General features: G+C 45.7%; 1 protein-coding gene, 1 long non-coding RNA gene, 1 other non-coding gene and 1 pseudogene across 5 annotated transcripts; 1 reads left to right on the forward strand and 3 right to left on the reverse strand.

The window, feature by feature from the left end:
• Window positions 1-4,737: 4,737 nt before the first annotated feature.
• LOC142456697 (uncharacterized) lies at window positions 4,738-58,538 on the reverse strand. Of its 2 annotated transcripts, none has more exons than XR_012786087.1 (4): window positions 58,377-58,538; window positions 5,574-5,655; window positions 5,155-5,311; window positions 4,738-5,038 (listed from the first exon to the last, which is right to left on the reverse strand). It is a non-coding gene; the product is annotated as an uncharacterized LOC142456697 (long non-coding RNA). The 2 variants fall into 2 exon arrangements; XR_012786086.1 differs by having other exon boundaries at window positions 58,129-58,538.
• On the forward strand, window positions 57,198-68,874 carry NR2F2 (nuclear receptor subfamily 2 group F member 2). 2 transcript variants are annotated; one of them, XM_075557887.1, is made up of 3 exons: window positions 57,198-57,510; window positions 65,280-65,807; window positions 68,584-68,874. In XM_075557887.1, the coding sequence occupies exons 1-3, from the start codon at window positions 57,468-57,470 to the stop codon at window positions 68,856-68,858; spliced, it is 846 nt and encodes a 281-aa protein (XP_075414002.1). In that variant the 5' UTR covers window positions 57,198-57,467; the 3' UTR covers window positions 68,859-68,874. The 2 variants fall into 2 exon arrangements, with proteins under 2 accessions (XP_075414002.1, XP_075414001.1); XM_075557886.1 differs by lacking the exon at window positions 57,198-57,510 and adding an exon at window positions 61,832-63,777.
• A 50,321-nt stretch (window positions 68,875-119,195) lies between these two features.
• LOC142457629 (small Cajal body-specific RNA 24) lies at window positions 119,196-119,325 on the reverse strand. Its single transcript, XR_012786330.1, has one exon.
• An 8,661-nt stretch (window positions 119,326-127,986) lies between these two features.
• Window positions 127,987-128,561, reverse strand: LOC142457084 (N-alpha-acetyltransferase 20 pseudogene; annotated as a pseudogene).
• Between the last annotated feature and the right edge of the window lie 15,618 nt (window positions 128,562-144,179).

A 144,179-nucleotide genomic window follows, 5' to 3' on the forward strand; every position in this document is an offset into this window, starting at 1 on the left:
TTCACTCATCGACATGCACGCAAGTTCAAATCACGGCCAAGGGAGAAACGGACGGGGTCTGTTTTGGAGCCATAACAGAATGACCGAGTTGAAAGGAAGGGTGGTGGTTGGGGCTGTTGGGGGAGGGGAAAAGAAGCGAGCAACAAGAAATGAAATTATTGAGTACAGACATGCAGGCTTGACTAAAAGTTAACAAGAATACTGACTCCTGGACAGACTGCAAGCCGCTACTGTCCTGCCTGCCTTCCAGGAGCTCCTGAAGAGCGTGACACCCAACCCCCTCTGTGACAGGACCTTCCACCTCCACGTAGGCAGGTGTTCACCTTGGTGTCCTATCCTGCCACCTCTCTCCCCTAGTGAAAAGGTACATCATTGGTCTTCACTGACTATTTAGTTGACTTTAACAGCTCCAAGTAGCCTGGAAAAGTCTGGAGAATGAGAGCGAGCGTACGGATATCATGATTGGACATTTTAGCAGTTTGAAGATAGGATCACAAGGATTTTTTTTAAAGGTTCCATCAATTCTATCCAAGTCAATTAGCAGTTCGAAACCAACAGTGGGCCCGTTACCGGAGGAAGGCGCTACAGGCTCGGGGCAGTCCACCTGGACTCAGAGGCCGTGAGTTTGATTTGCTTGAGTGATTGGTTAACAATGGAGCGTGTAACCTGGCTATCTAAGGATTACTCTGCTTCTACTTTGTTCTCTCTCAGGCCACTCATCCTCTGAGTCCTGGGTTGCTAACATGAGAAGCTCAAGGCTGCCGGGCTGGGCGGAAGCTCAAACGACATGGAGTGGCCACATCTTGCAGGTGTCCAGCCTCCAGCAGTGCTTGCCACATGTCCGTGTGAGGACGTTAATGACGGTTCTCCTCCGCACAGCCCGGCCTCCTCTGCAAAAAGACGGCTGTACCCAAAAAACCCACAAAATCTCAAAATAATGTATATAGCAAGAAAATGATTGTAGTGCTCTGGCTATAAGGTTTTATGATTGCCTCTCATGCAGAAATAGATAGCTGGGGCAGACAGAATTGTTTCTCAACAATTAAAGTTATTAAGTTGAATTCAATAGAAGGCGAGAGAAGACAGTATGGTCTCCTGAAACCTTCCCCCTTTTTCCATCCCACTCAATTAGTCTCTCCTTGTGTCCCAGCTTCTGCATCTATGAATCCAGACACCCTTCCTTTTATGTGAACAAGGAAACGCCTGAGCAGCCCGGCTCCACTCTGGCACAGACCGACGACCATGAGTCAGAGCCAATTCAATGACAACTGGTTTGATTTTTTGTTTTTGTTGTTTGCTCATTTTTTTAAGACCAGGGGAGTTTGGGGGAGGAGGGTGTGTGAAGATAGCATCCAGGGAGCCGGAGCTCTCTCTGTACCTCTAAAAGATCTCTTGTTTTCCTCCTTGGGCATGTTGTTGTCGACAGCCACACTCCCCACTAGTGGAACCCAACTCATAGTGACTGGAGGCGCAGAGATAGAAAACGCTGCCCCGTCCGGCACCATCACGAGTGGCTGTGGTCACACCTTTATGGTCTATGTGATTTTCAATGGCTGCTTTGCAGAAATAGCTCCCCGGGAATTTAAGCCAAGCCCATCTGGGACTAGAAGCTCTGCTGAAACTGTTTCCCTATCCAAGCAGTATGCAAGCCTTGACTGATGGGCTGTACTGTACTGATGGGTGGCTGTGCATGAGGTACGTTGGCCAGGAATCGAACTCAGATCTCCTAGAGAAAAGATGAGAATCCTATCGCTGAGCTACCAATGTCCCGTTCCTTCCTTTTGCTAGTATCAAAAACAAGCTCAATTCCTTTTTGTTACTCTTACTCTGTTCCTTTCCTAACTTAATTCCTCCTTCGTGGTTGATCCTTGAGGCTTCTGTGTACTTTTAAGGTCGTAAAACTAAGATGAGAGACCCTAGCCCCATGATGATCTTGGCTCGAATATGACCCTCATCTGGAAAGTGCTGTTAATCTTGGCCACCCTCAGATCCTCTGGGAGCTGTTCAGGCCTTCTGCTGCAGGAGTTCCGACTCACTTCCTCCACCCCACCCCACCCCACCCCCCACCCCACCCCCGCAGAGCAGGGGTCTGCTGATAAAGCAGCTGCATCTGGAGCTGAACTGGGAAGGCAGAGAGCAGGGTGGCCAGAAGGAGCATGCCCTGAGGTGCAGCTTCAAATGAGGCAGTGTGGGTGGGGCCTAGGGCCTGCAGACCCGCCTGACCAGTCTGACTCAGAGAGGGTGGGACTCACAGAAAGGTCACTGAGCAGCTGATAACGTGTGGAGGAGGAGGGAGACAGGAAAACTGGATCCAAAACACCCCCTTACCCCTGAGGGGGAGGGGTTCCTTTCCTTCTGTGACAAGACACCCCAGGTGGGTACACCTGGACACGTCTCTACCGGTGAACCGAAACACATAATTCTGTACAGAAGAGCTCAGAGAATGACTCAGCAGAGAAATGAAGAAGCAGGCCCCAGGCAACGCCCCAGAAATGGCCTACCTATGCTCAAACGACCACAGGCAAGGTTCGCCTAGCACATGAGCAGCAGGCAAGCAGTACCACCTCAGGTCAAGGAGAAACCCCACAGCCAAAAATAGCTGCCTCTCCCAGTTGCCACAGGGTCTAAAATTACACCATGGAGGATGTAATCCTTTGCACACCTCACCTTTGTTGGGGCTGGCTTGAGGGACAACCCAGGCGAAGTCTTCACATGAGAGTGTAAAAGGTCTAGCAGCAACCAGAGTTCTTTGGGGGCAGGCACTGGGAGAGAGGTGTTGAAAGGGAGGGGACAGGCGAAGGAAGTGTTGGAGAGCGATACCAAAGGATTCCTTCTCCCGTTTCAGAGCTTTACCCAGAGGGAGCCAGACTGGCAGCTCCGTCAGAAAACCGAGGCCTGAGCGATTTGCCAGAAAATGTGATCCATGCATGTAAACAATCCTAATAATTTATTCCTTGAAATGCTTTTAAAATACATTATTATGCAGAGCTTCACATGCCTCAACTTGAAATTGCCTACATAGAAGGGGAAAAAAACAAACCATTCAGGAGCAATTAAAAAGAATAACCAGAGAGGAAACAGCATCTGTCTGTTGTGCCAGGACCTGGAAAGAAAACTAAAGAAAAACTAAAGACATCAGACCGCTGCAACCAAAGTCTTAGCTTCTGGTGGAAGCTCTCCTCAGTAATTCAGGTGAGGACCCTGACTGACTGTCTATCTAGGAGTTTAGTTAATCTGAACCCAGAAGAGTAAGCAATAAAGACAATGAAAGCAAGCAATCACTAGTCGGAATGCACACCCAGCCCTCTGTATCAACAAGCATCACAGCTCCATTTGATTCCATTTTTAAAGTCCTTGGGAAACAGACCCTCATGTCACAAAGGTACACTCGCCCTGCTTCAGCTGCCCGGGAAACCTGCCGGTCACAACGTAAGTGACTTGGATACCACAGGTGAGCTTGAGACAGAAGTAAGGGACACATAACAAGGGGCGAGGAGGGAGACAGGCAAGACTGGAAGATGGGAGAGGAAGCATGCAGTGTGCTGACAACTAGTGATTCTCCAAGGAGTAATCACCATTTCTGCACCACTTGGCAGCTTAGACCTTTACCTCTTAACTCCACGGAGACTTTGAATCAAGACATAAGGCTAGTTGCTCATGGTCGCGTTGCTGGTTAGTTGGGGGCAAAGTGGGGCTTAAAACTCCAGCCTAACTAGGGAAATCTCTCGTTGTACTACAGCAAAGAAGAGCACAATCCAGGCATTCACGGACTCGGTGCACCCGCACCTCCTTTTCCCCCTTCTGAACATCGGTCATTGATTCACCACAGAAGGATTGTGCCTCGACGGTTATTGCCATCAGGTCTGGGCTAATTCGTGGCAACCCTGTGTGTTCAGCGCTAAGCCGCTCCACAGGGCTTTCGAAACTGGGAGCACTGGGAAGGCGATCACCCGACCTGGGTGGTTTCCCATCACCGACCTTTCAGTTAGTCTTGGAGGGCTTCAATACATTCCCCACTTAAGGGAATGCATTGTTCAAAGAGTTGGGATTTACTTCCATAAAGAGTCCACGTTGTCCCTTTTCAGCAAACCACTCCCTGAACCGCAGTGACCCCCAGCACCTTCATCCCCCTCATGCTTCTCCAGTTGGCCCACAACCTAAACCACATAGTCGATATCTCTGTTCATGCGCTCACTGTGTGTCTGCCCCTCAAGAAAGGTATACCATTCGGAGGACAATAACCATCTCATTAAAGGCTGTCTTTCCAATCCTTAGAATGGTCTCTGCCCGTAGTAGGTGCACAATGAAAATGTGTTCAATGAATGATATTCACTCTCGAGGAGAACTTTTTGTCAGGGTATCATATGTGGTATCATAGCCAAACGAGTATGAGAGTGTTTCCACAAGCCATCTAATTTGATCATGATTATGGGGGCCAAATAGAAAATATAGGAAGGAGATGGGGTTTCAATAATGGCATAGAAAGTGCCTGGAAGCTCAATTTGAAAGAAAGCACAATTTGCAATGCTTGTATTCTGTGGCACTTAATGCAGGAACAAGGGCCAGCTTGTGACGTTAAAAGGCAACAAATTCAAAACGAATAAAAGGAAATACATTTTAAAGCAGCGTGTAATCTACCTGTGGAATTCATTGCCGTAGGACATTATCGAGGCAAGTAGTCTAGCAAGATCCAAGAAAGGATTAGACATTTATTTGAATAGGAATAATATTGGCAGTTACACTAACTAGGTTAAAAAGTTACAAGGCATGTCGGTCCCAGGGCTCCGGGGCACACATAACTGCTCACCAGCTGGGTTGAGGAAGGAACATCCCCCTGTGATAGACCATTGCATAATGGGCCAGATGCACACTGGTACGGGTTTTTGCCCTGGGCCTTCAGTAACATGGGCCAGGCCCATTGCCGTGGGGGCGTTCCTTGGGTAGATGGACCAGTGACCGCGTCACGTGGCTTCTCCATCTCCTTGTTGCACAACCCGGAATAGAAGGCAGACAGTACACAGTCTTTGGGGAGGCATACCTGGCAAGAAAAAAACAAACAAAAACTTTTCCCCTTTAGCAAATAGAAATGGTAAAAATAACTTTCTTCTTCCTGATGATGAAAATGTTTCACAGAATGAAATCATGCTTTCGTACCACGGTGCCAGGAGGCTGCCTGAGCACCGCCGACCCTCGGTATTGCGGACTGCTAGGCAAACCTTCCTCCAGGGCAGCGTCCATCCCTCGTCCGCGTCCCCGTACCTCGCCTTCTGCACGTTCGCGTTGCTCACACGTGTTTAATGGAAGTCCACACCTGCAGGTGTGGTAAGAAAAAGCCTTATAACGTGGTGCGCTCACATTGTGAAGCTTTTCCTCCTTGTTACAGTCAATTACAGTGGCAGGCACAACCTTTTCTTCCCCGTGATGGATAGCAGGCACTTTTCCCACCCTAACGTGGGAAATCCACGAGGCAGCTGTTAGCCACACATTTGAATACAAGTGCCGATTATAAGATGCTACCGTATTAAAGAAAATATGGAAATTAAATTGCTCGTTATATTTCTGACTTTACAAACCTGACTTATCCAGGTGTCGGCAGCATTCTGAAGAACAGTACTAGTGCTTAAACAATCGTCAAATCGCAGTGCCAGGAACCTTCTGCAAACCAAAACAGAAAGGGGGATTTACAGGTAAATGCTCAAACCGGAAAAGAACCTGGAGCCTTTAATATATCTCTGAATAAAAGTAAATCGGCATGATAGGTTCTTAATCTAGGGTGCTCCAAGGGTTTATGACAACACTGCAGGGTTTGTTTTGGCGTTTGGACTTTTGCAAAACTCGTTTTTTCAGAGGAAAAGACAGACAGTGGATCCCATTAGTATTTTCAAATGTATCCTCCCATACATAAGAACCAATGACTTAGGGTTCAGTTGAGATGTTTCTCCAGTGGGGTTAGGAAATGTCCTTTCCACTTAACTCTTGGACCTGCTCCCATGGACCTTCCTTAAATTTGCAGAATCATATCATTAGATCCTTTTAATAAATGCTCCCGTATATAGTATCTTATTCCCCCAGAGAAAAGGCCTTAATACATTTAGGCATTGTGTAGGATAGCTGCAAGTTGCAGAAAAGCTTTTTTTCTTGGTCTAAGTTGCTCTTTGTATTTTTTTTCATATGATTTTTATCAGAGTAGAGTTCCTTGGATTTATGTGCGTCAATGTTTGTTCTTTACTTCAAATTAGCCATATATTATGAGTGAGGAATCAACCAAGATGTGCTTCAGATCTTAAGCCTTTTCTAAGACAAGTCACCTACACCTTGTTCGCCTCTCTTTACTCATTTTTGAACTAGATATGATCATCCCTAACTGATGGATTAAGTGAGATGAAACGATCATGCAATTGAAGTATTTGCCTTTCCCTACCCACCGCCCCCTCTGACCCCCCCAAAAGAAAACAGAACCCATTGAGTCCAACTCATAAATAACTATTCTACTTTATACGCGGTTTCCAAGACTGTAAATCTTTATGGGAGCAAATCAACCCAAAACAAACTAAGTACCATGGAGTCCTGCCAACTCATAGTGACCCTCGAGGACAGGATAGAACTGCCCCTGTGAGTTTCCAAGACTCTGGCTGCTTAGGGGCGACACAGCCTAATTTTTCCCTGGCAGAATGGCTGGTGGCTTTGAACGACCAACCTTGCAATTAGCAGGCCAACATCGAACCCACGGGACAGACAGGCTCCTGCTTGTCGTAGAGGAGGCAGGTAATAAATCATACTTGCTATTATGACTAAGGAGCTCTTGGGGGGTGGGCTGCTCACTGAAGGGTTGGAGGTTCCAACCTCCCAGCGGCTTTGTGAGAGAAAGATGAGGCTCTCTGCTCCCATACAGGTTTCCAGTCTCAAACACCGTATTGGAGGGCAATGAGACTGAATCGACTTCATGGGTATTTGGGGTATTAGTAAGATGATGGCTATTTTATCTGGATATGTGCAGTCATTAGGAGCATGCACCATATTCCCCCACTGCTAGATAGTTCTCCTAGTTATCAATGACACCGAATGATTACTTCAGTTTCCTTTCTCCTAGTGATGAACATTTAGCTCCTAATTATAGTAAATAAATAGTTTGATGAACATCTTTAAGCATTATCTTTGCAGTTCTGAGAACTAAGGGTCAGAAGCAAAAGTCAGAGCTACAAACGTTTGTCTGATTCTTTTTTTTTCTTTTTCGTTTGTCTGATTCTTGATGCACACTGCCAAACAGCGTTCTGCCCGGGTTTTGCCAACATGCTCGATCACGGCAACATATGAGTGTTAGTTTCCCCACTCCGTGGCTAACGATGGGAATTGCCACTGAACAGGAATAAAAGAAAAAGGGAAAAAAGAAAGGAAAGGGATTTTGTAAAGGCCTGAGTACAAATAAGCTTTTCTGTTTCCAGATCTGGCAGGTGGGGGCGGGGGGGTGGTGGTAGGGATCCTTTGAATGGTGCCAAATTCTATCCCCCAACATCAGCTGGTCTCCTTCCAATCGCTTCCTCAAAATGCTCTACTCACCCTCTGAGGACTTCTCATCCTCCACTTCTACCCCTCGTAGTTTTCCAGCTGAGCGAAGCCACAAAGCGGAACAAGCAGTTTCCTCATTTTTCTGCCAGATGTCCAGTGATCCCATGAAGACTAGCGATTCAACTGCCTGAGACAGGCGTGAAGGGAATGCACACAGGCCCGTTCCCAGAGGAAATGGGAGCTGGTAAGACCCATATATAAATATTTTCGTGCAAGGTAGACTAATGTAAAATGGCACAGCCCACATCTGACCACAAAGCATGGACGCTGTAACCCAATGAGGCATATCACCTGAGCCCTGAAAGGGATAATCTGTGGAGGAACAGTTGGTTTGTGCAGCTTTCAAGGCACCTAAATAATACTTGGTCTGGTTTTGTGGGAAGAGAAGAAAGAAAGAAAGAAAGGTAGGAAGAAAGCCAGCCTTTGTAGGGAGTTTAATACAGACAGTCCCCGGGATACAAACATCTAATTGATGGCCTTTAGTGCCTTGTCAACTCGACCTCACTCTGAAATGATTGAACAAACGCAACTCACAACAAACTCTTCATCGCAATCACCTTCATCTGCTGCACACGCAGCCTTTAAATCGCTGAAAGCGCGTCAAACCCTTTCTTTTGTATTAAATTCGAACCATAGGCCCCTTTCTGACTGGGCTGCACAGTCTCCAGGACACAGTTAGGAACAGATCTCTTTCCCAACCTGGGGGCTGCTTATCCACGTGAAAGGTGAGAGAGTGACAGTGTTGAAATGGGAATGTTTAAACTCAAGACTACAGAAACTGCCTCTCACCCTTCCCCCATCAGTGTCCTGCTGTTCCTCCCTGTGTCTTGAAATAACTGCTGGGAGCTTCCAAAATTCATCGGCTGTCTATATGAACATGGTCCTGATAACATGTCTCAACTCCCTGTTCCACCACAGACAACTCTGATGAGAAATCTCTTCTCGCTTGGTAACACTTTAAGTCTGGGTCAGCTGCTTCTTGGGGCTTGGAGGCAACAGAGTACCACCATAGTTGGACTCTTTCCACACTGGTGGATGGTGTGGCATTGTCTTCCAAATGCCAGAATCTTGTGCTTGCTAAAGGAACTGAGAGGAGAAAATGGAGATGATGGAAACCATTGATGGGCATGGCACTTGGTCCTGGTTCCAACTATATCTCCATAGGTGGGTAGGAAGCTTACCCTAGATGTAAGCAACAGAGTACCAGACCTAAAGACCACCTTCCCTCCCTTCGAGCCCTGGTGGTACCGTGGTTACAATATTCAGTTGCTAACCTGAAGATTGGCATCTTGGAGCCACCAGGGGATGCTTGGGGGAATGAGGAAGCAGTTGGCTTCCATAAAGGCTGGCAGCTCTGGAAACCCTATGGGGAAGTTCTACTCTATCCTATCTGGTGACTCGGAATCAAAATATATTTGACCGTGCCGGGTTTGGTTTTGTAGGTCTGACTTCTTACTCCCTGGGGGACCTTCTGCAAGTGCTTCGCGTCTCTGGGCCTCAGATACCCCATGTGTTCAGTGAACAGAGTAACTAACACCTACTTGGCAGAGTGAATGATGCATCAGCATCTGCCACACAACAGATCTGTGCACACACGTGTGTGTGTGTACACTTGAATTTTGAAAATCAATTACTCTTCTCCATCTTTATAGCTCACGAGGTGGTTTTTGAAAAGTCAATCAGGAAAGGAAGGGGAGAAGCCGATTTTCCTCTTCAACCAGAAAAAGCAATTAAACGTCAAATATTAACTGTTCCTGGGAGTAAATTTTTTTAATGGGTTAAAGGCTTGGCCATTACAGACCTCCAATATGTAATTTCTAAGAAGGGAACAGGTAATATTTTTTTTTAATTGAGTGGAAGATAAAATGCTAGAGCCAGTGTGTCCTTTCAGAAAGCACTTTTTTATCCATTTTCAGGCGCTTTCAGATTGCATCATGCCTTTTAAGAGGCCCAATTTGTTTAACAGCACTTTATTTTAAACCCTCACTTGTGAGAAGCGTTGATTTATGATCGGGCTGATTAAAGCAATGGTGTCTTAAGCAATAATGATTTCAATTATAACTATCACCAGTGTGCAATATTCTGATGTGCTCTCCATTCTTCCCACATTTCTGTGCTCTGAGGAAGGGGATGTGATTAGGTGATGTCATTTTGAAAAGTCCCTGGATGTATTTAATATTGGAAGGGAATGTATAGGCAGATGGACTCATGTACATTTTTTTGATTATGTGACTGTATTATATTTTAATATGCTCTGACAAACTCTTCACCAACTCCCCAGTGAGCTCCTACCTGCTATCATTAGGGTTATGTAGTGCTCCAATCCTGCTCTGATTCCAATGAAGCCACACTGAAGAGGGGGGAGTGTGCACACCACGTGCCCCCCCCCCCCCCGGCTAAACCTAGGAATCAGAGTCTCCCCTTGTCATTTTGTGGAACTAGGGACAACAATTAAGGTCACTCTTACATTTTTAACTATTTCAAATGCAATCTTGATGGAAACACATGCCGAATACTCTCTTAGAATCGCAAGGCGCTCTGGTGGCGTAGCAGGGTACAGCTTGAGCTGGAAACCACAAGTCCAGGGGTTCACGTCCACCAGGACTTGCCCCAAGGGAAAAAGATGAGACTAGTTGGCTCCTGAAAAGACCGTTAAAGTCCTGGAAACCTGAAAAGGCAGTTCTACTTTACCCTATACGGTGACCAAAAACTGTAATCCACTCGATGACAGTGACTTGAACCCTAAGAGTGTTCAACTGCCAACTGAAAGGTTGGAGGTTTGAGTCCACCCAGAGACGTTTTGGAAGAAAAGCTTGGTGACCTTCACCCACAGAACAACTGAAAACTATGGAGGGCAGTAGTGTTCATTGGGATACACATGGCGTCCCCCTCAGTCAGAATCAGCTCTCCTGGTTTGGTGTGGTTTCTATGCAGTAGAGTAAGCGGGTCTATGGAAAAGAGAACTCTGCCCGTTGTCACCTGCTATGGAATGGTGTCAACTATGAAGAAGCCCAGTCTCAGGAGGGTAGCTATTCCTGGGTCTCAGCTACTTCTCACCATTTGGAACTATATGTCAAGCAAGTGTGAATTTGATTTTTCAAAAAGAATCCCATGATCCATATGTTTTATAGTCAGAGTTTCCCAACCTTTTTTTATGTGTAGTCAAATACATATAAAATTTGACATTTTAACAAGTTTGAAACATATAGTTCTGTGGGACTTTGTTGTATTCAAAAGGCCAGACAAACACCACTTACTAAAATATCTCATCATCCCAAACAGAAAGGTTGTACCCTTATAACAATAGCTCCCCATTCTTTGGAGACGACAAAACCAGGAGGAAGAACACTAAATGACAGTACATTGATGGGATGGCGGTGGACTGATTGAATCATAATGTGTATAAAGTACGGAATGTAAAAACCATGATCTGCTCTGTAACCCTGCTCTTTTTTTTTCCGTCAGCAATGTCCCCAATCGGTTATATGCGAGCAAGATAGCAAAGACAAAAACCTCCTGGGAAATTGTCTATGGTCATGTCCACAGCAAAACCCTGCTCTTAATTCGCAATGAAAAGTTTAACAAGTAAAATAAAGTTTCATTCCTCCCCACCCCAACTCAACCCTAGTAACTATTCATCTATTTTGTCTCTATAAAATTTCCTTTTGTAGATATCTCCCATAAGGCGAATCATAGAATAGTTGTCCTTTTGTGCCTGCCTTCTTTCTCTCAACGTGACACCTCGCAGGTCCACCCATGCAGTAGAATGCAGTACAACTTCATTTCTCTGATGGCTACAGCTTAACAGTATGTACCTGCAACGTTTCATGAGCCAACCCTCTGGTCATAGACTCTTGAGTTGGTTCCACCTTTTGACTTTGGAGAATATTGTTGCAGTGCATGTGGGCGTATATGCATTGCTTTCTGTTTCCGCTCTCAATTCTTTTGAGTATCTTGACTTTAAAAGTTAGAATAAAATCTTTTTTTAAAAGTAAAATAGCATGTGGATTGAGCAAAACACATCTCCTAGGCAAATTCTGTCTGTCCGCTGCCCCTGTAGTAAGTTCTAGTGGGTGCACAAGCTAGTTATTGGTGAGGAGGTATACCACAACACGGTGCCATGCTAAGCAATAAATTTTGTAAATTAACAAAGCCATTTTATTTTGTGATTTTATACATAATTAATTCTATATTTGCGCCAAGATCTGTATGTTAGGCGCTGTCATGCAAACGTATGCTCATATATCAACTATACCATATCATCAGTTTAAAAATTGCAGGGAAACACCACATTCCCCTGTGAATGAGAGGGTTTGTGCTTATGCTCTGATTTCAAACCCCATTTCTATTTAAAACTGGCCTCTGAATGCCAAAGTCCATACGTTGGTGCTTGGGGTGATTCTGAGTCATAGAGACCCCATGAACAACCCAGTCCTGGTCCATCTTCATAACTGTTCTTCTATTTGAGTCCATTGCTGCACTCACTGTGCCAATCTTGTGGAGGGCTTTGCTCTTTTTCCCTGACCCGCTACCTTACCAAGCATGATGTCTTTCTGCAGTGACTGGTCTCTCCTAACAAAATGTCCAATGTACACGAGACAAAGTCCGCCCAGCCTTACCTGTAAGGAGCATTCTGGCTTTCCTCTTTCCAAGGCACGTTTGTTTGTTGTCTTGGAATCTATTCAACTTTCCTCATTCTTCACCGGCACCATAATTTAAATGCTTCTCTTCTTCTTCAGTCTTCCTTAGTCATTGTCCAATCTGCACATGCACAGGAGGCCACTGGAAATGTCATGGCTTGGTCAGGCACACCGGAATCCTCACTTCCGGCAAGTAAGGTTGTGTCATCTGCATAACGCACGCAAGTTATCAATAAGTCTTCCTCCAACCCTGATGCCACCTTATTCTTCATATAATCCAGCTTCTCTGGTTATTTGTTCTGCATATAGATTGAATAAGTATTGTGAGGGGATGCAACCCTAACGCACACCTTTCTTGATTTTAACCCACGAAGTACCCCCTTGTTCTATTCACACAACCACCTCTTGATCCATGTACAAATTCCACATGAGCACCATCAGGTGTTCTGAAATCCCCATGCTTCTCAAATCTATCCATGTTTGTTATGATGCACACAGTCAAATGACTTTGCATAGTCAGTAAAAGCGAAGGTAACATTTGTTCTGGCACACTCTGCTTCCAGCCATCTAATACCAACGATATCTCTTGTTCCACTTCCTCTCCTGAATCTGGCCTGAACCTCTGGCAGTTCCCCTGTCAATACACTGCTGCAACCATTGTTGGATGATCTTCAGGAAATTTTTCTCACATGCGATATCAGTGATACTGCTCTCTAATTTGCACGTTCTGTTGGGTTGCCTTTCTTTGGGATAGGTACAAGTATGAGTCCTTTCTGGTCAGCTGGCAAAGCAGCTGTCTTCCAAATTTCTTGGAAGAGTGCGTGCTTCCAGTGCTTCATCAGCTAGTTAAATTGGTATTCCACCAATTCCTGAAGCCTTGTTTTCTTCTAATCCTTTTACTGCAGCTTAAACTTCTTTCTTCGGTATCATTGGTTCATCAGTATCATAGGTTACCACTTGAAATGGTGGAATATCAACTAGTTATTTTGGGTACAGTGACTCCATGTATTCTTTCTATTTTCTTCTGAGACATTCTGCATCGGTCAATATTTTGCCCATAGAATCTCTCAATACTGCAACTCGAGGCTTGAGTTTTTTCTTGAATTCTTTCTGTTTAAGAGTGTGTTCTTCCTTTTTGGTTTTTCTAGCACTAGGTCTTTGCACATTCCATTATAATATTTCACTTTGGCTTCTCACACTGCCCTTTGGAAATTTCTGTTCAGCACATTTTCTTCTTCATATCTGTCGTGTGCTTTAGTGACCCGACGCTTAAGGACAAGTTGCAGCGTCTCCTGTGACGTCCACTTTAATTTTTTCTTTCATTTGCGTCTTTCTAATGACCTTTTGCTTTCTTCGTGAAGGATGTTCTTGATGTCATCCCACAGCTCATCAGGTCTTTGTCATTAGTGTTTAGTGAAACAAATCGGTTCTTTCGTTGTTCTGAAAATTCAGGTAGGACAGTCTCACGGTCACATTTTGGCTCTCGTGGACTTGTTTTAATTTTCTTCATCCTCCACCTGAACTTCTATATGAGCACTTGGTAGTCTGTTCCTCAGTCTACCCTGGACCCACTTTAACTGCTGATATTGAGGTTTCCCATGGTCTCCTCCACAGACATTTACAATGTGACTTCTGGGTATTCCATCTGCAGACGTCCACACATAGAGTCTCCATTCGTGTTGGGAAAAAAAATGTATTTGCTATGAAGAAGGTGCTGCTCTCACAAAATTCACGTCGTCTCCAGCTTAGTTTCTATCACCACGACTATATTTCCCAGCTACTGTTCCTTCCCATGTCCTTCCCATTATTGCCTTCCAATCTCCAATAATTATCAGTGCATCTTGATTTCATGTTTTGATCCGTTTCAGACTGAAGATGTTGGTAGAATTCTTCAATTCCCTCATCACCATCTTTAGTGTTGGTATAAAAATTTGAATAATAGTTCTATTGTTTGCATTTCCCGGGATAGGAATACATATTATCCTATCACAGAGAGCATATTTTTACTTCAAGATAGATCCTAGAATGTCCTTTTCAATGATGAATGCAGCCCCATTCCTCATGACTCTGTCATTCATGACGCAGTAAATCATATTTTCTGATTCAGAAATAACCAAATGGTCTGTTTGAGCTCACTAATGCCTACAATATAGATTTTTATGCATTCCATTTCATTTTTGAAAACTTCCAATTTTCCTAGATTCATGCATCATACATTCCAAGTTCCTGTTATTAACGGATGTTTGCAGTTATTTCTTCTCATTTTGAGTTATGCCCCATCAGCAATGAAGCCTGCAAGGCTTTACTTCTGCAGAATGTCCTTCATTCGTGGCTGTACAGTGGATTCTACATTGAAGAGGCAGCACTTCCTCAGTCCGTAGAGGCTGCTAACCCACTGCCATGTACTTGACTCTAACTCATGGTGCCGCCCTATGTGTCTGGGCAGAACTGTCCTCCATAGGGTTTTCAATGGCTAATTTTTCAGAAGTAGATAGCAAGCCTTTCTTCCAAGGTACTTCTGGGAGGATTCTGAGCCTCCAATCTTTTCATCAGTAGCCCAACATATTCACTGTGTTAATTGATGGCACCACCAGGAACTGCTCCTGGGTGACACATTCTTATGTAAATTCCCCAGGATGATTGGAAGGGGAAATTCCCATCTCACCCTGGTAACGCTGGTTTTCATTAAATCCGCATTACAGTTTTCTCTATTGAGCTGTGATACTGACTGGGCCCTTGCATGATTTAACTCTAACTCTTTGTCTCGGTCATTCTGTGCTCCTGTAGTTTTTATGGAAGTTGACAAGAGAAGAGGTTGTGCATTAATAATAGCTCTGGAAAAACACATAACGTTTTTCCTTTTTTTAGGGAAAAAAAAAGTGAATGTCATTTACCAAGACATTAATGAGAGCGGTAGAGTCCAGGCATTAGAATTTTATGGATGTGCTTTAGACAATTGATGTATGTATATGTATGGATTGTGATAAGAGTTGTATGAGCCCCTAATAAAATGTTTAAAAAAAAAAAGAATTTTCTGTTTGGAATTTAGAAAATTATCTACCTAGTGACATTAGAGAAAATAAAATTAATAAATAAAAGGTAAGATTACTTTGTTTTAAACTTTGCAATTACTTCCAAGGCTTGTCCTTGAAATGTCTTAAAAGTGCAATATGAACTGAAACGCTTATATTGAAGTGTTTCTCTCTTCCTTTCAAATATGCTTTGAATTCGCTGTGTCTCCAACCATCACCCTTTTGGACGGCATTGTCACACACACACAAAAAAAGAAAGCTCTCAAACTTTACCACTGAGGGAGGAGTAGAGAGCCAGCAAAAGCAGGTGCACTGTGGTAAGGACTAGATACTGAAGTGATTTAAAGTCAGCATTGGACAGTTTCTACGGCTCACTGACAATTACAGGGGACTTCGTTCCCCTCCCCCAACTTCATTGCACAAAATTCCTAGCCAACCTTAGCAAACCAATACAACTTTTTAAGTTTCCCTCTGAGTTGAGTCTCACCAGAGGGGAGGCTCCGCACATGGGTCAAAGTAGAACTGTGCCCCATAGGCTTCTCAAGGGCGAATTTTTCAGAAGCCGAAGGCTCAGTTTGTCTGCCAAGCTATCTCTGGATGGAGTGGACCACCGCCAAACTTTCGGTGAGAGCTGAGCACCATCCAGGGCCAAGCTTGGCCACCAAGCGCTTCCGACTCACGGTGATCCCACCCGGGTCAGAGTTGAACCAGGCTGCAATGGTTGTCAATGCCTCCTTTTCCTGAAGTTGATTGGCAGGCCTGTCTTTCACTCTTTCGCTTGCAGGTCTTTGCTTGTTCTCCTTCAGAGCTCATCTCCTAGCAGGCTTATGTACTTTTTCCCAGTGAATATCAAATCACGGATGGCATGCCCAAACTCTTCGCTGTGGGATAGAAAATCCTCTAATTTGTTTGGCAGGATATTCAATTCTTACAAGGTCACTGGCTTCTTCTCTTTTCTTTTTTGGCTTATGGCTATCTGTGTGTGTGGCTAACAGAGTGTATCTGTGTGTTTCTCTTTTTCATCTATTTATTTATTTTCTCTCCCTGCACCCTTTCTTCCCCTCCTCTCTCCAGTCTCCCTGTAACCATCACATATGACTTCTTTGGGTACAAACCCATTTTCTTGATGTTTTTTCCCCCCTTTTCAACAGTGGTCTCAGACAGTATTTCTCTCTAAGAGATTGACTAGCTTTGCTGTGAATAAATGTCTTCCAACGTCATCCATCTGCTGGAGGTGTCTGACAGTGTCATCATTGTTTGTTAGGGATACAGAGTGTTCCACTCTCATTGACTTTCTTAATTACAGGAGGCTTTGGTGAGTCTTCCTTTATTTGATGACTGAGGACCATAACTGAGATGGGGAAAGTGCCTTACCGTGGGTCACAGCCAGGCCCCTGTGCCTTGCAGTCTAGAATGCGAGCTATTATCCAGAGAGCAGGCCTCACCCTTGAATTGAATGCGGGTGTCACAACAAAAACTTACTTATTATAAAAGCATTGATGAGATCCTAGTTTATGACAAACGCCGTGCCTATTCTCCATGGAGTCAGCAATGAGTGAGAAATAGTCTTATTTAATTCAGTAGCCTGCTAATGAATCTTCCTCGATGAATTACTTCTACTGAAAAGCTATCTACTAAATATTATATGGAGTGCTGGGAGCAGCAGAATTCTCCTTCCAAAACCTCCTTTTACCAAAAGAGAAACTGAGGTCCAGAGATTAGGTTATAGCTGGGTCCGGAGCACAAGAGGCTGAGCTCAGAGTTACTTTTACTTCTGTTGTTATTGGTTGTTCTGCCCCACATTTACAGTGGCTCCACACACAAGTGAAGGAAAGATTACACCATCCTGATGATTCATTACTCATCAGACTGCTGTGACTGGGGGCGGGGGCGGGGGGTTCCAGTGGCTGCATTTTTCAAGGAGATCACCAGGCTTCTCTTCCTAATCCATTTTAGCCTAGAAGATGGGCACCAATGTGCAAGCGTCCACTCCCAGAAGGGTGATGACTGTGTATGAGGTCATTTGACCTGGTAGAGACTCAGCGTCTCCTGCACAAAGGGCGATAATTCAACCACTAAGCCACCACTGCCCTCTTTGTTTCTGTATATCCATCCAGTTCAGAACACACCTCCACACTAGGATCCAACGTATCATACTCAGTTTTAGGCAAGCATCTCTTTTACTTCCTATCCAATTGGTGCATTTCCACCTATGCGTTGTGCTGAAGCTCCATTTTCATGTGAAAGCAGACCTCTGAATCCCAAAGCCCATTCAGCCCAATAAAATCCCCAGAAGTAAATGGACGATGACTCCTAAGGACCCAGAATTCAGCCACTTGTACAAACAGAATTACAGAATTTCAGTGGTTGGCAACGTTTGCACTAGCATCCCATCATCACTCAAAAAACAAAACAAAAACTTCACGGCTGTTGAGTCTATTCCAACTCCTGGGCGACAGAGTAGTCTGAGACAGTACAACTGTCTCTGCAGGTTTCCCAGACTATAAATCTTTATGGGAGTAGAAAGCCTTACCTTTCTTCCATGGGGTGGCTGGCGATCTTGAACTGCTGAACTTGCAGTTAACAGCCTAAAGCATAACCTCCTGCATCCCACTATCCCTCTGACATATTCCACATATACTACAAAAAAAACCCAACTAGTTGATAAGCTGATGTCAATAAGAGGCACCACACTAATGAAATTTTTAAGTTTTCCACAGTTATGTTTAAAATAGTAGCTGTGTTTTATTTTTTTTTTCAACAGCTTTGTAAACTAACGTTTTTCAGTGGTCTTAGCTAAAATTCTAAACGGGAGCTGAACCCATTAAAGAAATAAGTTAGCTCTTCTTTTGTTTAAATGTGGTCTACTAGGAAGCTGCCCTGGACACAGCGATGGAAAATTAGCACAATAATTAGAGCATTATAGAACAGCTATGAACTGATGATGCTCATAAAAACCAAACGGGGGCCTTAATTCTGTCCCTCTGGGAAAGAAATGATAAAATGAACACCAGGAAAAAAAAATGGAGTCAAGGATAATCGATTTTAACCGATAATGATACAGATAAATGACTATCATGCTTTAAAAAAAATCTAGATCTCTATCTCTATCGTTTAGGGATCATAGAAAATTGTTCAGCTGCCTGCCTCTTTAAGACTTGTTTGGCATTACATATTAATAGGGGTGCCATCCAGGCTAACGGATTGGAAAAATTAAGGAAGTGCAGACACATCCCCCAAGTGACAAAGTTCACCTTATTACCAAAACAATTAGCCTGTCTAGTCTCCTTCAGGGGAAGAAAGGGGAGGGGGGAGCAGTTCCATTAACTCTAGCTCATGGCAAGTCACCTCTACCCATGGCAATCCCAACCCATGACAACGCTGTATGTCAGAGCAGAACTGGCGTCCATGGGGCTTTCATGGCTTTCAGAGGCAGACCTCAGGACGGTCTTCTGGGGGCCTCTCAGTAGACTCAACCTAACAACTTCTTAAGTGACAATGTTTAAGGTCTGGTGATCTACTTCTAAAAGCTTGACCCTTGAAATTCATGTGGCACAGTTCTCCACTGACATACAAGGGATTGTCATGACTGGAAATCAGCTCAACAGCAGGCGATGCCTGGCTAAGAGCCGAGCACCGTGCTAGACTCTTTGCATAAATTATCTCTAAGTCTGACCTCACTCTTACAAGGCTGGTGATGATCTTCTCAACCTTCCTCATGCAGCGACCCTTTCATACAGGTCCTCGTGTCAACACGACCCCCCCCCCAACCATAACACTATTTTCCTTGCTACTTCATAACTGTCATTTTGCTACTGTTATGAATCGTCATGTAAATATCTGATATGCAGGTTGTATTTTCATGGTTATAATTTGAACATAATTAAAGCAGAGTGCTTCATCACCAAACAATATGTAATTCTATATTGTGAAAAATTTATTTCTGATTAAAAATCACTGAAATTTTGTCTTGAAGCATGGTGTAGCATGGGTAACCATCTTCACGCCGGGTACTAGTAAGTGGGCGTATCTGCATGTGGGCAGACCCGCCTGGAGACAGATAGAGGAGCAGTGTCTCAGTTCCTAAGACCATCGGAAATATGTGTTTTGTAATGGAATAGGCGACCCCTGTGAAAGGACCCCACAGGTTGAGAGCCGCTGATTTAGGGATAAAAATATTGGGGCTAGGATGACACAGGGGCTTATTCAAGGTCTCCCCTCTACTAGGTTAGGCATAACCCAATGGCTCTCACTCTTTTGCCTCCCCCCGTGTCACGTGTAACCCTCACCACTAGCTAATGCTGTTAATTGGCATTTTCCCGATCCATTTTTGTAACTTGTTCTAACCCTCTAACCCATGGAAACAACCTTCCCCGACATACACACACACACACACACACACACACACACACACATGCCAGCTTTCAAGTTACTTTTACATCTCATTGGTAAAAAGTCAGCAAATTCAAATGAAATGTTAATTTCTGCATTTTCTTAACATGCAAAAAATTTCAAATCTTACACAGGATATAAACTTTTAAGTTGGTAGAAAGTATGGCAGTTTCAGAAGACCTATTAAATAATTAAAACCATCATGGTTCAGATGTTTGGTGAATTGGTCAGAAATGAAATGCACTCTCTTACACTGATGTGGGGCGTGTAGAGGAGAAAAGGCTCTGAGAGCTGAGACATTTTTATGTGTAAAAAGGTTCAGATTTGCTCATTGCTGGGTCGAGAGGGTCCAAAGACCTACAGGACACAGAAGATTCAGAGAAGGACATTAAAATTTGAAATTGAAAATATGTTTTCAAAGCCACAGCTCTTCAAAAACATAATACGTTCAGGCCACCATACTTAGGGGACATGTTGGAGGTTTCCTAATACAGAAAGTTTAAAAAATAATTAAAAGGTGAGACTGGACCACCATTGCAGCAGGCCTGACTTTGATGCCCAGCCAATGATGTGTAGTTCACACAGGTCTCTCAGTGACTGTCTGTGACAGGAAGCAGGTTGCAGCAACATTTCCAGAATAAGATGGACTGGACAAAAAGTGTGCTCTCTACTTCAGAATAATTGCCCGATGAAAACCCAATGGATCCCAATGATCTGAGTCAAAGTGGATCCTAGGAGGGCACAGGACCAGGCGGCGTGTCCTGCCATTGTACACGGGATTGCGAAGAGAGGAGGACCAACTTCAGTCAGCTAACAACAGTGGCAACAGAAATCATTGTAAGTCCTAATAATTCACGATAAGAAAAAAATGTACAATTTTGAAAAGAGGACAAACTTATGTGTGGTTGATGCTAGACAGGACTCGAAATAATCAATTGGCCTCCAAAAAGGAATTTTTAAAATTCTATTTATAATACTGTGGTAGTTACATAATCTCCTGTCAGCTTGAGCAAAGGGGTGGAGTCTAGCCTGTCAATCAGGCTGCAGGTTGATGACCTCATTTGGAGGCTCACAAGAGATAAATAGCTCACTGGAGGCCAGACCCAGTCTCTCTCTGCCTTCCCTTTCCTGCTGTTGAGACACTCAGAGTGCTGGAGGAGACATGTGGCGACCTGTGCCAGTGTTGAGATGTTTCCACTGCCACTGGATCCACAAGACCTTCTACCCACTGGCCTATAATCTTCCTGAATTTGGCATCGTTGCATGTGCAGCATGAGTCTAAAGAGGACTTTATGGACTCGTATCAGACCTGTGGACTAGTATCAGACTTATGGATTTGATCTGGACTGGACTGGGATGTTTTCTCAACATAAAATTGCTCTTGTATATAAAGCTCTTTCTTGTACATATATGAGTGTCTATGAATTTGTTTCTCTAGTCTACCTGGACTAACACAAATAGCTATGAAAAGGATAAAATACCTAGGGACAAACCTAACCAGCGATGTAAAAGAGTTATACAAGGAAGCCTGTGAACAATTACTTCCAGACACCAAAAGAGACCTACATACAAGGAAAAGCTTACCATGCTCATGAACTGGAAGACCTGGCAGTGAAAAATGCCACTACTTTCCCAAGAAATTTATAAATATAATTAAATCCAACTTCAGAAAAGGTAGGTAAAAATGGAATTAAATGATAATGGAATGTTTCCACAACATTCCGGAGCCTCCTATATTCTTTAAGAAGCCCAAATAGTGTAGTGGGTTATATGTTGGACTTCTAACTTCAGGGTCAGTAATTCAAAACCATCGGCCACTCCACAGGACAAGGACGAGGTGCTCTACTCCCATAAAGAATTACAGTGTGAGCAACTCACAGAAGCACTTTTACCCCAGCCTGTAGGGCCCCTTTGGGTTGGAATCGAGTCAGTGGCAGTGAGTTTTTTAGGCTCATTCTTTAAGAGCTCAGGTAGCATAATGAGCAATGTAGTGTGTTGTGCATTGGCCATTCAACTGCTAACAGCAAGGTGAGTCAGAATCAATGTGATGGCAGTGAGCAGAGTGTATTGTGTAATGACATGGAAAAACTAATCTCCAACTTTAGATAAAAATGGAAGAGCACACATACCCCCCCCAAAAAAACTAAAAATATATTGAGGAACAGCAATAGGGTAGAAGACCTCATACTTCCTGATCTGAAAACTAACTATCCATCTACAGCAACCGAAGCAGTTCCATGACAGACACATAGACCAATGACAAAGAATGGAGAACCCAGAAGTAACTCGATGGGCAGGTATTCTTCAGGCAAGGATCAAAGTCCATTCACTGGTGAAGGGACCATCTCCAACAAGTGATGCTGGGAAAACTGAAGAGCCATATGCAGAAAAATGAAACAGAATTGGGGCCTTACATCATGCACAAAAACTAGCTCAAATAGTTACAGGATCTGAGTGATAAAGCTAACGTGCTGAAGTCCAAAGATAACATAGAGGCAGAGAGCCCAATATCGGCATAAGTAGTCTATAAACAACAACTAAAGAAGATAAATTAGATAACTGGGTTCTCTTCAAAGTTAAGTCCTATGCTCATCAAAAGACATGGGGAAAAAAAAGAGAGAACCGGCTGACGAGGAAACATCTCTCAGTGATCTATCTAACAAGGGGTCTAATCTCTCAAACTCAAAGAAAGCTTGAGCAGCTCAACATCAAACAGACAAGCACTCCAGTAAAAGATGTGGACAAAGGACATGAACAAACAATTCACAAGAGAAGATAGGAAACCAACAAGCATTTGAAAGATGCCCACCATGATTAGGCATCAGGATGATGCAAACTAAAACCATAGTTGAGCTATCATCTCCGTCTCGCAAAATGGAAGTGATTGAAAATACAGAAAACAACAAATGCTGGTGAGTATATGTGAAAACTGGAAATTTTATATCTTGGTGGTGGGATTGTAAAATGGTATAACCATTATGCAAAATAGTTTGGCACATCCTCATAAAGCTAGAAACACAAATCTTATGATCCAGCAATTCCACACGTAGGTATTTATCCAAGAAAAACAAGAGTAATAGCACAAATAGACATACGCACAACTAGGTTTATTGCAGCACTTTTCAAGATATCAAAACGATGGAGATATGTCCATCCGTGAATGGATAAACAAAGTGTGGTGCATAAATATAATGAATACTATGTAACTCTTAAGAATAAGGAGAAATCTGTGAAATATATGTAACATGGATGGATCTGGTGGGTGAAAACATGGAGTGAATAAATTACCGTTACAAAAAATGTCAAGAATATGCATATAGGGGAAGGTGGAGGGAAAGGAGGAACAGATTACAAGGATCTACATATAACCTCCTCCTTGGGGGACGGACAGTGGAGAAATGGGTGAAGGGAGACATCGGTGTGAGATATGACAAAATAATAATAATTCATAAATTACCAAGGGTTCATGGGAGAGGGGAGAGCGAGGAGGAGGGGGAGGGGAATGAGGAGCTGATTCCAAGGGCTCTAGTAGAAAACAAATGTCTTGAGAATAATAAGGGAAACAAATGTACTAAAATGCTTGACACAATGGATGGATGGATGGATGGATGGATGGATGGATGGATGGATGGATGGATTGTGATAAGAGTTGTATCAGCCCCCAATAAAATGATTTAAAGAAAGAACAAAAAGAGAGGGGTGTGAGTAAAAGAGTAATGGATAAGAGAGACTGCAGCCTCTACCCATGTAAAATGTCCCTTAAGATGTAAATGCTGACACAGTGTATGTATATAATATGATTAGAGCTGTATGAGCCCTCAATAAAATGATTTTTAAAAGAATATGATATATACCTACAGAAAGCAACTTCCTTTGAAATGGAAGAAGAATAACTTGCCAGGAAAAATAGACACTTGTTTTTTGGGTGTTATGGAAAAGATAACAGGAAACAAGGGTGACCCCTGAAAAATCTGAACAAGATAAATGAAGATTCTAAGAAGTATGGAGCAAAATGAAACGATTTCGGTGCATGCTACCGCATATCCAATATAGCAACAACTGTAGTAATGACACGAAGCACGTGTGTGGCTACATTTGTGGAGGAAGTCACTTTTAATAAATGCCTGTATAGATGTAACTCTAGCATATGTATACAGATGTTTGTGTCGGTTCCACACCCATATATTATAAAACATATAGGTAACACAGTTACAGAGACTTCCTACCCATATCCAAAGTGGTTTACTAGGTTAAAAGGCTTAGGACAATAGCCTCAAGGGACAACTTAATCAACCATGTTATCGTAGTTCATAAAGATAATATCCTATATCCTTCTTTGGTGAGTAATGGCTGAAGTATGGGAAGCTAGGGATTGGCCATCTAAGATACCACTGTTTGTCTCTATTCCTCTGCAGCAAAAGGAAACTAAAGACTCAAAGAAGCAACTAGTCCATAAGAAGAATAGCTCAGGAATCACAGCACTTTTTTAAACCTGAGGCCAGAAGAACTAGATGGTGCCCAACTACCCAACTATTCTGACCAAAGAACCAATAGGAGGTCCTCGATAGAATGAGGGAAATGTGGAATAAATGTCAAAAATTCAAATTCCTAATAAAGGCCAGATCTACTGGGTCCATAGAGACTAGGGGATTCCTTGAGATTACCACCATAGGCTAGCCTTTAAACCTGCAACTGAAACTATTTCAGCTCACCCTCTAACCACATGATAAATTGGCTTATAGCTGATGGTGCCTGGCTATCAAAAGATACAGCATCTGGGATCTTCAAGGCTTGAAGATAAGCAAGCGGCCATCTAGCTGAGAAACAACAAACCCCACAGGGAAGAAGCACACCAGCCTTTGAGATCACGAGGTGTCAATGGGATCAGGTATCAGGCATCAAAGACCCAGAACACAAAATCATACCAATGTGAATGGGGGAAGGGGCGTGGAGTGGAGACCCAAAGCCCATTAGTAGACAATTGGACATTCGCTTACAGAAGGGTCACAAGGAAGAGACAAATCAAAGTGCAGTACAGCACTGATGAAACATGCAACATTCCTGTAGTTCTTTAATGCTTCCTCCCCGTCCACTATCATAACCTCAATTCTGCCTTCAAATCTGACTAGACCAATAGAGCGTGTACACTGCTACAGATAAGAGCTTGCAACACAGGAAATCTAGGACAGATAAACCCCTCAGGACCAATAATGAGAATAAAGATACCAGAATAGGAAGGGGAATGTGAGGGTTGAAATGGGGAACAGATCAGAATGATCTACATATAACACCTTCCTAGGGGGATGGACAACAGAAAAGTGGGTGTAGGGAGATGGTGGTCGGTGTAAGACATGGGGGGATTATAAATTATCAAGGGTTCATGAAGGAGCGAGGGTAGGGAGAGGAGAAATGAGCTGATATCAAGGGCTCAAGTAGAAAGAAAATGTTTTGAAAATGATGATGACAACATATGAACAAATGTGCTTGACACAATGGATCGATTGATGGATGGATGGATGGATGGATGGATGGATGGATGGATGGATGGATAGATGGGTGGATGGATGGTGATAAGAGCTGTAAGAACCCCCAATAAAATGATTTATAAATAAATAAATTGACTTATAAAAATATACAATATCATCCATGAGATATGTGCTCTCTAAACCAATCAACTATATGGAACAAATCAACACTTACCCAAAAGCAAAGATGAGAACTGGGAATAGATCAGCAGAAATAGAGAAAAGAGAACGAAAATCAAAAGGATGTTGAAACACTGTGAAAATTGTAACCAATGTCGTGGAACAATTTGTATAAAATTGGTTCAGTTGGATCCTAATCAACTGTCAAAATTCACCTATAACACAATAAAACATGTTTTACAAAAAGAATCATTTGGCAAACAATTTGAATAAAACAAACCAGGCCTACATATTTTGAAGGGTAACTCTACAAATGAGAGCCAGAAAAAAAATTTTAAGCTGAGGAATATCACTAATAATAATTTATCCAGTGGAAATAAAAATACAAAAAAGATTCTATAAAGCCAAAACATTACAAATGCAGAAGCATCGAAAAGGGCACCAAATGGTCACAGAGAACATCAAGGTCAACTGCAAAGCACAGTCCACAAAGATAATGCTCTGCACCCTACTTTGTTGTAATGTGCCACCCAGTGGGCTCCATCCCAAGAGACCCTATGCAAAACAGAAGAAAACACTGTCTCCCTCGTCATCATCCTCACGGCCGTTGTGATGTTTGAACTCATTGCCGCAGCCACTGTGTCAGTCCATCGCCTTGAGAGTCTTCCTCTTTTCTGTTTGTTCGTTACTTTACCATACATTGTATCTTTTACCATTCACTGATAACATGTCAAAAGTATGTGAGACACAATCTCATCATCTCTGACTCTAAAGAATATTCTGGCAATACTTTTTCCAAGGTAGATTTGTTTGTTCTTCTGGCAGTTCGTGGTACTTCCAATACTCTGCCAGCACCGTAATTCAAATGCACTAATCCTTCTCAAGATATTCCGTATCCATTGTCTAGCTTTCACATGTAAATGAGACAAATGAAAACATCATGGCTTCTATCATACTTTTTTGAGCATCAACTGGAAATAGCCACCTAGGCTACAACTATTGGTTTCTCCTTCTCTGGAGCAAAGAAGCGTGCAGAAAGTGGAAAGCAAATGGAAATAATGAATCCAAAGGACAATTTGACCTCACGAGCCTCAGTTTCTACAACCCTGAAACCAAAAAAACTAGATGGTGCCCTGCTACCACTACTGAAAGATCTGAAAGGAATCACATCATATGACAGTAGTCAGGGGGAAAGAAAACATACAGAACAAAATTCACAATCATTTGTACACAAAATCAGGCTTGCTGGTCTGATGGAGACTGGAGACAGGTGGAATCCCCAAGACTGTCACCCTTAGTCACTCTTCGCGTCTGCAACTCAACTCATCCATGTGACTCAGCTGTCAACCAAACACCTGAATACAATCACCCATGTGAGGTCACAAGATATCCTAGTCCAGGAATCAAGCCCAGAAAGCAAAAGGGGTAGGAAAAAAGACAAATGGAAACAGGAACTGTAGGGAAGAGGTGGGGAAATGCTTTTTGTTACCCTGGGAAGATTGCAATCAATGCCAATACATAAATGTATACAAATTGTTTGGTGGGAAAACAAGTTGTAAATGCTCACTCGGATTTAAGTAAAAAGTTAAAAATAAGTAAAAACAGGTCAAAAATTGTGATTCCTACTTTTGAGAAAGTAATGGGCAAACATGAAAGTTCTATTTATAAAATAATGATGAAATTGTCAAACACCTCATGACATTGATTAAACTGGAAGATATTATGCTGAGGGAAGTGAGTTCATTACATACAAACAAATACAATATGAGAACACTGGTATATAGGAAAAAATGCTTTCATGTCAAAAGAAACAATTTCATTAAAGAAAAGAAAAAGAAAAAGTTTGATGGTCACAGAGTAGGGAAAGAAGGCAGGGATGGAGAAGCAAAAATACTTTCAATGCTGGGAGACTTGTGGGAGGAAACTTTTATGCACTGCCAGTGGGAATTTTAAAGAGAGAGAGAGAGAGAGAGAGACTGAATGAACAAGGATAGGGTGCACCAGGAGAAAAATGCCCCAGGGGGTGGAAGAGGAGTTATGGCTATAATAGTTCTAACCTGAGAAAATATTGACTGTTTTGTACAGGAAAAGCAGATTACAGAATAGAATTACAGCAGGGCCTCAAAAAAAACTATGTTTTTTTTAAACAAAGAAATATGTGTGTGTAAAATACAGTTAAACAGGATTAGAAATTTTACATCGAAGTATTGGTCATAAATAAATATTGGAATTCTCTACAGTTTCTCTCCATTTCTTTCCAAATTACGAATTCCCATAATGGATAGGTATTCTTCTTAAAATTGAGGGAAAAAATGCATTTTTGTTATTTTTTTAAAACCCTTTATTGGTGAAAATGTGTTCAGTTTAAGGTGGGGTCTGAGTAGACAAGACGTAATAGGAGACGCAAGGGATGCCCCGGGGAGTTACATGTGTCCATAGCTCTTATTCTCTGCCTTCACCTGATTCCAACTTTTTCATTTGTTTGTTTTCATCTGTTTTCTGAAGGTTTGTACATCAAATCAAAGTATCACACCAGCCTGCGTCAAAATGATTTAGGACATTGAGCATTTCCTCAAAATATTAGCTCACCACAAAGGATGGCACTAGAGAGACAGCAAGTAGAATAAGGGATCTGAGGAGGATACAGCGGCAGGGCGGGGAGGGGAGATGTTATCAAGGAGTCCATGTAGATAAGAAATGTTTGGATAAGCATTGTATGAGCCCCTAAGAAAATGATTTTAAAAAAAGAAAAGAAAGGTTTGAAAACTGATTGTGGTAGCAAATGTACAATTATTCTGAAAGTGATTGAATTATGGCATAAGATGATATGTGCATCAATTCCCAATTACTAATATTTTTCCTAATTAACTCACCATGAAAACTAACAGGCCCAACAACCACATCAAAACCGTGTTAGGGTAAGAGAGTCGGAAGTTGAGCTACAATGAAGGCCAGCTGCTGACCGGCAGAAGAAAGGGGAAAGGACCAGGCAGAAAGAGAAGCAAAAGGGAAAAGCAGGGCAAGAGGAGAAGCAGGAAAGAGAGCAGGGACCTAAATTAGAACAAGAGGCTATGTTTATTAATAAACTTACTGACCCACAGGCCCCTGACACAAAATACATAAGTAATCTTGGGACATTCTGGTCTGTCACTCCTAGGAGGAACAAATAAAATACTGGTGGAAGCTGCAAATTTTCAGAGAACAGATTTTTTTAAAGCCAGAATAAGATGAAAGCAGAGACTCTCCAGCTTAAGAAACCATGTAGCTGTGCTGCCATCTCCTTCTACACCTGCTTCCTCAGACCCTCTTTATACTTCCACACCTCCAGAAAAACAGGAGTGTGGCAAAGCACACACACACACACACAAATACTCCCCAACCCACTTCATTTCACTTCTTGAGTTAAAATGCAGATGATGGAGGATGGTAAGCTCCACTGACCCATTATTAGTCAGAACTTGAGAGGTCCTCATGATCAGCTGACATAAAAGGAAGCTAAGTTAGCAAACTTTAAATAAAATCAGAATTTTTTTCATTTGTATATTATCTTTGATAGAAAAAAATCATTTTTAAGAGTGTATCATGGTTATTTGGACATGTGTATATCACTTTTGTTTTCCATTTTATAACTTGGTTTACCATCTAAACTTAGGATGAAAATAAAGCTTATTTTATTTTTGCTGATCTTTATTATGCAAATAAACAAACTCACTGCCATCTAGTTGACTCTGACTCATAGCAACCTTAGAGAACAGAGTAGAATTGTCCCTATGAAGTTCAAAGACTACTTACAGAGAACGCCTCAACTTTCTCTGGAGCGGCTGGTAGTGTTGAACTGTTGATCTTGCAGTTAGGAGCCTAAAGTCGAATCCACAACACCCACCGGGTTTTTTATGCAAATAGGCAGAGTAACTATCTGTCAACACTATCAAATTCCCACGCACATGCTCTTCTCATGGAATTTTGTATAAATCCTGTTGAATTGCTTTTTTTTAACCTCCAGCATATTCCAGCTGCAACTTCAAACCAAGAAAGATGACTTTGTGAACTCAGAAAAGTCCACTGCTCCCCACCCCTAACATCTCCTTGTTCTTCTGTGTTTATTAAACCTTAGTAGTTTATTAAACCTTAGTTGTTGTCTCCTCAAACAAAAGCAATTGTCGATTCTCCGAGCGTTCAAGGAATAACATGTACAAATGGAAGTTTGCTTAAGCAATATAAAACTGTATTGTATAAGAAGATTACTAAAAAGAAATTCATGCTTCTGAATTGAATTTTCCTGCTTCTCAAATAATTTAGTGGACTCTTTCAGATGCAAGAACGTTATTTTTTATTGTGACCCGGACTAACTACCTCTTTAAGAGTGAATGAAAAAAAAAATGAATGGAAGTCTGTTAGGATGAGACAATTTAGGGTCTTCATCTAATGAATTAATTTCCTAACGAAGAAATAACAAGGGAGCTAAATTTATTAAGGAGAAAAATAATTTCCTATATCCAAGTTCATCAGCAAGAAACATACTAACTTGATAACATTAACAGAACGGCACCCAACTTTTGGTGTTGCTGAAATAAGTCAGAGTATCTATGTTAACCTTGAACGGATTCCACATTCAACCTCTTAATGCTCAACCCGTTGCGCAAGAGGCAGCAGACGGACGTCATCTAAAATCTCCACCGAATGCCGGCATTCCATCAGCCTGGACGGAATGTCCACTTTGGTTCCTCGCTTTCTCGTTATAATTTTCAGTTTCCGTTTGAAGAGATCAATCTTATCTGTTCTATACCAATAATCAATGGGTGAAGATGGCCTTAGATGTGTTCTGCTGAATCTGGCGTTACTCGTCATTTGTGGGGTAATACTCAATTAAATGATTGGTCACTAATGTATGAGTGTGAACAGCAAATTTGTAAGATGTGATTGGGAAGAAGAAAAACACCCCTATTGAGTGGTTGTTTTTATGGTGGGGTAGGGGAGGGGTGGGGAGGGCAGGGGAGGGGTGAGGGAAGGGGAGGGGGTGAAGTGTCTTCAAGTCCACTCTTACTCAATGCAATTCATATGTTATAGAGCAGGACCACCCCGTGTCATTTCTAGGCCCCCATCTCTCTCTTTCACAGCATCTGGATGGTTTCCAATGCCAGTCTTTTGTTTAGCAACTGAGCACCTTGCTCATGGAGGGCCCACTAGGTACCATATCACTTCCGGGACAGTTGGGTCCATTCATTCATGGAAGCGTTCAGGTTGTGTCAAGTGCTTTTGCACATCTTTTCTGATGTCATCCTTACAGTAACACTATGAAGCAGTTATGGTTAAGCCCTCTTATAAACAAGAAAACTAGAACGTAAGCGATGCTAAACAATATTCTCATGGCACCCAATAAGCGAGGTATAATTTCAGGGATTGGAACCCAGGCTCCATACTACAGTGTTGTCCATGATTATGGAAAGACTTCATTGCTCACAACAATGGTTCAAAGGGAGTGTAAGGAGAGTTTAACCTGGCGTCTGCTGCAGCCAGGTCTTGGCCAGTGATTCCGGAACACTTGGAAGTTTGGAACTGAGGATGTCTCCGACACCAAGAAATGCCACCCAAAGAATCACATTAGAGAACATACTGGAAAGCACCATGCAAGATCGAATACCATTACTGTCACATTAGCTTGACAGTGACAATATGTAGCGTGTTCTAATAAACACCGCTGGCAATGTGAGTTTCAAAGCGCACGGCCTCAGCATCTGTGTACCCTTGTTTTATGGATTGAAATTTTTCTGTATTTAAAGAGGGTCATTGGTTCCAGGATGACGCTTTAAATTTCAATAAATAAATGTTCCGAGGACCACCTATGGGGAATTCTCTCCCTCACATAACAGGGCTGGATACAAAATTCGGTTTTATGCCCTGTAGCAGGCCTTTTTTTTTTTTTTTTTTTTTTCCTGTTCCCTCTTGTTTAGCTGCTTCCAAGGCTCAGCCTGGGATCCCCAGGTTGTGGGATGAGGATAAAGAGTGTGGGGAGGATCAGGCTACAGCTCTTAATGCTCCGGGGATAAGATTTCTTCTGGAAACCGACAGCTTTTTTGTTCTCCCACAGCCTTTTTAACACACAGCCAGGTCTCTCTGTTTAGCTGCGCCTGCTGTGGTTGAGACTTTCCTGGGCTAAATTTATGCTGCTGACAACTCCCATTGAAGTGCCTCCGTGGCCCAAAGTCAGTGGGAGTGTGTGTATCTAGGCACGGGTAGGCCTTGGCCTGCTGAGTGTGATAGCATAGCTGCCCGGGGAGATTATGGGTATGAGATGGGTGATTCGTAATGGATAGGGCAGTCTGTGTACAAATTTCCAATGACTCGCTACACCCCTTCAGGACGGTGGCTGTCAAAAGTATTAGCACTTTCCACACACAAAACCCACATCTCATATTACCCCTGCCCCACCCCCTCACACCCAAAGAATGGCTGCTTCCACCGTTGCAGGAGGCAATTGCTGCAGGGTACCTATTGAACACATGCAAAGAATAAAATACCGGTGAATTTTAGTCTTGGGGCTCAACTGTATAAGTATAACAGGAGGAAAACACTGGACCCGTTTTGATTTGTAAGGACTGAGGATGGTTTTTAAGAGAATTGATTGTAAAGGTTATCTCCGAAAGATTTACCTGTTTATCCTGATGAGAACTGGATTCTGCTTGCTGAGGTTAAACCAGGGCCTGGGGTGTTAGGTCGTTTTGCATGTAAATCAAAACCTATCCTGATGTCAACACTTTATTTTGGGTATTAATGGAAGGACACACAGAAATGCAGAAACTCCTAGTCAGTGGATGACGTTTAAAGTGCTTACGTTTTAGCATGTATTTTTAATGAGTCTGCCTGCGGCCTTGGAACTGGTAAAAATGTAAACAAAATGAAGAGCTAACTTATAAACACTAGAATTCTTTGGGTGAACTTTGCAAGCTGAAAATGAGAAAGCATCACCTCTCAAATGGGAGCAAGCACACATGAAACAGACCGCTTTCTCCTTTTCTGAGTTGAGAGCAGACTTGAGGCTGAAAGCTCATGGGCTTCAGTGCTAGAGGGACGCATGAGAGACTGGCATCCCTCAAGGCAGGGATGCTATTTGATCTTTGGCAGAAAGATTGGTGGTAGAATGGCCACCCTGAAAACGATCTGAGGTCACATATACGGATCGATGACCTCTTTGTTATAACAATATTGGGAAACCTGTTAACATTAAAAACTATGCACTTATTATATTATCTGTTTACATCAGAGTCTCAAACACCACAGAACATATTCATATATATACCCCAAATATTCGTGCCAAATCTACTTCAAGTACAGTTCTGTATTCTAAAGATATATATATATATATATACATTCTCCCTGACCTCAAGGATCTTGTCTGAAAATATTTTGTGTCTTATGATAAATAGTGCCGGCTATCTACCAGTTTAAGTGCTTTGTGTAGTTTTATGCAGATTAACTCTCATAACCATAAGAGCTATATGTGATCGTTCTATTATTATCACCCTTTTATAAAAAAGAAACTATGGTACAGATAAATAGCTTTCCCAAATATTGGCAGATTCAGTATTTAAACCCAGGATAGATTAGTTCCAGAGACACTGCTATTAACCAGTACTCGTGAGTTAACTAAAGAAATAAACACATTACTATTTCCAACATAATTGACAGCAACTTCGAAGCTCCTCGAATCTTCAGAATCCCTGGCTTCTACAATATTACTTAGGTCAATGACTTTTACAAAACTATAAAAGACATGCTTCTCAATTATAAAGATACCAAAGATGGAGAGGCAGACTCAAAAGCAACCAGAAAGCCACAGCAAAATGAAATGTAGTTGGAGATTAGCATGAGACAGTCTTCAATGCAGCCCATCCCCTGCACGAGTCCCAGGTGACTGCCAGCCGAGTCTATGGAATGGGCCTCTTTCCCAACAAGGGACTCTATTAAAGTCAGTCCGATGACATGGCAGACACACAGACCCAGTCTGTGCTGGTCACATGACATCTATGTATATCTTGGAAGTTTCAAGACATTTCTTTAAAAATAAAAAAACCTTAGCAAACCAAAACCACCCAGAAAAGTACGCCTCTGAGTCTGTTTCATCTGGGAACTGGAAGAATTAGCTAATAAATACAAAATCAATGGGCCAATGAGGACAGTATGAAATCTATCTTCAAGTAACTGAAGGTCTACCGTAATGAGAAATGAATGATTCAGTCTTATCTCTTCTGGAGACAGAATCTGACCCAATGTAAGGACGTTATAGAGACACAGAATTTTGCTCCATAGGAGCAAAACTTTTTAGAAACAGAGCTTTCATCTGGATTTTTAATTCATGCTTCATGGACTTTGAATTGGGCCTACCTCTGTGTTTTACCTTGCCTTCACCACTTCCTTTGTCTTACACCCCGACCTTCACACGTTTTTCTTACCTGTCTTGAATTTGCCACTCCTGAAAATTGCTCTGTCAGCATCTGTTTGACCATCTGCTAAACTCTGGGCTCAGCCGGAAGTTGAAAGAATATCTCCCAGCTCTCTTCCCATGGTAAGGCAGCAAGACTTCCCGGCTCCGTTAAGGACCCTTGCATTGTAAGATCTACTAACAGCAGATTATGCCTACTTTGTAGATGAAGAACGGTCAGAGGCTGAGTAACCAGGTAGAGTCATGGACAATGTCTAACCTTTCACACCTAGATTCCTACTAACACTTGAATACTACCTCTACGCAATCAACTTTAGCATTGTTGCAGAGCAACTACGTCCTAACTTTATTTTAGAAAATTAGTCTGGTCCCCGGGGGCCATTATATCATTTAGCTAAGAGCTTACTTTCATTTCGAAGTTAATTTGTGAGTTAATTGTATCAAGATGCTTTGACATTGCAGAAAATTGTAAATTGTTGAGATAAACCAGGGCCAGAAAAGTCTGAAATGGAAAAGTCTTGTTGTTAACCAGTTTTTATCAGAAAAATATGTCACCATGTGGGAGTCTAGAATGGCATGATAGAGAGTTGAATGATGCCCACCACACCCCCGGAGGGGTGGGGGAGATGTCTCAATTTCCTAATCCCTAAACTCTGTGGATTTCACCGAATTTAGAAAAAAGAACGTTGCAGTTGTAACCATAGAAGTTCAGGATCTCAGGATGGTAACAACCTGTTGATGTGGGCACCCCTGGCTCACAGAGCTTTTGGGATCCCTGCAGACACAGATTGGCAAGTCTTTCCTCTAGGGAGTCCCTGGAGGCAGTTGGACTCCCAGTCTTTCGGTTAGCAGCCATGCAGTTAACCATTATACCACCAGAGTGCCTTGATTTATCCTAAAATATAAAGTCATTGAGTTGATTCCAACTCAACGTGACCCTGTAGGAAGGACTGCCCTGTAGTGCTCCCAGGCTGCAAATCTTTCTGGAAGCAGACTGCTGCACCTCTCCCACGGGACCGGCTGGTGGATAGCAGCTAAACATTTAACCATTACGCGACCAAGGCTGCTTTGGCTTATCCTAGTGGCCTTTAAATCAAAAGGCAACTGTGTTAAAGAGAGACACACAGAAGAGAGAAAACAAAGGCTATTTGAAGACAGAAGCAGTTCTCTATCAGAGCTACGGAGAGCCAAAGCAAGAAACACTCAGCGCCAAGAGAAGTCAGAAAAGACACAAATAGATTCCCTCGTCGAACATTAGAGAGAGTGTAGCCCTGACAGCGTCTTCACTTCCGACCTCTGGTCTCCAAAATCACTATGTGAAAATTAAACTACTGTTATGTCATTCCATTTGTAGCCATTGGTTATAGCAACCCTAAGAAACCAATACAAAGAGTTTGGTTCCCTGGTACAAGCATCCCATTCCTTTCAGGAGGATCCTGCCAGAGTTCAATTCTCAGCCCAGGCACCTCTTTTTATTTTTTTTAAAATAAAGCAGATTTATTTAGAAAGTGATAAAGGAGCATATTTCACATCTTTTTATTTTACTTTATGTATGATTTTTATACATTAGGGGCACCTTTACTTGGCAGCAATAGCAACTTGTGCATTTTAAAATGATAGCTATTTTTTAAAAATCATTTTATTGGGGGCTCATACAACTCATCACAATCGATACATACATCCATTGTGTCAAGCACATTTGTACATTTGCTGCCATCATCATTCTCAAAACAATGGCTTTCTACTTGAGCCCTTGGTATCAGCGCCTCCTTTGTACCCCACCGTTCCCCTCTCAGGAACCCTTGATAATTTATAAATTATTATTATTTTGTCATGTCTTACTTACACTGTCCGACATCTGTCACCCTTCACCCACTTTTCTGTTGTTCATCCTCCTGGGAGGGGGTTATATGTAGATCCTTGTAATTGCTTCCCCTTTCTACCTCACCTTCCCCTTACCATCCTGGTATCACTGCACTCATTACTGGTCCTGAGGGGGGTTTATCTGTCCTGGATTCCCTGTGCTTCCAGTTCCTATCTGTACCAGTGTACATCCTCTGGTCTAGCCAGATTTGTAAGGTAGAATTGGGATCATGATAGTGGAGGGGGGGAAAGCATTAAAGAACTAGAAGAAAGTTGTATCTTTCATCGTTGCTACACTCCACCCTGACTGGCTTGTATCCTCCCCATAAGCCTTATGTAAGGGGATGTCCAGTTGCCTACAGATGGACTTCGGGCCCCCATTCGGCACTCCTCCTCATTCACAATGATATGATTTTTTTGTTCTTTGATGCCTGATACCTGATCCCATCAACACTTCATGAGCACACAGGAGCCAGCACGTGTGTATCAGTGATGGCTCGCATATTGTCATGATGCTGAATAGGTTTCAGCAAAGCTTTTACGCTAAAAACAGACTAGGAAGAAAGGCCTGGCCATCTACTTCTAAAAGTCAGTCAATGCAAAGATGGATCACAACAGAACTCCAGCTGATCGTGGGAGTGGCTCACTGGCCCAACACAAGACCACGCAATGCCTGGTGCATGGAGTCAGTCACCATGGGACAGCGGCCAGCTGTCCCACATTACACTACAGTGGCCTTCAACTGTGAGGAGACTGACGATAGCCCTGTTCTAGGTTGAAACTGGAATACTGGATTACAATCATGTGTTTTCCAACTCCAACATGCCCACCGAAGGTCACTCTCACAACCTTCAAAGGTTCCATCTGAATGACTAGCCAACTTATCAAAAAGAAAAAGAGAGACCCACCACCATCCATTCGATCACGATTCACAGTGGGTTTGAACTGCTGACTCAAGTGCTCAGCGGCTCGAATCCACCTGTCGCTTCATAAAAGAAAGCTGCAGCCCTCTCTCTGTGAGAGTTTACAGACTTACAAGCTATGTGAGACAGTTCTACCCCACCCTGTTGGGTCCCTGTCCGTCAGCATCAACTTGACGCCGATGGGATGGGTTGGGATTGACTGCGATGGTTAAAGGAGGCCTGGTGCCACCATGACTAAGCACTCTGCTGCTAACTAAAAGGTTGGTGGTTCAAACCTCCCCAGGAACTCCACAGGAAATGGCAGCTCCCGTAAATCTGATAGCCTACCAACCTCTCTGGGGAAGAGCTACTCTGTCACACGGGGTCAGCAGAAGGCGGTGACCAAAGCAATGGTGTTCGAGCAGAAGATGGCAAAACAAGACTCCCATTCATCCATGTGAAATTCCTTTTGTTTCATGGACTCACTGCGGGTTGCTGAGTGGACGTGTTCGCTCGGTAAGGGCTGCCGGATTGCAGTCTTGATGAAAGAAGATCGCCAGGGCCTTTCTTCATGGCCCTGCTGGGTCGGTTGAACTACCGACTCGTAAGTTAGCAATAGAGCGCAAAACCATTTTTGCCACCCCCATCTGTCCACCCCACCCCAGTTTTCTTCTTTTTTTTTTTTTACAATGATCATTTTTAAGAAGTGGGAAAATGAAACACACACATACACCAATTCTGACACATACAGTCAATTAGCTTCTTTCTTCCTGGAGTGATAAAACCCATGATTCCGCTGTTGGGACTCTGTGTGTTAAATGTCTGACCTGAAAGACAACATGCACTTCCCTCCTCATTGAAATTTTAGGCCAAGTAGCAGCAGGACTTCTCTAGCTGTTTTTCTTTCTTTCTTTTTCTTCCTCTAGCTGTTTTCCACTACACATCGATGTGCAGGTCAAAAGAGAAGTCAGCGTTAGGATGAAATTCCTATAATTTACAATCAGAGCCCAGTGGCTCTCGGCTAAAAAGTGTAAACAGGGAATTGCTGCCTCTTAATCTGGGTAATTGGACCCAAATGCTGTTTGCTACTTTTCACATCAGATGCCTTGCATAGTTTTTAAGGAACCTGGAACTTTGGCAGGAAAAAGTTTGGAGTGTAACTCAGTCTTTTCATCAGCACTAAGACTCCTATAAACAGCCAGGTGAGTTCCCGCGGGGGCCTGTAAGCACAGGAGGGCTGGGATCTGCTGGAGGGTCCCACTCCATTTTCTTGGGTCTGTCAGTCTGTTTGCTCCCACCTTCAAACTGGCTACGAGGTGCTGACTTCACAGGTGCATATCTGTACAAACTGAGCAACTGAGCGACGACGGGGCCACCTCCCAGGGCGTGCCAAGCAGAGTCTGAGCAACTGTGTCTTTTCCACATAATGTGCCATGACCAGTCCATTCCTGAGGGTAATTCCTGCAATGAATTTTGCCCAAAACTAGTTTCGTGATTCACCTTCTGGAGAAAAAAATATTCTGGGGCGCATGTTTGGAGGGGACGATGTAGGCGAAGCCCCAGTATGGTATTCTGGGAGAAGCTCAGGTTTCGGAAAGGAATTGAGGAGATTACAACTATGTGAGATTGAGCAAATTACAGAATCTCCCTGAGCCTTTATTTCAGCAATCTATTCAGCAAAGTTTCAAGACTAGGAAGAAAGGCCTGGTGAACTCCTTCTGAAAAATCAGTCAAGGCAAACCCTGTAGATCCCAGGGTCAGTTCCCTCAGCCAGTCATGGCAATAACAGAGGACCACTGTTCATCCCTTTGTGCATGAGGTCACCATAGCAGGGGGCAACTCCATGACAGCTACAACAGCAAGAGATAGCATGCGCCTGGCAAGCCCATTATGTGGCCTAGGTGAGATAGTGATTATAAAGGTTACGGGGGCAGCCCTTAAACTACGATGATGAGCCGTTTTAAAACCCGTATTCATCTCAGCTAGCTTTCCATTTCAACCTCTACAAGGCGGTGAGCTTTCCATCGCCCCCCACCTCCAGAATGATCTGGCTTACACTGTAGAATTCCAAGAAAGTATCGTTCCAGGTGGCTCTTGCAGGAAAAGGGCCAAATGTAAACAGAGGTGCTTTCGATTGTTTTTCTCGCTGTTCTTCCTCTTGCCGATCTTGTTGGTAAGAAGTTCGGGTGTTCCTTTTCCTTTTCTCCTCTCTCCTGAATATTTCTAGCATGCTAGCAAACTATCTGTTAATTATTGCTTAGTGAAGTTCTACTTATTTAGTTCCTCTAGTCTTTCTTCCAAAGTCAATCTCTCATTGACTAAGTCAAACTGTATTTGTTTATTGTAAAGTGTATTGACTACTGACTATGTTCCTACCGATTCAAACGGTCATTTTTTGTTGGGGGGGGGCGTGTGTGTCAGTTTATCCCTATCTCTTTAGCTCTGTGATAAACTCTCATTGTCATTAAGTCAATTCCAACTTTTATCAACCCTATAGGACGGGGTAGAACTTCCCCTCTGGATTTCAGAGCTCATAACAATTGACAGGAACAGAAAGCCTCATCTTGCTCCTGCCCATCAGCTGGTGGGTGTGAATTGCTGTAACAGACAGACCCACAACCCACTGAGTCATCAGCACGAAATTTTTTTCCTCTGGGAAGCTCGGCCAAGCTGTAAAAGAGATTGAAGAAATCAACTAACTCCCTTCTTACTTTGGGAACAAGAAGATTGGACAAAACTGACCTTTCATTCCTTTGACTTTGCCCATGAAAACCACTACACCCATCAAGGCGCTCTGCTGGTAGAGTGGGTTATGCAATGTACCACCACCACAAAATGAGCAGTTTGAAATCCCCAGCCGCTCCTTGGGTATAAGGTTGAGATTTTTTAACTCCTGTAAGGATTTATAGTTTCAGAAACCCATGGGGCACTTCGACTCTGTCTTACATGGTCACTATGAGCCAAATGGACTCAATGGCAGTCCCTCCCAATAATAGTCCATAGTCATTTGTTGTCCAAGCAATATTGTTATTTGGTTTCTCTAGTGAGGCAGAGAGCCAGGCATCCTCAGTTCAAATCCCAGCACTACCACTTACTAGCATCCTGTTCATGAGCAATTAACGTATCTTTCCTGTGCATGGCTTTCCTTTATATGCAAAATGGAACCAACGGTACTTGTCAGGTTGTATTGTAAAGTATATTGAGCTAATGCATACCACGCAATCATGATAGGCACCCCAAAACTGTTTTGTTTTTTTATTTATCTCCTCTAGTTTCTCCTTATTATTATTATTATTATTAATTATTATTTTAGTTTCTCCTTTTTCAAACATCCCATGTCTACTGAAGAATTTAAGGACTGTCATCTACCTCACCGGTGGGCTTCTTTCCATGCCCGTCGCTGAAACTTTTTCATATACTTTTCTTCCCTACTTCAGTGCACCACAGTAAATATGAACTAAAGGGAGGCAAAATGTCCTGAAAGCATCTTGCAGCTCTCCTTCTGAAAATCCATCTTCTACTCATCACTGATTATAGTGGGAAGAACATTTTAGTATGAACCCAAAAGCAACACAAAAGTTTACCCTAAACTTAGGGAGTCTGGGTTAGGCTTAGGAAAACCTGGTTTGAATTTTGGGTGAACCTTCTTTGGAGTCTCAAACGCCACGAGAGGATTTATAGTTTCAGGTGGATACCAAATGAAATTTGGTAAGTTCCTCTGAGTTTTACTTTGTGTGTCATTTGAATGAACTTAAGTTTTATACAGCCTTAATCCTTATATTTATGGTTTTTCTGCCAATTTTCACCTCAGGCGATTTTTGGAAACACAAATAGAAATCGAGACATGCTGTCCACTAATGGAGTAACACAGTAGTCCTCGGCTTACGAAGGGGTTCTGCTACTTCAACTTCATCATAAGAGGGTTCTAAGGCAAAATTGCATGTCCTTTTCTTATCTTTTTAGTTTTCATTATTACTTCCTTGTATTAACAGGATCTTCATGAATCCAATATTTGCTCATTGGCAAGTAAGCATCGGAGATTCATAGCATCAGAAAATTAGACGCTACATGATTCAGTATTATGTATTCGATATGTATCACTAATGGTAAAATGTGCAAAGAAATAAAAAAAGCAGATGGTCATAAGTATGGTTCTTCATCGCTCAACTTTGGCATTAAGTCCAGGAATACTGTGTTGCAGAGAAAAAGGACTAACCTCACAGCCATGGCCAACTCACAGCGACCCTATAGGACAGGGTGGCGCTGACCCTGTGGTTTTCCAAGACTGAACTCTTTATGGGATGAGAAGGTCTTTTTCCTTCAGAGTGGCTGGTGGTTTTGATCTCCTGGCCTTTCGGTTGACAGCCCAATAAGTCATCACTTTGCCACCAGAGGTCCTCAATAGATATTATAAATTTCTTAGACTTCATCATAAATACTTATGAGTAAAATATCATATTTTGAGGACATGAATTTTAATGACCCATGCCATTTGGCGAGTATCCCTTTTGTACTTGATATTCTATATTTTCTCCATGAAAATCCAAATTGACAAAGTAGCAGTTTGCAAACTTGCAATTAGCAAAATTATCTATTTCTGTCATGACTTAAAGATCTGCATAGTATTATCGTTTATCCATGGCTCAGCTAAATTGTGACTTTAACATCAAATCGGCACCATTTAAGCTTTCTCCATTGTGCATTTCTTCCCCCAGAAGTAAGAAGTCCAGGCTTTAAGCTAGCTAATTTCCTCAAATTATATGCTCGAGGTTTGGGAAGATTTAAGGACAGATCTTTTATGTCAAAATGATAGGTTCACAGTTCATGATTGATGAGCCTGTGCATATACATGATATATGGCCATTAGCTAAAAGGGACTTCTGGGATGAGATCGGGCAAAAGTGAATTCAGAGAAATTTCTAAAGCCCACGTATACAGTAATATGGGCGACATACTTTCAGCTTCTATTTTCATATAAGATATAGTAATCTTACATAACAGTGAGATACCAACGAATTGTATAAAGATAATTTCCCTAAACTATATTTCCTACTTTGCAGCTACATTACTCTGAGAATCTGTTTTTACTATTATTATTTAATTAAACAAGTTATCCTAAACTAATAGTTTTAGTTTTCCAGAATGCTGCTGGTAGCTTTTTTTGCAAACTGGCCACATTCTATATTATTAAGAGGAGTAAAATCCTAAAGCATGAAAAAGTCCAAAGATTTTTTTTCTTCTTCTCCAAGTCTGTAGCCCCCAAACTATGATTCATATAAATAAACTTCACAACGTCTTTGAGAATCCAAAAAAACTCGGGTCAAGATTTGTGGAGTTTTTTTGCCAGAAAGAAAACAGTTTTGAAAAAGAAAACACTTTTAATATTAAAAATTTGGCATCCTTCATCAATCCCCAGAAGGGAACAAGCAGCTTATCTTAGAAAGATGGTACTTTTAAGGGGCTCTGTAATCCAGCTTAGTCTGCGGTCATGTTTTAACATACAACCGCATAATAGGGATTGGGAGAAAACATAAGTTTCAAACTCAATCCAAAAGAGAAAAATCAAGCATTCCTTTCAGAACTGTTTCTGTTTCTAAATTAGGGTCCAAATAGCATCTTATTAGAAAGAGTGGCAAAGTTTTGGCTAGCATTCTCCACATGAGAGTATCACAGACAAAAAGGAAAAAGTCCACCTGATGTATTCTATCACTGGATCATTTAAACCAGAATTTCACATTAGATTCTTGTTGGTCAAGGATTCTAGGTGTCTCATCCCAGGGAGCCAAAAAGCTAAATATGGAGTCCAATAAACAGAGGCAGACATGTAACATACAATTGTACATGGATACATGCGCACAGGAGCACCCACATACATACATACAAAAATCTAACCAGGCTCTGCTCGGGGTCCTTGATAACTGGCATATTGTTAGCCCTGGAAAGGATTTTCATCTACGTGGTTTGAAAATAGGGGAGCTTTAAATGTGCTGCGTACAATTTGTGATGGTCATCTCTAAAATGCTGCTCCATTATCCTTTTCCATTTGGTATGAATGAGGCTAATTAATTTCAGGCCATACTTGATGAGGTCAGCACCATGCGAGGGGTGCGTGCTAGACATTGCTAATCTCTTTCAGCTGAGAGTGATGAATTAAAGATGAAGCATGCCTTTGCGGGCCTAATTTAGAATGTATATCAAAAAACCTACAGCAAATAATACTATACCCTACAACAAAGGAAAACTTGTTCTCTCAGGCTCCCTGAGTTGTGTTGATTTTAAAGACATTTTCCGTCCCCTTTGGAATTCCAGCTATGGATGGGTGAACCATATCAAGCAAACCAAGTCATCTCTCACCCATGACCATGCGGACAAAAAAATAGGATTAAAAGAAAGACAACAAGAACAAAACACAATAATCCCTTGAGTGTTAAAATTCCACCTACACATTCGAGGGGTGTTTTGTTTTGTTTTGTTTTGGTTTTTTTTTTTTCCAGAGCTACCAGACTGACAGAGATACCAAATTAGCAATACCTGTATTCAAGCCCTGATCACCAGCTCTGCCAGGACATCCAAAGAAACAAGCTAAATGAGGCAGCCCATGTTTTTTCAAGCAGATACCCTAATGAGGGTTATTAGGGCTTTCCATGTCTCTGTTTTGAAAGCCAATAAAGATTGACCAGGTAGATAATATGATACCTCTTATTAAGCCAAGAAAGAAATCGTAACACAGATGCCTCCAGGCCAAAATGTTCTTATGAAAGTTAAATCGAAGCCAACTTCCGAATTGTGAAAAAGTAGTTACTTAATGATCTAACCTAGAAAGAGAAGAAGGAATTAGTCATAATTTCACAAAGATGACTATTACAGATCCCTAAGGGTGGCAGAGAAGGTGGTTCAGCCCACAGATTAGTGGATACACCTTGCAAAAAAAATATTTCGGCACATCTAGCTAGAGCTCTCCTAACAAGTTATTCTAATGAGTCTCCTACTGGTGGTCATGGAGGCTCTTGTCTTTGTTTCCCAGTAGCCCTCATTAGAGCAAAGCTGTTTCGAATTAGCTTCAATCTACATGCTGAATCGATCTTTCATTCTTTTGATTGCTTCAGAAAATATTTATATTTCTTAATAATGCACATTTTGTCTTGCAACTTCTGATTAAACCCAAACGGGGCCCTGAAAGCCAGGAACATATGGGGAAGAGTGATCTGGGACAGGGATAGGAAGATTTAAAAACAAAGGCTTTTCATGTTGGGAAACCATGAGCAAAAGTAAATCTAGCCATTGTGGTTATGTAAGCTCCAGAGGAGGGCTGTGGTCATGAGTACAGACTGGAGCGTTAAAATGGCCACTTACAGGTTACAGAATGTTCTTTTCACTTTGTCAACAATTTATAGATTTCAGTTTTTAAATATGGTGGCAGAGAATGTTTTGAAATGTTCATGTAGCAACCAACAAAAGCCAGACAAAGTATCACGTCATGTAATAGAGACATCATTGGAATGGGGATGCCCAATTCATCTCAGGGGTGTTTTGTTGAAGAAGAATGGGTGTAGGGAGGACGGAATCAGAGGGTCCTGGGTTGGGAGCCAACAGTCAAAATGCGTGTCCACTCTCACTGATCTGCTGGGTGAACCTAAGAAAGTCTCCTCAGCTCTCTAGGTAAGAGGTTTTCTTCTTGCTTTAATCTAAAAATAAGGGAGGCCCGGGCTTTCTTGCAAGGTTGAAATTCTATGGTTTTTGACAGGACCAGAGCATCGGAACTATTCAATGCTCTCTAGACTAGAGACAGAGAAGACAAAAAGGAAGACCGCATCCCAGAACGTGTGTCCCAAAGGTCAATTTCCCAGAGAGGACAGCCGGGTCCTCTGTCACTCATTCCTACTCCCTGCAAGGCCACAGTCCTCGCCACTCTGTGCCTCTCCTTCCTCTTCAGGACCGCGAGGGAGATGCAAACCAATACAGTGCGCGCCGTTTTATTTGGGTCAAATATGTCCATTTTGGAGAAGAATAAAATAAAGGCCAAAGAGGTAGAGATCACAGACTTAATAACTGATAAAGCTAGCACTCAATCATAAAATAATAATCATTCACTGCCACGGAATTGAATCCAAATCGTAGCAACCCTGTAGGACAGAGAAGAGGTACCCCAGTGGGTTTCTGAGATGAACCCTTCACGTGAGTATGCTTCAGGACTCACTTCATTACAGCCTCTGCCTCCAATTTGGGGGGCGTGGGGCAGAGTGGGACTCCTCAGTACAATGTAAGATTCCGTCCAATCAGAAAAGAGAACATAGAATCGAGCAGTGGCTTCGAAGACATCCTGCATTGGAAAGACATGGCCACAGCCGTGGGAGTTTTTGGCAAGTCACTAAGATCCCTGTATCTCAGGGCATGTTTGCTTTGCCGTGGCGTTCTCTTTGAAATAGAGTTGCTTTATTTCCATTTCCAAATAGATTTCTACCTCTGAGAAGGAAATTTGTTTGTTTGTTTATACACACACAGAGGGCTACCACCTACAGATTTGTTGAAATTAAAGTTCTGACATAGAGTACATCTCACGCACTACTCTCCACTTGATTCGGACTCTCAGAGACACTAAAGGGCAGGGGAGAACTGCCCTGGGAGTCTCTGAGACTGGACAGCTTTATGGGCCTCGAGAGCCCAGTAAATACCTACGTATGTTGCTAGATGGACAGATGGAGAGGTGATAGATAGGTGGAGAGATCAATATTTAGTAAATGTTTGCATCATCATCTTCGTCTTCACTTGGATAGCAACCTGGAGCTAAAAGATCGTGAAAGGCGCTTAGAAGGCCTAGTCGAAATGGTAGCTGTGCTCTATTCTGCTTTATGAGCTCAGAGAACCGCTTAACCTCTTCCAGTTTCAGTTTCCTAATCAGAACTATGGGATTTGAAACACCTGCCTGTACAGGACTATGTGCAAGCACTTGTATGAAAGGCAGGAGTTGATGACTGCCACAGGATCCAACTCACAGTGACTCCTGAGCAGTGGAAGGAAACGCAGTGGGGTCTGGCATGCTCCGCATGACCAGTAGCAGACGGGGGCATGATGATCTATAAGGTTTTCCCTGCCTGATTTGTGGAAACAAATCTCCAAGCTTTGCTGCCTAGTCCGTCTTAATCTGGAGGCTGGAGGAAAACTTTGCGCACGATAGATACGTGCAAGTTTCCATCGGCAGATGAGTTACGGCCAGGCTTGCTCTACATTGGCTGGGAACGGAACCTGAATTTCCCTCATGAGAAGTGCGAATTCTACCATTGAGCCATGACTTCCCTCCACTAGGTAGAAACCCAAGCCAAACCCCCAGCTGTCCAGTTGATTCCTAACTCCTAGCAAGCTTATACAGTTTCCAAAGTTGTAAATGTTTATGAGATCATATAGCCTCATCTTTCTCTTGGGAAGCAGCTGGTGGCTTAAACCCCCACCTAGACATTAGCTGTCTGGTAGTTACCTGGTCAGGGCCAAAAGACTTATGCAAATACAAGGGTCGGTGGTCTTATAATACGATATTATTCCTGTGTTGAATGATCAGAGTTGTTTAGTAGACAATAAAACTAGGTATTGCCCTGTTTTGATTCTCAAGTAAATCACCTTAAAAATGAGATGCATGCAACACCATTAAACCATAAAAAGACTCAATGGATGTCCTCAATTATCTCTGTCATCCATTTAATCCTATTATGCGGCTTCTCCATCTAAACTTGCAAGTCTCTTGTAATTTTATCTTACCACAGGATCAGGCGAAGAGTAGGTCATATGGTTTAGAACAAGAAAACAGCAAGCCCAAGCAAGGGAGAGGAAAATCTAAAATAAAGTAAAAAGAACATCGTTTAAGAGCTATTAAATGGTGACCTCCCCAAAGTCTTCATGCCGCCTTGAAAATACCATCAAACTTGATGTCTATTGTGTGCAAACTTAAAAATTGATTTTGTTGGGATCTATTTTTGTTTAAGTTAAAAAGGCCTCATCGGCAGGGGGCTTGTTTTGTGAGTGGGATTATTAAGGAATTGGAGCCTAAAGGTGTACGTCTATTTTAAAAAGAAATTTTCTGATTGCAGATAACTTCTCAATTTGATTTAGTGTCGAACGATAGTGATGGGGTTGATAAGTGAGCATTCATCGGTAATTCATCTTGTGCTGGTAAAATTTACAGCAAAGCAGTGCTTTCCCAACAGTGACAAGCCCTATTAATCTTCTTCAGACACATTTCAATAGGTGTTCCCATCTGTGGCCAACATCTAAACACTCTGGCATCGCCAGCCTCTCAGAGACACCTTCATTTCAAGTTACACTGGTGAAAATGTGATACTAGATTGTACTCTATTTTTTAACCTAATTCTCTCTCTTCATTCAATTAGCCTTTCTTGCCTGGATTTTCTGCTCATGTGTAACATCATTTCCCAGGGAGAGCTCTCAAAGATTTGGTTTCTTGGAGATGCACAATCTGACCCAAGGTTAACAACCAACAACTTTTTTACAAATTAAAATTGCATAGATTCCAGTTCTGACAGTCATTGGTGGCTGCTGGCATATGTCCTGGGAAGGTAGGTCCCAATCGAATGGAGGCTGTCTACGCAAGAAGGTTAGGCAAAGGGGACGAGCTATAACACCCATTTGGGTGTTCGTACTGGAAATGCAATTTATTACCCTGAAATGCAATGTTTAATTTCAGTCAGGGGCTGGGGGTGGGGTGGGGAGAGAGGCTGGGGAAGGGCAATTAGGAAAAGAAGGTGGTAACAAAGAAGCCTAGCGCTCCAATACTTGCATCTGCCACCTTCAGATGAAGTCCCGCTCCTGTCTCTGTGTCCATGGAAGGAGCTCACCGTAGAGACGGAAACGAAATCATCACTTTCGGGATAGACTGTTTCACCTTAAGTGCCTGTCTCCTATGAGCAGAGTGCTTTCACGGAGGCACGTTTTGTGCTAAGGGAAACATTTGGATGGGATGTTTGACTTTGGATCAGACCAAAGTGCTGTTGCGTGCCATCTTTGACCTCATCGTGAGTTTGGCCTCGCAGATAGATTGAACTTGAACCGCATTTTCGTGCGCGCTTTAAAAATCCCTCAAAAAGAACTCTCTAACACATCCTCATTCTGGAGAGGTTAGGTACAGAATGGATGGAATTTTCTTTAACTCCATTGATTTGGTTTGGCTTGGTGTTCTGTCCATACGTGATCTGGGAATGCATGTCTACGCACATACATGTGCTTGATAAGAGTGTGCGTTCTCACAAGTGTCTCTCTCCTTCGCTCAAACTATTTTTCACAATGATCATTTGAGTGGGTTAGAGATCTCAATAATCTTATTGTAGGTGGCAAGTTTAAATGCGCCATATTAACAACTTGTTATCCAAGACAAATTAAGTGTTTATGTGTCAAACGCACTCGGCGCTGGATTATCTACAAGACAAGTATTTATTGAATAAATGCTGAGTCCAATTTCATTTTCACGTGACTGACTGTACGTTTCAGCCTCGTAGGCAGAAATAAAAACACTCAGACCTATAACTGGGTTGCAACAGTACACCTAACTTGTCTATTTCTATTCTTGCCTCTTAAGTTGGAATATGGAAAGCGACCTTTGTCTTTTCTTTTTCTCGGTTGTTGCTATTGTTCTGAAGAGCATGTAGAGAGATAGAAAAACGGCTGGCATTCACCCTAAAGAGAAATCATTGAAACAAATTAATCCTATGCCGTTTAAATTGACATGGTAATCCATCATCAGAGAAGGCAACCTCTGAAAGCAATCTAGAATCTGCCCTGCTCCTTCCGTGGCCCTGGAGGCACAAAGACAGATAGTGGAGGAAGGAGGAGGGAATCACAAAAGTTGGAATGCCTTGGAAAAGAACAAAATCAGTTGTCGCAGCTCTTACTGTTCCTGTTGGGCAAGCTGCCGGTGGAGGGGAGAGGTGAACTTTAAACAGTTGCTTTTCCAAGTTTGCCTCTAAGTGGTAGGTTATCTGGGGTACAGCTCCCAAGCTCTGCCTCCTTTCCCAGGCAGCCAGGCTGCTGAGTACCGTGTAGCCATTGCCTGCTGCGTGGTTTTAAAAAAGTAGCCCAACTGGGAGGCTTGTCACGAGCCACGGTTACAACAGACATGACTTTTCCTACAGCGGTCAAAGGGCCTTCCTTTGTGGGGCGTAGGATTTCTGGAATTGTGTCTTTGGTGTAGGAGAGGATCGTGTCACTTTTCCATTGTCATAGCCATCTTGTTGTGCACTGAGGGAAACCAGACTCTTGGAACATCCCTAAAGCCTGGCCCTCCTGCTCTGTCACTTAGGTCTCAGTCTCACTGGAGAGGTTATTTTGCAAACCACCCTTCGCTGGGGAAAAAAAAGCCTGACGTTGTGAAACTTTGCTCTAAATTCAAAAATCACATCTATAACTGACGTGACCCATCTTGCCAGAGAGATAAGATGAGAGGTCCCATTAATAACCCCATTATCGCAAACTACATGCCTTTTCCTCACACCGAATTTTTAAGAATTTTTCTCGTTTGTCTCTTTAGTGACAAACTAAATGTGATATCTGTTTATGAACTTACCTAGATACACAAAATTTGAAGAAGTGAATATTATTTGTCAATTTAATAGTACATTAAGGTATAACATCAAGAGAACATGAATCTATTTTTTTTTCATTTCAAAAAATCCCTTTGTTATCAACACACAGAATATGAAAATAAAAACCCAGATACTTCAACGCCAAAGGCAATAAGGCACAAGGTTTGGAAGATAAACCATACCCAACTGCTAGCTGCCCTATATTAATTTATCTGGGATAGAGTTTCTTCCGGTCTACTAAGAAAAATCTCTGTTACTGAAACTTCGGAATAAATATCACACCTAATTTCTATAATTAGAACTTCTTTTCACTGTTTTTTTAAAAGGTGGATAATTCTTGCTTGTTGACTTTCTGTTCTTTTCTTCAATTTTTTAAATGTGTAAGCATAAAAGATATTATTAAGAAGAATACTCAGGGCAAGGGGAATTTAAGGCTCTGACAAAATATCCCTTTATAGTCATGTCAGTTGTGATTTTCAGAAATGTTAAGAAATAGAATGTTTAAGAGTGGGTGCTAATAGAATTTAAATAGTATCTCCTCAGTAACTGACCATTTATTTGTATCCCTGAGAAAAAATCAGATGCCTTTGAATATTAGGAAATTATGATTTTTTAAATGCCATTGAATAATGCAAAGTCACATGAAAGAAAATCAATGAGTTAATAAGCATAAGTATTTGCTACTCACAAAAGACTTTTTAAAATCTCCCCATTGCTTAAATTTCACTATATTAGCTACTTTCTAATTACTTGGGAATGTGGCAACAAGTCTATGCGGGATGAAAATATGCTACGTTATTTTGGGAGTCCATAAATGAGTTAAGTTACCTATATTCATTCTTCAAAGAAAGCAGGTCTGGGTTTTAAAACCTCATCCTCACATATGATGTGATGTAGTTTTGTCAAGAAATAACCTATGCGATATTTTTCCATGGTAATTAATATTGATGTCTTTTATATTTTCCATTTTGTTTTCAACTATTCAAAGTATTGTCATCTTAACTAATTTACTTCAGTCAAACAAATAGGAATCTTTTAGTAGATTAATTTCTTATAAATTATAATAAGTAATATGAAAATTACCTAGCTCGGTCCTGTTTTCAAATTTAAAAGACCAGTATAGATTTTTTCCCCAGTATAGATTTTATTTAAACAATGCACTTTGCAAACTCACAAGCTACTACTGCTTATGTTTAAGAAGTTAAATATTATATTAAACAGTCTCCTCTAAATACTGTACAGTTCCTTATTTATTTTAATATGTACGTCCAACACTTCAAGAAATCAGCCTGTGAGAGGAAAAAAATGTAGTTCATCATGTAATTAATTAAATATATTTTCTAACTCATGCATGTTGCCCTATTATGGTGGTGTGTCCATCTTTTTCCATCTACTTACTTCCCTAATTATATGCTTATGGGTGTTTGGGGTTTCCACTTCTTTTTTTCTGCCATTTTCCAAAAACCAAGAGAATAGAAATTATTCAATCAATTCTTTTTCCCCATCTAAAGTCCACCTTCCCTTGGTGGCTAAATGAAATTAGATCAGATACATTCCCTTTGTTGTTCTGCTCGTAGTCCCTTGAAATACACAGATGCACATAATTAAAAATATTAATGTATCTAGATATTTGCCTGACTAGCACCTTCACATTCAAATGACTGGCATTGGATTGCATTTGATTAGTGCTTTTTTTTTTCTTTCACGTACCGAAATGAACCGCCCTTTGAAAGATTTCATTACCAGGCTCTTGAGAAAAAGTAAAAAAAGACATACAATCAAACCATCGTTCTTCATTTTATCCACTACTAAATGCAAGTAAGAACTGATGTCCACGTGGCTTTAGGTATCTTTAGAACTTTCTCAACAGAAGCCTTACAATTTAATACTAAAAGTATTTACTGCACATATTAGACTTGGTTAAATGGGCAATAATATCCTTACACCATCATCTCTAGCTAGCGCCTAGTCTACTTCAATTCTTTCATTAATTAAAAAGTAAGATAAACAACGTAGCATATCACCGCATGTAAAATAAATACATATTGCAAAAGATGCTCACCTTTTGTATAAATGCCCTGCCAAAGCTAATGACCTAAAAATTGACATTTTTACTTTGAAGTGTCCTTCTGTGATTCTGCAGCCACAACGGCTTTACTATTCTTAAGTTGCTTCAGCCTCTAGTCTAGCTCAACAATAGTGCTTCCAAGGAGCTCATTCGAAATTCTTTCTTTGCACTGCCTTCTGCCAGTTCCCAGAATGTACACATGAGTGACAGCCCCTATCTAGTGCTTGAGTATATGAACCTTTAATCCATCAAGAAACTTCTAACACCACAAGAATATATACACCCCTGTGCATACACCTTCATGTGCACGACGATTGTGTAACAAGCTGTTAAAGCATCAGCAGGTTTGAGCCAGTGTGTTTTCCTAATCGCATTTAGATTGTATGTTACAATTTGGATATTGACAAGATTCTAAATTAGCTTTTACTGAAAAGAAGGAAGGTTAAATCTTCCTGATTTGGGGGTTTTTCCCCCTTCAGATTTTAACACCTTCCTCCCCACAAAAATGTATTGTAGTATACATGTTCGAAATATTTTTTTAAGTTAACTGGGTGGTCAGTTAAGTAGAAGAAAATATTACACTGCATTATGTTTCCTTACTCCCTAGAGACCATCTTCATAGAGTGTGCTGGGTGATGGATGAGACTGTTGTCGCTTTGAATGGAAACCTCCTTTCATAGTAAGGATGGGGGTGGGGGAGGACCAGTGAGGGCAAAGGGCTCTAAAAACCTTGAAACTGGAGTGAATTTACTGCTCTTTCCTTTTTTCTATCCATTCATTTTCCCTCCCTTCCTTCCTTCCTCCCTTCCTCCCTCCCTTCCTCCTTCCTTCCTCTTTCTTGCTACTTCACTTTTGGTAGACTGTGCAGTTAACCTTCACTCTTGTCCAAAATCAAGAAGGGTTCATGAGACTGGGTTCTTCACACCCTCCTGATCAACGAAGCACCAGAGCTTCCACCGCAGAAATTAGAAGATTCCCAGCGAAGCAATTCAAGACACAGATCGCTGACACCTGAACCCATCGCTCCAACCCACTAGATTTTTAAAAAATTCTTCCTTCTGGTAAACGAGGGATTGGATCTGTAGTTATGTTTCCTGTTGCACCGAAAAACCAAACAGTGCAGTCTGAACTGAATTCCTCAAGCTGCCGACAAAATCTAGCCGCGAAGAGGGTGGAGATCTCTTTTAAAAAATAATAAATGTAAGCCAGTTTCGTCCAGAGAGACTGGCTTCAGGGGGAAGGGGGAAAAAAGGAGCAGGTGAAAAGTAAGAACTCTCTCCTAGCCCTCCTCTCCTTCCCCCACCCACCCCCGCCCCCCCCCCGAAATTATTGCCTACTTAATTCTTCGCAGCTCATTCTCCGACCTCAAGGTCTGGTCACAACTGCACTTGGAGCACGGAAAAGGCATTTTCACGCCAGGACTTTTCTGCTTGAGTTTGTGAACGCTTATTTCTGTCTCTCTCTCTCTCTCTCTCTCTCTCTCTCTCTCTCTCTCTCTCTCTCTCTCTCTCTCTCTCTCTCTCTCTCTCTCTCTCTCTCTCTCTCTCTCTCTCTCTCTCTCTTTCTCTCTCTCTCTGTCTCTCTCTCTCTCCTCTCCCAGCAAACTCCCCCTAATAGTCCCTAATAGTCTTTTGAACCTTTGCAAGCCTTTCGTTATTTCAGGTTCCTGCACCCTGTCTGCGGGGGCGGGGGGAGGGGGGGCACAGACAGGCTTTGCTCGCTGGGGTGTGGCCTGATCGCCTCCCCCGCCCCAGGCTGATTTTCTGACCTTGAAAGAAGGACGGGTCCTGGAGCTTCCGGGAAGTGGAGGGGGGTAGGGTGGGGGGTCCTGTCATGCTGCCCCTGCCTGCCTTCTCGACCCCTGACTGCCTCCCACCTGCCCTGGAGCCTTGACGCTGGAATCCGGGGGCTCTGCCCCGCGGCGGGCCCAGTGTTTTTCCGCCACCCGTCTGCTGCCCTCCAGCCCAGGTGGGTGGGAGCGAAAGGCAGCGCTAGGGCAGGCGTGGAATCCCCGTTGGGAGATTACAAGAGCAGGGACAGTGAGTTACCTAGGAGAAAGCTGGGGAAGGGGGTTCCCGAGATCACAGGAGAAATGCAACCTGTTTGGGCCACACCTTTACCCTAGAAGGCTGGCTGGTGAGACCCAGAGGAGTCACCGCCGCCCGCACTGTAGGGGACCTGCGGGAGTCACCTCGCCGCACCTGCGATCCCCTCCAGACCCGCTGGCTAACTCTGGCCACTGTCGCTCGCTGCCTGAAGCCTGGGGCTCCCAAGCCCTCTGGCTCGCGGCGGCCCGCGCAAGCCCGCACCCGGTGCCCGCTGGGCACAGCTGCGCCCCGGGGTTCCGGGCCCGGGACTGCGCCCTTGCGCCGCCCGTCGGGGAAGGAGGGACCGAGGCCTGCGCCTGGAGCGTCCAGGCGGTGGCCGGAATGGCCCCCTCGAGGATGGCACCTCCCCGCCCCCTTCTTCGCCTTGCCAAATCCCAGAAAGCCCTGGTCCCCTTCGTCACCCCGGGGGCTCCTAATCACTCCGTATCGATTTCCCTAACTCTTTTCATCCCGTTGAAGACACATCTTAAAACACTCCAGCCCGGAGTGTGCTCTGGGCTTTATCCACACTAATAAAATGATTTACCCTTCTCTCTGCGCTCTCGGCACAGAGGAAAATCGTTCAAGTCCCAGCTAGTTGTGTGTGATCAGTAAATATTTAGTGCTGTGACATCCTCGGCTCGGCTTCGGATCGATTCGGGGGAGCCCCCCGGGAGGTGCGCGCAGTCCGGGCGGGGTCGCTCGCGCCCACCCGGGGCCCCTCCCGCCCTTGCGACCGGCGGGCCCGCTGATTTACGGCCTCGGCGACCGGCAAAGGGGGACGAGAGCGCGCCGGGGAAATTGGCTTTTCAACCTTTTTATTTTGACCTGCAGCCACTCTCCTTCTCTCCCTCCCTCCCAGGGCGCCCGGGACGCCCTTCGAAGCCGCAGTGGCGGGCTGCCCTCGGCCCCGCGCCCTGGGACCAGCGCTGCCCCGCGACCCCCAGCGGCCCAAGCCCCCAGCTGCGGGGGTCCTCTCCTCGCGGGCGACGTGCTCCCCACCCGTCCCCACCTCCACGCACCTCGGAGGGCGAGAGGAGGCGAAGCCGGGCCTGAGCTACTGTCGGATGGGAACTTGACTCCTGGAGAAGCTCTCCTTTCCAGGGCAGCGGGCAAGAGCGCGCGCTCAGCTGGGAGATGACGTGCCGGGGTCGCGGGCTCCGGTCTCCGCCGCCGCCCAGGGGGCTGCAGCGGCGGCCTGGACAGCGCCCGGGGCCGGCCCTCCCTGCTTCGCTGGGGCACGCGCTCCTTCCTCTGCTCGGGGCTGTGCCCTGGACCAGGGATACCAGGTCGGCAGTGGGGACGACCCTCAAGGGTCAAGCCCACTCTCGCTGCCCCCTCTGGGACCCGCCACCTAAGACCATGAGGTCCTCTGAGTTAGAGGCCATGAGGGATGCCAGGTTCTCCGGCTCCGGCACGGTTGGGCCAGAGGCGCAGGCCTGAAAGACAGCAACACTGTGGCCCACCTGTTAGATGGCCGCTACGATTCCCCAGGGGCCCAACGAGGAAGGTGAGCGACCTCTCGGCGTCCGCGCGCCCCTCCCCAATGTTCGCGCCCTCTCCTTTGTCCCACACAGGATTTTCTCCACCGCCTTAACTGCAGACTATATCTTTATACTAATGCATACTTAATTGGTCCGTCTTGACTGTCCATATAAAACAATTTAATTAGGGTGCTTTCTTGCTTTGGAGAGGGAAGGAAAAAAATCTGCCCGGTGCTTATTGTATTTAGCACCAATACAGGCAGAAAATGTAGCACAAGTTTTTGGTTGAAAGAACACCTCTGTGCCCATTGAAGGGCGTTGATCCGAAAAGACAGAAAGGACAAGTAAAATCGATTTGAAGCGACCCTCTCTGTCCCTTTCACACCATTGAGTAACTCCATTCCTTCTAAGACAAAGCCCAGCGCCTTGGGAATTCTCAGGGGAAAAGAGGACTCCAGTCCCTCAAGCCTAGGGCACTTTTTAAAAAATGCTCAATATTGCACTTAAAACCCGCTCTCAGTGCAGTGCCCCAGCGTGCGGGTTTCATAGGCTGGTCTCTCCGAAGCGAGGCGCAAGGCACTACTGCTGACAAACTCCTGCCCGCTGGGCCTTCTGGTCCGGCCAACTCAGGCTTTTAGGGTTAGTGCAGCCCTCACCTTTGACCCCCCACCCCCACCCCAGATCGCAAGTGGCTGCCAGAGCTACAAGTCTGCCAAAGTAGAAGAAAGAAAGCAGGGGGTGGGGGCAATCTGTACTCCAAAACCCGGGCCCCCAGTTCTGATTTCACTGCCTAACTCACCTTACCCTAAAACCACCCACACCCCTACTCTCTTCCCTATTGCTTTTGCAAAGAACTGCCTTAACCACCCCTGCTGGAGGGAGCAAAAGTAGCTGGGGGTTGCCCTGGCGGGGCTGGTGGTATGTTGCCAGTCTAACTGGTGGGTCCTTCATTAGAAGCGCGATGTGGGAGCTGTGGCAGGCGGCGTGAATGCGGCAGGCAGGCGTTTATTCCAGTGACCTGCTCTAGGTAGGGAGGACGAAGACCAGGAGAGGGAAGGCCAAAGGTGGGCAGGGGAGAGGCCGCACTGTGATCGCCTTCACCTGCCCTAAGTTCAGCCCCCCCCCCCCTGTTCAACTATCGCTGGACCTTCTAGAGAGGTTAAAGAGGGCGGAGGCGAAAGGGAGGGGAGCACCGCGGAGTTACACAAGTGGCCTCCTTCTACTAAGAGAATGAGTTCACCGCTGCCCAGGGAGGAGCCTCACCATTCATCCACTGTATAACTGATGAGACAAACCACAAGGAAAAACTTCTGTAGCCCATATTTATGGTATTAATGAATAGTTAAAAAAAGATTTACACTTCTTATGATCAATATTCTGAGTTATTTCCCTCAAAGTATATAATTACAGTGTCTTCAGAGTTTTCATCATTGTTTGAGGTGGCAAAACCATTTGTAATTTTCATTAGCCAGTAAACATGTAATTAACATTCAGCACTGTGTTTAACTTAATTCCTGTTTAAGACACGGACAAGAAGCAGCCGAAGAGCGTTAGTTCCATTTGTCAAGTCTGACATACATCTTACCATAACTGTTTCCTAAAATAAAAGATCCGTGTTTCACCATTATTCTTCTCTTAAAATAAAACAAAACAACAAAAAAAGCCATTAGTTAAAACTGCATTAAACTGCAAGAGGCAACATAGTTTATTCTCAATTTTCTATAGTCACTGTATTCCTACATCCTAATTTCAATCTGGGGGGGGGGGTGTTGCAGGAGATGGGAGGGGTAGAACATTCATTATATTTGCATTCATGAAATGGGGAACCCCTCCCTCCAAAAGAAATAGGTTTCTTATTCTGGAAAGTTCTAGAATGGGGACCGGAAGGGAAGCAGGGATTCGCAAGGGAGTGGGGGGGAATCACTTAGGGGCATTTGAGTTAAAAGTAGAAAATAAGGATTCGAAGAGCTTCCTAGGGAAAATGTTGCCCTCCTGTTTCAAGGTCTATCTCTGATCCCAGGCGAAGGGAGTTAGTTAGTCTGCCAGTCTTCAAGCCTGCTGCTCCCCCCCCCCTTTCTCTCCCACCTCTGGGTTTTTGTGCTTTTTTTCCCCAACCCCCCCCCCCCTCAGAACTTGCTTCAGGATTAGCCTCCATCGCTCTCGACCCCAAACAGTGGAATTTGGCTGTGCCTTGGGTCGTCTAGCTATGCAATCTCGCCTATGGTTGTTGGCAGTTTTCTGCTGAGGCTGAGCCGTTTGCTCTAGCCTCCCTAAACTCATTAAGTTGGGAGATTTTTTCAATTGGATGGGTGTTTTTAAAGTCTCGTCTTTCCAGCCCCAAACAAGGTGTAACAACGCACTCTTCCTTCTAAGGAATGAGATGAGAGACAGGGATCACTCCAGACATCTCCTACCTACGGTTTGGGTTTTTTTTCTTAAAGGCGAGGCTTGCATTCCTCAGCAGCTATGTACAAAGCTCTCTGAAACCTTGTCTCTCTAAAGTTAGTGTGCAGGGTTTCCCAAGGCGGAGAGCGCCTAATACGCAGGGAAGCACTTCCTGGAGGTGGAAGATCGCTTGCTTCACCTTTCGTCTTTTTCCCTGCAGGCTAGTGCCTACTTTTTTTTATCAGTTTGCACAATCGCTTAGATAAACACCGAGGAGGAGAGTCTCTTTAATTATCAAAGACACATCTTTTCAGGGGGCCAACACAGCGTTTATTTCACCCGCCAAACTAAAGGAGAGTTATTCCAGTTTAGAAGGAAGATGCAAGCCGTTTGGGACCTTGAACAAGGCAAATATGGTTTTGGTATGTTTACTTACAGTATTTTTTTTCTCTCTTTCTCTCTCTCTCTCTCCTTTCTCACTTTTCTCCTTGTGCTGTGTGGGGTGGGGGATGATTTGGGGCTTTGAAAACATCGGTTTGCTAACGTATATGAAATGCCTAGCACGGTGGTTGAAAGAGTTTGGGGGAGGGGGGGAGAGTCAATTCAATGCATTGCCATATTTTATTACATATGTGTGGTAGGAAAGGGGGTGGAGGGGGAGCGAGGGAAAATACAAGCGCGAAGCTGGCAAAGTATGATTAAATCAAAGGTAAAGACCAGACCACCGTGGTGCCTCCCATCCCCTGGTCCTATCTCGCCTCCAACTCATTGCCTCCGATAAACTAAAAAGCAGTCATATAAGCGCGGCTTTCCTAACAGACACTGGGTTTTAGAAAAAGATCTCGAGGCTCGCACGAAGGATCAGAATTTACGGTTAGATGCGCCTCTAGGCTTCATTTTGCAACCTTGTGCAACTGACAGGCAGGCCGGCAGGGAGGGCGAGCAGCCCTGCCCGGCGTCCGCGGCCCCGGCTCGGCTGGCTCCCAGAGGCGAGCTCTTGGTTAAGCTAGGAGGAGAATCGCGACGAGAAGGGTACTCACCATCGGGCGGGGCGGTGGAGCTGGCGTGCGGTTTTCAGGAAAACGTTTACCTTTTTGCTGTCTATTGCAACCGCGCCGGGCTGACTTACGATAGAAGCAATTCTGCGCTCTGTCGGGAACGTTCAAGGACCGGTTTCCCATGTTTAAAAAGCCAACGAGAGAGGGGACAGAGACAGAGAGAAAGAAAAAGAGAGGAGGGGGTGAGGGGGACGCACATAAACCCAGTGCAAAAAAAAAAAAAAAATCACCTCTTAGCCAGTGACTCGGGGACTGCAGAGGTGGCGAGTTCTCAATCTGGCCCAACCAAACCGGAGCCAATTAATTTTAAATCCTGAAGAATTATTCAGAATAAAATATACTGAAGTTTCATTCTCCTATGCCTACATGAGCCCCAAGTCGTTTCCCTTTAAGAGTTCCGTTTCTTTTAAAGTTGAATTTTAGGCAGCGAGGACTCTTACACTAGGGGGCAGACAGATACTGTATTTGCTCCAATCTTAAGCAATTTTTTCCCCCTCCCAGCATATGCTCTGATTTAGCACTGTAAATTTTTCAGAGAACCCAACTCTGACAGCCCCTGGTGATTTTCAAAGTACCACAAGCCAGTGGTTAAAAATTGCATTGACTTGGAAGTTCAGAGGGACACAATGGAAGCCCCTTTCCCTATTCATAGAGCTCCAGTGTTGTGGAAGAGAAAAACACACACCGACTAGATTGAGGGAAAGGAGGAATTCAATGAATCCTGGTGGAAGGAACTGGTTTCTACTGAATTCAGAGTTAAACTGGGCGTTTGCTGGGGTCTGTATTCATATTGTGATTTAATCTGCCAAGTATTACAGCCCATCAAGCCACTTGCTACAAGAAAATCATATTCCTGGGTTGTTGGGTTACGGTTAATTTTTCTGTTTTATTTTTTGGTGTGTTGTCTATTTTTTTTCAGACAAACAAATGTTTTACCAACTTTCTCCAGCCAAATCGAAGCTCTCATTAAAATACGTTTGCATCATCAATAAAAGACTGGGCTGGGTTTCTTTTTTAATAGTACCAACATATTGATATTTATGCTTTAGTCTTGGAGTTGCTTTGCTCAAGGCAAATGAGCATCACTGATGAAGACATTTAAAATACTTTCCCTTCCTTTTTCCTTTCGGTCTGCAATCCTCTCTTCTTTGCAATAAAACTAGCTACCGTCCATGCATTGATTTCTTGTACTTTTTAACAGCATCCCATAACTGAATGAAGCCTAAAATACTAAGCAAGATATCCCACTTCGTGGCAGTTCTGTAATCCTATGTCCAGCAGACTCCAGCCCTGTATGAGATGATGAGGGAATTGTGCATTTTCAATCTAAGGCTATCATGTCATACTTCAAATTTAAAAAACAACCCTCTCTAACTGGGCTATGAAAGTGTTCTCCTCTTCAATGTTGTGCCTTGTCAAAGGTGGTCTCGCCATTGATATCTGCAGTCAGTAAAGGAGATTACGTACGATATCCCTATAATCAATGATTTTCATCTATTAAAATTGAGATGGGAAAGCCCATTAGATTTTCCATCTCAACACCAGACCCACTACATCTCTGCTAAGAGTGTAGCCCTAAAATACTCATTTATGACATTAGGCAATTCCTCCAGTCACAAATGTTGGGCTGGGTGACAGTTCCCCTCTGAAATAATTTCTTTGTCATCCTTCTCTCTCAGAGAAACTTACATTGTGTCTCTCATCAACTTGAAATTCCCTACCTGATGCTGCTATGTGGTAATCTCATTCCACACCAGGTTTATGATCATTTCAGCACCGTAGGGTTTTTTGCTTTGTTTTACATCTTTCCAATAATCTCAGCACCTGCAGTTTTAGGGAAATATGCTATGCGATTTTGAGGAGAAAGGGCAAAGGGCTAACTAGCAAGGTTTCAGGAGTTACGCTTAAAGAAGATATTCCCTTCTCTAAAAAACAAAAACAAACAAAAAACTCCCTAGCCCATCTCTGTCCACATCTCTGCTCAATTCATACTTAATGTTCTGCCAGTGTGTGACCGCACAGTTCAATGGACCTGTGCCAGTTGTATGTATTTTTTAAAATTTCATCTCATTTTTTAGCTACCCAAGAATGATTTTACAGTTGTTAATATTTTATTTGTCCCCACCCCCACCTCCTGTGGCTCAGTGTCCTTTGGTGTAAAATATTTTAATTGTTCGTAAAACTAGTTGGATTAGCAATTTACAATTTTCCTTGCTATCAAGCATACACGATGAAGACAGAATTTTCCTTTATGAATATGGGATCATCGTAATCCATGAATTGGTAACCACAATAGGGAAAGGCTGGAATATAGCATCTTGTGGGAGCAACTCTGGAAGTTTGGCGTTTAAAACCAACTACCCTGAAACTCAAAGACAGCCCGCTCACCTTTTTGAGCACGTTGAGCACAATGGCGTGGGTTCTGCAGTTGCTCTGATTGTTGTGACTCTCTGGAGGTGGATTTGGACTTTGTGTGTACTTGTGACTTGTACTGCCATTTGGAACAGAATCTATAGGTTTCAATGACTCTTGGAATGTTTAAAAGGAACTTTGAGAACAATGAACTTCCAACTCAACGGTTTCACGACTTTGGAGCAGAGTCGCTGAAGTCTTTGTGTACATTGATAAATGTGCATCTGATGCATGTGCGCTTACATGTGTGTACAGAGGGTGTGTACAGGGGAGACCGGTGGCTGCCTCCGCCTGTCCATCAGCTGAGCAGGATGATCTTTCATTTCCTCTCATCACGACTTGGTGTGTGGCAGGACGCTGGCTTTCGAATTAGCTAGAACAAACGAGAGAGGGTGAAGTGGAGGGAAATTTATTTTAATTGCGTCATGACAATGAAATGAAATCTACGTCTGCTTCTCCGCATCTGAGATGCTTTATTTGAGCTATTAAAATGTCACGCCACATACCTGTGAAATGTTACAGCTTCAAGGAAAAGACAGATACCGATCGGATCCCCCCCCCACCGCCCCATCAAATAAATTTTAAAAATAAAAGGCATTAAACAGAGCAAAGGAACAGAGTTGATTAAGAGAAGGATCTTCCATCACCCGGATTTGGCCAAAAATTTTCGTTTGTAAAATGCCTGAGCGATGAGTTCTTGGAAGCTTCCGACCCCTGTTCCTTGTCCCTCAGCTAAGAAACAGGGGGACTTTTTCACTCTGGCCCTGCGGTCCCAAGGATGCGCCGAAAGTCCCGGGTGGTGCGCGCGCGCGCGGCGAATTACACGGCGTCGCCAAGTTTCCAGGGGCGAAGTCCTGGGTTCCATGCCTCGCTTCCAGTGGAGCCTTTAAGAGGCGTTGCGTGTGCGCGCCGCTCTGGTCTCTCCGCCGGGGCGGAAACCCCGGGTGCTGGGTGCGGGCAGAGCGGGAGTCGAGCCGCCCGGCCGGCGCGGGCCCATCCCCCGCTCGGCGGCCGCCGCCGCCGCCGCCGCCCCCTCCCCGCCCCCCGCGCGCCTCGCGCGGCTGTCGCGACGATGCTCGCGCTAGGACCGGGCTGCACCCGCGGCCGCCATGGCGGGGCCGCCGCGCTCCGGCCAATGACGGCGAGGGGGCGGTGCGCGCGCGCCTGGCCAGGCCAACCCCGGCGGCTGCCTTATAAGGCGCGCCGTCACCATGGCAACGTGCGCTAAGTTGCAGCAGTCGTGTCAAAGTTCACTATATAGAGAGCTCAGTGAGCTGATCGCGGAGAAGCCACTTCTGCCAGCCCCGGCGCCTATAAATCGCATTCCCTCCCGCGCCCCCCTTTTTAGCATATTTGATCACTTTGATTCTCTGTTCTTTTCTCTCCGCGGTGTGTGTGTGCGTGCGCGCGTGTGTGTTTTCTTCTCCTCCTCCTCCTCTCCCCGAGTTGCCTCCTTCCTCCGGGTGCCGTGCTGCCTTTTCCCCCCTCTTTCATTCTTTCTCTCCGTCTTTTTCTCCCCCCTCTGCGCACCAAGAATGTGCTTCTAGGTGGTGATCTGCCCTTCCTCTCTCTCTTTTATCATTTCTCCCCCGCCGCCGGCGAGTTGACTCTTTCCCTATGTGTGTGAGGCGGCGGCGGCAGCAGCAGCAGCAGCGGCTCCGGCGGCGGCAACAGCGGCAGCAGCGGCTTCAGCGGCGGCGGCGGCGCTAGACGCGGCGGCTCCGGGCCCGACCCGGAGGCTTCGGCGGCGGCAGCGGCGGCGGCGGCTCTGGTGGCGGCAGCAGCCCGGGCGGCCCGCAGGGAGCGGCGAGGGGCCTCCACCCGGCTCAAGCGGGCGGCAGCGGCCGGAGCGAGCGAGCGGGGCGCGCTCCGGACGCCCGGGGCAGGCGGCGGCGGCGGCGGCGGCCCAGCGCCGGAACGACGCCGCGCAGCGCCCAACACGGACCACTTTCATGCTGATTTCCCTGGACCCGGGCAGCGCTCCGCCACTCCGCGGGCCGCCGGCCTCCGCCCCGGCCTGCCCGGCTCCCTGGGCGCGCCCGCGCCCGTCGCCTCCGAGCTCCTAGACCTCCTGATTTCGATGGCTTTCCTGAATGGCTGACTGTGGGCTGCCCTGGACTTGGCCCCCGGACAGTCTCCTCACCTCCTCCTCCTCCTCCTCCTCCTTCTCCTCCTCCTCCTCCTCCTCCTCCTCCGCCTCTTCTTCTTCCTCCCTCTTTTCCTCCTCCCCGAACTCCTGGGCTGTACAGCGGCTTTCAGAGCGAGAGAGTGAGCGAGAGAGGGAGGGAGAGTGAGACCCAGAGCTTTGGAGATAATTTTTTTTTTTGGCCTCCTACTTCTGTCTTGAAGCCAGACAATCGACTTGCAGCTCTCTCTCGCTCTCTCTCTCTCTCTCTCTCTCTCTCTCTCTCTCTCTCTCTCTCTCTCTCTCTCTCTCCACACGCTGATCCCACTCGCTCTCGCGGGTCTCCTTCCCCACCCCTCCCGGCGGAAAGCCCCCTGAAAGCAACCAAGCTGAGCCGAGGGAAACAAACAAAACAAACACACCGGGCCAGACAAGCAACCGACAAAACTTTGCAAAAGCAAAAACAAAAAAGGAAAAACTCACCAACCTCAACCAACCAGCCCCTGAGCCACCCGGGGCGTCCTCCCGCGCCCTCTCGCACCCTCTCACACACAAAAGGCGGCGCGCCGGAGCCCGAGACCCGGGAGCCGCCGCCGCCCCGCCGCCGCCCGCAGCCAGGGGAGCAGGAAGTCCGGACGCGGCCCCCATAGATATGGCAATGGTAGTCAGCACGTGGCGCGACCCCCAGGACGAGGTGCCCGGTTCCCAGGGCAGCCAGGCCTCGCAGGCGCCGCCAGTGCCCGGCCCACCGCCTGGCGCCCCCCACACACCACAGACGCCCGGCCAAGGGGGCCCGGCCAGCACTCCGGCCCAGACGGCGGCGGGTGGCCAGGGCGGCCCTGGTGGCCCGGGCGGCGACAAGCAGCAGCAGCAGCAGCACATCGAGTGCGTGGTGTGCGGAGACAAGTCGAGCGGCAAGCACTACGGCCAGTTCACGTGCGAGGGCTGCAAGAGCTTCTTCAAGCGCAGCGTGCGGAGGAACCTGAGTTACACGTGCCGCGCCAACCGGAACTGTCCCATCGACCAGCACCACCGCAACCAGTGCCAGTACTGCCGCCTCAAAAAGTGCCTCAAAGTGGGCATGAGACGGGAAGGTATCGGCCTCTCCTTTCTTACCCCCCTCGCCTGGGGTCCCGGGGCCCTGGGGGCGTTGGGTGAGGAAGCAGGACCCCTGCGCCGTGCAGTCCCCAGGGGGGTCCACTAGAAGCGGACTCTGCGCTGGAAGGAACCCAGAGCCCTGAGTCTGCATGCTTTGGAACTGGCTGGTGCCTCTCTTCCTCCTCCTCCTCCTCCTCTTTCTCAGGGCGGTTTGCCTTCTCTTGCCCTGCTTCTGAGCGTTCGTCTTTCCGCGAGGGATGCGGTGGTGGGGTGGGGGTGGGTGGGGGGGGTTGTGTTTTATGCCTGGTTTACCTCCCCCTGCCTCGATCGTCCCAGCTCCAGGCTTGTTTTCCCTGCATGTCCAACATATGTTCCCCCCCTTCTCCCAGCCCCCCCCCATCCGAAAGCATCCACCCTGAGATTGTACTTTTGTACAGGAGGTTCGAATTACAAATGGCACCGTTAAGCACTTCGCCGTGTGCACGCTGCCGCCAGGGCTGGACATTCGGCCGGAAAACCCTGCCTCTGGGTGCTGGCTTCCTTTCACTTTTGAAAGGCAGGGGAGGCCACCGCGAGTCGGGACCGGGTGCGCGAGGGGCGGCTGGCGGCGTGGCGTTCGCTCCTTGCGAGTTGGGTCTTTGTAATGAACCTTCGCCGAGCGCCGCGAGCCGGGCTCCGCCAATGGCGCGCTGGGCGCCGCGCGCGAGCTCCGGGCCGGGGCGAGGGAGCCCCGGGCTGGCTTTCTTTGTGTGTCCTCGCCGGCTCCGGCGTCAGAGAGCCGCCGGAATCCGGGCGTGCTGGCCCTCCCGGGGCCGTGGCCCAGCTCAGCTGGCCGGGCCTCTCGGGCGCCTTCCCCTCGCCGGGGCTGGCCTCTCTCTCCCCCTGATCCCGCTTTCTCCGAGCGCAGCGGGGAGGGAGACGCCAGATCGAGGCCGGCGCGGCTGGCCCACTGGCTTGCTGGCCCCGGGGCTGGGCAGCTTGTGGGAGTGCGGTGCGGCGGAGCCAAGGGCTGTCCGAGGTGAAGCCTCCTGTGTTTTGCAAAAGCGTCTCAACCAACCCCCAGCCTCGCCCCTCCCGCCGCCTCTCCTCCAATCAATAAGAAATATCAGCTATTTAGTAGCGAAGGAGAAAAATGCCCCAGAATGACACATCCCGCTCACAGCGTCGGGGACCCGCCCCCCCTCCCCACCCGAGACAAAGTGGCCAACTCCAGGTCTGAAGCGACCCAGCCTAGAGCGGTCCTTGGAGGCAAAAGTGTAGCTCTGGCCTTCAGAGCCGGCCCGGGTAGCTAGCAGCTAGCAGTGGGAGCAAAGTGGAGCAGGCGACTTTGACTCCCCAGGCTGTGGCCCTGGCTCTCTGGTGAGCGGGTAGGCAGGCCAGGCCCTGGCACCGTGTGGCGTCAGAGGCAGGTGGGGTCCAGTGGGGGCAGACCTCCACCGGGGGAACTGGGGAGTGGAATCAGTCATTAATTGTAGGGTCTCTCCTTTCCTCCCCACAGCGGTGCAGAGGGGCAGGATGCCGCCCACCCAGCCGACCCACGGGCAGTTTGCGCTGACCAACGGGGATCCCCTCAACTGCCACTCGTACCTGTCCGGATATATTTCCCTGCTGCTACGCGCCGAGCCCTATCCCACATCGCGCTTCGGCAGCCAGTGCATGCAGCCCAACAACATTATGGGCATCGAGAACATTTGCGAACTGGCCGCTCGGATGCTCTTCAGCGCCGTCGAGTGGGCCCGGAACATCCCCTTTTTCCCTGACCTGCAGATCACCGACCAGGTGGCCCTGCTTCGCCTCACCTGGAGCGAGCTGTTTGTGCTGAACGCGGCACAGTGCTCCATGCCCCTCCATGTCGCCCCACTCCTGGCCGCCGCCGGCCTGCACGCCTCACCCATGTCCGCCGACCGGGTGGTCGCCTTTATGGACCACATACGCATCTTCCAAGAGCAAGTGGAGAAGCTCAAGGCGCTGCACGTCGATTCCGCTGAGTACAGCTGCCTCAAGGCCATAGTCCTGTTCACCTCAGGTAGGAAGGAGCCCTGGCTGCTCCTGCTTTGAGAGCCAGAGGTCAAACCCTGGTCCACCTGTCCAAGGCTCCTAGTCCTGACTTAGGACCCAGAGAATGTGGGAGTATCCAAAGCAAGTCCAAACTCCCCCCTTGTAAGTTTCAACTGTTGAGAGCAATTTGGGGTGGGCATTCTGTACAACTGCTGGGCCCCACTAGGCCTGTCCTGGGAAGAGGGTTGGGGGAGGCTGGTCTGCATGCGGAGAGGGCACCTCAGACACAGACTTGCCCCAAAATGGGCCAGAGTAATGCCTGTTGGGCCTCTGCTCCTCTTACAATGGCAAGAGTGGGTTGCAGTCTCCTGACTCCCTCCCGCCCTTTGCCCAATTCTTCTAGACCAGCTCAGTCTGGGGAATCTCCTCTGTCCCTGGCTCTTACTGACACCCTGGCCAGCCCTCCAGGAGAAGCTGCTGGGCACTGAAGCAGCCCTGGCATCCTCCCTGCAGGAGAAAGTTTGTCCCTGCAGGGGGAAAGAATGCCTGTTAACTCAGTAGGAGCTGGAGCTTCAGACAAATCCAAGAGGAGGCAAGCCGTTTTAAAGTCCTAGTCTTATTCAAATAGCGCTGACTGTCCAGAGAGTGGCAGGGGATGTCTCTAAGGGACAAGAGGAGCGGAAGGCATTGTCACTCTTAGAATGGCTACAAGGGGTTGAAGATTCTGGCCCCTGGCTTCTCCTGCCCAGGCAAACACTTAAGGCATTTTTCATACATCCCAAAGCATATGACAACTCGGGCTGGATGTAAAGGTTGCCCGAGTTATAAACCATCATTGATTGCCATTATGAAATCCAATTAGTCTGCATGTAGTTTGGCCTGTGTGCATAAGGCAGCTGATATTAATTAACTTTTGAGTCCAAATGAGTTTTGGAGGTGTCTGGCTTCCCAACTTTAGGCCACACCTGATTCTCCTGGCTGAGTTCAGCGCAGCCCCAGTGCATGGAAATCACCCCATCACAGTCTTCCCCTGAACTGTCAGCTGATCACTTTTATCAAAGAGGGGTTGCCGATTTAGAATGGCAAACGTTTGGACATCTATTGGCAGGGTGTGGAACCCAGTCACCCACTGAAGTTTTTAAAGCTGTAATCAGGAAACTAGGAGAGATGGATCATTTACGTTGGAAACAAAAAGGGGGTTCACAGCCTCCTCCTTATTGTTTCAAGGAAGCTGGAAAAAAAAAACAAGTCATTAGCTGAATCTCTTCCAGGTTTTCAGGGCACAACTAGCTGTCTTTTATCCATTACTGCTTTTTAAATCTAAAATTACTAACCAGAGCCACTCCAAATTCTGCCTTTGAAAGTCCTAAGGTAATCAATTAGAGGGTAATGCTTGGGCAGAAAATCTGTAGGCAGCAACTTGGGCCTGGATTTCCCCCCCTTGGGGGCCTGTCATCTGCAGGACATTTGCCTGATGTAAACGTATAGGCAGAATACTCCCCTACCCTACAGCCAACCTGTGCCAATTTCCCAACCTGACATGTAGCCTTGCCTTCTCTTCCCACGTGGGTTGGTGGGTGTGTATTTCTTGGTATCATTGTTAGCCCTACACTCTTGGTCTTTCAAGGAAAGAAATGCCTGATACTGTCTGAACAGATAAATTTATTACCATTTGCAAAACTTAGAGGTCTGTGTCCGGAATGAAAACATTTCTCAAGGAAGATAAAGGTTACTGCTATCTGATTGGGGTGTAGGGGGGAGACACAGTACCCAAACCCAGGAAAGGAGTTTTATGCAAACTGTTTGGGAATTCCTGACCAAAGACACCTAATGCATGCCACAGACATGCCAAGCCCTAGATCCCCATGGAGGGCCTTGCATATGTCTCTGGGTCCTTGTAGTGGAGGTGGTGGCAGTGGCTGTTTTCAACTCTCTGTTTGAATGATTCACAATATGCATGTGTTAGTCCCAGTCTTGTCTGGGGAGCCCAAAAGGTCAGGTCACAACCTGCACCGCCTTCCCAGAGAAACCTCATTTCAAAGGCACTTACTGTATTTTCACCTATCAGAAAAAGAAAAGTGTTTTCCTGGAGATAACAGGGAGGGGTGCTTCTTAGAGGGGCCAGGTCTTAAAAAAAAATGAAGGGGTGGTTGGGAGAAAAAGCGAGAGAGAAGAAAAGGGGGGAACAGAAACAGCTCAAATGAACAGAGAGATCACAGTTTGCATGGCTGCCCTTCAATAGGCTAAACTGACAAGATCAGTTTTAAAGGGCCACTTAAATCAGTTTCAAAGACTGGAGAAAAATGAGTCCCCCCTCTTTGGGGAGAATCTGAGGCTGGGTCTTGGACGCCATTACTCCGGGGCTGGGCCAGGTTTTTAACTCCCTCCCCCCTCCCCACTATATAATTATAAGCCAAACTATTATTTACAGAGGAGTGGGGGGAGGAGCTCTGGCAGTTTGGGTTTTGTCTGTTTGTCTATCTGTTTACTGACTGGGGCCAGATTCACCCAATGCACTTTTGCTTGGGCCTCTCATGACCTAGCCTGAGGACAGGGGAGGGAAAGCCTATAGGGCCTGAGCTGTTTTATTTGGAAATAAATACCCTAGGACCATCTCCAGCTCTTTCTTTTCACCCCCCAACCCCACCCCCAAGTCTCTAGAATGTAGGCATTTGCTGGAACTCCGGCTGGAGTGTGGCAGAGCACCGTGCACACACCTCATGTGACCCATTTCAAACCTCTTAATCTGATGACTGAATTCGTCTTCTTCTTCTTCTTCTTCCTCTTCTTTTTAATTCTTCCAGATGCCTGTGGTCTCTCTGATGTAGCCCATGTGGAAAGCTTGCAGGAAAAGTCCCAGTGTGCTTTGGAAGAATACGTTAGGAGCCAGTACCCCAACCAGCCAACGCGATTTGGAAAGCTTTTGCTTCGCCTCCCTTCCCTCCGCACGGTCTCCTCCTCAGTCATAGAGCAATTGTTTTTCGTCCGTTTGGTAGGTAAAACCCCCATAGAAACTCTCATCCGGGATATGTTACTGTCCGGCAGCAGTTTTAACTGGCCTTATATGGCGATTCAATAAATAAATAAAATAAGAAGGGGGAGTGAAAGAGAAAGAGAAGGCAAAGACTGGTTTGTTTGCTTAAGTTCCTTCTGTTAAGAAAGGATATAAAAGGATGTTACGAGTTTGCTAAAAGAAGAGAGGGGAAGAATTTAATGGACTGTGAATTTAAAAAAAAGACTGTCGAATGAACTTTTACAGAATGCATTAAAAAAAACTCCTGTGTTGGTCAGAACAACTTGCTACTTATCATGTTTGTATAAAAAGGAAATTAGTCTTTTTCTTTTTTTGGTAATTTTTTGAAAAAAAATATTGCTAAAAGTGCATTTAAGGAGATTGGGAGAAAATTAGCAGAATGGAGAAAGTAAGTTTTTCTTTCCCCAAATTATTAATTGTCCTGTGTCTATGTACTGCTAGCTGTTCTTTTTTTTTTTTTTTTGTACTTTTCTGGTTCCAAACCAGTTTATTCTGTGGTTCTATAATAAGTTTTGATATAATCTTGGCTTCTTTAAAACTGTGTATCCTTAAAATATATGTTCTGCAAGAATTAAAACTGAGTCCACGAAAATATCATAGGAAGAGATAAAACTTTAAAAGGCAACTCAAAGACGATGGAAACGCACTTACAAGTGGTGACCAAAAAATTCTAGGTGAAGTTGAGCACTCTAATTAGACAACTGGAGGAAACACATGCACCACTTAACTTCCCCTGCCCAGCCCCTCCCCCCAAAAGACATGACAACAAACCTAGCTTTTTAAAAATATTTTAAGAAAGAGAATGAACTGTGGAATTTATTGGCAGCCAAGGAATGTGTCCAAGACACATGCTGAGGTTTTGAATAAAAAGTGAACTTTTGTAATTTGAATTGGGTCCCGCTTAGTTCTTGAATTGTTATGAAAATCCTATATCTGTTTGTATATTTGCAAACCCTTTGTATTATAATTGTTGATATTTTCCCTTTTTAAAAAATACCATTGAAATCAGCATGACAAAATAACACTGTTGGCACTTATAGGTAACGTGATTGATTCAGTATCTTAGAGTTTACAGTTTGTGTTTTTAAAAAAACTGAAGGTTTTTTTTTTAAGTGCAACATTTCTGTATACTGTAAAAGTTATAACTGAACTGTTTGGTCGAGTCTTTGTGTGTTATATTCCAAGGAAAATTGAAAGTATTCAGAAATTAAAATATTATTTGATATCTGAAACTTGTTTGACTGTCCCCACTCACTGTCTACCCATGGAGCAGAGACCCCAAGAGTTACTAAAGGGCTGGCCAGGCCCGGGGCTCCATTTGCTTATCCACCCCCTCCCCCAGTTAGCTTGTTCAAAGGTACATTTGCCTATTTAATTTGGGTAGGGGGGGCAGTTAAAAGTGTATGGTTTCTCTTATGGTTTAGGAAGTGCCACACTGATGCAGTAAACCATCCCATCACCTACTCCTTCTTTTAATTAAAAATGGATTTTCCAGGAAAAAAAAAGGCCCTTATAATTGTCACACTTAAGTGCCTGCTTAGGGGAGGTATTGTGAAAAGTATTAGAAATCTGGAGATCAGTATCTATTTTATGATCAGGAAAAAAATACTCTTTTGTACATTTCTGACAGTTAAGCAGAAAATCATTCAAGCATGCTGATCACAGCATTGTAAATAGAGGGCAGTTGTTTGGAATGAGTTTTAACTTAAGTAGGTGTGATTTAAAAAATAAATACTGTGTGGTTCTCATCTAGTGTGGTTGTTGAGAGAATTTAGAATCCAGTGATTTAGAGTATATCTATAGCACCAAAGGGTCTGTTTTTCATGTGTACATGCAGTTGGGCTGTTTCTCCCCTCCCCCTCCCTTTACCTTCTGGCTGCGAGAGCATGACCACAGGTCAAGGGAATCCTTTCCATTGGAGTTATGTACATAAAAAACACATAGACATTTTGACACTTCAGATTGTATAGATACAATCTGTACTGCTTTTGGGATCCTTTGTCTTAGAAGCCAAATTATAAGAAAGAAGGCAAGAAAGCAAAAAGAAAGGGGGGGAAACTTTGGAGGGTGCGCTGATTTGGAAGTCGTGACTACTTTGATTCAAGGCCCCCACCCCACCCCTTTTTCCTGGTTTGGAGGAAGCTCAGTGTGGGGGAGATTTGCAATTTTCTTCTGACTGAGCTTTTCCAGTTCTCATCTCCATACCTGACCATGTAGTGGTTTCATTTAAAAGGGGGAGGGGATGAGGGAGGTGAAAGAAAAGAGATCATTTTGTAGACTGTCTTAAACTTTGATACTCAGCTCTAGTCTAGTAGGTAGAGCAGTCTGCCTGATTTGTGCATTTGAATCTTTCCCCCACTCGCCCTCAGCTTCTTTCTGTAGCTATCTCTGCATATAAATATGAGTATGTTTCTTATGCCAGGACATAGCTGACCTTTAGCTGGAGGTCTGTGTCGAATGCAAGTGGTATACATGTGAGTGTGTGAAGTTTCTCTCCTAAGTAAAACACAGGCCCTTGTCCTTGTTTGTTTTGTCTTAGTTTATTGTAAACAGCCATTTGTTGTACATTATTATTGGCATTAAATTATAATTTATGATTTTCAAAGCAAAAGACAGTCCCTGTTTTATTATGCTTTAAGCATGTGTTTCAGGCGTTGGAAGTCTTTCTCACTCCAAGTTTCAGCAAGGAGCATGGGGAATCTTGGAGGCAATAAAATAGGACCCCAATTTTTTTTTTCAAACTGTTAAAACCTCTTGTATATGTTTAGAGTGGCCGGAGGAGGATCTGTTTAGAGTCTTGAGTTCGGTTTAAGTTTATTGCATTTAAAGAAAGTTTTTCTTTTCATGCTGAGTTAGAACAAAAGATCTTTGCAGCGACTGATTTGGACAAAAGACGAGGGCTGGGACCCAGTGCTGTTCTGTGTGAAATTGACGAGATCTTTTTTAAAAGCTGCTAAACATGGCGACTCTTTCCCTTTAAGTGTCTCTTTTTCCTTGCTTGTCTAACCCCCCCTCCCAATATGATCTAAGCTCGCTTTATTTCTTTTCCCAACCTCGGCACCCCCCACCCTCCCCGCCCTTTCTTTTTGCGCTCGGGGGTGTGAGAGAACCCAGTAAGTCGTGAAATGCAACAATAGTGCAGGGGAGGGGGTGTCCGCTGCTTCTCGCCACTTTCAAGCAGACCTAGGGGATGATGGGGGGGGGGGGCGATGGGGGGGGGCGGCGGCGGATTCCAGCCCGTTCGCTCGGCTTGCTCGCTCGCTCGGCTCGCGGTGGCCCTGCCTGGGCCTTGCCCGGGTCGCTCCGCCGCAGCTGCGCGGGGCCGGCGCGTGCAGCGAGCGGGCGCCGTCCGGGGCTGGGCTCGCGGAGCCGGCTGCCTTCGCATCCGCTGGGCGGCAGGGACAGGGGCCTAAAGTTGGCAGCGGTCGCCGCAAAGTGCCGGCCCCCACCCCGCCCCCGCGCCCCGGGAGCCTACCGGGCACGAGTGCGCGGGGCGGCCGGCCGGCGTGGGCAGCGAGCCGCGCGGGGCGGGCCGTGGGGGCGAGGGGCGCGCGGGGGGCGGGGGGCGGCCTGAGCGTGTGAAAGGCGGCCTCGCAGCTCTCTTTTGACGTGGTCCTCCGAGCGCAGCCAACATGGCGTCTCCCAGGGCTCGGCGAGCGCCGGCTGCCAGGCCCGGCCGGGCTGGGTAATCGGAAACACATTGGCTCCCAAAAAGAAAGGGAAGGGAGAAAGAAAGAAGAAAGAAAAAAAAGCAGATGGGGGTGGTGGCTAAAGGTCGTTCCATCTGCAGGCAGGAAACCCTCTTTTAAAGTCGGGCTTGGCAAGTGACTATGGTCTTCGATGATTCTGTAAAGCAGTCCTCTGAGTTCGTGGGGGTAATGTTAGGAGCGCAGTATCACACATCTATACGCTCTCCTTCCAGATCCAAGACACTTGTATGCTCGTCTCTTCTCCTCCCAAGAGCCGAATTTTAAAACAAAAAGTCTGTAACCATGTACGATTTACTAATGCTTAAGTAGTTTGGGGGCGGGGGCAAGGAGAGGCGAGGATGGTGGCGTCCATTGAGGCAGGGGATGCCCCGGGGTAGGGCGGGCGGAGGTGGGGTGAGCGCTGGCCTCCGGCCCTGCCGGCTCCGGCTGCCTCCTGTCGTCGAAGTTACAGGCACGGAGGCCGAGGGCGGATCCAGGCGGGTGGTCGCAGGGCTCGGAATGTGGGAGTCCTCGTGGACGGACGCCCTGGCAAGAGCGCGCCAGCAGCCCGGGCTCCCTCTCTAATGAATTTGAAAGAGCGAGGGGCGGGGGTGGGGTGGGCAGGGAAAGCAAGCCCTGGCCTCACAGAGAGTGTCTTCCCAGGGCCTCTGCAGGGACCCGGATCGGCTCTTGGCCGAGTATGCCCTCGCCCCCTGCGCCCAATTCCAGCCCCAGTCCTGGCCCGGAGAACCCTGTTCCCCAGCCGCCCCGAAGGGAGCGAAGTACGCCATGAATTCCAGGCCTCGCAAGATTTATTGAAGTTGGGTTTTAGAAACGTGCTACAGATGATTTTTCCCATTTTCTCAGATTTCAAAGGCTCCCTGCAGTGCGGCTGCCTAATTAATGGTGAAATTCAACTAAATCTAATTATGCAGTAATTTTAAAGCAGTTAGTGCTGGGCGTTGGTTTGTAATAGGACCCCAGTTTTTTAAAGTTTGCTTACCGTGTTGGTTTAGGGGAAAGCAACCTTTTGTATGGCAAAGAAAGGCTGAGAAATAGTTTTGCATAAACCGAAGGGCTGAGAACCGTCGTCCCCACCCTCCCAGCATCTCCATCCCCACTACTACCTTGCTCCCTCTCTTCCGCCCCTTTCCCCAAGCTCGAGCTTTGAGGTACTAACCCTGCCAGGGGACCGGGTCCGTAGCCCAAAGGGAAAGGGTGACGCTTTTTTTTCACATGGAAACACAAAGGGGCTTGGTATCCACCGGCCGGGACCATCTGCAAATGCTCGAAAATGGGGAAGGGACTCTCATCTCCCCTAATAGAAAACAGATTTCCTCTCCTTAACCTCCATTGTGATTAAGGCACAAAGCTGACTCTCGGAGTTATAAATCTTATCGTCTTTCTGATAACACAGCGGTAATAAGTTAGCGTCCTATGCAAAGTGAACTGTGAAACTGCTTCATTGAGGATGGCATTTGTGTCATTGAAACTTTCATTCATTTAATGACTTATTTTTCATCTCGACTTGCAGTCACTGCCACGGGGTGCCTACCGGGTCCCTGGGGTAGGGCCCAATGGGACAGAGTGTGGGAGCTGCGCTGCCCGGATTCAGGCTCAGTGTCTGTGGACAGGGTGAGCGGTTCTTGAGGCAGAAGGGCCTGGGGGGGGGAGGGTTAGTGTCCCCTTCCCTATCCCCCTCAAGCGCCCCCCCCCAGAAATGACGTTCCTTGAAAGAAACATGCTTGTGATTAGCTAAGCAAACACATCTGCTTTCCGAGTTGGGCCTTCGTTAATTAGCTGAACAAAGGGCCGTTTTGCTTTTTACCTTTTGCTGGGGGGGAGTGTGTTATTTCAGGAGTGTCTCGGGCCCTCCTCTTTTCAATTGCAGCCTCGACGTTAATTTTATTGGGATTACTGATGGGAAATGAGGTGGCGCAGGCTTCCGAGAGGAAAAGCTTGATCATTACCCCCTTTGGAATTATATATTTCCACCCAACCTCTTGCTCGCGAGGTGGGGGGTGGGGGTGAGCTGTGCCGCAAGTTGGGAGCAATTGGAATCAGGCTCGCAGTACACTGATCTCGGGTGACAGAGCGTGTGTTGAAGCTGAACTCTATAATTTGCGCTACTGTTCCTTTATTAGGCCTGGACAACGAACTAATGAGCTTTGGCCCAGCACAATCTCAGTTGTATTTATTTTCTTATGGCAACTTTCAGAGAGCGGAAGTGCTCTGTACCCAGGGGCAGGGAGGGTCCCGAGTTAGCGGCCGACGGGTCGCTGGGCCACCGCAGCTTCCCTGGGGGTGTCAGGGAGGGCATGTGCTGAGCTAGTGGACACAAGGGCACGCAGGAGAGCGTAGGCCCAGGTCTCTAAGTTTCAAGTTTAGGGGCGCGGGGTTAGGACCCCAAGCAGGTTTTGTTCTAGGAGTCCAATTGGAAGTTCTATCATGCACCCCTCACCCCTCCAGGGAGCCAGGCAGGCCCAGAAACCCTGGGGGTGTGCTTGCCCAGCCTGGGTAGTGGGGTGGGAGGGGCCGGTGTCCACTTAGTGCACGTCCAACCCAGCTCTGGGGATAGCTGCCTGGGCAGGAGAGAATGCTTTAGGGGACTCTTGGAACCCACCCATCCCCCTTCCTTGTTTGCTCCAAAGAAGAGTCTTAGTTGGTGAGGCCTGTAATGAAGTGAAGAAGGGATGTTAGATAGAGTGGGGACAGAGGACTTCTTCGGAGGTAACTCTGACATTCCTTGCTTTCCAGAGAGAGAGTACCACTGGCTCCTACACACACACACACACACACACACACACACACGCAAAGGGGAAGCCCGTGGCATTGCTAGGGGAGTCTGGAGCCTGGGACTTCCCACCATTCACTGCTCGCTCCCAGCGAGGCAGCGTAGTGCCCCCCCCCTCCCCGCCAGCCCCATCTCTCCTGGATTCATCCTCTGCCTCACCAGGCCCTCCCCACCTCTTCCTTCCTTCCTGCAAATGGGTGTTAACGCGGGTCTTTATGTTCTGTCTATAACTAGGATGTAATCACGCGCCCCATGCCTCTCTCTAAAAGCATTTAATAAATGTCTATTAAAGCGCTACAAATGTAAGATGAATTTAGTGGCGCGGCTGCCTCCCTGAATCCGAACGGTAATGATCGATTTATCAACGGGGATTCGCCTTCAGCACAGCGAGGGAGGTTTACTCAGCAAATACGGCCTGCGAGCACCCACCCAAATATAATCATTTGACCTCCTGCGGGCGCTAGCCACCGCGCCCCTTCCGGCCGCTCGACCCAGAGGACCCCAGGGGCGGACCGCCCCTCTCTTGACCTCTCCCAACCTCGCTCTGGCTCCTCTTGGCCTTGGCGGCCTTTGGGGACCTGGTGGGTGTAGGCTTGGGAGTGAAACGCCACGCCGGACGTGGCCGTGCCAGCTCACTGAATAAAGTATGGGTCGCGTTGGCTTTGCCAGGAGATACTAACGGGCACCTTGGTTTGAAAGGAAAGACCATTGTTTTGCTAGTGGGCGCTTGAGTGCCCTGGTTTTGCCCAAATCTTAGAGATGCCTGGGCCAGGGATCTCCGATCAGGCCCTCATACCAATCCTGAGCTGCCTTTGGCAAGATGACTGGAGGGCCAAGCCCCCAACCCCAACCCCTCCAGAGATTGAGGGTGCCCAAAGAGGTGCCCGCTCTCCGTGGGCGGTGGGAGGGGGCGGACTGGAGCTCTCCAAAGCAAAGTGGGGTGGGGGGCTGTTCTGCGGGTTGTGGAGGAGCCTCCCCAGCTCTCTTCTAAATAGATCTGCCCTCCCCCCCCCCCGTGGAGCCCACCGATTCTTTTAAAGTTTGGTCGCATGTGGATTTTTAGAATTTGCTTTTGGACTGTGATCATTCGCACGCGGTCCCAATGCCCACCGCCTCTTTCTTTGCGTCTTTTATCTTTCGCTCCTGTCTCTCCTTTCGAGGGGGTGGAGAGTGCTGGCCTGTTCCATCCAGCCCAGCTCGAATTCGCTTCTCCTCTGATTTCTCTTTCTTCTTTGGAAATTTCATTGAGATGTCTCTCTACTTCGCTTGTCAGTTATCTTTGTTCCTTTTAAATAAAGGGCTTTTAAATGGACTTATTGCTCCCAGCGTGGGTTCTTCTCTCTAAATGTTAGAAAATTGTGCCATCTACCCGCTACGCTGAGTACTGTCACACTCGGAGACCTCGGGGACCTCCGGGCCTGCTTCAATGCTGTGGTGTCAGGGGCGCAGGCAGGGGGAGGAGGGGGCAGCTCACGTGGACTTTTACAGATCTCCGCCTGCAGCCGGCCCGCGTGGCCACGCCAGGGACGCCGCCGCGTCACCCGCAGCCTCCGACCCGATGGAGACAGCGAACTTGGCGGTGGCGGGCTGATCTGGTCCCAAGTCAGAGTGGCGGGGACTCTGGCCTTCGCTCCAGGGCCCCCGCAGCCAAGGAGATGCAGATGCGGGCTTGAGCGCCTGCGAGAGCGCGGAGCGAGAGCTGCGGGGACAATGGAGAGGCGGCTGCCTAGAAGGGGCAGACCAGGGAATTTCAGGGGGCTGCTTTGGAGCGCTCCGCCCCGTGCCTCCAGCCCCCCCACCTCCCTCCAGCCTCTCCCTAGGCAAAGTCAGGCTGAGGCTGACAGAGAGCCACAGCCTCTGAGGGGCGTCCTCGGGAACTTAGGCCAGGTAACCTGGTTGCTACTCCACACCCATTTCCCCAGGTGGAAATGGCCCAGCCAGCGAATGGAAGGCAGAAATGTCCTTTTGCTATAGAGAAGTGTTGTTTAGGTGAGTGAGCAAATAAGGTCTCCTCATTCCACCCTCCTCTGCAGAACAGCCTGTCTACACCCGCAGCTTCTTTTGAATCAGTTAAAAAATGGATTCGCAGTTTAGATTGTATTATGTGCCTGCTTCTCTCTGGTACCTTCTATTTAACCCATTGTGAGTATTAGCTAAGACTTCCAAGTAGCGGTTGAGTATTTATGCGTGTGTGTGAGGAGGGGTGTGTGCCTCTGATATGGTTTATGACTTTTATTACATGTTTCACACTGTTCGAGAAATGGAGTTTTAAGCAACATACAATTAAATCTATATTGCTCTTTGGAGAAGGGCCAAGGAAGTCGGCAATCAATTACTTTAGAGCTTTTGATACTTGTTGCTAAAACCAAAGTGTAAAACTACATGCTCATGATACAGGCGCCTTCTCCCCATTTCCTAAAGTCTTATAGCGATCACACAGAGCAAGCAGTTGCCTTTTCTATTCCATGTTGTTTTTAGTTAATTTTCTGCACACATAAATCCTGTATGAACCACAATATTTTCCTGGATGTGTGTGTGCACACGTGTGTGTTTTTCTTTCTCTTTCTATTTTTTTCCCATCGTCTACCTCTATCTGCCTGGTTTAGTTTTTTTTTTAATTAATTTATTTTCTAATTTGCAGTACCTGGAAATGGATTTTTCTGTTCACCTTCTCGCTTTCTTGCCTCCTTCCCCCCACTCCCCGCCTGACAACTGAGAAGTGAAAACGGTGCTGTTTAATAACCACAATAATACAGTGGTTTCCAGACAAAAGGGGAAAAACTCATATTCTTATGACCACAACAGGAAGGGGGTTTCTCTCTTCCTCTCTCTCATCTCTTGCTGTCTCTTTAAATAAGCAGCTTAGGAAATAATTTCTCACAATGAACAGAAACTGCTTCCTCCTCGAGAAAATGCCACCTTTCCCACCTCCAGGCTCTCTGGGGACCAATCCCCTGGATTAGCAACCGCCTGCCTGCCTTTGGCCTGGGTGGAGACTGCGGGCATCGTGGGAAGGCGGTGTGGTCAGGACCAAGCTGGACTCTACCATTCGGACTAGACTGCGGAGTCAGCATTGATAGCAAGCCCTAAAGAAGAGATTTCTAATTCATTAAAGAATTCTTCCGCCCCCCAGCATCTTCTCCCCGCGTCCTCCTTGAGCCTCCCACAGGGAGAGGGAGGGGTCTGGAACTGCACTGACATCCCTCCTCCCTATCCCCCTGATTTCCTTTCCCACCAGCCAGGCCCTGCCACCTCTCCACCAGCTTCTTCACTAATTAAAAGCCCTGTGGCTTTGAGCCTGAGCAGGCTGGGCTTTGAGCTGTCATCTCCGCCAGAATGGCGAGTCTAGAACATTCCCATCTCCAAGAAAGGTTCTGCTGGAAGTAAAGTGATTGGGCGGAGGGTTATTAACCTCAGTCCGGAAGCCTGCCCTTTTCCTCCAGATGAGGGAGAACTTCGAAGACAGGGAGAGGCCCTGGTCTCCCCCAGGAGCACCGACCCGTGGACTCGCGCTAACGCCCCACGGAGGTGCCCATCCATATGTTGCAGGCCTCACTGGGAGGCAGGTCTGGGAAACATTTTCTCTGCGCTAATTTTATATTTCCCTTTCCCCCTTGCAACATTAAACATAATTTCGTGCTGTCACTGTCACTGAGATTGCGGTTTGCTGATGTCTCTACTTGGAAACATGACACCTTCACCTCCAACAGGGAGTCCTCCTCCCCAGCCTCTGTGGCCCCCTTGCCAGTAAGGACCTCCCCATTTCAGAGAAAACTCCAGAGTCCCGCCCACCACCTCACAATCTTAAAACACAAAACCAAAATAAAGCAACCCTTTCCTATGACATCAGGAGCGCGTGTTTGATGTGCATTTGATTTTGCCTTGTTTGTTTAATAAAATCCATTTTTTGTTTTTAACATCCTTGGGTTTTTTGTTTGGTTTGGTTTTGCCCTGTGTGGCTATGGCCTCTCCACTTAAAAATGTCCTCCTAGAACTGCGTTTTTGTCTGCGTGTTTCCTTGTCTGTCCAATTCAGCTCTTCTCTGTTCTTTACCCCACCCCCTCTCCACACCTACCCAGTACATTTTCCCCTGCTAAGCAATAAACCCCTGGTCCTGTAGCCACCTTCCTGGAGATAAAAATCCATTTAATCCTTGTGCTGCTCCGCCAAGGCCCAGTTACCCCAGCCTTTGGCTACAGGCTGGAGCAAGCAAAATGAAGATAATTTTCATTTCCCAGGCCCCGTCTCCTCTCCTTTAACATGCCAGTCGGAGGGGCTCAAAAATGCGACAAATGTGCCCATGTCTATGGGGTTTCTCCCTGTGTTTGAGTGTGGGTCCGCTGACTTTTGGTGAGTTTCCATTTTCTTTGGAAGGAGACAGTGAGCCACTTCCTACTTGCCCTGTCAGTCTTATGTGCACCATGACGATTCCCAGTGATTTTCTCATTTTGCTTGTGCAGAGGGAAGTCGCCTGCAGCCCATGGGTCAGGCATTCAGCAGAGTGTCCCTGTCACAGACCCAGCCCACAGGTTAATTTCCCCCCATTAGCATCTCCATAGTATGCTCCTTCAGTGGCATCTCAGGTCCAGGCGACTGCCTTTTCCCTTCTCCTGTGTATGCCACCGGCTCTTTCTGTCCACAACGGTACCATCTACCAGTTTCCTATTGGATCTGAACACTCTACTCACGGCAAACCGATTTCATCAATTCCCAAGGAGTTTGCCTGTTTCTATCGGAAGCCCCTTCCCTCTGACCACACTCAGCTCAGTCCTTCGAACTCACCTAGACACACTCCCTTTCTCTCCCCTCCATGCACCTCATTTACAAAGGTACCCTGCTTGATCAGAATTAATTCCCTTATCTCCTTTTACTTTCGCTCCCTTTCCCCCCACCTTCATTCATTCACTGGTCCAACAAGTGAAAGATATAAAATGGCAAAGTTCAGCTGGGGGTGGGGCATGGAATGGCGGGGAAGCCAACCACCCACCCGCCTGGAAAAAAGTGGAGTGTGATGGGGGACAGAAGCGCTGTCAGAGGGAAGAGAGCAGCGTCAGTGGCATACGTGTGTCTGTGGGCCTAGAGATGTGTGTTTTTAAGATTTCTTTGCACTGCTTCTGCCCTGTCTTGGCATCATGGTGTAGGGACTATGAGTGACCCTTTCAAAGCAAATGAATCTTTTTATAGACCGATACGTGGCAATCTTTTGCTATCTTTTGTAGAATCAGCTAAGACTCAATGAAATAAGACCAGAATTTAGAGTAAGGACCAGATTAAAGTTTGCCATCGTTGTTCTATTTTTTCCTCTATCTTTTATTTTTTTTTAAAACTCATAGGGTGGGGGGGGTGGGGGGGAGAGAGAAGGAGTCCCCTCATTGAACAAATTAAATTTCAAAGAAGTAGCGGCTTTTCATAAGGACAAAAGTTTGGAAATTTCTTTAGTTTTGTACAGCAAGTCTGCTGATTGGAATCATTTTTCAAGCTCAGAACCAAAAGGATTTACAGGTTTTAGCAAGTCATTGTTTTGGGTTTGTTATTTAGATGGGGTTAGGGACAATCTAATATCAATGCAAGACAGGTGGGGTGGGGGGCTGGCCAACCAGAAACATGAAAGGGATGGTATTTGGGGAAGAGACTGCACCAGTATGCTCCCAGACTATAAAGAAATACATTGTTAACAACAACAAAACAGACAATGCCCCGCCTCAGCTGAGGGCTGAGCTACTTTCAAGGTATTTTCCTGGCACTGTTCATTTTTATAGGGTTTCTAGGCCATTTGAAGTGTGACCTGTCGCCAGGCTACTCTTGGAGTATGGTTATAGAATTCATTTTCTGATTTACTACCCCTCCTCCAGTATTTTCTTGATCTCCTAATGGCCTCCCATGGAGCTAATCTCCCCCACACTTTCTTTTATATTTTCCAGTTTTGTTCTCCCCACAAATGACTCCGTGTTTTTCCTGTTTCTCCTGCTCACTCATTTGCGTCTTTTCTCCCGGTCCTTCCTGAAGAGAGGGAAAGACAAGGAATGGGAGGGAGATTTCCAAGTTGTTCCTTTCTGAGCAGTATTAATTACTGTTACAAGGCAGGCAACTCTTAACTAATAAGCAAGTTGTCAATTACCACTGACTTTCAAATATTTCTCATTTGTCAGCTCGGATTGATTTGATTAATATTCCACTGCTTGCGATCATTTCAGCCATGCTTGCAGTCAGGTCCATCCATGGAGCTCGAGGAGAGCATCAGCCGTCTCTGGGACTGTGGCCCATTGGCTGTGCCTTTCCAGGGAAATGATGCCTTCAGTCCTGAGGCTCCTCGTCCCGCTGGAAAGACATTGCCTGAGGAAAGCTGCAGGGATGGAGTGGGCAGGCATACACACATAGGCTCTGTGATTGATTTGTAATTTTGAAAACTTTGTCCAGGAACTGAATTGTGATTAAAAAGCCAAAAACCCAAACGACATGATTCTCCTGAACATTTTCCCCCGACTTGATTCAAGTTTGCAGGTATGGATCCTAAGGATTCCTAACTCCAGGACACCCACCCAAAGGAAGTCCTGTTTTCTTAAGATTTTTTACCACCTTTTTAAAGGATGAGTTGGCATACCATCTACTCAGACTTCCTATCAGGAGATGGGGGGGTCACAGATGGGCAAAAAGATGTATGTGCAGACTGGGGGTGTTGTGAGCCAGAAGAGCACAGGCGAAGGATGGTGGCACTGTGAGACCCCAGCGTTGCAGAAAGGGGGTTCTTTTCCCCAAGGCCCTGTTCTTTCCATCAGAATGCCATTTTTGAAGTTGCCAATACCCGTTGTCTCCAATACCTTCGGAATTTTAATCTTAATTATATTATTAAGCGAAGTACTGTGCTGTCAGGGAATTGAACATGATTTATGACGTCTGCCTATTAAAAGATCAATTGTGAATATCACTCCTATCATCTATCAATATTCCCCGGCTGAAGGTGTTTCTGGCTCAGAAGTGATCTGAGATACTGAAATGATCAAACCAAACCCACCGCATTGCCGTTGGATTGATTGAGCAAGAAAGGGCTCTCTCTTTCTTCTTCCCAGGGCTAATTTTCTAGGTGCAGAGGGGAACGCGTCTGTGGATCAAAGAGATGCCAAGAGCTGCAACCAAGTTGTGTACCTGGCGAGTGTTTCAAGATTGTTTTGTCTTTTTAACGTTAAAATCAGTGAGTTCTCCCGTGAGTGGAGAGTATCTTGAGGGAAAAGGAGTAGGTTCTGCAAGTCAATATCAAAGGCAAGCATCTCCTACCTGCCAGAGATTCGCAATGGCACTAGGAGAATGTGTATGAGAGAGAGAGAGACCCCATTTGCAAGGAAAGCCTCTTTTTAGAAGAACTGTGACAGACTATGGATCAGGTGCCCCGCCAAGCCTATACCCTGGGACTCTGAGGTGCCCAATGTCTGTAATCAAAGTGGTGCACCCAACCCCCTATAGAAGAATGATGTTTGCACCTGCTCCTGCCTTCTCTGCTAGCGGGAGGTGGGTGCGAAACCCGCAGCAGCGTGACCTACAGGAGCCTGAGCGCTGGGTCTTTTGTCTCCAGCGTGCAGCGCTGGCTTTTTCCCACCCTCTCAGGGCACAGCTCAGGGTCACAGGCATTGCCAGCCTCCTACTTTCAGGGATGGTGGGGGTGGGGGTGGGGGAGAGGCGGAGAATGAAGCAAAACTCCTGCTCCTGCGGTCTGTGGTGGGCTGGACACTAGAGCACCGCTTCGGGGTGAGGCCTGGAGTGTAGCCCAAGCGCTGTGAGGGGCAGCCCCGGTGCACAACAGGCCGCCAATGCCGGAGGTCAGGCCCAGAGTCCCGGTTGGTCAAGCGCCCGCGCCCGCGCCCGCGCCCGCGGGAAACTCGGGACAAACGTCCATGGCTCTCAGTCGCCCAGGCCTGGCCTCCCTGCTCCCTGTGGTTATTTGTCTGCGTGCAGCAGCAGCAGCACGGTGATCAGACCTGGTGCCCTGTGGGCAGGGTAGGGGGCCGTCAGGAGAGGACTGCAGACAGGTAGGGAGGGCACCAGGATTGCTGCCTGCCCGGCAACCCTCAGGACCCAGCGACCCCTGGCCTTGGTAGGAGAGTGCGCCCACCTCCCATGCAACCCTGCCAACCTGGAATCACGCCTGCCTGTCTGATGACACCTCCTGGTGCCATTTTTTCTGAAGGCTGGCAATGGGGATTAGGTCATAGTGGAGGGCGCATAGTAAGCTCTCAATAATGTTCGCTTAGGTGGTGGGGGTCGCCTTAATAAGGACCTTTTCATTCGCCCACATTTACTGCAGGACCAACCATGACATTTATCCAGCTCTCAAGCGCACCCGCCCCAGGTCTGCCCAGGTACCCAGTTTCTGTCACCCCTGAGGGTGCAGTCACAGCCCCACGGTGTCCCTCCCTCTTCCACCACACGGTTTTGTCGGGCCCGGGTCACCGGAAGCCAAAGCACAGAGGCCTGAAGCAAGCGTTAACAGGTCCCCAAGGTACTGCTGCTCAGATCAGCGCCAGAGGTGTGGGATTTCGGTAAAATATGAACAAGGAGTGGACTTAGGGGCATGTTTGGGTCTTCCCTTTAAGAAAAAGGAAACCCTGCCTGGGGGGAGTGGAGGGGGGGATAGCAGGAAGGGTCAGGTCAAACTAAGGTGTGCGGAGTCACCCCCCCCACCTTAATGGAAAAAAACCCCACCAAATCAAAAACAAAAGCAGCATCCGAATGATATACCTTTTTCTTTAGGTAAGCCTTTAATTGGCGTAGGCCGAGGAGTGAGTGAGTGGTTGGTGACAGTGCCATTAAATATAAGTACAGCATCCAGGTTAGTGGATTTCAACGATCTTATAACCTTAATAAAGAAATATAATTCTACCCGGTCTTCCTGTTCTTCTTAAATAGTAATCATAATGTGTTATTATTATTATTATTTATTGCAAACGACACTTCACATTCCGTTCGTGGAGAGCCCAGGAATAGCCACGCAGTCACCCAGCTTTGGTTGCTTGGACTTCGCCACCCCCACCCCCCTCCACTTCTCCCTCCGCTCGCTCCCCCTTCTCCCTCCCATCTCTCCAGCCAGATGAATATTCTGAGGTTTGGGCTCCTTTAAAAATGACAAATGTCTTGTCAATACCGACTCTCCAGCCCTTCTGGTTTTTAAAAACTATTTTGTGGCCTGAGGAGGTCCCAGACGCAGCCCCAGCGGCGCGTATCGCCGGCCTGCGTTGTACGGTAATCGCCCAAACCTTGGCCTAATTTGCAGCTAATGGATCTCGAGCGAGAACGTCGGGAGGCCAATCCGTAGCCGAAGGAGCTGGGGCTAGGCTCGGAAGGGGTCGCAAACGCAGGGACCGGAAGGAGGACGCGCCTCATATTCTTCGTCGCCTCCCCGTCTCCCCAGATGACCCAGGGTCCCTTCTCCCTCCGCGGCCCGCAGCTCTCCCCCGCCCGACGTCCCCGCCGCTCGCTTCGCAGCCTGGGGATGAGCGTGCGGCTGGGGCGCCCCGGCAGGCGCCGAAAGCGAGCGCGGCTCCCCGGCTCCCCGGCTCCCCGGCCGGCTACCCCCAACCCCCGGGAGGAGGCGCTGGCGCCTGGATCGGTCCGGGGTCCCTCCCAGCCCCGGCCCCCGAGTCCTAAATTCAAAGCCCCTCTGGGAGCCGCCACACACACACACACACACACACACACACACACACACACACACACACACACACACACACCCGCACGCACACGCACTGACACACATCTCACACGCACTGCCAGGAGGGCAGTTTGATCTTGTCTCTGGTGTCTCGGGCTTGAAAGGGAAATCGTTTAGGTAAACAGCCCAGCTTCCAAGCTTAACGTCGGCTCCCGCCCCCGCCCTTCCGTCCCCTCCCCTCCCCCCGCTGGGCCCTTCCCCCGAGCCCCCCCACTCTGCCCCGCAGCCCGGGCCCCGCCGAGCGAGCGCAGCGCCTCCCCTCGCGAGCCCAGGGCTTCGGGGTTCAAAGGGCTGCAGCCCGAGGGAATGCCCTCCTCGCTGCGCCCCGGGGGAGGGCAGAAGCGGACTGCAGGGCGGTGGGAGCGTCTGGGACACGGTAGGAACCGCGACGCCGGCTTCCTTTAGTCTCACTTGTCCTGGGGGAGGGCGTCGGGAAATTCGAAGTCAGAAAGGGCCTTTTCGTGCAGACTGTGGGGATGCCGAGCGTGGGCCCCGGCGCTGCGGGCGCCTTGGGGCTCCCCCACTGCCCTGGACCCTGCCAGGCCGCCCCAGGCAGGGGCCCTGGGAGCAGAGGACGGGGGGCAGGGCATTGAGACACTTTGGGGGTGGTTCGAAGGCCCCCCACTTCCCTCCAAGCGACTTGGGCTCGGAGGAAAGCCTTTAATCAGATTTTTAGCGTTTTCCCAAGTTTGATTCTTTCCCAAAGACAGTTCTCTAGTTAACTGGCTGTAAACATAATTAGTAGTTATTAACTTGCAGAGAACCTTTGTGGTGTTTAAAAGGATAATGGTCTCTATCTCACACTCTCCAGCGTGGAGGGAACCTTGAGATCTGAAAGTATCCTGATATGATTACTAGACTTGATTACGCGGTAATCCACCCCCTTTCTCGAATGAAGTTCCTCCTCTCCGCCCTTCTTTTCCAACTCCTGTTTCTGCCTTCTTCTCCCTTCCCCTTTCCCTCTCCCAGTCCCGATCTCCCTCTAATCCAGGAGTCATTAGCAACCCCCTCTGGCTACATGTTTTGCATCAGTGAAACATTGTGACACAGTTGTAATACAAACTCCGCCGCCTCGCACTGCATCTTGCGGTAGGAAGTGTAATAGCAATAAAAATCATTTTTCATCTTCAGGCATTATTGGGTGAAAAAAAAAAAACCTACCCAAAACCAAACACAGAAATCTTGAATGTGCGAAGAGGAGGGGGCGGAGGAGGCCGAGCTGACTGGAGGGAAGTGAAGGCAAGGGAGGGAGGAGAGAAAACGAGGCGACCCCTCTGAAAACCGTGGGTGTGCAGATCTGAGCATCCCAGTTTCTGTGCTCCGCTTTCGTCCCTGGCCCTGATCGCTGTCCCAACGTGGACCGAGGACCCTCTTGGGAATTGCCTCAGGGGAACTTTCAGCAATCCCCTCCCCCCACATTAGTCCTCCCTCAGAGAGGAAAGCCCAGGACCCCCCACCCCCTCGGGCGTCAGGCCACTTTCTCTCAGCTGATTGGGACCAAGGACAGTCATTTAAGTCCTGCCAGGAAATGGGGCTTTTTCTCCAGTGTGGTCTCTGCGGAATCTTTCCTAGAGTGATGGAGAAGGAACAAACCACCCAGAAAGCCAACCTGGCTATTTTCCTGGCGAAGCCCTATAATTTCTGAGCGAGGTCTCTGTGGAAAGCTGGTTAGCGGGAGAAGGTCCACGCCCTCGTCACTTGCTTGTCCCTTTAGGGTTCACCCTGCCAGCTCAGAGGGACAGCACAGTTCCCAGAAGGTCTCTCAGGCAGCTTAGTTGTTATCCTACGAAGATGCAGGGGTGTATGCACCGCCACATTAGAAGTCTCTCCCCGCCCTCCTCTGAATGACATAGAAAATTTGCTGCAGATCTTTTTGAAAAATTAAAATCAAAGGAGTGCACACCTCGTCGTGAGACATGCTACTTTTACTTTTACAACCGAATTTGACATCTTTAGGTGAAAATAGTATTTTCAAATTTTTGCTCTCATTAATAATCATTTGTCTCTTCTAAACATTAAAGCAAAGGCTCCCCACAAATTCCCCATAAGTGAATTCAATGGTTTACACGTTACATAGTCGTAGGGTAAGGCTCTTAAATAAACAACTGGGTTCTATAAAAAACAGGGTTGAGAATGCCTCGTATGCGTCTTTTCTCTGTGGAGGACTATGCTTTCTGTTTCTTCATATTTGGCCGTTTCGCTCGCCGAATAGGTGTACACACTGGGGGCGACATTTTCTGATTGTTTTCAGCAGAGCCCCCCAAATACTGAATATCAGGTTCCAGTGGGCTGGTGAATGGTATGGCAGAGCCTCTCCTGGCCAGATGATCAGAAATGGCTTTTTAGAGGAAATCTTATTTGAGAGGGGCTGACTTCTTATGCACCTGCTTCATGGGAGATACTTGAATTGGCCCAAGCAGAGAGCCACCCTCCCCCCCCACAACACATGATGGCTCAAATGTGGCCTCTTGGAGGATAGCTCACTTTTGGTGTATTTTTCTATGAATTAAGCGTCACAGCTTGAGTTCCACCTGGTGAACTAGAGCATAGGTTTTTCTTTCTCCTATTTTTGTTCATCCCAATATAGATTTATGTTTCCCCTCCTCTCCACACCACTGCAGACACTGTTGGCCATGTCGGTCACAGATCATGGTTTTTCATCCGTGAGAAGGCCTGGCTCCTTTGAACTTCCCTCAGGACTCCAGCAAGGTCCAGGTGACAGTAGAGTTGGGCAGCTGAAGGCGCGGAGCCTCGGCCGCGTAATTCCGCTTTGCGCAGCTAGGTGGCGCTCCAGGGTGCGGCAGCGCTCCTGGGTTTCCGCCGCCGAGCGCTCCGCCGAATCCCCGCAGTGAGGCGCGGAGCATCGCTAACACGGGTTTCCGGCAGCCTCGCTGTGAAAAGTCCCGGAGCACCTGGGTCGAGCGATTCGCGGGGTGGGCCAGGTCCCCGAAGGCAAGACCCGGGAAGGCTGGCGGTGGCGGGGAGCGCTGCCAAACCCAGGCCCGGGAGCAGTTCGGGCACCTGCGAAGTTGATTGGTCCCGCCGGCGGGCGGTCCTCGGTCGAGGCCAGGCGGGACTGTGGGGCTCTTCACAGCCTCGATGCCTGAGTGCGAGAGTCAGGCCTTGACCCTCAAGCAGCCCGCTGGCCCCCAGCACCGGGAGGGCGTCGCCTTTGACCCCCATCCATCCTGGCTCAGTGGATTTCGATTCTTTTTGTTTTTAAGAAAACTAAAATAAAGGAAAGAAAATTTTATGCGCTCGATATTGCTTTGTCTCCTAACCTAGACAGTGCCCCTTTGGGAAACATTGCGCGCGGGGGGGGGGGGGGGTCCTCGACCCTTCCTTTCTTTTAGTTCCCTCCCTTCGTTGCTTTCCACTTTCCCCTGCCTGCTCTTGAGAGTTGGCACCCTTTCGGGGTCTTTGTTGCCCTCTCTGAGTGTCTGTGTGGGAGAAGTGGTTTGAGAGAGAGAGAAAGAGAGAGAGAGAGAGAAAGACATTCACACACGGAGCAGGTGGCAACCAAACGGAAGAAGAAACTCTTTGGACGCACTGACTCAGGACCTCTAAGTTGAAGAGGACTCCTAGGACATGCCTCTCAGCCCGCCATTTGCACCCTCTGGTCGTGGGGGTCCTTGTAAAAGGCATTTTTTTTGCATCGATGACAGAACTAATGTTCAAAGTCCCACGACCTTTGCAGTCACTTGCGCGTGGGTTTGCAGCGAGGTTCAGAAGCCCTCCTCCAGGAAGGAGAGCGGGGCTGCGATTCTCAACTTTTCTTCCTCCTCCTTTTCCTCTTCCTCCTCCTCTTCCTTCTCCTTCTTGTTCTTCTTCAAAAGTGCCAACCAGAGGAATGCCCTGATGCTTGAGCGGCCCCTCTTCAGTGGCCCTGGGTACCAGCTTGGGCCCTCAAGGTGGAGGGAGGTCTAAGGGACCGTTAGCACTCGCCAGAGCGCAGGGCACACGGTGTAGCACACTTATCCCTTGCTGTGCTTCCCTTTTGAGCCTGTATTTCCAGCCAGGCCACCATGCCTTCCTTAAAATTTTCTCCTATGAAAGGGGTGGATTCTCACCCCAATTTAGAAACTCAGAGGGTCAGGTCATTAGGAATGTTAACGCGGTGACCAAGAATTATAAACACGATTTAAAAGTCTCTTCCAATTCATTTCTTCAAGTATTTATTCTAGTTAAGTGATGAAAAGTGACAGTTGTGAAATTGACAGCTTTTAAAAGTAATGAAGTCAGATGAGGCTTTAACCTGTCGATTGCTATAAATCAACTTTGAAAAGGACGAATGAAGAATATTATTTGGGCGCCTAACCGCCAGCCTTGCAAGGTGGGTTGCGGGCCCTGGAGTCCGCCTGTATCCTCCTCCATCAAGTGCGGATCCTGGAGGAGTGTGGCCCTGGAGTGACTCGGACCGCTTGGAACCTGCGGTACCGAAAAGCCACATTTTGATGAGGGCTGAGTGCCCATTTCTACTTAGATGCTTTCTCAGGATGGGGGCTGCAATGCAATGTCGCGGAGCGTGACCCCAGCCTTCCCTGCTGTCTGAAGTTCAGAGAGGTCCCACCTGGGACTGAATGATGGACGCTCCTGTGCCTTTCCTCAGTCACTAGGGAAGGGTTGTGGCCACAGTTCTCACTCCTAATCCTTTCTACTTGGTGAAGATGGAGACCAGCAGTCACCTGGGGGGTCCTGTGCAGTGAGCTTCCTCCCTGAGAAGCCCAGGAAGGAAGAGGTCTGGAAATAGTCGCCCAGAGATGGGGGAAGGTGGGGACAGAGGGTGTTGACTCCATACCTCCCCCATTCACTTCTGAAGAAGAAGTGGTGGGGTGATTTGAAACCATTTGTTTCTGCCCCCTTGGAGTTTTCATCTCCCACAGCTGCAGTTCTCACGGGCAGTGGGCAGTGGGGGTGTTGGTAGTCATCCATGCACTGATACCAGGGGCACTTCGCCAGAATCCAGTCCTTGTTGCCATCCTTACCCCAAGCCTGTGTTGAGGGAAAACTCTGCCTTTCTTGGTCTGCAAGTCTCTCCTGGCCCCTTCCATCCTGTTCCTAGAGGACACAAATACTTTCCCCATTCCTTGGGGGGGGGGGAGGGCTCGTGAAACAAACAAAAATGTGCACCCAGCACTCAGAGATTCCATGCTGCCTGAGCATTAGCAACAGGTCCTGTAAACTGCCCCCCACCCTCCTCCACCCCCTTCTCGCTGCGCCCTTATTACTGAGGCCTGGCTCTCCCCACCCCCTTCGACCCAGACCAGTCCACCCAAGAAAGGAAAGGGTCACGAGTGTTTAAGCAAAGCCCCGTGGCCCACACTTGAGCAGCCTGGTTTCCAGTCTCGGGCTAGAGATTCGGAGCATCCTACTGACTGCTAAGACCCTTTAGAAAGTGACCCCAAGGGAGATGGGGAAAGGCCACGCCCTCCCTCTCCCCAGGCTCCAGAGACTGGTGGGGCCACAGGGCAGGTAGGCCTGTGGATGTGGCGGGTCTCGTGCTGCAAAGCAAGTCAGATTCCCCTTCTGTGGGGGACCAAAGTGGGTGGGGGGCTGGGGATGGGGAAGCAGGCATCTCGCCCGGGCTGTCTCTCCGTTGACACCCTCCTCCCATCCCCCCGTCGCCCTCGGGGTCAGCGGGAGCTGGAACTTGTAGCTAGGACATCGCAGACTAAGCCAACTCAGCTCTGGCTGCGCGGTCCCCTCCTCCCAGCAGCCCCGCCGGCGCCAAGCTTCCCGGCCGCCGACGGGACCGAGCGGCTCTAGAGCGGCTGCAGGGCCCCCACTGCGAGCCGGCGCGGAGGGGAGCGTCTCCTTCGCGTTTCTGGCTCGGGGCACGGATCCCCGACGGCGTGGGCCGGGAGCTCCTCCTCCACTCCGCCCCAGGCCGCCGGGGCGCCGCGAGCCGCGCTGCTCCCCAGCCCGAGCGTCCCCATAAATCAGGCCGCTGGCAGGCTGCTAATTAGCTCGGGCGGAAAAGAATAGGACAAGGGAGCGGGCCGGAGCGCGCACCGCGCGCGCGCGCGGTGCGGTGGGGGCTCAGTAGGTGGGAGATCAAATTGTTCCTAGGAACGTGGGCGCACTCCCCGGGGCCGCTCCGCGGTCCCTCCTCCTCCCTGCCGGGACCCCCGCAGACCCCCTGTTCCCCTCTCACCCACCCCCACCTCCGGCCCCCGCCCACCCACGCGGAGCGAGTTCCGACTCGCCCAGGCCGCCGGGCGGTAATTAACCCCCTGCCACGTCGGAAGACGTTCCCGACTGCAGCCCCAGCGCGTCCTCCCCCGGAAGCCTGCAGTCCGCGCGGGCAGCAGCGGCCCGCCAGGGCAAGAGGGGAGCTAGGGCGGGAGGAAGGGCCTCGTCCCGCGACCGTGTGTGGGGTCATGGGGTTCGCCCCAGGACTGAGGGCGGGGGCGCTCTGACCCCAGGCCTCCTCCCCCAATGACGCCACAAGCCGGGCTCATCAAGATTCCTAATAAGCATCCAGCTGCATTCTGCATTTCCAAGGAAAGCTCGAGCAGAGTTCGCGGGGAGCGAGGGCGACTTCTGGGGATTGTCTTTTTTGCCTCCCCATCCTTCTCCCAGACCCGCCCCGAACCCCTCCCGCCCTCCGCCCAGCCGGGCCTCGCCAATGACATCACCGCTGAGACCCAAGGCCGCCTCTCCCAGTCCCCGTCCCCGTGCCAGCGCTGAGATTGACAGGTGTCTCTCGGGAAGACGACGCCTTTCAGGTGTTAGGGTCACAATCTCATCCCTCCTAACCCTCTCTCTTACCCCTTCCCCCATCACTCCCCAACCTCCCCGCTTCCTTTTCTCCACTGGAGGGAAGCTCCCAGACGCCCACTCCTCTCCTGGGGGTCTCAGCACCCCATGTCTAGAGAAATGGCTGGAGGTGTGGGGGTAACGGGGCGGATGGGCAAAAAGATCAGTGCTGATGGGCGCTCTGCCTGTTGCCTGCTTCAGCCCAGCTCCGGTTTTCCCGGATGCCAAGAGCTCTAGAGGCAGCCCCGCGGAGGGCGCAAAGAGGAACCCCGAGTGTGTATTTCGAGGGCACCGAACGGCGGGGGTCTCTGGACTTCCCCGCTTTCGCTCTCTACGCCCCACCCCGCCGCCCCGCCAATACACACATAATATAACAGACGTGAAGATAATCCTGCCATCTGGCAAATCCCAAATTCGGCGACCAAGCTTGCAAAGCAACAGCGCTGTGTCAACAGGAGAGTAGGTGGCCGGTCTCGCCTGGCTCTCTGAGGCTGGGGAGAGTGCAGTGCACGCCACCTGGGCTGCCTCCTAGGTGGCAGGGCCCTGCCCGGCCCTCGGAAACTTGGCCCAGGTCAGCCGCTGAGGGTGCCATCTCTGGCTCAGAGCAGCATTTGGACTCTCGGATGGGGTGCCCAACACTTGAGGATCCCGCCCCAGGGCTCACCAATACTACCTCAAGGACCCCCCCCCCCCAAATTGGCTTCATTATGTACAACCCAATGTAATTTATAGCCTGGCGGCCTGTCGGCGACGATTTACATCATTTGGTGATAAGGATCACACTTATTAGATTTCTTCAAAGCGATGAAGTTTTTCTTCTTCTACTTTTTTCCCCTTTTTTAAAAAAAGGAGGGCATTTGTGCTAAATTGCCCAGTGCTGGTCAAAAGTTTGACATCAAAGGAGCTAATATTATTCAGTTACCAGAGAAGCTGTCTGCCGAAATACGAATATCTTAATTACTGCATCACAAAGGTAGAAAAGGGGTCGAATCTGAAAAGGGGAGCGACATTCAGGCGCTCCTTTTGATGCGTTATCTACATTAGACCGAGGTGCCGCGCTTCATCAGGCCGCGGCCGATTTCCTTTCCTCTCCCTCTCGGTCCTCTGAACTTTCTAACTCTATGTAAACACGTTGTCATTGGGGACATAATCTTCTCAGGTTCTTATTAGAAGAAATTTCCATCCTCTCCCGTTCTAGATTAGGCCGTGGAGTCCGCTCCATCAATGAAGGCACTAAGGTTTCGTGGACAATAATGTGGCAATTGTTGATGGTTTGTGACCCATAAAATGTGGAGGTGACTGTTCTGGCTTTGGTATGTAATTATGCAAAACACTTTCCATAAAGACTTGCCATTCGATCTAATGGCGGTCCCTGCGGTCTGTTTCCAAAAGGGAGGGTCTATGTACAGGGAGAGAAAAGTAACATTTGTTTTAACACAGGTTGTTGGTTTTTGTTTTTGTGTGGCGCGGCGGTGGTTTGGTGGGATGGATAAATACAAACACATCGCAACGTTGCCCAAAGTATTTTTCGAGTGAAATTAAAAATAATTACGAGGGGTTTTAATAAGTTAATGATAGCAACAGGCCCGTGCAAAGACAGAGGAAGAAGGGTTCAGGCTTCCGCCTCACCGCCTCGGGACCTGGGACCTTGCTCCGGAGGGCGGGGCGGACGGCGGCGATTCACCTTTGGGGGCTGCAGGGGTGAGATGCATCTTTCTCCACTCAGTCCACCTTGTGGCCAGGCCGGCAGCTGGAGGCTGGGAGTGGGGAGAGAGGCGGGTAATTCGGTTCCGTGGGATTGTTGGACTGGGGGCTTTTTAACAAGGCAGCTCTCTCCCACCAGACGCCCGTCCTAGTCCTTTCTAGTGCCCACAGATCTCCAGGATTTAGGGGTCTAGATAGCCCCCCGGTGGTAAGGGGTGCAGGGAGCGGATGCAAGGAATCAGAGCTGGGTTGGTTTGGGTGGGTTGTGGAAACAACCCCCTTGCTTATGTTTGGAGCCCTGGGGGTCAGGGCCGACTGTGCTCAGCTCCAGACCTTGGAGGAGAGTCGCCTGAAGTTTTAGTATATTTTAAAATAATGTAATGACTTACAATGGGATTAAAGGGGGAATGAAGTGGGAGGGTCGTCACCGGTCCCTACCCACCCCAGGCGGCTGTGTAAAAAGCAAATGTTGCTCTGTCACCCGCACGGGTCCCACCCCGCCTATAGACGCGCTCTCCAGACTCTGAACTGCTACTTGTTCCTGCCGCCAGCCGCCCGGTGACGTTGACTAGTGAGTCCGCAGACTCCCAGCGACGGGCGAGTTTTCAAGGGGGAAATGATGATTAAAAGAAAGCATCATCTAAATATCAAAGTGACACAGGGGGAGACCTGGAAAAAATATTTAAGCTAATGAAAAGCAAATAAAGAAGCAGACACTTAGGATAGGAAATTAAATATTATGTTTAAGATGGTGCTTTTGTGCGGCTTGAAGATTTCCGATTCATGTGCACATAATAAACACTCAGGTTTGTCATCTGGAGGTGCAAATCTGAAAGATATTCCAACAAATGAAGTGCCGGCAGAGAGAGGAATAAAGAGCTCAGTTCCTGTCAGGGGTCAGGCAGCCTGAGATTGCTTCTAGAGATCTTTTGAAAATTTCACACGATTGAAGGCTTAGGGGTTTCACTGCGTTCGCATTTCAAACTCAGATCAGTGGACTCACAATCAGAAATAGAGGTCTGGAAAATTTTGCTGCAAAGGTGGCCACAGGCTGCAGGGCTTCTCCTGCCAGCTCCTTCTTTTTTCTTTCCGAGGCAGACACCCTGACATGGCTGTGATCCTCCGGATGACAGCGTTGTCAGAAAAGAAAGGGAAAATTGCATCTTGTCTGGTAACTTCCATTCAGTCAAAAGGAATTTAGGGTCTTATTTTCAATGGGGAGGAGGCGGGGAAGATGAGCAATTTGTGCTAAGCATAGGAAACTCAAAGAGTTTAAAATTTTATAATTAATGATCTGTTTAGGCTTGCTTCTTCTAATAATTTATCTAGATCATTGTAGTTGATTTGTCCTTCAGTTTGGATCCCTAATTACAAGAAGATATTCTGACCAGGCAATTTCTTACTACATCAATTGTACCCAAGTTTTCGGTGCAAACACAAGTGTACACTTACACACAAATGTGCACACATCTCTTTAATCCCCAAACCGAAAGCTTGGCCTGGGTGGAAGCTATTCCATGGGTGTTAATACTCATCATATTGTCACCATTTTCTGATGTCAGCACTTTCTGGCTCAATCGACATAGAAAAATCAATGGCCTCGAGTGATTGATCCATCTAAGAAAAAAATACAGAAGCTGGAAAAGGGGGTTCTATGGAAGTAGATCAAACTAGAGAAATCTAAAAGACCGGGGTTAGTAAATGGGTAAGACATGGGAGCCAACCCGAGTGAGCAGCTGCCCACCGCTTTGCCAATTACACCCAAAATATGAACCACCCGAGATGAAACTGTAGGGTTTGGCGAACTTCATGAAGGGGGGCGGGGGGTAGGGGAGGGGAAGGAACTAGTTGATCATTGTTTTTTTTGCCAATTTTACATGTACCCGGCTGTCTTGCGCAAATGAACAAAGCATTGCTAGACCTCATCTGGATTTTCATTGAGACTTCTTGAATTCTGATGATCACATGAGAAGTTGGTTCATAAAGCGCTGTAAGTGTATTACATCTCTGCTAAGGGCAGACCCCACAGAGAGAGAGGAAATGTGTTCAAATTGCATCTCCTTCTGCTTCCTGAATTATCGTATCAAACAGCAATGCGTGCTCATCTTCTCTCTTAGGTAGAAAAAAGGGAAACGCTTAAAAGGTGCTCTAACTTGTTTGCAAGTTCGAATCGTTGATTCCCCTGGCAGCAGCCCGCAGGCAGTCAAGGCGAGCACCGCGCAGCTTGTCGCGCGCACTGCGGGGTCCCGCAGGCAGGCCTTCGGCCTGGCAGTCGGAAGTCCCGGTTTAGGGAGCTCCTACGTGCCAGGCTCTCAACTGGGTCCCTTGCTCCTGAGGGTTCAGGGATTTAAGGGAGTTGTCCCTCAGGTGCCACACAGAACCCGCCCAGGAGAACTTTCCGGTCTGGAGAGTTTGAAGAGATCGCTGGAGGTCGCCTTGGCGGCTGCGACTCTCGGATAGCTGTTCCTCCCACCCCCTACCTCCTCCAATGTTATTTTTCACCAGGTTTCCAGAGATAAGAGCACCCCGTAAGTATTAAATTTACACAAATTTGAGCAGAGGAGCGGGCGCTCGAAGGAGACCTTGCTCTGTGTAGAAGGGCCACCTACAGGACTCTGGACCTGACGCTTCTTGTCGGGGCTCCTTCTGGACCGAGGTCCCCAGCCGGGGCTCGCTGGAGGTCCAGGAGGAGGACTGGCCGAGGGGGGCGGCCCAGAGGCCATCCTGAAGGGAGCGGGCGACACCGAAGGAACTCTGGACCAGGGGGATTCTATGGCCACGGGAACCCGAACCCCCTTGGGACCACAGTGAGCGTGGGGCTGTCCAGCCACCTCGGGTAGCCACGGGCCAGAGATTCCCGCGGGGATAGCCCCGGCTCCTGTGGGGTCACCGCTGTTTCCCGACACAGCGCGGGGAGGATGGTTCCCCCAAGCCGCTGTGGGTGGGGGGTGTCTCCTAGGTTTCCCTGCATCCAGGAGGGGATGCCAGACCCTGGACAAGTCTGATCCCACAGGGAAAGGATGGGGCGGGGGTGGTGGTACCCCATAGGGTTTCCTCCTGCAACTTCCTAGCAGGAGCTTGCGGGGTGGCGCGAGGTGGGGCGCAGGGCATTCCAAGCTGCCGCGGACCCCGGGAGGCCAGCGCACGCCTCACGAGCCTTTCTTTCGCCATCCTACTTTGGCCTTAAAAATAAATAAATAGATAAAGAACAAGTCCGGGTCCGGCCTGCCAACGCAAGGCCCCAGACTTCTCCTAGACTTGTAGTTTCAAAAGAGAACAAAGCCGAAAACCACCCGCTGCCTCAGGCCCTGCGGGCCCCGAGCCCCCGGGGCGCCTTTGGGGCGGGGCGAGCGCGCAGCCTCGGGCGACCGGCTGCTGGAACCAAATTCGCCAGCCCCTGCTTCCGGAGGCCCGCAGCGCGGAGACCCCAAGGGCGTGTCGCCCACCATTCCGCAAGTGCTGGCGCTCAAGGGGACCCGCTGACCGCGTACCGGTGCGGCCACTCCACACCCTCGCCTGGCGCAGGTGGGGCGCTGGAAGCCCGGCAGCCTTGGCAGCCCCGGGGCCTGGCCGTCTCCCAACCCCTGCCCGGCGCCTGCCTTCTCCCAGAGCCCAAACCCGAAACCCTCCGGAGCCTAGCGGAGCGCCACACTGCGGGGCGCGGGCGGGGGTGGGGAGCATCTTGCTTGACCCCTCCCTGGGGCATGCAGTCTGCAGGCGCCTCAACTCCACTCACAGGAGTGTCCTTGTTAGACTTTTCCAAAACGGGGTTTTATATCTCTAGATATAAAACATGCAACTGAAAACTGTGGGGGAGGCCGCACCTGCCTTCCCGGTTTGATTTGACATTCTCTAAATAAAACCCTCTGCTAGGCTATCTTAACGCTAACTTCAAAGCAGAGAATGTTAATTGTATCTTTGTTTAAATAAAGGCTGCGGAGCCTGGCTGGTGAGGAGCTGTCCCTTTCCCAGTCCTCCCTCCGGATTGTCATGTCCAGCAAAGACTGAACCCCACTCTGGAAATGAAGCCGCGTGCCCCATAACAAGTTGGCTTCTTTTTGTTGTGGTTGTTGTTACTATCGTTGACATTACAGAGCTAGTTTAAACACACTATTGAATGGCATCTAAGGCTGAGCGGGAAACGCTAGGGTCCCGCCATGCTTGACGACTATACCCAGTTTCTCCAAGGAACTTGTCCTGTGAACCTCCCTTATCCAGGAGTGAACCTGCAGGTCACGTGGGTGTTAGTCGGTAAGCCATCCTGGGACCAGGCTCCAGGATCTAAGCCTAGACGTAGGCACTAGGGTGCGCACAGACCCACGGGTAGTTTGGCGACTGGGAACTAACACTGGATTCCCCAGAAGTCAGCAAGGTGGCCAGGGAAGAAAACACGAGAAACTTCGGGCGATGTTCTCAGCGCCATGTCCAGTTCCAAGGATTACTCGCCCATTTCTCAGTGCGTTTCTGTTCTGATAGACTAAGCTCTCCGGAGTTAATTAACCTGTGGTCCAGCTAAATTAATCTAGAGAGAAGAAAAGAAAGAAAAGGGGGGCATTAGACGACGGAGGGGGAAGTGATTCCTTTACACTGGACGGTCACAGTTAGTTACTGACTTCCCAGCTGCGAGAACTGTGCGCGCCATTTGCGGTAATTGAATAGCTGTTATAACACCTTTCGAGGGGACAGTAATACATTTCGAAAAAGTTGCACGCAAGGCCTGCGGCCTGTTGGTCCCCAGATCCCGGGCCGCCTGCCAGGCGGGGTCGCTCCCGCGGACCGCAGACGCCTGGCCGGGCCGACAGGTCCCAGGGAGAAGCCAGATCTCCAGTGCTGGGGATCCCGGGGATCCTGAATGGGCCGCATTCACCAAGCTCGGGGTAGGCGAGGGGCTGCCTTGACTACAATGACTGGGCTGGAGAGCAGGAAATTCAGAGCGCCTTTTGCTTTGACTCTCTCTTTGGTATTTGATTTTGGCCCTCCCACCCTCGGGGAAAGGACTCCAGGCACCTAACAACCACCATCCTCTCTGGACACACCCCAGGGTCCGCATAGGAAGCCCCGTGTGGCGCAGGGTGGTGCGCCAGCGAGCCTTCTCCTCCTCCCTGGGCTCTTGAGGGTTGTTGTGGTTTCTGGCCAGGGTAGAATTAATAAAGAAGTTCCCTGCTCCGAGCTCAAGCTGGATGTTGAGGAGCTTCGATCCTGTGCCCCTCCCCCCACCCCACTTCAGTCCTAATCAGATCAGCTTCCCTCCAGTCGGGGTTTCACCCTTGGTGGACTGGCACACCACCTTTGAGCCAACAGGACCCGCCACCTCTTGCCTCCACGTGAAAGCAGTGCTCAATTGTTCCCTCCTCCTTCGGCGCTGGGTCCTCACTTTTAGCACTTTAAGGTCTTCTTGGTCCCGCTCACCTCTCACCTGCCCTCCCGTCAAGCTCCCCACAGCTCTGTAGAGAGAGAAAAGAGATTTTTCTCCTGCTGTAAAGAGTTACAGTGTTAGAAATTCACAGGGGCAGTTCTCACCGGTCCTGTAGGGACTCTATGTACAGACTTTTCGAGTGAGTCAGTCACAGCTCTGTAGGTACCAAGGACCACCTTTAGCACAGGCAGGGTGTACCCACCCCAGCATTTTGCTTTGGGTGCCATTCTCCCACCATCCCCAAACAGTTTTCCTCAGGGAATGGCTGGGAGCCTCTCAGCCAGAGTGTGCTTAGCCAGCCCCAGGACGTGTCAGCAGTGCTTCTATGACCACCAGCACGCTGGGAGGAGAGGTCGCCCAGGGACTTGACATCATCCTGAGTCCAGCTGCCTCAATCAGAGGAAGCTAGGAGGTTCGAGGCCACCCAAGTCCCTGGTGTCCAGCGCCTGGCAGGGCGCCAAGCAGCGTGTAGTGAATGAACCTTCCAGAGATCTGGAGGTTGCAAGTGGAGCATGGAGCAGGAGAGGGGGTCGTCCAACGCGAGAAGCAGGGTCCGAGGTTGCGCCATGAAGCTTTATAGGCACCGTTTGGGTTAACTGGAGGTGGCGGAGGAAAATATGAGAGAAAGATTGTGGGTTGGTATCTACCATCCGCACCGATATGACTCCCACTGATTTTCTCTTTTCCTGGGAGATACTCAGTTTCCTTAAGGTTTTTTCAAACACAATGATTATGTTTGCTTTTGGACACATCTGGAAACGCAAGCCTGTGAGCCCTGGTCCCAAGAACTGGGGCTCGTCTTTTCGGGGGCTTGTTCCTTCTCACCCTCGGGACGCCTGCATGCACCCTTCTGATTCGGAGGCTGGGTGGGGGGAGGATACCCACTCCCTGGGAGCTCTGGGGTTTCCAGTGACCCTGAGGCAGGTGTAAGTGGGAGGTCGAGTCTGGGACAGAAGTAGGATCTACCCCCGGAAAGCACAATTTCCTCCAATGCTTGCTTATCTGAGGCTAAAGGAAAAGAGCAGGTTCCCTAAGCACACATCTATCTGGACCTAAATTTTGGGGAAAGGTGGGGGGGGGGAGGGAAAATGGGAACCCCTGGATCTTCCATTTGTACCTCAGTGTCCCCAAGACAAGGAGCACTTGTGACTCGTGGTTAAGCGTTGGATAGTCGCTGGTGGGAGAAAGATGTCACAGCCTACTCTTGTGAATCTTATGGCTAAGGAATTCTTATACAGTCTGCCCTACACGTCTGTAAGAATCCAAGCATTTCAGCTAACAGCAATGGGGTTGGCTTTGTGCCTGCCTTATTCCTTATTCCTCAAGGGCCGTGAAGTGTCCCAGGAAGAAAGAACATCAGAAGACTTAGAGGTAAGGGCGAATTGATCATCAAGTCTCCTTTAACAGGGCAAACCCGAGACCCTTTTCTATGTTAACTGCAGTGAAACAGTTACCTGAGAGGCTGGGACAGGCTCCCCAAAGCCCCCCTGTTAACTGGATACACTGTAGCCTGCCTATAGATACCTCTGGATACACTGTAGCCTGCCTATATATACCTCTGTCCTAGGAGAGTGATTGTTGACCAGTATTTAACTTTGTGCAACAGAGTTGCCAACAGTTAGAGATACCTCTGGGAAAGTCATGGAGGAAAACAGAATTCCAGACATGACTTGAAATGACCACATATATACATATATATGCATATGGGATGTACATAGCTCATTCAAATGTGTGAGTAAGCAGAGAGGGCGCAGCAAAAACTAATCTGTGTTTAGGTTCCTCACTTCAGCCCTAACTGTGACCCTGTACTTTCTACATCTCAGACATGAACCAGATGGTGTTTCTTGTGACCTGTGCCCATGCTAAAAATTGCAGGACAATTTTTCCATTAGAGGAGCACTTGGGTATGGAACTTCCTAGTGAAAAAGAAAATAAAACACCCATAAAACAGGACAATACTTGAGCCTATTTCTGAGTGATGAGCCCAGCGTGGTGGCGGGGAACAGCACAATTTGTAACTTCAAAACAAGTAGTCATGTTCCAGCCACTACCCCACATTCCCAGTTACAATGGGGTGATCCACTGAATAAATACACAGAGGATCATTTCCTTTTGCCTAAGAAGTCTCATTTCTTCATGGAATCCCTGGAATATGTTTTTAGGGTGAGGCAGAGTGCCGCCCTTTTATATCAGCAGAGGTGCAGGTGCTAATGGTGGTACAAGGAAGACCTCAACTTATTTTATGCCTTAATCTTTCTTGAGAAATCAAAGTCTTGGCTTGAGCATATTGACCGTCTATTTGTATACTAACAACCACATTTGTCTAATAGCAAGCTTTAATTATTCTACCAAATTGGTGTAGGTAGTGTTCAACTTAATCTAATTTCTTTTCATTATTAGGTTGTTGGTCTTTCTTATGAAAGGATGTTTCTTTGTTTTTAAAGGTAAGTAGGTCAATGCTCAATGAATGTAGGAAAAGATCCTCCCTTAGATATATATTATTTAAAGCAAGCAACCTTTATATATGTGTGTGTCTATCTATCCATCCATCCATCCATCCATCCATCCATCCATCCATCCATCCATCGATCATCTATCTATAGCTCAACCAAATGAGCCATCAAGTTGATTTGGACTCATAGCGAGGCTATCAATCATTTTTCCTCAGAAGAACTAGTGAGTTCAACAGCTGGCTTTGCGGTTGGCAACTTAATGCTTAGCCCACTATGCCACCAGGGTTTCATTAGGTTAAGATGTCTGATATTTTCAAAGCCACTGTGGAAACAATCAATCATTATAATAGTTATTTATTATTTTGTCGATTGAAAACAAAGAGTGAGTGAGTTAATTTATTGTGCCAACCTGGCCGATAAACACATGTGGGGTTAATTGAAGGGCGGAGGGATAAATGGCTCAGTGAGCCTCGCCTTTCTAGTTCTCATCTCTTGCTTTCTGATGGTTAGACCAGGGTGCAGCTTCCTTAACCAGTTCCCTGCTTCAGCTGGCAAGGCTCACTTCCTGCAAGACATCCCTGAGGAGAAGCCACATGTACCTACTCTGATGCAGCCCTGGGTGCTGGAGGAGCCATGTGGAGACCCCTGCCAGCGCTGAAATGCTTACACATTCACTGACTCGGCTTTCCTCCTGCAGTCAGCATCATTGTGTCTGTTTTGGGAGATGGAGGAGGACTTTGTGGATTGGTGTTGGATATATATGTTGGACTTGTGAGCTTGGGTAGCACTGGTTTGTAATGTTTTCTTGATGTACACATGCCCTTTATATAAAACTCTCTCTTATACATGAGTTTCTGTGGATTTGTTAGTCTAATCTACCCAGACTAACAAAAAGAGTGACAGATGTCATTTAGATTTTCAACTGGTAAGAAGTTCATCTCGATGGAGGTGGTCGGTCAGTCTAGATCAACCTGTCTGAGAAGAATCTTACAAATAAAGGTCTTATGGGCCTACCCTGTTAGACCCCAAACCAATTCCACATTTAGAGCTTCTTTGCCTGATAAGTGCATCATGAGACATTTGGAAGACACATGATGGGGGCCTCTCTGAGAATGTGGAGTGAGAAATATTGAAATCTGGTTGGAGGGAAGAGTGATTATATTCTTGATCTTCATTGGATCATTCTCACTCAATTATTTAACAGTCATCCATTGTTGGCCTTGATGTGCCCAACCAACCTTGGTTCAAGGTATTTGTACATACAAAAATTAGAGTCTTGGGAACTGCCCGTAAGGAATTTTTAATTTTGTGGTGGAGAGACAAGGAAGCATGGCATTATAGTCTCCAAAATTGGAGCAGAGAGCTGCTTGGGGAAACTTTTCTGAGAGCTGCTTGGGGAAACTTTTCAGTGGGATGACTTTCAGCTATGACTGTGAAAATGTGGACGTTCAGGTGAGAGGCTGGGAGAGGAAACAGGGAGAGGTAGGGATTGCAGTTTGCAGGAAGAATAGCACAGAGGTAGAGGAAGCCACTGAAGGCCCTTCATCTTCTGGGGGAAAACCAAGGCCATTTAACTTAGCATTGTTGGGATTTACATTAAGAATCGATGTAGTTCTTAAGGGGATTTTTTCTTCTCTATCCCGGCTACTTCTATTTGTAGTAGGGAAACAGAACAGATGTGAAATTGTTTACAAGTGGGTGTAGTTTCTTTTTAGCTCAAGTGATGAACCACATCTATATTTCCTTCTAGAATTAATACATTCAGTTCCTTATACCCTGGGTATTTACTTGAAGGTTTAAGACAGAGAGCTCAGAAAGGATTGATGCATGGAACATTGTTGCCAAAAAATTCCGCCAGAATGCATTCTAAACATTGCCAGAATTACCAGCATCATTGGCTTCCTCTTAGTACTTGAGCCTGTATCAGGAGACAGGACACAGGGTCTTTTGATTCCTCTGTGCCTCTCTCTCCCTGGGGGATAGTTCCTCTTGGACCGTGTAAATGACTGATCCACTTAGGTTCCCAGTCTCTGGCACAATATTAAGCACATAGTAATATTCAGAAAGAGTGATGTATGTTTAGGAATATTGGGTTTTGATTTGTATTAATGATAGTTTGGATCTCTGTTTTTGTTTTATTTCTGTTGTCTTTAGTATTCAAATGATGACTTCATACAGCAGTCACTGGGAGATTATTTCTTATTAAAGGTGGCATCAGTTTGGTTGAAATGAAAGGCATCTGTCTGATGTCCTCAGTAATGGGGCTGTGAGTTTCCTGGAGGGAAATAATTTTGCATTATGATGGCACCATCTACTTCAGATGGAGAACAGTAGGTCCACGCTACTTTTCATAAGCTCATTTATAAGGAGGCAGCTTTATGTAATGAATATGTTTGGGGGATTTAATTCTGACTATTCTTAGAACAATTAATTAAGTGTGAGTAGTTGGTCAGCGAGGGTTCTACCCTAAGGATAGCTAGCTTTGACTGAAGCTTCCTTTTCATCCAATAACAGGCTTCTCCCTCCAAGAAGAGAGCGTGGGATGAGGGAGCCCTGCAGTGATGGAGACAAGAGTTGTCCTTTCCTGTCAGGACACAAAGTCTATCTACGGCCACCTATGTGGACTCTACGTTGCTATCTTTCTGATACTAATCAGCCATCTCCAACAAACATATTGAACACCTACGTTTTTCACCTATTAATTTAATTTGTGTCTATTAGGAACCTACCTATTTGCCAGGCACTGGCCTGCATATGGAGATACGGAAAGAGGAAACTGTTCTGTTACCCTCCAAGTGCTCACACTCTAGGAGGAAATCAGTGAAGGGAACATAAATTACCACCCAGATGCATAAGGGAGACAGGTAAGCACAGGGGTCTCAGGGGCCAGGGAGATTCATCCCAGACAGGATCAGAAACAGCTTCCTGGAAGAGCTCAGCTCTTTTGGAAAGATTAGTGGGAGTCAGTCCAAGAAAGAAAAAGGGAGAAATTATACAAACTGGCTTTCATGGCAGAGAATAACACATCCCCAGAAGGTCAAGTGGGTATGTATGGTGAGTTCTGACAGTCACAAACACTTGGTACTTGGATAACCCAAAGAAGAAGCAGACAGAGTAAGTGGAGCAGGGCTTGTGCCATGCTGAGAATGCTGATTTCTTCCTCTTTCTGTTTTGGGTCAAAGGTCTTGGAAATGTATCTGGGAGGCATATGTGGGACAATATACAATTATTTCAATGGCTCTCAGATTTTGCTTGTGAAAATCCTCTGGTATTTTATATTTTGAGGAGTTCATCCTTCTAGGCATCCCTATGAGTCAGAACGGACTTGACGGCAAGTCTAAATGGTGGCAATCAAATCAGATGCAACAATATATATGGAATTGATTTGTTTAGCTGGAGGTCTGTGGAGACAACCAAACAACACACCTAATGCCTGCATGGATACCCAGTACCACTCATTGTATGAATTATGGCCTAGAATCAAACCAGCAACCATTTAATTCAACTCAGAGCATTGGCATTGACTTTGTCACTTCTTGCCTAGCATGAGGACTCCCCAAACCTCCTTGAGTCGATTTGTCTAACAGTCAGAGACACATGGTAAAATCTCATGGTCAAAACTTACTTTGGGGCATATGTTGCTTGAATTTGCAATGATCAGATGTTTAGTCTGATTATTAGTCAATCTGTGTTCTAAAATGTGGTTAAGAACTCAATACTTAGATGGGGCGCAGATATCAGGGGCTCAGGTGGGCAGAGAATGCTTTGAAAATGATGATGGCAGTACATGAGCAACTGTGCTTGACAAATTGGAGGAATATATGGATTGTGATAAGAGATGTAACAGTCCCCAATAAAAGTATTACAAAGAAGAAGAAGACAACACTTGTGTTTTCTTCTTTCCATGGCTTCCAGCTAACATTTTAATGGCACTGGCAATGTGAATAATGTGGATTCTTGAAAGTTAGGCACTTTGGTCACTTGTCCAGAGACAAGACAGAATCTCTGTAAAAAGAGAGATTAATTTAGAGTAATCTAAACATATACAATATTTTATTGGAGGTGGCACTCTGTGTTAGTCTGGGTAGACTAGAGAAACAAATCCACAGAAACTCATATGTATATAAGAGAGATTTTATATGAAAGGTAAGTATACATTAAGAAAGCATCCCAACCCAGTCCAATCCCATAAGTCCAACATCGGCACTGATCTACAAAGTCCTCCTCAAACTCGCAAAACACAGGAAATAACACCGACTCCAGGAGGAAAGCCGAGTCAGTGAGTGTGTATGCATCTCAGTGCTGGTAGGGGTCTCCACATGGCTGCTCCAGCACCCAGGGCTGCATCAGGGTAGGTACATGTGGCTTCTCCTCAGGGATGTCTTGCAGGAAGTGAGCCTTGCCAGCTGAAGCAGGAAACTGGATAAGACAGTTGTGTCCTGGTCCAAGGGACCCGAGAACCAGAAAGGTGAGGCTCCCCAAGGCATTTATCTCTCCACCCTTCAATTAACCCGACATGTGTTTATTGGCCAGGTTGGTACAATAAACCTTAACTATCACAGGCTCTTACAAATCTTATGACAATCCATCATTCAATTGTAGTAAGCACACTTGTACATATGTTGCCATCAACATTTGCAAAACATTTTCTTTCTACTTGAGCCCTTGGTATCAGCTCTTCTTTTATCTCTCCCCCACCACCACCCTTCTATCCTTGTGCATCCTTGATCAATGATATATTATTGTTGTTATTTCGTGTCTTACACTTTTCATTGTCTCCCTTCACCCACATTTTTGTTATTCATCCCCCTGGGGGGTGGGCTACATATCCAGCCTTGTGATGGGTTCCCCCTTTCTCCCTCATGATATCATAACTCCCACTACTGTTCCTGAGGGTTTTCCATGTGTCTGGAACTCTTATCTGTACCAGTGTGTGCACTCCTGTTTAGCTGGATTTGTAAAGTGGAACTGGGTCATGGTAGTTGGAATGATGTGTGCTCTGTAGGTGCAGTACTGCACCCTGATTGAATGGCCCCTTCCTTGGAACCCTTCTTTGGGGGGATGTTCAGTCATCTACAGAGAGGCCTTGCATCTTCACTACCATTCCCCTCATTCACATCGATGTAATTGTTTGTTGGGGATCTTTTGATACCTGATACCTGGTCCCGCTGACACCTTATGATCACAGAGACTGGTGTGTTTCTTCCATGTGGGCTTATTTGCTTCTCTGCTGGATGGCTGCTTATTTATCTGCAAGCCTTTAAGACCCCAGATGCTATATTTTTGATAGCCGGGCACCACCACTTTCTTCACCACATTTGCTTATTCACACATTTTGTCTTTAGTGATCCTGTCAGGAAGGTGAGTATCAAAGAACAAAGTGTTCTTGTGTTTAGGGAAGCCTTGCACAGAGGCCCAAAGTCTGTCTGCTATCTTATTACTTTAACATATAAATATATGTACTTTGACCTCTATACCTTTTATTATAAATGCATATATTTACATATATGCATGCCTATAGCTATAGCTCTATAAATAGCTTTTGCTTCCACTCCTTTCCTCTATTTCCTTTCACCTTCCCCCGGTCCCACGGTCATGCTCACCTTCCACTTGGCTCCCAGTAATTCCTCTTGGATACATTGCACTTTATCAAACTCCAGCAGGCCTCTCTAGGATACTTTGATGCATTTTACTTCACACCACTGCACTATAACAACATATTTCAACACAGTCACCAGTTATATCTCGGAAAGGAGCACGAGGGAACGCACGGAACGACACCAAAACATGATCAGCTCCCTCTGAATTCTACCTTATGTTTTAGCCATGCTGCTCGCTCCTTGGCTTGGAGTAATTTCAAATTCCCACTGGTTTAGTGGCAAGATATTTTCTCCTTCTTCTTTTTAAAGCAACCCCCTCCCCTCCACTACCACATCTCTCTGGTGAATTATCTTTTTTAGCATTCAAATTGCAAAGGACTTCCCAGATGAAACAATACATTTTCGAGGATTCCATTTACTGGTATGTACTGCTCTAGGAAGCAGTGAAAACTTTCAGTAAAGACCTTTATAGCTTTTGTTTGCTTTAAGTTTAGGAGACCTTGATAATCATCTCAGAGATGCTGATTTGTGTTGTGGTATCCAGACAGCTAGGTGATGTACAAATATGGTCCTGTACTGGTACATAATTCAAAGACAGACAGAACTACTTCACGAGTTGTGGGTAGTAAGGTGACAGTGACAAAGACAGAACCAGACCTTCCTGTTAGGAATATTTACATATGATCACAGAGAATCAGCAGTAAGAGACACATTGCATTTGGATCACATTAACGGGAAAATAAGGAGTACTGTATCAGGTGAATTCTGGTCTCTCTGAGAAGACTGCAAAAAAAAGGAGACTTCACCTGTGTGATTCTTAGATATAATGCCAATATAATATCTTGCACCACCTTGGAGAATTATCTTCATGCACATATGGCTATAAGTCAAGATCTAAATAATTATATACAGTGCATAATCAGTTAAATAAACTCAATGTTAGTATTTCCAAGACATAGTAAGGGAAGATTTGTTCTATTATTATAAAATATTTATGCATAACCTTCTTCAATCCATGATTCTATTGAATGGATGCAAAAAAAATGGTGGACACGAATAACTGAGAAGATACTAAATATTTCGATGCTTGGGAATTTGCATCCAAATAGTCAAGTACATTCTACGTTTTGTAGCTGTTGGCTTGGCATTGCGCACATAGAACTCATTTCTTTTTCATCCAGGGACAGAAAAATGTGCTATGAAATTCTATCTCTTCTTAAGAAAGGTAAAACCAAGAATAAATAGTTAATATTTACCTACAAGAAAGCAAGCATTTCTGGGCAATGAATTATTATATCAGTATAAACCTGATTTTTAAAGAAGTCCAGAAGTGAAAGGAGTTATAGAAAGAAGATTGTCTTGAATTTACCTGGCATGGGGAGGAAAGATGAAGCATGATGATATGCATCTAACAGTTGGGGTGACCCCCAAATCCTTTCATGTGAAGGATGGAAGCACCCCAAACTGAATTTATGAACTAGGAAGATAAAAATTATTTTAATTTACAGCTCTGGATGCTAAGAAATTTCCTTTTTTTAAAATGAAGCATGGGATCCAGAGCTCTATTTACTTGTACAAGTAATCTTCCATGGTAGTCAATGAACATTTTTTTATGGTATTGCCAATTTAGTGAGCATCAATTACTGGAAACCTTATATGGAATAAATTATGTTCTTAAACCCTCTCAGATGCACTGCCAATAGAGATTTTCAGGCAGAAAGTGGAGTGAGAAATTTCACTGGGAGGGACCGTGATGTACACTTGGGACTTTCTCTGGGGTTGTCTCTTTTTCAGCCCCGGGCCAGATCCCACAGACTGTTTTCCATCTGGAGGCTGCTTAACTGCATGTGGATCTTCAGAAACCTGCATATAGTTTTCTTCTTAGATTCAAATAAAAACAGTAAGGAATATTGCCATGTGGATGTAGCAGTGGGCTTGAGGAGGGGTGACCCAAAGAACTCTGCTTAAGTCACAGACGAGACAAAGAGGGGAGACATCACTGACACCCAAGTGTGTCCTTACCTGGCTTGCCCAATTTGATTGAGAAGTCTGAATTGCCATCCCTTTTTGTAGAACAATTCTGAGTGCAATTCATGGGTACTCATCAATGTAATGGAAGTTTAATTGATTTGTGGCTTTCCACACTGCTGATGCGGAAGTGGTAGTTTGGCTGTTGAAAGGTGAGGGGAACTTGGTTTCAATGCAGTGATGAGATGCTGAATTCTTGAAACTGCCAGATGGAAATTCTGCTTCAGAATTCATTATTGGGTGTGAAGGACAGTAGCGAAAATTTAATTCTACGCTAAAGTACAACAGGTCAAAATAGAGTCAGACTATTAAAAGTTAAATGAATTGTAATGTTGAAACCCACTGGGAAATATACTTATGTGCCAGTTTCCAGGTTCCTGATGATCTTTTCTGATGTCCTTTTAGGCATCATCTGAATTTCTTCCATTCCCTGTGAACTACTAATATACCCAACCTTGCTAGAACTTCGTGACTCTGCAAAGCCTTAACACATGCCTGGAAAATGCCATTCTTGATTGAAAAACACCAAATCTCTTGACAGAAGGATTGCAGTTGTTGTGTCTCCTGTAGCGAGCATGAGAAGTAGGAGGACCATGCTTTTCCCCATGGCTCACTCTGTTTATTCCTTTCTCAGACCCATGGCTATAGCAAGGATGCTCATATAAAATTAAAGGATAAAAGAACACATGCTAATTGTAGCAAATCGAACCATGATAGGGGAATGAATAAAAATGTGACAGGTTTTCTAATTAATTCCCTGGGTAGTTTAAAATTATGATCCACAAATTAGTTGAAGATGAAAGTGTTTCTAACTCAACTCATGTTGTTTCCGATGACCTCGTATATGTGTCATAGAAGCTGGATAGTGAATAAAGAAGAATAGATAAGAACACATGCTTCTGAATTTTGGTGTCAGTTAAAAATATGGAACACAGCAAGGACTTCCGGAAGACCACACATATCTGCCTTGGAAGAAGTAGAACTCAAATGTTCCTTATAGAGGACGAGGAGAGACTTTATCTTAAATACTTTGGTAATGTTATTACCCTGTTTCCCTGAAAAGAAGACAGTTTTATATTAATTATATTAATTTTTGCTCCCAAAGATGCATTAGGTTCAGTGTCCCGAGTTACAGTAGCTTCAGGGGGGCCTTATTTTGGTGAGGTCTTATTTTCAGGGGATGTCTTACTTTTGGGGAAACAGGGTATGTGGTAACAGTCCCTGGAGAAGCATGTCATGCATGGTAGAGTAGAATGTGAGGGACAAATAGAAGGCTATCAATGATATTGATTTACATAGTGACTGCAACAAAGCTCAGATTAATGATGAGGATGGTACAGATGAGGGCAGTGTTTTGTTCTGCTGTATGAGGGAGTTTCAAAAAGGTCGTGGAAAAATTGAATGAAAGGATAATGGACTTTTTCCTTGAAGTTGTGTAAGCAGCCTAATAATGGGCCCTCTATACATCAGAAGCCACTCAATGACTCCTAACCACAGTGGTCATTATTTGAGGCTCTTACCTTTGAGAGCTACATTTCACTCAAAATGAAACTCACCACCATGGAGCTGATTCCAAGTAAGTAATGATAAGGCTTCTGTCATGGGAGCATTCTTTTTCTCTGTCCTCCCTCTTTATAAGCACTTGCTTTGGGAAGCTTTCCCAAAACCTCCTGAAGCAAGGGACCGAAGTTTCCATCAAGGCCCAGCAGGTCATCCTGACTTGCCCAAACTATGTGACTATGCTTGGAATCAAACCCTTGAACCCCAGTCAAGTCATCAGTTGACTGTGGCTCTAGCCAAGAGTGCGGCTGCAACTTCATGTGCGATTCTGAACCAGAATCATTCACCTAAGCCAGTCTCAGATTCCTGGTCCTTAGAAACTAAGATAGTAAATACTTGCTGCTTTAACTTGCCAAGTTGTGAGTAAATTTGCTACACATCAATAGAAATCTAGTACGCCCCTATAATGTCAATAGTACAGTACTTGCTATTGACTGAATCATACAATACATATTTGCTTAATGCAGACATCTAAGTGAGTAAGCGAAAAGTTTAATTCATTAAAAACCTTGTTATTTTGGTTTATTTCGGTTTCCACTAAACAATTCACACTTATTGAGTCATGCCACTGATTGTCATTTCTGTCCTGTTACAGTAGATACCTTCCCCTTTGGTTTCTCACTTCTTTCCTGTCTTCTGAAGTTTTTTTTTTTTTTGGGGGGGCAAATGTTGTCCTTTTGATCTTGAATGATTGCTAATTCTCCAAGTGTTACTGTCCCTCTTGCAGACCTGTCTATTGTTCAGCTGAAAATTGAGACTGGGTTGGGGGTGGGGCTGGAGGGGTAAGGTAGGATAGAGGAGTATGGGGCGGGGGATAGGAGAGGTATGGGGAATGGGCTATGTTTTTTTACAAGCATGACATCCATAGTCTCAGAGATTCCCACATTCTCTGACCAATCAGAATGTCTGGTCTTTTCATGAATTTGCATGAAAAGTTAATTCTTATCATTTCTAATAACTTGTTTTAAAGCAGTATAACAAAAGCGTGCTTTCAGAAAGAATCTCTTTAATAATTAAACTCCAGTTATTCAGCAAATATTGCAGAGACTATTTATTGATGAGGCACCCACCCTTCAAACATGAAATTCTTGGGAGCCTCGTTGAACATCTGCCAAGCTCTTATGAAGGGGTACTTACTGAGCCTCTCTGAAAGGCTCTCTGTTTACAGAGCTTAAAGCCCAAATGCTATCCCAGAAAGATGAAGGGCTAGGGAAAAATAGATGTCATCTCTACACAGACATAGGCTTCACTAGGTGAAAATCAGATCAATTGTTGAACTATATGGATAACATGAAGTATTCAAAAGTTAATGGGAAGTGTGTTAGTCTGGGTATATCAGAGAAACAAATCCACAGAAACCCCTATGTATAAGAGAGAGTTTTATATAAAAGGTAAGTGCACATTATGAAAACATCCCAACCTAGTGCTGCCCAAGCCCCAAAATCCAACCTTAGCCCAAATGTCCGACACCAATCCACAAAGTTTTCCTCCATCTCACAAAGCACACACAATGACGCTGACTGCAGGAGGAAAGCCAAATCAGTGAATGTGTAAGCACAGCAGCACTGGTAGGGCTGCTCCAGCACCCAGGGCTGCATCAGGGCAGGTCCATGTGGCTTCTCCCCAGGGATGTCTTGCAGGAAGTGAGCCTTGCCAGCTGAAGCAGGGAACTGGTTAAGGGAGCTGCACCCTGGTCTGACCATCAGAAAACAAGAGACACAGAACTAGAAAGGAGCGACTCACCAAATCATTTATCCCTCTGTCCTTCAATTAACCCCACATGTGTGTATCGGCAAGGTTGGCACAATAAATTTTGACTATCTCGGGAAGCTTTAACTTTGTGGGGAAAGCTAGCCTAGTCATGTTTTCTATAGTGTGGACTGTCGCTGGAGGTGACTTTGAGATTAGATTACCTGGCTAAGGATCTTACCTCTCAAATTTGCCAAATATAAGCAATTAAAAGAATAAGTTAATGTTGTGAGTTTCATTGACTTCATCTGTAAATTGAGCAAATAATCAGTTATGTCATATAAGGATTAAAAATTTTTTAATCTAAGTTGTTTATTGCCTGGCAGGAAGCAATCAGTGATGGAGTCAATTATAATTCACCATGATCCCATTTGTTCAGAGTGAAACTATGCTCCATTGGGTTTTCTCCGACTGCATTTTCTAAATGCAGGTTGTTTGTTTCAAATCTCCAACCCAAACTCGTTCGCTATTTTCACCTGGTGGTGTAGTGGTTAGTCACTGGGCTGCGATCTGAACGGTCAGCTGTAAGAAGCCACCAGCAGCTCCTTGGGAGAAAGACTGGGCTTTCTACTCCCACACATAGTTAGTCTCTGGAACCCCAGGGGGCCACTATGAGTCAGCAGTAGCTCCATGGCAGCCAGTTTGCTCTGGTTTGGGAGGGCGGGCTTATAGAGAAGATGCTGAGCATCTGTGTCACACCTATCCAGTGATGGGTAGGCATGTTGTTTTCTTAACACATTTGGAGACTTTCCTTCAGCACTCAACGAGGCTTTGATGGGCAAGTTCTTCATCAGTTTGATTGGCAAGTAATTTACATATCACACCATTCGACCATTCAAGATGGTGAGGCTCTTGCTCCTATCTTGACTTCATCCACTTTGAAATGATGCGTCTCCCTGCATCTTCTCTCCTTTTCCTTTATTTTACTAACCCCTCTCATTTTGTCAAGTTCTTCTACTATATCCTTTTATTTATTTATGTATTTATTTATTTGTCTATTTATTTATAATCCCTTTACCCACATCTCCTCCCTCATCTTTAATATGCTCACACTCCAGCTGGGACAGGAAGGAAGAAATGTAGCAGTAGGAGGGTAACTGTTCAAGCTTACCCCTTTACTTCATTTTTATTACTCCTTTCACAAATTTTCATTGAAGGGACAGGTTGGAATTTGTTAAGCAAGTGTTTCCTTTATTTTGTCCGCCAAAAGATCCATGCATATTTAAAATTAAATTTAGCATGTATGTGGATGCTGATTATATATAAAATATAATAACTTTTGGATAAAGTGGGAAAAGTTCTAATATCCTTTCCATTTGACTTGTTCGTTGGCTTTAAGCATACCATTTGGTAGCTTTCTTGAATGAGTCTTCTAGTATTATTGTCCAAACTGTCCAAACTCATTCATTCATTAAATTGATCTTGCACCTGTTTCAAAATACGCTTCAGCTATGCGAGCAACGATATAATAAAGCACACTCAGGAATATGGTTCTCTTTACTAGTTTTCCTACATTGTATTTGCTATTTAATATCTTTGGACAACTTCTGGAAGTAAATATCATTAATAAATTCAATTCAATGTCTAATTTTCCTGGTTGGTGAGATTGGGAGACACATTCAAAGAGATGTTGTCTCCTCATTGTCAAGTCTCTCTCTCTGGTTTAAAAGAGAAAATATCCTAGCATATCTGTAGAATTAAAAAAATATTTTATTGGGGGCTTGTATAATTCTTATCACCATCCATACACATATCTTCAGAAAATATAGCTTCTTTTTTGCTCTAAGATTATTCTTTCATGATAAAAACATACACATGCCAACATGTGAGAGTTGAAAGAAAACATAGAAATTACTTGTATTGGTAAGTATAAGCTAGATTATGCTACTGTACGCAGTTAGCGTGAATGCATGTGTAGCTTACTTCTACAGAGGTCTATTTCTGATTCATGCTACGTTTCCATGGAAAGCTGGCAGGGAGATTTTGTTCCACACACCCACATGATAGTTTGGGATGTTGGCCACTCTACCATCTATAATAGCACCATATAGACTTAGTGGCCTTTCCTTTGATCACAGAAGGGGAAAAGTACTGGGGAATCCTATGTTGTCAATGAAGTAGTCTGACCCTGAGGTGGCACATTTCTTTTGTTCAGATCCAGCTGACCGAGCCAGACATACCTGTAAAGGGCCCTAGGAAGCGCAGTCTTCCACCGGCCTATACGAGAGAGGAGAGGCAGATACTGATGAGCACCAGTGATGTCCACCACATTACCTAATCCAACCCCCTCATTTTAGATACAAGAAAATTGAGCCCAAAGTAGCTCTATCAAAAATTACAAATTAGCTAATCATGGAATTTATACTGAACCTTGGTGGCATAGTGGGTACTTTGCTAATTGCAAGTTCAGAAGTTCGAAACCACCAGTCACTCTGAGGGAGAAAGACAAGGCTTTCTACTCCTGAGCTGGAGTCTCAGCAACCCCGAGGGGCAGTTCTACTCAGTCTTATATAGATTCACTATGAGTTGGAATTGACTCAATGACTCCTGATACTAGTTATTATTTCTGTGGCTGTTTTATAGGAGTTAGTATTTTTCTGACATGGGAATTAATGGCATAGAAATGTTGCAGAGCCATAGAATGTATAGCATACACTGTCAAGCATGAATGGAGAAAATGACTTCATTGTGTTTTAATTTATTTTGCCTATTCTACTCCTGGCATCTATCTGTGCAGCAGATTTAGCCAGTGCAACATGTCTTTTGATCGCTTGACTGTTGCTTCCAATCTGCTGCACAAGACGTCTTTAGAATATTGAAAAGGATGCTGTGTTGCGGATACAGGTGTGCCTGAGCCAAGCCGTGGTGTTTTCCATTGCCTCATATGCATGTGAAAGTTGGGCATTGAATACAGAAGACCTCAGGAGAATGGATGCATTTGGATTGTGGTACTGGAGAAGAACCTTGAAAATAACATGGACTGCTAAAGGACAGACAAGTCTGTCTTGGAAGAAGTATGATACGGCCAGAGGCAAGCATGGTGAGACTTCGCCTGACATATTTTGGACATGTTATCAGGAGAGATCAGTCCCTGGAGAAGAACCTCATGCTTAGTAAAGTAGAGGGGCAGTGAAAAAGGAGAAGGGCCACAAGGAGATGGACTGACACCATGGCTGCAACAACTGGTCAAGCCTGGGAACAATGGTGAGGATGGTGCAGGACGGGGCACTGTTCCATTCTCTTATGTGCAAGGTCAGAGCTGACTCAGTGGAACCGAACAGCGACAGCTTCAGTCATCTTTTACTTTCTGATTATGGTCTACACGATTTCTCAGTGGGATATTCTCTTACTCAGGAAAATGTGACATTTTGACCTGAGTGTAATTGTTGCTGCGGTACTACTATTACTACTACTGTTGCTGCTGCTGCTGCCACTGCCAGTTCCACTGACACTACTGCTGCCACTGCCACTTCCACTGACACTACTGCTGCCACTGCCACTTCCACTGACACTACTGCTGCCACTGCCACTGCTACTACCACTGCCACTGCTACTACTGCTGCCACTGCTACTATTGCTGCAACTGCTGCTACTGCTGCCACTGCCACTACTGCTGCCACTGCCACTACTACTACTGTTGCCACTGCCATTGTCACTACTGCTGCCACTGCCACTACTACTGCTGCCACTGCCACTGCTACTACTGCTGCCACTGCTGCTACTGCTGCCACTGCCACTACTGCTGCCACTGCCACTACTGCTGCCACTGTCACTGCCACTGCTACTACTGCTGCCACTACCACTGCTACTACTGCTGCCACTGCCACTGTCACTGCCACTGCCACTACTACTGCCACTGCTACTACTGCTGCTACTGCCACTGCCATTGTCACTACTGCTGCCACTGCCACTACTACTACTGCTGCCACTGCCACTGCTACTACTGCTGCTACTGCCACTGTCACTGTCACTGCCACTGCCACTACTACTGCCACTGCCACTGCCACTGCTACTACTGCTGCCACTGCCACTGCTACTACTGCTGCCACTGTCGCTGCCACTGCCACTACTGCTGCCACTGCCACTACTGCTGCCACTGCCACTGCCACTACTGCTGCCACTGCTACTACTGCTGCCACTGTCACTGCCACTGCCACTACTGCTGCCACTGTCACTGCCACTACTGCTGCCACTGTCACTACTGCTGCCACTGCTAGTACTGCTGTCACTGCTACTACTGCTGCCACTGTCACTGCCACTACTGCTGCCACTGCCACTACTGCTGCCACTGCCACTGTCACTGCCACTGCCACTACTACTGCCACTGCTACTACTGCTGCTACTGCCACTGTCACTGTCACTGCCACTGCCACTACTACTACTGTTGCCACTGCCATTGTCACTACTGCTGCCACTGCCACTACTACTACTGCTGCCACTGCCACTGCTACTACTGCTGCCACTGCTGCTACTGCTGCCACTGCCACTACTGCTGCCACTGTCACTGCTACTACTGCTGCCACTGCCACTGCTACTACTGCTGCCACTGCTGCTACTGCTGCCACTGCCACTACTGCTGCCACTGCCACTACTGCTGCCACTGTCACTGCCACTGCTACTACTGCTGCCACTACCACTGCTACTACTGCTGCCACTGCCACTGTCACTGCCACTGCCACTACTACTGCCACTGCTACTACTGCTGCTACTGCCACTGCCATTGTCACTACTGCTGCCACTGCCACTACTACTACTGCTGCCACTGCCACTGCTACTACTGCTGCTACTGCCACTGTCACTGTCACTGCCACTGCCACTACTACTGCCACTGCCACTGCCACTGCTACTACTGCTGCCACTGCCACTGCTACTACTGCTGCCACTGTCGCTGCCACTGCCACTACTGCTGCCACTGCCACTGCCACTACTGCTGCCACTGCTACTACTGCTGCCACTGTCACTGCCACTGCCACTACTGCTGCCACTGTCACTGCCACTACTGCTGCCACTGTCACTACTGCTGCCACTGCTAGTACTGCTGTCACTGCTACTACTGCTGCCACTGTCACTGCCACTACTGCTGCCACTGCCACTACTGCTGCCACTGCCACTGTCACTGCCACTGCCACTGCCACAACTGGTAAGAATAGCACGCATGTACATACCTAGAATCTTAAACCTCTCAAAAACACATTCAAACACTTTGTTTTTTCATTTGCTTCACATACTATCCAGTTGATATATATAGGTTGAGTGTCACTGTCTAAATCTTCCCAGGGCAATGATATAATACGCCCAAGCTCACACAGTCAGTTAATGGTGGTATTGATTCCATTTCAAAGCTCTGAATTCCAATATCATTGTTAGCGTATACACCACTTTGTTTCATATATTTTCCCAAGGATATGCATTTTCTGATGGGAAAGGAATTAGGTGATTTTCCCCCCAAGCTCCAACAGTTTTCAGTGGCAGAATAAGAAGCATAAATTGACCTTTAACCTAGAGATGCTCATTCTAACTTCCTATGTCGATAAAAATACAGCCAATGTTGACATCTGGAAGGTGTTATGTTAATGATGCACTTTGATCTCCATTGCTTGAGTATCTTTTGAAAAAGAGACAAACAATTCGGTCTTTTTGTTTTCCTTGGCTGGCTAAAGGGGGCTGGTGGGATTACATCCCAAACACGGACGTTCTGTGACAAAGAATAGAAGACGGTTTGTCACATTGCACGTGTGCGTGTTATGTTACTATTCATCACTGTGGGATTATCAGAAACAGAGAAGGAACACGAAGCCAAAGGAGCAAATCCAGCTGTATCCATCCTCTGTCTCTTTTCTATTCCCACCAAAGTCTGGGAGCCGCGCAGAAACTATCCACAATCCATAGAAACTTCGCACAACATAATAGGGCGAACTGCAACAGACCAATCTCCTGTGTTAGTGAGATGGCAAGTAATAGAACATCCTCAGGAACTAGGTTACTGAAATAGCGAATGCATTAGCTCAAGGAACTAGTTTTGGGTTTGGTTTAAAAATCTTTTGACTCTGCTTTCCTTTAACTTAATTTGTTTTCTTCAAATGCAAACAAAGATGCCCCTTGCGCCTCAAGGATTATATCTTAGTATTTTAGCTTCCTTCTCAACAAAGATATGAAGGAATCCCAGTGCGGGTGTCTATCGGCCCAGACTTGATCGGCCCGGTTGGGGTCACATTCCAGCAGTTCCCGTCTAGGGCCCTGTGAGTCACACTCAGCTGATGGCGGCGGGTCTGTTTTAGTGTGCTAGTCTCATCTATGGCGCTGTTGCTAGGTGCCATCAGGTTGGTTCCGGTCTACAGTCCAACAGAATGAAACACGACCGGCTCCTGCACCATCCTCACAATGGTCCTTTACAAAACACATTAAAATGTAAATGACTTATTTGGCTTTCATTTTAAATATTAAACTTTAGGTGGAAATACATTATTTTTCCTTAGAAGTAAAGTTGGCGGGACAAGGAGATGTGACAATCTTAATTAAAAAAAATACATTTATTCGCCATATTTCCTTTCAAAGATTTCTAAGTTTTCCCTCTAGCCTTTCTTCCTGATTCTCTAGACACATTTGGAATTCTCTCACTCTTTACAACAGTTTTATTGGCATAAAATTCATATCTCATACAATGCAATTGTGGAATTGTATTAAGAAGAGTTGTACAATTATCACCACAATCAACTTCCGAACATTTTCTTCATTCTTGTCCTCTCTGTTATTATGTTGGAGGCCATGGTAGCAGCCACCATGCCGCTCCATCTTGTCAATGGCATTCCTCTCTTTCATTACCCCTCTACTTAACCAAGCACGGTGAGCTTCTCCAGGGACTGGTCTCTCCTGACAACATGTCCAAAATATGTGAGATGAAGTCTAGCCATGCTTACTTTCTTTTTTTTTTAATGTCAGTAGTTGAATGAGCCACCATTTTGGCTTTAAAAAGGTGGGGCACAGCACTATTCTGATGCTCTGGGACATTCACAACACGTTATCTTCACTGGAGAAGAAACAGAACTCAACGGAATGTCCCCAGCATCCTTACTTCTAAAGAACATTCTGGCTAATGTTCTTCCAAGATAGATATATATTTTTTCCTTTTGGTAGTTCATGATATTTCCAATCTTCTTCTCCAGCACCCACCATACTTCAAACGCAGATTCTTTGATCTTCCTTGTTCGTTGTCTCACTTTCACATGCATGTGATATGATTGAAGATATTATGGCTTGTGTTAGGCACACCTACTCCTTTTTTTTTTAGTTCTTTTTTATTAAACGTTTCATTAGGGGCTCATACAACTCTTATCACAGTCCATACATATACATACATCAATTGTATAAAGCACATCTGTACATTCTTTGCCCTAATCATTTTCTTTTCTCTTTCTTTTTTTTCCCCTTTTCTTTTTTTACATTTTATTAGGGACTCATACAACTCTTATCACAATCCATACATATACATACATCAATTGTATAAAGCACATCCATACATTCCCCGCCCCAATCATTCTCAAAGCATTTGCTCTCCACTTAAGCCCTTTGCATCAGGTCCTCTTTTTTTCCCCTCCCTCCCCGCTCCCCCCTCCCTCATGTGCCCATTGTAAATTATACATCGTTATTTTGTCATATCTTGCCCTATCCGGAGTCTCCCTTCCCCCCCTTCTCTGCCGTCCCTCTCCCAGGGAGGAGGTCACATGTGGATCCCTGTAATCAGTTCCCCCTTTCCACTCTCCCAGCATCACCCCTCACACCCTTGGTCCTGAAGGTATCATCCACCCTGGATTCCCTGTGCCTCCAGCCCTCATATGTACCAGTGCACAACCTCTGCCCTATCCAGCCCTGCAAGGTAGGATTCGGATCATGGTAGTTGGTGGGAGGAAGCATCCAGGATCTGGGGGAAAGCTGTACTCTTCGCCGGTACTACCTTGCACCCTGACTGACCCATCTCCTCTCCTAAACCCCTCTATGAGGGGATCTCCATTGGCCGACACTTGGGCCTTGGGTCTCCACTCTGCACTTCCCCCTTCATTCAATGTGGTATATATATATACATACACACACACACATATTCTTTTTTTTTTTTTTGCATGATGCCTCATACCTGGTCCCTTTGGCACCTCGTGATCGCACTGGCTGGTGTGCTTCTTCCATGTGGGTTTTTTTGCTTCTGAGCTAGATGGCCGCTTGTTTATCTTCAAGCCTTTAAGACCCCAGACACTATCTCTTTTGATAGCCGGGCACCATCAGCTTTCTTCGCCACATTTGCTTATGCACCCATTTGTCTTCAGCGATCCTATCATGGAGGTGTGCAGTCAATGATATGATTTTTTGTTCTTTGATGCCTGGTAACTGATCCCTTTGGGACCACTCGATCACACAGGCTGGTGTGTTCTTCCATGTGGACTTTGTTGCTTCTGAGCTAGATGGCCGCTAGTTTATCTTCAAGCCTTTAAGACCCCAGTCACTATCTCTTTTGATAGCCGGGCACCATCAGCTTTCTTCACCACATTTACTTGTTCACCCACTTTGGCTTCAGCAGTTGTGTCGGGAGAGTGAGCATCATAGAGTACCAATTTAATAATCGAAAGTATTCATGCATTGAGGGAGTGCTTGAGTAGAGGCCCAAGGTCCTTCCGCCACCTTAATATTAAACCTATAAATGTAGACAATTAGATCTATTTCCCCATCCTCATATATCTGTTTGCATGTACACGTCTTTGTCTAGACCTCCATAAATGCCCCTTGACTCCCAGCTCCTTCCTCCCTCTCCCTTGACTTTCCTCCTGCCCTACCACCATGCTCCATCCCCACCTGGGCTACAGCTATACCTCTTCTCTACGCAACCTTACCCTTGATCGTTCCCCATCAGGCCTGTCACTCCCCCCTCACTACCATTTTGGGTCCCATGTTGTTCCCTTGTCCCTGTGTTTATTAACACCACTTCCTTACCCTCCTCCCCCTCCCCCACCCGGATCTGTCTGTCCCCCCGGATCTGTCTGTCCTATTGTTTTTCCTCCAGATAGTTCATCCAGCCTGTCCTATTCAGACAGACCTGTGGAGACACTAACATGCACGAAAACAAGACAGAGGAAAACAAAGCAACATTATACAACCAGACAATAAAACAACAAAAACAAACCACTGACAAAGAACAAAACAAAACACTTCACAAAAGAAAGGCTTGTAGTTCGTTCAAGGATCGTTTGCTGGCCCTTAGCAGCGTTTTCCAGTCCAGTCTGTTGGGGCACCATGCCCTGGCCCCAAAGTCCACTTTCAGCATTCCCTGGACACCTACTCCTTAAAGTAACCTCTTTGCTTGTTAACACTTGAAAGAGGTCTTGTGGAGCAGATTTACCCAGTGCAATGCATCATTTGATCTCTTGACTGCTGCTTCCTTGAGCATTGATTATGGATCCAAGCAAGACAAAATCCTTGACAACTTCAATATTACCTTCATTTATTATGAAGTTACCTATCAACAAATGCAGGAGAGAAAGATATTGTTGTCAAGGGCATTATTTTTCCCCAATGAAATTAAGAAGATGATGGTACTAACTGCAAGTAGAAAAAGGGATCAATGATATTTGGTCTCTGGTCACTTTAATACTATGGCTCATCAGAGATTTTCACATGTCGTAGAGGTGGATGACATCATTATGTTTCCCTTTTTTTGTAGGAAAAAGTGGATGGGGACAATCTAATAGTCAACAAACCAAAATGTAAGAACCTTATCAGTGATTAACATTCTCTAAATAAATAAATATGGAAAATTTCTTTGGAGAAGATACTTTTTTTATTTCTCATGAAATCTATAGTCTTCAAGGGACTTTATCTTGGATTACCTACCTCTCTGCAGAATTGATCTTAAACCAAACGGTGTCTCAATGGTAAACCTTGCCTTTGTTCTCCGACTTCCTCTGTAGGTTTCTCAGAATCGGAAGTGTATGCCTGTGAACCAACCATTTCCCCTTCAAGTCACAGCCATCTCCCTACGCGGGGAGAGACCTTCATTTTCCCTCCATTCAACACTCTGGTCTGGTTGAAACTCATTTTGAACCATCCTACATAAGGAACTTCCTCAATACCAACTAAATCTTGACAGATCCACTGACAGACGATGCCTCTAGTAAGCCGTATGAACTAATATTTGTATAGCACATTGCTGTTTCTTAAGCTCTTGAATGTCTGCTTATAATGATAGCTTTGAGAGATAGGAGGACAAAGAGTAATATTATTCTACTTATATCATACGTGATGAAACAGAGGCAAAGAGATGAGGTGATTTCATCAAGCTCATGTAAGCAATAATTAAAACAAGTCTTTAGGTACCAGAGTTTGGATTTTCCAATTCCATCTCATTATCAGAGTTTGGGGAAGGGAGATAGTGTTGACTAGAAGCTAAGGAAAACCTTGGCTGCAAATGACTAAAAGTTTGAAGTCCAACTTTGCTGTTAGTGGTGTTACCTTGGACTAATTTCTTTCTTTCTTTCTTTCTTTCTTTCTTTCTTTCTTTCTTTCTTTCTTTCTTTCTTTCTTTTCCTTTCCTTTCCTTTCCTTTCCTTTTCTTTTCTTTTCTTTTCTTTTCTTTTCTTTTCTTTTCTTTTCTTTTCTTCTTCTTCTTCTTCTTCTTCTTCTTCTTCTTCTTCTTCTTCTTCTTCTTCTTCTTCTTCTTCTTCTTCTTCTTCTTCTTCTTCATGGCAAAGGCATTTATTAGGGAGACTTACATACAAAGCTGGTCCCAGATGACAGCAGAATATGTTTAATTCTCTATAATCCACCGCAGGAGGCAGGGGTGTATATAACTATGGTAAATAAAGGTGGGGACATGCCAAGACTTTGAACATTCAAATGTCAAATTTCTTAATCACAGCCTCTAATTACTGGTTTATATTATTGTTATCATCGTTCATTAATTTATAGGATTCTTGTCATAACTATATGAAATAATACACGGACAGCATTTAGCAGAGATTCTGTACTTAGACTCTGCTTGAATATGACAGTACTTATTGTTGTTGTTATCATAGATCGCTAACAGCACTTTCAACCTACATTCAAGAAAACTGAGTCATTCGTTTGGATTGCCTCATGTTTCTACCTCTATTAGCTACATCTTTCAAGCACGGGTAGAAGGAGAGAAATTACTACCAGAGTCATGCCTTTATCTCACTGTGCTAGTGTTTTAATTGCTTTATCTTCCTGCCCCCATTCTGATTGCCCACCACTAGCCAAGTAGACACTTTTTGTACTCAAAAGTAAAGATTGATTTGCATAGTCTATGTGTTCACTGTAAACTCTGCATTAATTGAACAATGAAATTTAGAATTATGTCAAAACAACCATTTAAGAAATCACCCAGTTGGGTCTTTCCTTAGACGAAATAAACCGTACGTGTAGCATGTCTCTCATTTTATTTGTTTTGAACTTTTTCCAATTCGGACCTTATGAAAATGTTTTCTGAGCATTAGTTTCATGAAAAATAAAGCGATAAACTCAACACAGATTGACATCGGTTCCTCCATAACGTTGGCTTTCTATATGATTGCAGCAATACTAATTTTATGTATGTAAGTCTTTGTCAGTAGGTGGTTCTGTGGGGTAAAAGTGAACGGAGGTAGAAAGCATGGTCTTAAGAAGGTTGTTGACATTGGTTGCTTCTTTCATCATCCACTCCCTGCCACAGGCGGACACAGAGAAAACAAGGTAGTGACGACGTGTGGGGCTGGGAGCTCATGTACAGGGAGAGGAAAGGAGTCCGAGAAGATTTCTCTGCGATGGACACATGGACAAGAGAGCTGACAGGGGCCAAGTCAGGGAGGGTCCTGTGGGCGGTGGGAAGAGGCAAGCACACCAGAGGTACAGAAAAGTGGGTGTAAGGGCTGGGAGGCGCAAATGGACTTACGTGGTTTGTGCGGGAGAATTCAGGAAGAAACCTTGCTTTAATGGGACAGAGAAGGTGGAAGGACCCCTGAGCATGTGGAGAAAATGTAATCATGAAAACATGCCTACCACTCCCCCCCCACATCCTTGAAAAAGTCAGTAACCTCCCTGTCCTTCTCTCTCTCGAAAATGGAATTTCCTTATAGACCATGGTTTTGGAGGATTAGAGGGAAACAATGATTGGAAATTTAGAACACGTTTTAGAAGTGAGAATGATGAGGCTTCATTTTGACTACTTTGGACACATAATCACAAGGACATCATATTTGGTAGCTGCACTAATGGGATACAGTAAACCCGTAGAACCAGGCAATGTTTCATTCTGTTACTCATAAGGCTGCCATGAGTCCACTTGAAGTTCACTAACAACAACACAGAACATAAAACAATTGTGAGGAATCAAGTCCTGTTCAAGTCTGTGTTACATAAGATTGGGCTTACTTGGTGGCGCCTGATAACATCAACAATAAAATGACCATTCTAGTTACTTTATATCGATTTAATGGATACAAACCCTATATTGTAGACAATATTGTTACACTTATTTTAAAAATCCTGGGAGAGAGGAGGTTAAATTATTTGCCTAGCATTACCCAGCTAATAAGTGGTAGAACCAGATCCTAAGCTTGTCCTCTCCACGAGGAAGACTTGTAGAAGTTAGGTGTTCTATTGTTGGCAGATGTATTCTGATATGCTTGCAGAGATTACGAATAAAAAGATGAGAATATGTATTCATATATATTTCTATACAACTGGCAACAATTATCTCTCTGTATATGTTTATATAAATATACATACAAACCTTCTGTATATATAAAAATAGAAATACATAGCTACATATACACATATGCATTTATATAAGCACACATATATTTAGTACACATACACATATATTTCAATACATATGCATACATACATATCTTATGTGTATATATGTAGAGAAAATAGCCTCTGTAGAACAATATTTCAGTAAAAATCTTGGAAGTGATTTGTTTGTGTGTGTTTTGTTCCTTTCAAAAGTCATTTGCCGTATTAGATTAGGTTGTTTGATCACTGTATCCTATTTTCACTTTCCTTTTAGGGCCTATGAGAATGAGCAAACCCCTTTTAATTACACTGATCGTGTGTGTGGGGGGATATTCATTGCCGACCCCAGTTGTAATCAACTGTGATCTACTAGAAGCAGAGAAATTGATTGCTTCTCTCTTCCCAACTACCACTAAGAGGGGGTCATACATTATTCTGCCCCTTTGAAAAATCCAACTCAGTGATTGATTTTATCACTGCCTGTGGCAGAAAATTCCTCAGCCTTATTCTACCAGGTGAAGAAGTATTTCCTAGCACCTGCTTTAAATTTCCCTGGTATTAACTTCTCTGAGTGGTGCCGTCTCTTATGGAACAATGTAATAAGGACCTGCCAGTTTTACTGCCCAGTACATGTCTTTATGCCTAAGTAAAAGCTCTCTCATTCTCTAGGTCAGGCTTAGTAAGTCTAACTTCGAGAATCTCTTTCACGAACAGACCTGCAATGCTCTCATGCTCCTGCCTGGTTCTGGAGCACTGCCATCCTGGAATACATTCAATGCAAGGAAGTGAAAGATGGAGACAATCATGCAGATGAACATGTATTACTCTCTCCCTGATGCTATTGTATTATACTTTCCAATTTTAAAAATCTGAACCAAAAAGGAAAATTCACTCACAGCAACGGAAAATTTCTTTGAAAGATTTCTACCTACCCTGTTTCCCCCCAAATAGGACAGTGTCTTATATTAATTTTTGCTCCACAAAATGCACTAGGTCTTATTTTCAGGGGATGTCATCTTATTTTTTCCATGAAGAAGAATATGGTACACATTTATTGTTTTATTAAAAGGGACCTCGCAAACCAAGCTGATTCCAGGAACCCAAGTGGAAGGTGAATTATGAGAATGATGAGTGCAACGAATGTATAAGGGTGCTTTGCTCAATTGATGTATGTACTGATTGTGATGAGCTGTATGAGCCCCAATAAAAAGATTTATTAATTAAAAAAAATAAAAGCTTACTTTAAATTAAAAAAAAAAAGAGAGAGAGAGAGACCTCGCACTTCCTGCCTGCTCTGGCTGTGCTGCGCTCAACAGTGAGCTGCATGGTGGTGCCTGCTGCTACGGTCCAGAGTCTAGAGTTATGGTAGCTTCTGGGGGCCTTATTTTCGGGGAGGTCTTATTATCAGGGGGGATGCTTTATATTTCAGCGAGAGGCAAAACTGTAAGTAGGCTTTATTTCCAGGGAATGTCTTACTTTTGGGGAAATGGTAGTGCACACTCAGAAATCATTAAGTTTAGAGTATTTTCATTTCATGGGAGATGTCCTAAAGGGGGGTTGGCAAGTCTTTCTGTCCAACTTTTGCACCACCTTGAATGGAGAATAAACCTTTTGGTTAGAGGAAACAGACACCTAATTTATCAATCAAAGTGTTCCAAGTTGGGCAGTTACCCCAGAGATCAGTGATTTGAGCCTACTTTCTCCCTGGGAGTAAGATGAGGTTGTCTACTCCCCTAAAGTCCCACAATTTCAAAAGCCCAGAGGGACAGCCCTATGCTCTCCTAGAGGATCACTATGAGTTGGATTCAACTCAATGGCCATGGGTTTGGCTTTATTAAATAAATAAACTCAGAAACAAAAACTCATGCCCAACAAGTTGATTCTGACTCAGAGTGACCCTATAGGACAGAGAACTAACCTTTTACTTTGCAAGTCTGGCTAGACCAGAGGATGTACATTGGTACAGATAGGAACTGGAAACACAGGGAATCCAGGACAGATGATCCCTTCAGGACCAGTAGTTACATTGATGATACTGGGAGGGTGGAGGGAGAGGGGATTGGAAAGGGCGGACAGATTACAAAGAGCTACATATAACCTCCTCCCTGGGGGAAGAAAAACAGAAAAGTGGGTAAAGGGAGCCGTCGGACAGGTCAAGATATGAGAAAATAATAATTTATAAATTATCAAGGTTTATGAGGGAGAGGGGAGTGGGGAGGAAGGGGGAAAATGAGGAGCTGATGCCAGGGCCTTAGGTGGAGAGCAAAGGTTTTGAGAGTGATGAGGGCAATGAATGTACAAATGTGCTTTACATAATTGATGTATGTATGGATTGTGATAAGAGTTGTACGAGCCCCTCATAAAATGGTAAAAAAAAAAAAAAAAAAGGACTACCCTTTTGATTTTCCCAGGCTATAAATCTTGTTGTTATTGTTAGGGTCAAACAGTATATTTTACTATCCATCTTATATTTATACATTTCATCCATGCTTTTAAAGCTTCAATTAAGAGTTGAATATAAAATGTATGTAAACAGCAGGGGTTCTCCGGCATAGAATTCGGGAGAAACTTGCAGTAACTCTCGCTAGCATTTGATGAATATTACAAATCAAGACAGTGGCATGCCTCCTGACACAGGTACCTCTTTTGATCAAACTTGTTACAGTGAGTCTCTATCTTTGTTGTAGAGTTTATTCCAATTTCTGAGTGACCCTACACGACAATGAAACTGCCCCATACAGTTTTCTATGCTGTAGTCTTTGGGGGTTTGAACCGTCAACCTTTCAGTTGGCAGTCCATCTCACGACCATTGTGACACCAGAGCTCCTTTGAACAACTTTGGTAATGATATTGCTAATTGGAAGCCATGAGGTTTAAAACAAGTTTACTTGTATTCTCTTGGTGTCTCTAAGACAGAAATGATTACTTTCTCCTAATGGAGAAAAGATCATCCAATGAAAATGAGTGTTTCCCATACACTCTCTGGATGGAGCGGCTGCCTGAGAACCACTGTCCATGGCTGTCCAATGTCTTCAGGCCTCCATGAGTGAGGTGATGGTATGATGAGGTTCTTCTTGGTGTCTCTGGAGAGTGTGTCCCTCATATGCAAGCATCCGGGCTGAATAGTATGCTAGGGCTGTCCTGTGTCCGCAGTAGCCTAACTGCGTGTCCATGTTGACTGCAAGTTGGTTAGGTACTCTTACAAAGAGATCGACGAAACAGCTACCCTTCCGTTCTGAAATCTCATCTTACCACGCCCTAAGTTTAGCTGCTTAACCAAGGCGTGGGAAGTCTGGGGCAGCTGACAGGCTGTGACATTGAGCCTGTTGCTTTCTCCATCGAACAACCCCTCACCGCCACCAGATGCCTCTGCCGCTGGGGCTACCCTGGCCAGTGGGCCGGGCATTGTCAGTGAAAAGGATCCCGTATGGAAAGGGAACCCTTAGTTTCTGTAGGTGGGTCCAAGTGAATGCTGTTGAAGCAAAACAGATCGTCACTAGCAAAAGCTCAGGGCGTCGTCATTGCAAGCTGCTCCTGCCACTCTATGCGGTTCCCCGAGGCTGTAAGTCTTTTTTTTTAAATCATTTTTTGGGGGTTCATACAACTCATCACAATCCATGCATCCATCCATTGTGTCAAGCACATTTGCTGCCATTATCATTCTCAAAACATTTGCTTTCTACTTGAGACCTTAATATCAGCTCATTTCCCCGCTCCCTCCCCATTACCCCTCCCTCGCAAACCCTTGATAATTTATAAATTATTATTATTTTGTCATGTCTTACACTGTCCGACGTCTCCCTTCACCCACTTTTCTGTAAGTCTTTATGGGAGCAGAAAGCTTTGTCTTTCTCCCTTGGAGTGGTTGGTGGTTTCGAACTGCCAAGCTTGAGGTTGGCAGCACAATGTGTAAACACCATACCGCAAATGAATAATCACCTTAACATTTAGTAACTAATGAAACAAACAGAAATAAAGCATCTACTTATCGTAAATCCCCTAGAAGGGCTACGTTATTTCCCATCACCGCTTGCACCCCAATATAGGATTATTTCTAGTGACATCTTTTCATTGGACTTTCTACATCTTTGTCAAGATGGGGTTATTTGATAACTTAGAAAATCTTTTGTAAGATTTTCAAGGTTTAAATAAAAAATATTTGAATCAAACATTTTTTCCTTACATTGATTGAGCTGAGCATGCATGAGAAAGACCTGGTACTTCATGCCTGTCTAGGTCCATTGTTTGAGCTGAGAAAGCACGAGAGAGACCTGAGACTTCATGCCTGTCTGGGTCCATTGCCTTGAGAGTATACTTGAACATGTAAAGGTAGGGTCTGAAATTCCATAAGAAAACAGCCCAGGTTAAGTGTATTGTGATGATTTTTTAATTTAGGCATTTCTGTGACGAGGAAGAGAAAGAGTGGAGGATGGAGGAGGAAGTTGAAAGGGCGGGCATAGTATCTGACAATGTGAGAACGGCTGGGCAGATGCCTTTTCCTGCCTTCCTTTTTTCTATAAATCATTTTATTGGGGCTCATACAACTCTTATCACAATCCATACATACATCAATTGAGTAAAGCACCCTTATACATTCATTGCTCTCATCAATCTCAAAATTCGCCTTCTACTTGGGTTCCTGGAATCAGCTCATTTTCCTTTTTTCCCTCCCCCTCCCTCCCCACCCCCTCCTTCTCGAACCCTTAATAATTTATAAATTATTACTCTATCTTATCTTACACTGCCCGATGTCTTCCCTCACCCACCTTCCTGTTGCCTACCCCCAAGAGAGGAGGTTACACATAGATCCCCGAAATTGATTCCCCCTTTCTACACCCCCTTCCCTCCCAGTGTGCCACTCTCACCGCTTGTCCTGAGGGCTTCATCCATCCTAGATTTCTTGTGTTTCCAGATCCCAACTGCACCGCTGTGCATCCTCTGCTCTAACCAAGTCTGCAAGGCAGAATTTGGATCATGATAATTGGGGGGGGGGGGGGGAGGAAGCATTCAAGAACTAAAGGAAGATTTTGAGTTTCATTGTTGCTACACTGAACCCTGAGTGACTCCTCTTCTCCCCACTACCCCTCTTCAAGGGATGTCCAGCTGTCTACAGATGGGCACTGGGTCCCCATCACGCGCTCCCGTCATTCATGATGATACGATTTCCCCCGTTCCTCCGCCTTTGGTGCTTGAAACCTGGTCCCCTCAGCCCTTCATGATCGCACATGTTGGCGTGCTGCTTCCATGTGGGCTTTTCCTCTTCTTTTCCTTATTCCCTCCTTGACTTCTCTCTTGCTCTCATGGAAGATCATGGAGCAGGAAATAGTATCTTTATGAGTTTGCAGTGGTTCAGACCTAGAGATCCCACCTCACTCATAAGAGTCCAGCATTTGATTCAGGTCGGCGCACTCCCTGGGTTTTCATCCTCAGAGGGGGCTTACTAAACAGGTGGGGGCAGACCCGAATAAAGGTCTCCCCATGTCCTTTCCAAAAATCGGTACATTAAAACTCTATGGATCACACCAGCCTGTGCGATCATGACGTGTCGACTGGATCAGGTAACAGGGATCAGAAGACCCAAATCAAACAAACAAATAAACAAGAGACCCAAATGGTTGAGAATGAGGGGGGTTGGAACAGAGACCCCAAAGTCATCTGTAGACAATGGGACATCCCCTCAAAGAAGGGTTACAAGGCATGGAAGAAGCACACCAGCCTTGTGACCACGAACTGTCAAAGGAATCAGGTATCAAGCATCAAAGAACAAAAAATCATATTGTAAATGTGGGTCAGTGCAGAGTGGAGACTCAAAGCCCATTGGTTGCCAACCATACACCCCCTTACTGAAGGGTTGTGGGGAGGAGATGAGCCAATCAGGATGCAGGGTAGCAACGACGAGACATGTAACTTTCCTCTAGTTCTTGAATGCTTCCTCCTCCCCACTGTTGTGATCCCAGTTCTACCTTACAAATCTGTCTAGACCAGAGGATGTACATTGGTACAGATAGCAACTGGAAACACAGGGAATCCAGGACAGATGACTCCTTCAGGACATGCCTGGAGGGTGGAGGGAATGTGGGGTGGAAAGGGGGAACTGATTACAAGAATCTATGTATAGCTTCCTTCCTGGGGGATGGACAGCAGAGAAGAGGGTGGGGGGAGATGTCAGACAGTGTGGCATATGACAAAGTAATAATAATTTGTGAACTATGAAGGGTTCATGAGATAGGGGCAGTGGAAAGGGAGGGGGAAAAGGAGCAGCTGATATTAAGGGCTCAAGTTGAAGGCAATGTTTTGAGAATGATAATGGCAACAAATGTACATATGTTCTTGACACAATGGATGTATGTATGGCTTGTGATAAGAATTTTACGAGCCCCCAATGAAATGATTAAAAAAAAGAAGGGTCACAAGGAAGGGATGCGTTAACTAGGGTGCAGTATAGCACCAATGAAAAACATATCCCTCTGGTTCCTTGAGGCTTCCTCACCCACCACTATCATGACCCCTCCGTCCTGCCTTTCACTGCAGGCTAGGCCAGAGCATGTGCACAGGTACAGATAACAGATAAGAGCTCAGGACACCTCGAATCCAGGAACAGGATTGGGAGCAGCAATGCCAGGAAGGTAAGGAGAAGGTGGGGAGAGAAGTGGAGGAAGGGGGAACTTATCACAATGATCAACACCCCTCTCCAAGGGGATTACCAACAGAAACCATGGGAGAAAGGAGAGAGCCGTCAGTGTAAGATATGAAAATAATAATAATGGATCATTTATCAAGGAGCCAAGAGGGTGGAAAGGGGAGGGAGGGAAAAAAGAGGAGCTGATAGCAAGGGCTTAATGGAAAGTAAATGTTTAGAAAATAATGATGGCAACATATGTATCAATAAGGTTGATACAAGATGTGTGGATTGTTGTAAGAGCTGTAAGAGCCCCCAAGAAAATGATCTCTTAATTAAAACAAACAAACAAAAATGCACCCCTATGGATCACACCAGTGGGATATCCAACTGATCGTGGGGAGGTTGCTGGACTGGGCAGGGCTTGGATCTGCTGAGCATGAGGTGGCCTTGACTGGAAGTCTGCTTGATGGTAGCTAACAACAAACGCAGGTGTAAAGCCCTGTGCCACAGCCACTGGGGAGACAGAAATAACCCCAATCCATAGAGCAGGAACCAGAGAATCAACACGGAACTGCAGAAAGTTCTTTCAAAGTCATTATAGAGGAATAAGCTCGCAGTGAAGGTTTCTTGCAGAATGTGATATTAATGCTGATGGGAAATGCAGGGGTCAAAGTTGTCCAGAGAAAGAAAATTCATTCCTGAAACAAAAGCTTGAGGCTGAGGTTGTGAAGGAAGTGTAGTGGGAGAGTCACATTCTCCAGGCTGGAAAGGGAGTTTAGTGGGAGAGCCACATTCTCCAGGTTTGGAGATCAGTCTTTGATGGCTCATTAGTGAGGTGCTCAGCAATGGCTTTGAAATCAGACGAGTGACAGAAGCCCAAGGGACATTAAGTTGGAGTTAAGAGAGTGTTCTTCTTAAGTCTAATCGAGAATAGATATGGTCATGTGTTGGGCTGCTAACTGAAATTTCAGTCTCTCAAAACCACCAGCCACCGTGCAGGAGAAAGCCCGCGTTTTCTCTTCCTGTAAGGAGTCTCCCAAACTCACAGGGCAGCTCTACCCTGGCCTGTGGAGTCACTCTGCATCAGAACTGCCTCGATGGCAATGGCTTAAGGTCATTGAGCACACTAGCACACTCACAATAGCAAGAAGCTGGAAACAGCTAAAACGTTCAGGAGAGGAACATTGGATAAACAAATCATAGTACGTACACACAGGGAATACTACCCTTTGCTAAAGTGCAATGATGAACTTGCAAAAGGTCTATGACCTGGACGGACTTGGAGGACATCATGCCGAATGCAGTTACTCAATCACACAAGGGCAGATACTGCAGGGGGGTCACTGTTAGAAAATATTTAAGAAACAGACTTTGAGGGTAAACTGGCAGAGGCTCATTCTCTCTGTAGAGAGGGCCCTTTAAAGACACAACTCTCAGCATTAGGCAGAACATCTAACTTAGAGGTATTGCAATGTTCAGACACAATATTTGTGGTACCAACTCATAACTTCTCTCTGTAGGCAAAGACACGAAAGTCATGAAATTAAATGACATATTTTGAGGAAGTGATGGATCCACTCCACTCAATTAACAATGAAACCAAACAAAAACTAAAGACCCGTGGATTATCTTAGAGGAAGCAGGACAATCTTTGAGTAAACTTCTCTTAGGCCCCATGAGTGGGGTCCTATTACACCTTCCTATTCTCCTAGTGGTTCAGAAAGATAGTCACACCATTTGATTGCCTTTTGAGAGAAAGTGCCTGTTCCCACCTCTAATCCTCTGCTATGTCTCAGTGACTGACTAGAGAGAGAACAGGGAGAGCTCACCTTCCAGCGAAGAAGAAGACATCTCTCCAGCCAGATAGCGTTCTACCTGATGGACTCCTGAGTTGCTATCCCTCGTGAACGTAATTTTGGTTTACATCTTCTTCCAAATCATTCTTACTGAATCAGTTCAACTTCTCAGTTTAGTACACTACCTGTTTATCTACCTCGGTTGAACCCTTAATGTGTTTTCCTGCTTGGCATAACAAAGGGAGCTATTTATTTTTTTAATTTTTAAAAATTATTAATTTTTTATTAGGGGCTCCTACAATTTTATCACAATCCATGCATACATCAATTGTGTAAATCACAGTTGTACATTCATTGCCCTCATCATCCTCAAGACATTTTATCTCCACCTAAGCCCCTGGCATCAGCTCCTCATTTTTTAAAAAAACATTTTATTAGGGATTCATACAACTCTTATCACAATCTATACATACATCAATTGTGTAAAGCACATCTGTACATTCTTTGTCCTCATCACTCCCAAAGCATTTGCTCTCCACTTAAGCCCTTTGCATCAAGTCCTCTTTTCCCCCCTCCCTCCCTGCTCCCCCTCCCTTATGAGCCCTTGATAATTTATAAATTATTATTTTGTCATATCTTACCCTGTCCCACATCTCCCTTCACCCCCTTTTCTGTTGTCAGTACCCCAGGGAGGAGGTCACATGTAGATCTTTGTATCGGTTCCCTCTTTCCAACCCACTCACCCTCTACCCTCCCAGTATCGCCCCTCACACCCCTGGTCCTAAAGATATCATCTGCCCTGGATTCCCTGTGCCTCCAGCTCCTATATGCACCAGTGTACAACCTCTGCTCTATCCATACTTGCAAGGTAGAATTCGGATCATGGTAGTTGGTGGGGAGGAAGCATTTAGGAACTGGAGGAAAGCTGTATTCTTCATCGGTGCTACGTTGCCCCCTGACTGGCTCATCTCCTCCCCTAGACCCCTCTGTGAGGGGATCTCCAGTGGCCGCCAAATGGGCTTTGGAAAAGGGAGCTATTTAATGTACACTATAGACTCTCTTTTGTAGATGCAAAGTTATATCCTGAAGTTTGATTTGGAAAGTTGTTTTCGATACCTAGGCCATTATCCCAGTTTCTGTTCTGTCCCAAAGATCTTGTCCTTAGCTGTAAAAAACTCAAGGTGAAGCAGAGGCTATGTACCATGTTATTGAATAACCATGACCCACCCATGTCTGCATGATGTCAAACAAACACTGTGGGTATAAGGGATCAAACACCTGGGGTCGTTTAAGTAAAAAAAAGTATTGTTATCAGGATCCCAGTTCTTCCATTCACAGATCGAGTCCAAACAAAATGTGTCTCTGCAGGAACCTGCCACCAGTGGATGGCTGGATGCAAATGATCTCAGAAACACACTTACCCTCTCGCCTTCCGGGGACCCACTCCCCTTCAAAGGAAAAAAAAGAGGAAAGATTTTTTGTGCCATGGGAAAAATGATTTTGAGGGCAGGGCTAGTATTACATTTTTAACAAAAGCCAACTGGGCATTTCCCCAACCAATGAAGCTTTGTGATGAGTTTGTAGGAACACTGCACCCACGGAAAACCCAAGGTTTTAGATGATCACACAGTGTCAGCAACCTCGGGGAGACGCCAAAGATACTTTTAAGGCAGAATGTCATCCCAGAAGGTTAAGGTGAATAGTGTTTTGTTTTTCCAAAGGGATAATGCTGACATATTTTCTTGTGTTCTTTTTTTAATAAATCATTTTATTGGGGCTCATACAACTCTTATCACAATCCATACATACATCAATTGAGTAAAGCACCCTTATACATTCGTTGCCCTCATCAATCTCAAAATTCGCCTTCTACTTGGGTTCCTGGAGTCAGCTCATTTCCCTTTTCCCCTCCACCTCCCTCCCCGCTTCCCCCTCCCTCATGAGCCCTTAATAATTTATGAATTATTATTTTACCTTATCTTGCACTGCCCAACATCACCCTTCATCCACTTTCCTGTTGCCCATCCAGCAGAGAGGAGGATATATGTAGATCCCTGAGATTGGTTTCCCCTTTCTACACCCCCTTCCCTCCCAGTATCGCCACTCTCACCGTTGGTCCTGAGGGGTTCATCTGTCCTAGATTCCCTTTGTTTCCAGATCCCAACTGTACCACTGTGCATCCTCTGGTCTAACCAGGTTTGCAAGGTAGAATTGGGATCATGATAGTTGGAGGGGAGGAAGCCTTTAAGAACTTGAGGAAGGTTGTGAGTTTCATTATTGCTACACTGAACCCTGAGTGACACATCTTCTCCCCACGCTGATATATTTTCTGATATACAAATGATGTAGGACAAACACAGGAGCTTACTGTTAATAAGTTTCAAGAAAATGGAAAATTGCATTTGTGAAAAAAGGGCCAGGGAGGTTTTACTGAAAAACAGCCCCCCCCTCCCCTAACAGCAAGGCATGTGCTCATTCTTTAGGCATAGCAATGGCTGTCTTATGAGACCTGGAAAACCATGCTCATTCTCCTGAGAGCCCTGATGTTGCCTCTCCAGACTTAGACTTCTTTGTGCTCCAGAAACTCAAGGAATATGTTGAAGAATTATGATTTGAATCCCGTGAGGATGCCCAAACTTTATTCTCTGTTTTGAAAGAAAGGTTTTAAGAGAAATACAAATATAAGAGTATGTGATTATTTGGGAATAAACTATAAAGGTAGAAACACTTCCATCAGAAAAATATAAACCTAGATGGAGGATATATCTAGAAACAGTAACTTCACATTTCAATATTTTGTTTCAGAAAGGTTTTCATTATTCTGTAGTGATATTTCCTGACTTATCTTTGTACTACTTAAATATTTTGGAAAAATATTTTATCCAAGCATTGTTAGGACCAAATTCTTGCTTAAATTTATTTTCAAGTAGGTTTCAGATAGCATTTAAACAGAATTCTAAAACTAAAATTATTTTACTAAAATGCTACATATATTTTGGCCAGAAGTCAGGATAATTCATGCATATGTTCATTTAAGTTTGAAGAGGTCCAATGTTTCTTTCGAATTTGAGTTTTGATGAAGAAAATAGAATATAGTGTGGATTGTCAAAAATAAAAAAAGATAAAAGAAGAAGAAGAAAGAGAGCAAATCAGTTTTGGAAGAAGTAAAGACAGGACGCTCATTAGAAGCAAGTTTACTTTAGACACATCATCGGGAAAGACCAGTCCCTAGAAAAGAACATCCTGCTTGGTGAAGTAGAATGTCTGTGAAAACTGAGGCTTTCTATGAGGCAGAGTTACACTGTAACTTCATCAATGCACTCAAGTTCACCAACAATGGTGAGGACAGTGTGGGATGCAGTGAGGTTGCCTTCTGTGACCAGCGGTTCTCAACCTGTGGTCACAACCTCTTTGGGGGTTGAACGACCCTTTCACAGGGGTTTCCCAATTCATAACAGTAGCAAAATGACAGTTATGAAGTAACAATGAAAATAATGTTATGTTTTTTTGGGGGGGAGGGTCAACCCAGCATGAGGAACTGCACTGTCTTAAAGGGTTGTGGCATAAGGAAGGTGGAGAACCACTGTATTAGACGTAAGATACCCATGGGTTGGAGTCGACCTGATGGCAGGGAACAACAGATTTTCGGCTTGACAACAGCAAGCCTAACTGGACAGCCACGTTGGTGAACTTGCTCAGTACAGATCATATTCTTGTTAGGCTGTCATGGTTATTGCGTAACTTGGCACAGCACCTAAACTCCATATGCCTCTTTAAGTCTTCTAGACAGAAGGGCCTCAAGACATGCTCATTGGCCTCAGTTAAACAGCTCCCTCAGTTGCTCAATGCTCAGACCAGTGTCCTTGCTTGACCCCTAGCACTAAGTCCCCTTCTGTCTCTGTCATGTTTCAGATAGCGATATCTCCTACCAGAGGCCCTCAACTTGGAATACCAGTGATGACAGCAATACTACATCCACCACCTGGACTAAGCACGCATTATGTGCCAGCTACTGTGCCGAGCATGACCCAGTTATTAGTTCATGTAATCCTTACGGAAACTCAAAGAGCTATGTGCTATTTTACAAGGAAAGAAACAGGCTTGGAGAAAAACTGCTCCAGATTCTAGAATTAAAAGGGGATGGAAGCTAGGACTCTAAGTAGCATTTGTTTGACTCTAGATACTAATGGCCTCAGTTCATTACCAAGACTCACCAGAATGGACCTTAAAAAGATCAATCCTTAGGCTCTATCCTTTCCTTCTTTGTTCCACCCTTGGCTTTCCCGGAACTGACAGATACTTGAGAAAAGTGGGAAGAAAAACAAGAAAGGCCTTGCCCATTTTCATGCTTTGCCTGCTCCCTTTTCTGTTGTTCTTGCAGGACCGAGGGGCTGAATGAATGATGTTAGCTTTTTCCATGTGCCTGAAATGCACTTGAGTGTCATTCAGGAATCTAGCTCCACGTTAACTTCACTTTTTCTCCCTTTCAGTTGCGCAGACCAATGCTTAGGGGAGAGAGGGGTGAGGAAGCTGGAGGGGTTGTAAGGCTGTGAGCCATGCAATCTCTCTTTTCCAATGTTAACTTTATTGATTCATTTTGGTTTTAAAGAAAAACACATTCAGTGTAGTTGCATAGTGTAGCTCATGGGATAACAGGGACAACATGCCATTACACGGCCCTTCAATGTGCTTGTTTCTCCCTCCTTGCCTCCATCATTCCCTGCTCCTCCCCTCTCCTTGTCCGCATCCTGTCTCTGACCTCCTTATTTGTAGTCTTTAAAGTCATATCCTTTGGTGTGAAAACCGCTTTTTCTTTGTTTTTCCTTATACTAACAGAGTCATCAAATATTTGTCTTTATACGATTAACTTTACTAAACATACTGTTCTCTAGTTTTGTCCAGGCATTGTGGTGTTTAAGAGATTCATGAATTTTTTTTGATTCATAATATTCCATTGAGGGCTAAATAATCTTAAAACCCAGACGTGGCCTTTCCTCTGGAGGTTCCAGCAAATTCACATTTCCTGTTAGTCAACTTTTCAAATCGACCTTGTTGGTCATTCCTAGAACAGACTCACGACTCTGCTGTCAAAGTTTAGTTTTACATTTGGATCCATATATGCCCTTCGTGCCATGCTGTATTAATATGACATGACTCATGTTAACGAGTTCCTGCTTTGGAGCTGCATGTCCCTACAGAAATGATCAGGTTTCATTTCTTTGCCCGTAGTGTGAAAAATTCCATAAGCTCTGATCTCACGCCACTTAAACCTTATCCGTACAGTTAAAATGGGAAAACCCGTTATTTGATATCATGGAGACAAATCCACGGACAGATGCTCCCAAAACCTTCCATTTCCACTGGTCCTTTGTGGGGAGCCCTAGTTCACTGATCAGGAATGCCCAGGAGAGCATGTCTGTGGGGGTTGTTTGTTAATGTGCCAAATAAGACCAGTAAAAAGATGCTGCAGTACAGTTATTTGTCATTATGAGCACATATCCTATGGCATCATGTAAAAAAAAAAAAAGCCCTAAGCAGTAAAAAGAAAACTACCAGCTGGCTTACTTAATAGTCTTCCTCATGCCTTCCTTTGGAGTTGTCTGAGTAGGGGAGAACATGGACATTAGTCAGGCTTCAAGGATGCGGTGGCTGCTCACACCCATGGGAGAATGCCACGTTAACTGGGTCCTGGGGAACAGCCTTTGGCGGGCCACCAGAAAGATGACATTCCATAACCAAGCACTCACCCTAAAGGTTTCTGAGCAGCAAGGCACTGGAGGAATCCAAGAATAAATTAAGGGTGTTTATTCCACAGACTAAGACTTCCAAGAAGTAAGCAACTTCAATACTTCCCCCCTTTTTATTTTAGCCATTGTATGTTTATTTTTAATAAACTTCACAGTGCATTTAATTGTTTGTCTTGGGTGTTCCTGAATGTGCCAAAATAGATTTTCACTATTAAATCTTTCTTAGGGGGGGGGGAAATTATCCCTATTTTGGGGGAAAATTCCAGTTTATTCAATAAAGATATAAAAACCAAAATAGAAAAAAACACACCGAATAGCTAATCTTTATTGAGCACTTTTGGTTCTATGCATCCTGGGACTCGCCCCTCCCACCACTCCATGTGTATCTGGACACTGTTACTAAGCTGGCTTTCCCTTGAGGAGACTGAGCATAAATAACTTGCTCAGGTCACAGTGCAAGTAAGTAGCAAAGCCAAGAACTGTACTCCTGGAGTCACCCTCCTTCACAGTGACGCTCTGTGTCTCCAAATGGTGGCAACTCTGACTTTGGGGTCCCTCGGGAACCGTTGGTAAGAGCGGGGTTTCCGTCTTTGCTGCCACTAAAAATGGCTGGCGTTGCTAAATATGGGTGGGAGTGGCTGGAAAATAGAACTAGAGAAAGTGTTTTTACCCTGTGTGTATTTACTGCCGTCTGGTCTCCTGGACTTCTGGTGCCCCCATGCATAACCGCCTGAACAGTATCTAGCTGGTCCTGTACCATCTCCAGAATTAGGGATTGGACCATTGTGATATGTAGAGTTTGGTTTTTCCTTTTTCCTCATTGAAAAATGCAAAGGAAGTTCCTCTTCCCCCTCTATACCTCCCAAAAATCCTACACAGTTGGATTTCTCACATTTGGGAAAATCACCAAGTTCAGTACATCAAGTGGGCAATGGATAAGCCTTGCTCTGGGAAAAGTCCCTGCATGAGCAGGGTCAAACAGAGTTGCCACTGGCTGACTTTTGGAATGAGGAAGCCAAGCATTTCTCCTTAGTCAGTCTTAGGACACCTCCCTGACACCTGCTCGCCCTCATTGCCTCCCAGCCTCCACCGGACACCCACACACCGCACAATGGATTGGTGAGTTTGAGGCGCACTTGCCAGGAATTGAACTTCGGTTGCCTGCATGAGAGGCAAGAGTTCTATCACGGAACCACCAATGAACCAGTGGTTTTGCATGAAGAACAACTTAACTGTTTTGATTTCATCCTAAAAACAAGTGAAAATTTAAAAAACACCAAATGAGAGAATTCTTTATTTGGCTATGAGACCTTACTGTCAACTGTGTTTGGGCTAGCTTAAGTGGTTCTTAAGAGATTGTGTTCCCCTGTGTTTCAGTTGCCTTAAAGGTGCCGAGTTGAGGAATAACCTACTTGATCAAGAAGTGGCAGGCACATTACTTAAAGACTGCTCGGTTGGTTGGTTTCTCTAGCTTTCACCTGGCTCTGCCAACTCCCCCAGGCTCAGACACTTGCTGTCGCTTTCTCAAAGCCCCCACAGAGAGCCTACAGTATGGTCCAGTTTCCTTTCTGAATGCCTTGAGTTGAGATGGTGCTTGGGAGAAAGGGGAGAGAGAAAGGGGGCAGGGTGGGAGGAAGGAACCAAATTAGAAGGAAAGGGAAGATAGACGGGAAGAAGAATATGCGAGTTTGGTCTGGCAAGCCAGGAAGCTTACACCTTCTCATTAATGGCCTGATTTTGGCAAACGATTGCTGAGAAAGGAAGAAAGGTATCTTCATGCTTCCCAATGAGGATCCGGACTGGAATGGTTCCCGAAGCACTTCCTCTTCACATTAAACCTTGGAAGGAGCACGCAACCCAAAAAGAGGCATCGCTTGTGTTTGCTGCCATTTCCTACACCCTCACCACCAAGCCTGGTAGATACCATTAATCACAGAACACCTCCATCTGTGTGCCTGTCACTTGAGCTATTCCCTATGGCCAGGAAAGCAAACAACAGGCATATGCCAAGCAGTTGACTGTGTGCGTCTTCAGTGATGGCTGCAGAGAGAAGTTATTTCCCTTTGCCTACATTTTAATTGTCACCAAATCTAATTTACTCTTGCAGAATGAAAATGCTGTGTTTAGAGAGAATGGAGCAAACTCCATTCTATTTGGCTTTCTTGCTGAACTGAAGGCACTGGGTTTTAAATATCTCTGACTGCTGTTGACATAGCACATACACATGTACACGCATCTCACATCTAATATTGTGCACTGAGAATTGGGGGCTCTCTGAGCAACCTGTGTTTATCTCATCAGCTGAGGAATGCTTGGTGGTAAATGCAGAACCAGCCCTTTAGTTTATTGTGCCATAGAGAAACGAATTTTCATTAGAATTCTCCAGGTTCTTTCTTCTTCTTCTTCTTCTTCTTCTTCTTCTTCTTCTTCTTCTTCTTCTTCTTCTTCTTCTTCTTCTTCTTCTTCTTCTTCTTCTTCTTCGCCAAAAGAATATGATACCGATGAACTGTGATATACCAGGCAATTTCTCACACAGTGAAGTATTACTTTCAGCATCTTTCTCGATATGTGGCCACCTTAAGAACCCACATGAGTTAATGCTTGGTTTCATGTGAAGAGCCAAGACCCATGTCTTCTTGCCGAATCGACTAAGCTCTCAGACAGAGAGGCACCCAAGTCTTCTCTGAAGAGGCAGACAGCTGGAGACCATCTTCTTCAGGATTTCTTTGGGTTCTTTCATGAAATTTCTTTAAATGAGATGATATATAAAAAAGAAAATCCCTGACATTGAGCTGTGTCTGACTAACTGTGACCCTATAAGACAGGAAAAAAAACCTACCCCATCGGATTTTCAAGTTTTTTTTTTTTAATCAAAATAAGTAGCTATAGCTTTCTCCCATTGTATGTGGCTACTGGGCTCGAACCATGGACATTTCAACCTTGTACATCTGGTAGGTTAGAACCATCCATCTTTCCATCATCAGTCAGGTACTTAACAGCTGTGTCACAAGGATTGTTTTATCCCCCAGTGCAAATTCCAGAAAGTTTGGTCCTAATTAGGGTTAGTAGTATGTTAAAGGTCTCCAAATACCAAGACATGAACAATATGCTTCAACCCTCTGTATTCTCCGTCAAATTCCAAGACGTCTGTTAGGATCAGAGAAAACATATCCACAGGGCTTTTATTTTCTTCTTCTTCTTTCAGGCGAACTTGGGGTGTCTTCTCCACCCACGTTTTGTTGTGGTTTCCCACCACCGTTCAGTTGTATGAATTCACAGAAAGGCAGGGCAGACATTGTGGTCTCAGGTCTAAAGGAAAGTGAGTTGGATGACACCTTCAGCTTTACTTCCATTCCTGTGATCTTCAACCGATGAAGCCACTGGATCCGGCAAGAAACCACCCAATGGTACTCTTGACAGGTGGATTGCCTTTCTCAGGTGAATATTATATTCGTTTCCACTGGCTTCATGAACAAAACAACAGGAAAACTACCCCTGTTTACTGGAGACCATCCCTAATGTAGCTACCATGCTAATTGTTCCTATATTTGCCAGTTTTCTATATATGCTAATCGTTTTCCATAATTTCTAATTTTCCTATCATGCTGGAAATATTGTCAGGCTTGATTTACAGGTGAAGAGTTTGAAACTTGGAGAGAGGAGACCATAATATAATAAGCAACCCTAAAGGTCCTGTGTTCTCATTGAGAACTCACTCTATTCTGTGAAGACCAGAAGTGCTGCCTACACACTTTCGTGGGTCCTCAGGCAAGTTTGTAAGGTAAGTTGTACTCAGACAAGGTGGTCCCGAGAGCTGCTGGGTGCAAACTTACCAAATGCATCACTCCATAGTTATTCTTCTTCAATCTTGGCAGTATAAAGAGAAGCTATTTTTTTTAGAAGCTACAAGTTTATCCATGCATTTTTATACAGACTTGTTTTTTTTTAAGAAGAGAAGGAAAGAAATAGGACAAACTAGATGAACCAGCACATTTTATTAGGTCTAGAATTTGCAAGGTTTAATAATTAAAAGAAAAATGAAGTCTTCTCAGTACACACAACCTCAGTACACGCAACCTGAAAAAATTCAAGTCCAACCCTCATGCTCACTGCTTTGGATTTGTAGTCAGGTTTTTTGTTGTTGCTGCTGTTGGTCTTTGTTCTAAAATTATTTTGAAAGCATAAAACAACGTTAACAATTGTGCAAGTTTTGGGTGAACAATAAAAGGGAGCTCAGGAGCTTGGCTATTACGAAGGTGATTTTCCCCTTAATCTTATGCTTCGATGTGTTGTTTTCTACTAACACCAAGGAAGTGCGAATCATCAGCCTGAAAAAGAAAATGGAATAGCGAGGGTTGTGTATCAAAGTGAAGGGAGAGATGAATGCTTGTGTTCATCTGGTAATCGCCATTTAAGAGAACAAAAAGAAAGTTCATGGAAAATTGGAATGAAAAGGTAATGAACATTTCAATGAAAATCTTGAATAATAAGAGTGGTGCAAGTGTAATATTCTCTAGTGAGGACAAGAGGGTCACTTCCTACTTCAAACCAAGTATATTCCCAGCTGTGATTCTTAAGTTATGTTTTTTCATATTCAGTATTTAAGTACATTCAGTTCAAACAATTTATGGAAGAGACTGGATGGAAATAAGCACACTTGCTTTGAAAAAAAGGAAAGATCGATAACAATAGTGCTTATTTAACAAAGTGTAAAAGCCTTTTGACTTCTTTTGTTAGTTGTGATTCATGGGAGCGTCATAGGTAAAACTAAGTGTCTTGCATGGATTTTGAGTTCGGATCTATAACCTTCTAAAGCCCTAGAGGTGTTCCAGGAGAGGTCAACTTCGTATGGCCAACGGCAAGGCTGCCACTAGTAGCCAAAAGATGGCAGTTTTCTTTGGTGCTGTCCACCTGTGTCCCTCTTCCAGCATCTCTCTTTGTGCCCTCTTCCTCTGCCAGCACTCACGTGTGGGCA

Source organism: Tenrec ecaudatus, chromosome 9 (assembly GCF_050624435.1).
Source record: "Tenrec ecaudatus isolate mTenEca1 chromosome 9, mTenEca1.hap1, whole genome shotgun sequence".
In the NCBI taxonomy this organism is placed as follows: Eukaryota; Metazoa; Chordata; class Mammalia; order Afrosoricida; family Tenrecidae; genus Tenrec; species Tenrec ecaudatus.

Excerpts from the sequence above, each read along its gene's own strand:
- NR2F2 (XM_075557886.1), top strand. The coding sequence starts at position 63,336 with ATGGCAATGGTAGTCAGCACGTGGCGCGACCCCCAGGACGAGGTGCCC. Across the intron at positions 63,778-65,279 it reads AGTGGGCATGAGACGGGAAG|CGGTGCAGAGGGGCAGGATG; the intron begins GTATCGGCCTCT and ends TCCTCCCCACAG. Across the intron at positions 65,808-68,583 it reads CATAGTCCTGTTCACCTCAG|ATGCCTGTGGTCTCTCTGAT; the intron begins GTAGGAAGGAGC and ends TAATTCTTCCAG.